The sequence below is a fragment of the Phoenix dactylifera genome, chromosome 4 (genome assembly GCF_051530095.1).
Source record: "Phoenix dactylifera cultivar Ajwa chromosome 4, Ajwa_hap1_PhDact_Kaust_v1.1, whole genome shotgun sequence".
Taxonomy (NCBI): domain Eukaryota; kingdom Viridiplantae; phylum Streptophyta; class Magnoliopsida; order Arecales; family Arecaceae; genus Phoenix; species Phoenix dactylifera.
Window position 1 is genome coordinate 4607802 of NC_143193.1, and position 144179 is coordinate 4751980.

The 144179-nt window shown below is 37.5% G+C and overlaps 7 protein-coding genes, 1 long non-coding RNA gene and 2 other non-coding genes across 17 annotated transcripts in view; 6 read left to right on the forward strand and 4 right to left on the reverse strand.

The window, feature by feature from the left end:
• Positions 1-8897: 8897 nt before the first annotated feature.
• Positions 8898-14243, reverse strand: LOC103710845 (Tetratricopeptide repeat (TPR)-like superfamily protein). The gene is made up of 2 exons (XM_008796753.6): positions 12041-14243; positions 8898-9596 (listed from the first exon to the last, which is right to left on the reverse strand). Exon 1 carries the CDS (start codon positions 14188-14190, stop codon positions 12148-12150), a length of 2043 nt encoding a protein of 680 aa, XP_008794975.4. The 5' UTR covers positions 14191-14243; the 3' UTR covers positions 8898-9596; positions 12041-12147.
• An 11726-nt stretch (positions 14244-25969) lies between these two features.
• Positions 25970-26051, reverse strand: TRNAS-GCU (transfer RNA serine (anticodon GCU)). Its single transcript has one exon. It is a non-coding gene; the product is annotated as a tRNA-Ser (tRNA).
• Positions 26052-29395: 3344 nt separating this feature from the next.
• Positions 29396-45264, forward strand: LOC103710825 (O-fucosyltransferase 1). Of its 2 annotated transcripts, none has more exons than XM_017843732.5 (9): positions 29396-29618; positions 29729-29897; positions 31808-31889; positions 32021-32091; positions 37414-37502; positions 38885-39008; positions 39110-39393; positions 41887-42016; positions 44114-45264. In XM_017843732.5, the coding sequence occupies exons 1-9, from the start codon at positions 29611-29613 to the stop codon at positions 44660-44662; spliced, it is 1506 nt and encodes a 501-aa protein (XP_017699221.1). In that variant the 5' UTR covers positions 29396-29610; the 3' UTR covers positions 44663-45264. The 2 variants fall into 2 exon arrangements, with proteins under 2 accessions (XP_017699221.1, XP_088575782.1); XM_088719656.2 differs by having other exon boundaries at positions 29417-29618; positions 29729-29891.
• LOC148703657 (uncharacterized) lies at positions 29985-30469 on the forward strand. The gene is made up of 3 exons (XR_015977005.1): positions 29985-30050; positions 30164-30253; positions 30330-30469. It is a non-coding gene; the product is annotated as an uncharacterized LOC148703657 (long non-coding RNA).
• Positions 45265-47916: 2652 nt separating the features above from the next.
• On the forward strand, positions 47917-69820 carry LOC103710824 (Sterile alpha motif (SAM) domain-containing protein). 2 transcript variants are annotated; one of them, XM_008796722.6, is made up of 6 exons: positions 47917-48218; positions 53066-53133; positions 53239-53513; positions 54344-54418; positions 54520-54582; positions 69383-69820. In XM_008796722.6, exons 1-6 carry the CDS (start codon positions 48112-48114, stop codon positions 69425-69427), a joined length of 633 nt encoding a protein of 210 aa, XP_008794944.2. In that variant the 5' UTR covers positions 47917-48111; the 3' UTR covers positions 69428-69820. The 2 variants fall into 2 exon arrangements, with proteins under 2 accessions (XP_008794944.2, XP_038989753.2); XM_039133825.3 differs by lacking the exon at positions 69383-69820 and adding an exon at positions 68965-69135 and having other exon boundaries at positions 47920-48218.
• Positions 69821-70856: 1036 nt separating this feature from the next.
• Positions 70857-73852, reverse strand: LOC149753610 (uncharacterized). Its single transcript, XM_089930326.1, has 5 exons — positions 73502-73852; positions 72283-72956; positions 71864-72083; positions 71563-71777; positions 70857-71442 (listed from the first exon to the last, which is right to left on the reverse strand). Exons 1-5 carry the CDS (start codon positions 73850-73852, stop codon positions 70857-70859), a joined length of 2046 nt encoding a protein of 681 aa, XP_089786452.1.
• A 2524-nt stretch (positions 73853-76376) lies between these two features.
• Positions 76377-83798, forward strand: LOC103710822 (uncharacterized). The gene is made up of 6 exons (XM_089930058.1): positions 76377-77002; positions 78014-78197; positions 78353-78433; positions 82308-82415; positions 82497-82766; positions 83433-83798. The coding sequence occupies exons 1-6, from the start codon at positions 76515-76517 to the stop codon at positions 83511-83513; spliced, it is 1212 nt and encodes a 403-aa protein (XP_089786184.1). The 5' UTR covers positions 76377-76514; the 3' UTR covers positions 83514-83798.
• A 1122-nt stretch (positions 83799-84920) lies between these two features.
• On the forward strand, positions 84921-84993 carry TRNAK-UUU (transfer RNA lysine (anticodon UUU)). The gene has a single exon. It is a non-coding gene; the product is annotated as a tRNA-Lys (tRNA).
• Positions 84994-93485: 8492 nt separating this feature from the next.
• Positions 93486-103411, reverse strand: LOC103710821 (TSL-kinase interacting protein 1-like). 6 transcript variants are annotated; one of them, XM_039133823.3, is made up of 8 exons: positions 102977-103411; positions 96370-96594; positions 95810-96015; positions 95448-95689; positions 95097-95325; positions 94647-94991; positions 94305-94532; positions 93486-94198 (listed from the first exon to the last, which is right to left on the reverse strand). In XM_039133823.3, exons 2-8 carry the CDS (start codon positions 96482-96484, stop codon positions 94073-94075), a joined length of 1491 nt encoding a protein of 496 aa, XP_038989751.3. In that variant the 5' UTR covers positions 96485-96594; positions 102977-103411; the 3' UTR covers positions 93486-94072. The 6 variants fall into 6 exon arrangements, with proteins under 6 accessions (XP_038989751.3, XP_038989750.3, XP_088575787.2 ...); XM_039133822.3 differs by having other exon boundaries at positions 102885-103377; XM_088719661.2 differs by having other exon boundaries at positions 96370-101650; positions 102977-103246.
• A 22041-nt stretch (positions 103412-125452) lies between these two features.
• LOC103695657 (ubiquitin-associated (UBA)/TS-N domain-containing protein) overlaps positions 125453-144179 on the forward strand; it is a 23065-nt gene continuing 4338 nt past the window's right edge. Inside the window, exons 1-6 of the mRNA XM_008777031.6 lie at positions 125453-125731; positions 125847-125997; positions 129872-129967; positions 134908-134984; positions 138490-138569; positions 143606-143666. Of these exons, the coding sequence (XP_008775253.4) occupies positions 125564-125731; positions 125847-125997; positions 129872-129967; positions 134908-134984; positions 138490-138569; positions 143606-143666 (633 nt within the window). The 5' untranslated portion in view covers positions 125453-125563. The remainder of the gene's footprint in view (positions 125732-125846; positions 125998-129871; positions 129968-134907; positions 134985-138489; positions 138570-143605; positions 143667-144179) is intronic.

The following is a 144179-nucleotide window of genomic DNA, read 5'->3' on the forward strand; positions in this document are numbered from 1 at the left end:
ACTGCACCCAGTGACCTTCCGTCACTGAATTAGAAATTCAGGTAGTCCGGTACCAAAGTACAGTGAGTTGTTTGCTAGTCACAGGTTGCGGTCTCAGGTCAGAGGGCCAAACTTATACCCATTTCCACTCGGAACATCTCTCGACAGTAGAGCGTTCCGGAATTGGTCACGTTCAGTGAAATGTACTCCTACACCACTTGTGTGGCATACCAGTGTCTCCACACTCCTTAGTTAAGAGGACAACCAACGTATATGTCACACAACGACCTAATCTCGATAATGCTGTCGTCCTAGTAACAACATATCATTTGGTCGCGAACAAGTTTAAAGACTCAAAGATAAATTCTCCTTTATCATAACATAAGTCCTAAGAACTTCATCATATAAGAGTTCATTTGAAGATGAAATGATGAATAATGCCAAATAACACTTTATTAATTTGTCAATTCATTTACAAAATTCAATCATCAATATGTTGACGATTGACATTTAGGATACAAATCCCAACAACTCCCACTTAGCCTAATGCCAATCGTCACAGTATCTAATACCCATCTTCGACTTGTGTTCGTCGAACTCTTTGATGCCGAGGACTTTGGTAAATGGGTCGGCCAGATTTTCTTTTGTGTCAATCTTCTGAATATCAATATCACCTCGATCGACGATCTCTCGAACCAGGTGGTAGCGACGTAGAATATGCTTGGTCCGCTGATGTGCTTTGGGTTCTCTTGCTTGAGTTATGGCCCCAGTATTGTCACAAAATACAGGCACTGGACCATCAATGGAGGGTGTCGCTCCAAGCTCGATGATGAACTTCCGCAACCATACAGCTTCTTTGGCGGCATCAGATGCTGCGATATATTCTGCTTCACATGTAGAATCTGCCACTATATGCTGCTTGGAACTCTTCCAGCAGATGGCCCCACCCTTAAGAGTGAAGATATATCCCGACATGCTCTTGCTATCATCTTGATCTGACTGAAAACTTGAATCGGTATATCCTTCAAGTTTTAAGTCAGAATCACCGTAGACAAGCCACTGGTCTTTAGTATTTCTCAAATACTTAAGGATGGTTTTTACAACCTTCCAGTGGTTGATACCTGGATCAGACTGGTATCTGCTCACTACTCCTAGCGAGTATGCCACGTCTGGTCTAGTACATGTCATGGCATACATTATAGATCCCATTGCCGAAGCATATGGAATTCTATCCATACTCTCTCTTTTCTTGAGGAGTTGTCGGACAATCTCTTTTAGAGAGGTTAATTCCATGGCCCATCGGAAGATAGCCTTTTTTTGGAATTAATCATACTGAACCTCTTCAGTATAGTATCAATGTATGTGGATTGGGATAATCCAAGCAATCTTCTAGATCTATCTCTATAGATCTTCATCCCTACGATGTAAGATGCTTCTCCCAAATCCTTCATGGCAAATTGAGATGATAGCCAAACCTTTATTCCTTGTAATGCAGGAATGTCATTCCCGATTAAAAGAATGTCATCCATATACAAAATAAGAAATATAATAACTGCACCATTTACCCATTTATAAATGCATGGTTCCTCTTCATTCTTAATGAAGCCATATGTTTTGATTACCTTATCAAAACGTATATTCCAACTCCGTGAAGCTTGCTTTAATCCATAAATGGATTTTTGAAGCTTGCACACTTTAGACTCATCTATAGATGTAAAACCTTCAGGTTGTATCATATATACTTCCTCTTCTAAATCTCCATTTAGAAATGCGGTCTTTACATCCATTTGCCAGATTTCATAGTCTAAATGTGCTGCTATCGCAAGCACAATCCGTATGAACTTGAGCATTGCCACAGGAGAAAACGTCTCGTCATAGTCAATACCATAACGTTGACGATAACTCTTGGTAACCAGACGGGCTTTATAGGTCTCTACCTTTCCGTCTGCGCCCCGTTTTCTTTTGAATATCCACTTACACCCTATGGGTTTAATTCCTTCGGGTGTGTCAACTAATGTCCAAACATCATTGACCTTCATGGATTCCATTTCGGATTGCATGGCTCCAAGCCATTTATCAGAGTCATACCTCTGCATTGCATCCATATATGTGATCGGATCCTCATCGTTTTCATCAAGTTCGATAGGATCCTCGTCTCGGACCAAAAAATCGTAGTATCTGTCCGGCTGACGTGGTACTCTACCCGATCGCCTTAATGGTGCATCTAATATGGGTTCTGGATCTGATCTAATCAAATCCGACTCAACTGGTTCAGTAGATGGTGTCGGATCTTCTACGTGTTGAACTTCTCTAAACTCAACATTAGAGCTATTTGTTCCTTCACCAAGGAATTCTTTCTCTAAGAAAATTGCTCTATTGCTTACGAACAACTTTTGTTCTTCAGCAAAGTAGAAGTAATATCCTCTAGTTTCTTTAGGGTAACCAACAAAGAAACATTTGTCGGACTTGGGTTCAAGTTTGTCTCTCTTCAAACGTTTGACATACGTCGGACACCCCCAAACCCTGAGGTGAGAGAGCATCGGCTTACGTCAAGTCCACATCTCATGTGGTGTTTTATTTACAGACTTACTTGGAACCTTATTTAGAATATAGCAGGCTGACTTAAGAGCATATCCCCAAAAGGATATAGGCAGATTAGCAAACCCCATCATGGATCGAACCATGTATAACAGAGTTCGATTTCTCCTTTCTGACACACCATTATACTGTGGTGTACCAAGAGGAGTCCATTGGGAGAGAATTCCATTCTCTCCTAGATATGTCAAAAACTCACTGGAGAGGTATTCACCTCCTCGATCTGATCGAAAAGTTTTAATACTCTTTCCAGTTTGTTTTTCTACTTCATTACGACATAATTTGAACATTTCAAATGATTCAGATTTATGTCTCATTAAATAGACATAACCATACCTGGAAAAGTCGTCTGTAAACGTAATGAAATATGAATATCCATCTCTAGCATTTGTACTCATTGGCCCACATATATCAGAATGTACAAGGGTCGATAAATCACTGGCTCGTTCACCTTTTCCGGTAAAAGGTGATTTGGTCATTTTTCCAAGAAGGCATGATTCATAGGTTGTCCATGATTCACAATCATTAACATCGAGGATTCCCTCTTTACTTAACCTGTTCATCCTGTTCTTGTTAATATGACCTAGCCTATGATGCCAAAGGTAGACATCTGTGACATTATCTATTCTAGGGCGCTTATTGGATTTATATATTACATGAACAGGCTGTGACAAAATGTAAATGCCATTACTCAGAATTCCATTCATTACAACAACACCATTCTAAATGACATTGCAATAATCCTTTTTTATTGATATTTCATAACCATTTTTGGCCAAAAGGCCTACAGAAATGATATTCAATAGAAAACTTGGACAATAGTGACAATCACTAAGGATATTTACATGAGAGCTGAATTCAAGTTTAAGAATTTCTAAAACTAGAACTGGAACTGGTCTTCCATCTCCAACATTCAGAAACCTTTCTCCTTCTTCAAACCTCTTACTGACTTGTAGCCCCTGCAACGAATTGCAAATATTAAAAGGACTACCGGTATCCAATATCCAGGTCGAATTATCACAAATAGAAAAATTGCAAGGTGTTATCATATAAGTACCTTGATTGGCAACTGATTGCCCACTTTTCTTAGGCCGGTTCGGATCGAGGGATGCAATGTAAAGAGGACAGTTCCTCTTCCAATGTCCTTCCTTCTTGCAGAAGAAGCACTCCGCCTTTCTCTGATCAGCCTTTTTATTCTTTTTCTGACTAGGCTGAGCATGGTGCACCTGTTTCTTTTGGATTTTATTTTTCTTTTTTCCTTTCTTAAAGGGGCGACCCTTAGATGAACCTCCCACTAAGTTCACCATCTTCTTAAGAAGCTGGTGATCATTCTCAAACGTCTGTAGTAACCCCAACAATTGGTGATAATTCACTACAGGTTTCGTCATACGAAAATGTGTGAGAAAAGGACAGTATGATCCAGACAATGAGTTTAGTATGGCATCCTTCCCCAATTGATCATGAAGGGAAAAGCCAAGAGAGCTTAGACGCTCGATCAACTCAATCATGTACAGTACATGATCAGTTACCGAGGTTCCATCTTTCATTCGGGCGCTGAAGATGGCACAACTAGTTTTGTGCCTCTCAACATCGTCAGGAACGCTGAATGATTCATTCAACACTTGAATAATATCTTCCGGCTGCGTATTCTCAAAACGCCTACTAAACTCATCACTCATTGCTGCCAACATGATGCATCGAACAGTGATCCGGTCACTAAGCCACTTCTGATAAGTGTCTCTAGCCGATCTTGATGCATTAGCAGCAGGCTGCTCAGGTGCTTGATCCGTTATCACATAAAGGATCCTCTCATGCTCTAGCACTATTTTCAGTTTTCTATGCCAATTATTGAAATTTGGACCAGTCAACTTGTCATTGTCCAACAATGAGCGAAGTGACAAATTAGTGGCCATTTCTGCATAAAAAGAAAATTTGGCTATTAGTATATGAATTGATTAAACTCAATAGACTTGGACTTTAGTCTAAAGGTACTCCCACTATTTTATACAAATTGGTAGTCTCTACCTCTAATTCGAAAAATTACTCCTAATTCTTTAGTGGCCACTAGAACCCAATAGATCGCATATAGGCCCGAGTGTGGCTCGGCCAACCCATATGCACCTATTGGTAGGTTCTAAACCAATTGCTTCACCAAGCAACTTCTAGTGATAATTTTGCCCTAGGTTTTTCGGCAGACGTGTGGCGCCTCCACCGAATACCCTAGTCAGGTCCAACTATTAAATGATAGGGTTAAGTCTAATCAACTAATGGACGACCAAGCCCGAGTGTGGCTCAGCTCACCTGACCGCCTATTGAAGGTACACTTAACTCATCATATATTGAATGACAATTCCAATGCTTGATAAGTACCAGGCGTGTGGCGCTTCCAATAATTATCAAAACATTGGACCCATTATCACCCAACTTAATGGGAGGCTATGACCTAGTTATCCCCATAACCATTTCATTTTAAGGACCTAATAATTTTAGAGGATTTCATAATTAGGATAGATGAGAAGATCCGGTTAGTCTAATTTCTTCCACTGATTTCACCAAATCAGATTAGACTGAAACCGGTTAAGGAGACACCTAAATCAGTCATACTGATTTTTCTTAAGGCATGGGCTTACTCGAATCATTAAGTGATCCAATCAAAATGTGATTGACCATGTCGGCCAGGTAAGTGAGATCGGTGGAAGGGATATGCCATTAACTCGACAAAGACGAATCAGTACGAGTAGCTCCCAATTAAAAACCATTGGTCGAGTCTGCCAAACTTACCTTAGACACCGACTAGTTAATCAATTTCGATTTGATTACTCAAATGACTCGGGCTACACCACTGAGCTTAAATCAAGTTCCATCTTGGTCTAATCAAAGACATGGACTTGATCTATCTACAACTATTGTAAATTGACCTAGAATTTTCTTGACCTAATCTAGTTACTACTTATTTAAATTTGATCAATTAATTCTATTAGTCAATGGATGATTCTATCCTTAGGTCTAACCCAATCCTAAGAACTTGATTCAAGCTAACCCATATGCCCAAAGAATTATGCAATGTCAATTAATTGAGTTACAATTCTATTTCATAACACTTAATTCTTAATTAAGTTTAGACTTATGAAAATTTTGATCATTGCATATTTCTTTTTAATTACATATTAATTTCAATCTTTCAGTTCTTAAAACACATTTTCAGATCTGAGTTTTTGTAATTAATCACATGTAATCAGATTTAATTCATGTTTAAGTCATTATGTTTTATGTTCATGCATCACATATACATAACAACATGAATTAATACAAACAACATACATCTTATGTATTTATTTTTTCACTTTTATTTCATATCTGATTTGTTCATTAAAATCAGAGATCATATGAATCATGAACTTTATTTAGATCTAATCTAAATATGATTTTAGATTTATTCATGTTACTAATCCTAACACAAACATGCATCATATGTATCCAAAATTTCAGATCTACTTAATCATGCATAATCAGCAATTAAATCAATCATAAAAAGCACTTTAGATCTAATCTAAATATGTTAATGTTTTCAGATTTAATTGCAAGACTTAAAACATAAAAGTTTAAACATAAACCTGGCTCTGATACCACTGAAAATGGGGGAGTCTCCACTCCTACATGGGTTCGGTCCTATTAAAAATAGGGTGACACCCATGTATATCTATCAGAGCACGCATCTCTATACGCCTCCGAACGGAGAGCCACGCTTCGTCACACGATCACGCGTGAGAGTTTCCGGAGATTGGTCACAACTCTTGGACCTTTGCTCTGATACCACTGAAAGTGAATCCTAGATTCTTCGGTGTTTAGCATGCTGAATTTTTTTTTTTTTTTGAAAACCATGGCTGAACCTGATCGGGTTGCCTACGTACCCCTTCACAAGGGGGATCAAGCCACACGTAGTTCTTTTTAAGTTTCAAAAACGCAGCGAAAAAATGAATCAAACAATTTAATTCATGCATGCTTACAAGATCAAATCTAGAAATCAGCACATTAAGAACACATAGGATTATGCCGGAATCGTTTAAACAATTATGCTAAAACTTTTATGCATGATTAACTATCAGATCTGAAACTTAAGAACTCTATTCCAATTAATCTCCGAATATCAATCGAATGGATTCTGGAGATATCTCCGTGAGGAGCCCTAAAAGAGGGTAAAACCTCGGGGAATCGGACCTAGACCTTGACACCATAATAAATGATTAATGCTAAATTAATATCTTTTATGATGGATGAAAGTTGTGGATGTGATCCTTGACTTCGCAGCCACGCACACGAATGGCCTCTACGAGAAGTACACGCGAAGCCCTGAAGGATCTTCTTCCGCAACAGTGCTAGCAGCTGCAGAACACTTGAAAGTTGAAATCTGCTCGCCGGAATTCAATCAACTCTTGATCAATCGTCTTGAAGCAGATGGAGATGAGGTTTGTAAGGAAAGTAGAGGACTTATATCTGATCTTGAATCTTCTAGATATTCACCCTGAAAACCCTATCTAAAATGGAGAAGAAGAGGAGGAGGAGGCGTGTGAGGAAGAAGGCTGCAATGGATGTATTTTTGGTGCCCATGTTTGACCCCTTTTAATGGCCTCCGAATTTTCATTCAAAATTCGAAATTTATCTTCAGAAAACCTCCTTTAGTTGGCCCATGCAAAAGAATAGGAACAACCCAAATCAGATCTCAACCAAATCTGATTTAAATTCAAATTTTAAACACGTGCAAGAGGGGAGGAATTTGAAATCCATGCAGCAGAATTTTCCTTCCTCTTGTCGCATATATTTCATTTGAAATTCGAATTTAAATGATTCAGAGGTTCACATGCCAGTTAGGAAAGTTATTTGATGTATGAAATCATTTAATATATTGCTTAATGTTTGAATTCAAATTCAAACAACAAACAATGTCGCCATGTGTCAAGCAATGGGTCCATGCGCCATGCAATAATTTTGGTTTATTTAAAATTCATGAAATCCAATTCCATGTCACCACTAATTGCCACATCATCTGAGCCTAATCCTCTTTGGTTGCACCTAATCAAATTTGGTCAAACCCGGATTAAAACAAAGCAATTTGGTTGAACCCAATCTAATCAGGTCAGACCCTGATTGAGCTCAAATTGAATCCAATTCAATTTTTGGCTCATCCAAACTCAACCAAATTGAATTAATTACTTTGTGTTGGACCTAATCTAATTAGGTCAATCCCCAATTAAGAACAAATTAATTTAAAATTAATTTGATCAGCTTAAGTTCTTTTGGTTCTGACCTAATCCAATCAGGTCAAAACCCTGATTGAGCCCAAATTTGAATCCAATTCAATTTGGCTCATCCTTAGCACAATTACTCAATCAAATTAAGTTTATTAGTAATTTAATTACTAATTAATCCTCCAATAATTACTTTAATTATTTTATAAGATAATTTGCCAATTAAATTGACCAAATTATCCCTTAATGATTCTTAATCATTGATCAGCTTTCTTGATCAATCAGGAATCTTCTATGCGTGTGACCTCGTAGGTTCGAACCTAAGCCGGTAGTATAGGAACAATTTTCTACACTAATCGATGTGACCATCTAGCAATGGTACCCGACGTCCGGATAGGCCGAATATATGCGAAGCAAATATTCTGGAATCCTGTACAATGGTTACTGTATAATTCAATCCCTTTGACTCCTAATGCCAGGATGACTTAGAGCTCACTATCAACCCTATAATTAGTACATCCATTATGTGATTAACTTTAGATATCCCGTGACTCCTCACTGGGATTAGCCTGGCCAAGGTTTTGCTAAATTAATCACAAGACATTATCTCCTATTTTCAGGAGGGGTCAATTCCATCTTGACTCACAACTGACTACGCAAGTACTTGACTGCACCCAGTGACCTTCCGTCACTGAATTAGAAATTCAGGTAGTCCGTTACCAAAGTACAGTGAGTTGCTTGCTAGTCACAGGTTGTGGTCTCAGGTCAGAGGGCCAAACTTATACCCATATCCACTCGGAACATCTCTCGACAGTAGAGCGTTCCGGAATTGGTCACGTTCAGTAAAATGTACTCCTACACTTCACTTGTGTGGCATACCAGTGTCTCCACACTCCTTAGTTAAGAGGACAAACCAACGTATATGTCACACAACGACCTAATCTCGATAATGCTGTCGTCCTAGTAACAACATATCATTTGGTCGCGAACAAGTTTAAGAACTCAAAGATAAATTCTCCTTTATCATAACATAAGTCCTAAGAACTTCATCATATAACAGTTCATTTGAAGATGAAATGATGAATAATGCCAAATAACACTTTATTAATTTGTCAATTCATTTACAAAATTCAATCATCAATATGTTGACGATTGACATTTAGGATACAAATCCCAACAGACATGCCAATCAATCCTAATAATTCCAAGTGCCTGTTTGCATTCACAAGAAAGGGCAGTCATAAACTTCATCACGAAAGCGAACCACATGAAACACTGCAACAATGTCTTATGGCTGCAGTTGACATGGACCACATACTGAAAACTGGGAAGTGGAAAAAGGCAGAAAAACTGCGAACTTAATTCTAGCCCAGTAGGCATAGAACAGCAATGACAAATCATTTTTGCTGGTAAAAGGAGCAACTACCATGACCATTTTTCCAGCCTGAAAAGAAGCCATATGTCTTTCAAGTAATGGACAGCACCTAGCAGCTAGAATGCTGCTCTCTGTACCAACTCAGTAGAGGCCCTTGGTCAAGGTTTTCAACAAAAGTATGCCATGAAGATTCACAAGAGCTACAAGTCAGGATCGATGGCAGGCTGTCAGCAGACTGCTTGAAGCAGAAGCTCAACAATTTAAATGACTTGTCTGCAAAGCTTAGAAACATAGCTTCCTCCTTGCCACAATCACCCAACAACGTTATGAGATCTCTTTACTTTCCAAATAATACCTGCACTGTATTGCAACTGTCCCTATCCTTCATCCTAACAGGTTACCTGTGTTAAGAAAAAGATACTATGGTTACAAATTTGCATTCAGATACAATTCATCTAAGGCAAAGATTCAGAATTCTAATGCAGAGAATTTGCTTAAGATTTTGAAGGTTTAGATAATAAAAAACAATGAAGAGGCAATAATGAATAGCAGCAACAAAACCTTCACAGACAACTGATAACATCATTAATTTATAGTACATGAGTTTTCCCCACTTAGACAAAAAATCATGAATACCATATAGAATCCTTGAAATACTAAATAAACTAGTGTTAATTCAATTTCCTGAGAATTATTTGGAAAATTATTCAAGCAATGAAATTCCCATTAACAATTAGAGAACTTCTTAACAAAGCAGGGTGTACATCGAGCTATTTAAAAGGGGATAAAAGGATATGAGCATGGTATGCCGTACCAGCCCGAACCAGGCAGTATAGGGAGTACCATACTGTACAGGTTTGGTATCGATATCCGGTATAGGTGGCGTACCAACATTCGGTACACCAAAAAAAATTCATACCATACTGTACCAACACTATACTAGTGTGGCACCGGTACAAAGTCTGGTACCGCGACGGCGAACCTTGGATATGAGCTTATAAATGTCGGAGGAATTGTGAACAAAGAAAAAGGGACCGAAAGTGTTAGCAAATATCACTCTAAAGAATATAAAACCTGCAATTTACAATCAATAGGTCAAAAGACGGAGAGACATTCAAGGTTTCAATAACACCAATATCCCCTAATAGCAGATCCCTCAAAAATAGTCAGTTAACGATAAGTGGAAAAGAACTGGCATCTATCTTTGGAAACTTAGAATGTATACTTCATTGGTATTAGAGAAATAAATAAAATGGAAAAATGATTTCATTAAGGCCATTCATAAGTAATAAGTATTAGTATAGAATGAATGATAAAATGATTTCATTAAGGCCATTCATGAACTAGGCTGGCCCAACTGACCTGAGCAACCCCATTTCAAAAACCTGGGCTTGGGCTCAGTTTTTGGCCCTAAAGCCTGATTAGGCCTAAAACAGAAAGCACCCAAAGTTTTTTGTCCAAGCTTGAAAACTATAGAAAATAGAATGTAATACAGTTTAGGCTTGGCCCAACATTAAAATTTACTTGCCTTGCTTGTGTGTCCATAACTTTAGTTCTATTTGAACTAAGCCGAATCGCTATCTCTGGAACCAAAGTCGTACTCTCTTTAGCCAAAATAGGTGACCTAACGGCCGCCGCCCGACTAGACATACCAATAGTCACCAGATTTAGAAAGAGTGAGATTGGGCTGGGGCTTGGTACTTTGGGCCTGCTTAAGGCCAGGCTTGGCTCAAACTTGAGTTTTAAACCGTCGGGTTAATTGGGACATGCGCCCAAGCAGGCTCATTGACACCCCTAACTTCATTGCATTTTAATTGTTAGCTTACCAATATCTGTGTAGAATAAAATATGAAAATGAGAAAAATCCCCATATCCACGCTATTTGCTTTTTATCCTCAATATCTGAAATTTTAGTGCAGAATGGAAATAACCTAATTTTACTTTGGACCTGGGAAATTAATTGAAAGGAAAGCTACAATATGACAATTTGCATTATGTCCCTAACAACTTCTTTGCTAAACTGGAAAGTGGATATCTAGGTAGCATTCATTCCCAACAAAATCCCTAAGAAGAAAAAATATATTTATGGAAAACACTGAAGGTGGAAGAAGGAAAATTCAGCAAGCCGTCATTCTACTAGTTAGTCAAAAATGCATTTATGGACACTCCAGAAGCTGTAGTTCTTCATGCTTGATATATGCAGTGTTGCACAAAGCACCACAGCATTCTACAATATAATTCCAAGACAAAAAGAAGCTATCAAAGTCTCAAAATCAGTAGAACAACAAAACAAAATTCAAAACAAAAAGCAGAGAACTAGAGCAATGAAGAAAGCCACCCATGGCAGAAATAGGGAATATACTCTCTTCAAGAGAAAAGCTTCAACTCTAAAGATACACCTGATGACAGAGTAGGATTCAATCTTAACTTGATAATGCAACATAAGACCATCAAATAGAAATCTAGGTAATTCTAATTAGTGTAACTAGGACCCTATGGCCAGTAGATGATGAGACCAGTTTTGAATTGATTTCCCCTAGTGATCCCCAAGTCAAATAAATAATGGTGAGAAAATAGAAAGCATGGCATGAAAAAAGAGACAAGATACCTGTAGGCAATTAAACATAAACTGAAATTGTTGAAAGTTTGGAGACCACCAAACTGGTCTAAAATAGTAAATTATCAATAAAAAATTACTTTTATTACTACATGACTAGGGTGATGAATACTTTTTTAATTTAAGTGGACATATAAGCATCAAGGCAATATGAGACCATATCACCTCTCATTACTTGTGATTATCTGGTCACTCAAAAAAGATTAACAATTAAGTATAAACATTTACCTGAGGATCAGCATCTGTTGCACTTGAACCAGCTTCCAGCTGCTCATATAATTGAAAGCTTGAAGGTATTTTGTTCTTTGCTCAATCACCTTTCGTAAGAATGAAATTTACCAGTAATCCCCACAAGAGCACACTCCATCTTTAAAATGATGGAATCGTTTCACATCCCTTACTACAATCTCCCGGTTTACAATTTTTGAAAAGTACTTGGTCGCATCATGGCAGTCCAGACAAACCCTTAGGTTCTTTATGATCACAATCCTTGTTCCCGGGCTTGTGTTCAACAGCCCAAAGGCTATGGCCAGCCTCTCACTATGGTTACAGAGTATTCTCTCCTTCACATCCTCCTCAAGGTCATGGAACACAAACTCTGTCTTTGGAATGTAACCCAGTTTCCTCATCTCATAATCCAATCTCTCCAACATCTCCATGATCTTCTCATATTGTGGATGAGTCTTATCCTCCACTAAGAATGCATGAAGTTTCCCATTCACTTCCACCAAGCTATAGCCTGGAACCTTCCTCATCCCCATCTTCTTCATTGCCTTTCTTTCCTCAACTACTTTATCCCACTTCTTTCCTGCAGCATAAACATTAGAAACCAAGGCATGTATCCCTAAATCATCTGGATTTAACTCAAGAACCTTTCCTGCCACATATTCTCCAAGCTCCAACTTTTTATGTTTGTGACAGCCGGAGAGGAGAGCAACCCAGACTGCAATCCCTGGCTTGATAACCATTGACTTGATGAGTTCATGGGCTTCTTCAACATGACCTGCACGAGCCAAAAGATCCACCATACAAGCATAATGCTTCTCAGCAGGCTCAATTCCAAACTTCTGTAGCATGAGATCAAACCAATAGCGTCCTTCTTCCACAAGACCCGAATGACTAAAAGCCGATAAAAGTGAAGCAAAAGTGGCATGGTCAGGCTCCAATCCAGTTTCACTCATTTGAAGAAAAATTGAAAGGGCTTCCTTACCACGACCATGGGCACCATAGCTAGCTATCATCGCATTCCAAGATATTGAGTCTCTCAACCTAACCCTGGAAAACAAGGAATGAGCACTTGAGAGGCACCCACACTTTGAGTACATGTCAATCACTGCGGTGCCCAAAATCCTGTCAAATTCAAGCCTCTTCTCAATGTACCCATGTATTGTCTTGCCCAATTTCAAAAACCCAATCTGTGAACATGCCAGAAGAGCACTCACGAGTGCAACCGAGTCGGGCTGCAGACCACATTCTTGCATCTTAACCAGCATCTGTAGTGCATCACTTGCAAGCCCATTTTGAGCATATCCTGAAATCAAAGCACTCCAAGACACAACATTCTTACAGGGCATCTGCTCGAAGATGAGATGTGCAAGCTCCAAGGACCCATTCTTGGCGTACATGTTGACAAGGCTAGTCTCCATAACGACATCCATCTTCATGCAACATCTGACCATGTGACCATGAATGGAACGACCCATCCGCACATCTCCCACCGCCACACACGCTTGAATCAGGCCGACCATCACAATCTCATCCCCTTCCATACTCTCTGCCTGCATCTTTCTATAGACCCCAATTGCCTTTAATGGCCTTCCAACGTTCACAAAACCTGTAATCATTGTAGTCCACGAGACGATGTCCCTCTTCGGCATTTCATCAAAAAGCTTCATTGCCTCATCCATCTTCCCACATTTCACATACAAATTCAACAATGAGGAGCAAACAAACACATCATGCTCATATCCTGAAACAAAAGCATGGCTTTTAATCTCCTCGGCGGTTTCGAGGTTCAATAACTGGGCACAGGCTTTGAGGGCCACAGTGAAGGTGGAGCTATCCGGCCGGACGCGGCCATCAGAGAGCATGAGGTGGTAGAGGCGGAGGACTTCGGCCGGGGAGTTGTGCCGGGATTGGGCGATGATAAGGGCGTTCCAGGTGGAGACGTTGGGAAAGGAGGTGGTTTTGAACACGGACTGGGCGGCGGCGACGTCGCCGAGTCTGGCGTAGGCTGCTATCAAGCGGCCAGGGGATTGGGGGTGGGAGAGGGATCCGTTCAGGATCATGAGGGCGTGGATTTGGGCGAGAATGTGCGGGTCTCCGCATGTCGAGATGAGGTGCTTCAGGGATGGCCGAGAGAGCGCACCTGAGAGCATCCGTTGCTCTCACTTTTCAAATGACAAAAAGCTTGCCGGCTTTCTAACGGCATATGTACGCTTCAAATAAAACGAAATTTATAGGGCTGGCACTGGCCGGTGAACGGGGACATTATGCCCTTGATGTCAGGTGAACCACATCAGCGATGGACCCTGCCCATCAAATTTTTCGATTTTTAAGATCTCATTCATCACACCGCTTATCTCCCATAGTAGCTATAACAATTTAGGACTTTACTCAAAAAAGCTAACTATATAAGTATTTAAAATTTTCTCGACAAATAATCGATATGGGACTAAACACACGCCCATACGGATCCTCACATACACCCCATATTCAAGCCATAATATCTTCGTCAAGTTAAGAGTTTACATCCATTGAAATCTAATCATAAGCATCATGATTGGCATGTGGTCAGCCTCCATGAACTCGTATCGTAGTGCCCCCTAGTCTGCATAGGCTATGGGCCGAATTCGCTCAAATACCATTTGTAACAATCTAGAACCTCATCAAAAAAAACTAACCGGAAGGTATTTTTTGGTTCCTTAGTCTTGTATAAGTAATTAAATATCCAAAATCTTCTCAATGAATAATCGATAGAACTAAATACACGCCCACACGATCCTTACAGTAGCCCCCTCACCTTATCTCGAATTGATCCTCTTGTGCATCATTGATATGGTGCATCTGGTATAGGATATAATTTCTTGAGAGAGTGATAAAAAAATCTCATTGGTTTTTTTCTTTCTGCTAGCAAGGGATATAGACCTAACAGTGTGCGATTCGGAGTTTAATTCATGTTGGATTGTTGATTGTGGGCTAGAAATTGAGTAGGTTAGCAAAAAAATATTTTTGTAAGAATATCCAAAAAAATCTATATTATTTATGGTTCTCTATAAAAGATGGATGATGTTTATAAATATTGGGAAACTATTTAGGTTGCCCTATACTGGAAACAGAATATAGAGAATAGTGAGATGAAGACATGGATTAAAATCCTAAAACTCTCTCAATCATAACTACCTATCTAGAGCTAATTCCTCCTTTATAAATTTAGATCCTACTAGAGTTTTATTTCTTATCGATATTGAATTTCCTTTACATCCGCATGTTTTGACAACGATGAAGACATTGCAATCGCTAGATGTTGCGACCCAAACTAATTCATGAATTTTTCTTGTTTAATGGCGATGCGGTGACAAGAAAATGCTCTAGTGACTTAAAAATGCCTATAACTTATATAAAAAAAATGGTACCTCCATCCATAGTCAAGAAAACATATTGCCCTGCCATATTAAACCTTAAGAAGGAGTATAATGGCCTTCATTAACCATTACAAGGGAAAAATTAGATAATAACAACAAATCAATTCATGGATGGCAGCCGTTTGCATAGAAATCTCTTTATTTTTAGAACCAGAATTCAAATATTTGCTCTTTTCATGTGATTCTATGAGGATTTAATTTAAAGAGATTGGTATTTTTTTGTGGCTTGGAGAAATAGGATTAACAATTTCAACTCATGACTGATATAAATTGGCATTTCCTGGACTATTATGTTCTAGTGAACTAACCTTATATGAATCAATGATTAATTAAAATATTCTAACCCTTTTATCAATGAGTGATTTTAAGAGCTTGAAAATCATACTTTTTAAAATTATATTTATACCTTACCATAAAATTTGAATTATCTGTTGGTAAAGTAATAGGTTGAATAGCATTTAATTTATATATCAGACTAAATATGATAATAAATGAGAAATTATAAATTTTGAAATATAATTTTTTTATTAATTTGATTCTTTTAGTCGGCACATGTAATACATGCATCCAACTAGTAACTCGAAAAGGTCACTCAACCGGTTTGTTAAATTCCAATTATTCTCTATGATTGTATTTATCAGGCAATTTCTGATACAAGCTTCAAATCTACTCAAATGCCTTACTATAAACTGATCTCGAGTCAAAAGAGATGCGAAAATCTTACATAAGTCTAATCCACCACGCATTTGACTTGACACTAGGAAATTTTCTTTCTATCTTAATACAATCTCTTTTTTTTTTTTGCTATGGCGGATGATTCATACAATTTTAGTACGGACAGATCTAAAAAGATCAAAAAAACAACAATTATTGAAACGCTCTAGGCAGCTCCTTTCTCCGAGCTACAATGCACCTCTAGAGTGATTGGCCGCATACGAGGCTATCCAGTCCGCAGCACCGTTGGCCTCTCTATATATATACTTGGCCTGGAACACCACTCCACCAACCATAGTCCGGATATTTCAAAGCAAAGGGTGACACTCACACTCACCGCCAATGCCTCCTTGGATCCAGCTAATAATTATGGCCGAGTCATCCTCAAGCATGATTGCTCTAGCCCACAGCACTCGCCGAGCATGACCCAACCCGGCCTATAATACAATCTGTTCATTGGCGGTCTTTAGTCTCATGTATCACGTGGCCGTGCGGCCTTTTTATTTTTATAGGAGTCCTCAGCATATCTCGTTGTTGATGGTGAACTACCAAACACTGAACCAGATCAGCTCTTGACTAACAAAGGAGATGTCAATTAAAACTTAGGTGGCAGTGCATTTTTAAGTAGTTCAACCTCAGCATGTTTTATTGTCAATCCAAGTTCAAGCTAACTCATCTAATTCTAGATCGAGCTCAAACTGCTTACCAATAGTTTGTTTTAAGAGATCTACTTAGAATCTAAAATTTTTTGAGACTTCCGGTTGTACAATTTGAAAGAATACTCCGGATTATCTTTTAATTTTGTAGTTACGCCATTTTATTCTATAATCTATTTTTATTTATAGTAATAAAAATATTTATATAAATAATATTAATTAATATAATATAAATATATAAATTATTGATATATTCATACCTTGAGCTAATTCAATGAGCTCAAGTGAGCTAAATCTAGGTCTAGCTCGACTAATTTTTCAACCAAGCAAACCTAACTTAAACTAGCTCGTAAACATAAATGGGTTGGGTCGGGTTGGGGTGATTTGAATATATACAGGTATGTCAGGTTGGGTTGGGTTGGGTTGGGTCAGTTTGAATCGGTTTTCCAAAACCTCAAATGAAACCGGCTCGAAGTTTACAGTTCCAGACTTTTTCAAACTAGAACCAAACTAATTTTTTTTAAAAAATAATATAAATCAAACCGAAAAGGCCAGTTCAGATTAGATGCGCAGTACAGCCTCTCTTCTTTTTTTTTTTTCTCTGCATACCCTTGCTCGTAGCCCTATTACGAGTGCATAGTTTCTTCACTATAATACATGTTTTCTATTTTATCAATCTCTCTTTCTTATACTCCTTTGTTTAATTAATTCTGTTCTTTTGTTTGGAAAAAAAATGATTCCAGAACCCAGGATTTGACTTCTCTCAGGTGCAGTTCACAGGAACATGACCTGACCCTAGGACCTTCATTGGTGGGATACACTGATTGACAAGCATTGAGTTGTGAGCATTGGCTTGTGATTCTCAACCTCTTTGATAATATTGTTATTAGCTTGCTACCCATATTAGTATTCACAGTTTGTGAAAAGAATCCCAATGGAGCTCCTGAAGCATTTGAATTAGGAATTCTTAAAGCTATTTATGACTTGTTAGACACTGTGTAGTCGAGAAGAAAAGTATCGTGACTCATTTGAGTTACATTTTAGGGATGATCACATACTCCTGCTCTTATATTTTTGAACATTTTCCACTGTTTAAATTTTTTTTTAAAAAAGAAGATGAGTATGAACTGAGGCAATTGCACATACTTGCAGTCCTTTGCTGACTCCAATCCGAATAAGTCCATGGATGTATTGTTAGCAATATAAATGTATTGCCCGGCCGTTTCCAAATCCAAATGCGACAGCGGAATTGAATTCCGCGACGTTGGCACCCGTTGGTGCCAGCGAGGAAGTGCTCAGGCGCACGCAGGCGTAAATCCCAGTGGGCCCCGTGCATTATTTTTCCATCAATCCCCCACAAAAATTAATTGTTAAATAATTTTAAAATCAAAACAAAATGCTGGATATCTTATATTATGTAATAGGTGTAGGTACCTTTCGGTTTGAACCTTCACTTAGTGACAATTGTTACATCTGTGGAGCCAAGGTGGTCTTAACCTTGAACCTCGGTCCATGGCTCAGATTAATCAACAACACACATAATATAGCCTGATCTGGGTTCTAAGCAGGTTGCGCTATTATGGCTATGCGCAGATATCTTTAATGTGCTTTTTAAAAAATCGCCCATTTCCCATAATCGCGGCCTCACGACTACACATATAGGTGAGTCCTAATAAGGAAGCTAGCAAGGAAGCTCCTGCCTCTTGGGTCTCGGACTCATTAAGAGTTATACAAACGAACTCATCCTACCGCTTGCTTTTATGAGCACTAGCGCCATAGGGATGAGGAAAACATGAAATAGTGCTCCTCTCAGTCACACTTCGGTTTGTTTCTACCCATTGAACCTTTTAAGGTTGGGTTCCCACCGTGGTGATCTATCTTTATGGGCTAAACTCCATCCCCCTCGACGACTCTAGAACCACTGTTCTGGATAAACCTTTTGTAAGCTGATCAGCCAAATTGTTTTTTGATTTTACAAAATTTAAGGCAATAACATCATTTTTCAATTTATATCTTAATGATTTATGACGTACTTTTAAGTGCCTGTTCATTTTTACATTAGCATTTTCTTGGTTGCATTTATCTATTGCAGATTTACAATCACAATATAAGGAGACAGGTGGTAAAGGTGACTCATCTACAGAAAGGTCTATTAGTAGATCTCTGAGCCACTCAGCCTCAGTGCTAGTGGTGTCTCAAGCTATCAGTTCAGACTCCATGGTACTCCTAGATATTAAGGTTTGTTTGGTGGATTTCCAAGACACAGCAGCACCTCCTAGGAGAAATACGTATCATGTGGTGGATTTAACATCTAGGGTATCGCTGATCCAGTTGGCATCGCTATAGCCTTCTAGAACAGCAGGAAACCCACTAAAGTGCAAACTATAGGACTTGGTACCCTTAAGATACTTGAGGATCCTCTCTAATGCTGTCCAATGATCTCTATTTGGATTAATAGTATATCTACTAAGTCTATTTACAGCATATGCTATGTCTGGCCTGGTGTAGTTTATTAGGAATCCTAGTGAGCCTATGATTTGAGCATATAGGCTTTGAAGGACAGGAGTTCCTAAGTTCTTCTTAAGATGAGTAGAGGGATCAAATGGAGTAGAGACAGGCTGACAATCAGAATAATTAAATTTATTGAGTATCTTGTCAACATAATGACTTTGGAATAACTCAATACTATTTGCACTTCTAATTATTTTGGTATTTAAAATTAAGTCAGCTTGTCCCAAGTCTTTCATATCAAACTTATGACTTAAAAATTGTTTTACTTCATCAATTATCTGAAGATCTGTCCCAAAGATCAGTATATCATCTACATAGAGGCACAAGATCACAAATTTGTGTCCAACTCTCTTGTGGTATACGCATTCATCTGTACTATTGATTTCAAATCCAAATGTCAGCTGGTCCATATAAATTTCTTCATTTAAGTCTCCATTTAGAAAAGCTGTCTTAACATCCATCTGATGAATCACTAATCTATGAATAGAGGCTAATGCTATAAGGACCCTAATAGTAGTAATCCTAGCTACAGGTACATAAACATCAAAGAAATCTACCCCAGGTCTTTTAGTAAAACTCTTGGCAACTAATCTAGCCTTAAATTTATCTACAGAGCCATCAGGCCTAAGTTTCTTCTTAAAGATCCATTTGCACCTTATAGTTTTACAACCAGGAGTAAGATCAGTCAATTCCCAAGTATGATTTTGGATAATTGATTGCATCTCATTATCCACAGCTTCTCTCCAAAAAGGAAAATCCAAGAATTTCATTGCGTCCTCAAAGGTAGTTGGAGAGTCCTCTATAGGAAAAGTATAAAAGTCATCTCCAAATATTTTCTCTACCCTAGATCTCTTACTCCTTCTAGGTTCTGCTTCTACTTCTACTTCACTTGTCCTTATTCTACAAAAGCTACTAGTTATACCACTATCTACTTTGGTCTTAAGTGGAAAGGTGTCTTCAAAATATGTTGCATCTCTGGCTTCTATGATGGTGTTGTTACTAATATCACTTTCTTCTGAATTAATCACCAGAAATCTATTGGCATTACTATTGGCTGCATAACCTATGAATATAGCATCCACTGCTTTAGGTCCTATTTTCTTCCTTTTAAAACCAGGTCTTTCACTTTTGCCAAGCACTCCCACACTTTCAAATAGCTAAGATTAGGTTTTTTATGTTTCCAAACTTCATATGGGGTCAGATCATTATTTTTAGGGAATCTTGTTAAGGATATAACAGGTTGAAACTAGAGCTTCCCCCCACAAATTCTCTGGCACTCCTGAGCTTATAAGCATGGAGTTCACCATATCCATTAGAGTCCTATTCTTCCTTTCTGCTACTCCATTTGATTGGGGAGAATATGGAGCAGTCACTTCATGAATGATTCCATGATCTTCACAAAATTGAGTTATCTCATTAGATGTATATTCACCTCCCCGATTTGATCTAAGGATTTTAATTTTCTTTTCCTGTTGGTTCTCAGCTTCGATCTTAAAAATTTTAAATTTGCTGAGGACCTCATCCTTGGTTTTAATTAGGTAGATGTAATAGAACTTGGATAGATCATCTATGAATGTCACAAAGTATCTGTTACCTCCCCTAGAAGTTCTACCAGAGTCACAAACATCACTATGGATCAACTCTAATAGATCTGAATCCCTATTAACGGATTTAAAAGGTTTCTTAGGGAGTTTGGCTTCTACACAAATTTGACATTTCTCATGGTTCTTAATATCATTTTTTGGTATTAGATTTAGGTTCATAAGTTGCTTAATTGAATTATAATTTACATGACCTAATCTACCATGCCAAATAGAAGGGGGTTCTATATTCATAATCAAAGGATTTTCATTTATTGAAGGAGCTATTACATTCAACTTGAACAATCCTTAACTAAGGAATCCTTTTTCAATAAATATTACACCATGAGAAATTACAATCTTATTGGACTCAAAAACTAGACGAAAGCCTTGCTGGACAAGCAAGGAACCACTAATGAGATTTCTCCTAACAACTGAAACATGTTGGACGCCGTGCAGGGACAGGACTTTTCCAGAGGTAAGCTTTAAGTCCACACGTCCTACTCCTAGCACACGCGCCTCCGAGCTATTTGCCATTATCACAGCTCCTCCACTTGAGATCTGGTAAGAAGAAAACCAGGAGCGATCCGAACAAATATGAATACCAGCTCTGGTATCAATCCACCAATCAAGTGCTTGTAAAGTCATGTTAACTTCAGGAGTGGAGGAAACAAACCTGAAAGCTGTCTCAGAGGAGCCAGCGTCGGAAGTCACTATGTTAACTTGATTGTGTGGACCCTTCTTCTTAGATTGAAGAGGTGCAGTCTTCTTATAGAGGCACTGGGGAGACAAATGGTTGGTCCGACCACACACATAACAGAAACGAGCACCACCTTCCTCTTTCTTCTTGTTCTGCTCCTGGGATTGAATAAGCTTCCCATTGTAGTGGTGGTTAGGGTTTCTAGGGTTGTATGGTTTCTTTTTGAAATTCTTACGGAAGGGTCTGTTCTGATTTTTTTTAGGAGGGGCCTCTACATTATATGCATTATTCTTGGGTCTAGTAGTGGTATTACTCCTGAGCCTGTGCTGCTCTTCAATCCTAATAGAGTTCAAGACTTGGGTTAGGGTGAGAACTCCTTGGGTATGGCTCAGGGTCTTAGCAAAATCAGGCCAGGAAGGAAGTAGTTTATCTATCAGATAGGCTATCTGGAATGATTCATCCAAATTTGTTCCATTAGCCCTAAGCTGGTGGATCAGGGTTTCAAAATCATGGATCTGGTCATTCATAGGCTTTGAGTCTACCATCCTAAAATTATTGAAGTCGGAGGCCTTGAACCTCTTTACCCCAGCATCATCAAGACCATATTTGTTATTTAAGGTGTCCCAGAGTTCTTTAGCACTCTTGGCTGTGTAATAGATATCATACAGCCTCTCAGAAAGAGCACCTAGGATTCTATGGATATAATGATAAACTATCTCATCAGGTGTCCTAGAGGATGTGCTAGTGGAGGCAGAATTTCAGTGTTGGAAGAGGTAGTTGGGTTGAACCTGCTATCAACTTCGGTAGTACTTTCACCTATGGCTGAGATTAACCCTAATGTGGTGAGCCAGAACTGCATTTGGTTCTGTCACCTCCTAAAGTTATGGCCATCAAATTTTTCAGGTTTGGCACTAAGGTGGTCACTAGTGTTTGAGGCCATAGGATCAGAGTTACAGAATAGAGACAATAACCTGATTGAAGGCCATAGGTTTATCTAGAAATTGTTAGCAATATATCATATAAATAAAAAATAAATCTATTAATTCAATTAAGGGAAAATTTTAAAGGGAATAATATACATGCATATTATTCGGCATCCAAATAATTTTATTTCAATGCAAAATAAATCTAATCTAGCACAAAATAAATCTATGCATTTAATAAATTTATATCATAAAATTTCAAATCCTACAAATCTACTAATATTAAATTAAAAATAAAAGTAGAAGAAAGTAGCCTGATTGAAGACAGGTTGAAGCGCATAGACGTTGTCCCAAAGAAGTATTTGCCCCCACGTACGGATCTTCCGGCAATCCTTCTCGAAGATACGACGACCCTACAACTTCTTCTTCGGCATGTCTCGGAAGAAGTCAAAGCGAACCCGATCGGACTTGCAGATCCAGCAAAGAGCGGAATGAAAAGAACTAAATAAACTGAATGAAAATGTAAAAACAAAATTCGGAAGTGGCTAAGAGGAAGAAGAATTTTTTTCAGAATTTTTCCTCCATTTTTTTCAAATTTTTCGTGTTAGAAAAGAGATGAAATCAAGGGATTTATATAGGAGTTTTTACAGGGGCAATATGGTAATTTTGCGGATGCGTCCGCGTCCTTTACGCGGAACGTTTGCAACTTGCGCACGCGGGCGCTGGCTCAATACCTAAAACGCCCAACGAACGTTTTATTTTTCAAACACGCACGCGGCTCGAGATTCGGCCGCGTACGCATTTAATTCTTCCTTTAGCTCCCGGCCGTTTCCAAATCCAAATGCGACAGCAGAATTAAATTCCGCGACGCTGGCACCAACGGGTGCCAGCGAGGGAGTGCTCAGGCGCACGCGGGCGTAAATCCCAGTGAGCCCCGTGCATTAATTTTTCCATCATGTATCACTATTTGTTTCCAAATTTAGCATTTTTTTATTGGATTTGGATTATTTCATTCGCATGAAAGAAAGATTGATCTTCTTTAGCGGCATCAGCTATGAGATCTTGTCCTGCATAGATCTCAAAATACTCCAAACTTGCTCATTCATCCCTCCCTGTATAGCGCTCAAAAGCAGTGGTAGATTTGTGTGAGAGAAAGTGAATCCTTCTTCTATATGAAAGATACAACCGGTACATTTATATTTTATAAATATCTCTATGCTAACTTTAAATAATTTGGAAAAGGCTAAATGATTATGATTATGGTTATCTTGTGAATTTCTCCCTTAGGTGCTTGTTCCATGTAACAAAATGTGTTTTTGTAGTGTTGGCTTTTTTTTTTTTAAGCTTTAGTGGGCAGCCCAGATGTTGTACCCAGCTGGCAGCCAAAACAACTACAGGTCAACTTACAGTTACTGGTGCTAGCGATGATTTAGGGATACTTGAACTGAACTCAAAGTGCAATTTAAGTTACTCAACTAGGCAAATGTAGTTTTAGCAAAGACTTACATTGGCAGACAAGATGTCATTCTCTATGTTTTGCTTCCATTACACCCTTGATGATATCTTCTATATATGTAATGCTCAAGGGTGTGGTTCCACCCTTAGCATGACTCTGCTTTTATGTATTGGTTAAATGTCTTTCTCAAAAATTTAGATTGACTATCTTTTTTCTATTTCCAAGGTAATGCAACTTTGTTTGAGCTTTTCTTTTTTTTTCCTGAGGACCTATTTGGATAATCCCAATAGAATTAGAATTTTTTCTAAGGACTTCTTTGGGACTTGTCCAAATAATCATATCCCTCTGTTTAGGGACCCAAAGTTTTAAGTTCTATAGTGGCCAGAAGACTATTGAGATAGTATGTTTAAGTCTAGCAATGCTATGAATAAACTTATAGAAACCAAGGCCTTCAAGCTCTCCTAAAATGGATGTCTTATTGGTGGTTTTGATGAAACTTTTTTACAAAGATTTATTTCATAAATTTTACTGCAGTAACATTGCTCATCTCCATCAAAGAAAAAAATTTCAATTCATGAAAGATTAAAAAGAAAAATAAGTAAAATTTTTAATGTTAAAAAAATGCGATAAGTAACGTACAAAGCCTATCATGTTTGGTTAGGAAAAAAGAAAGGATTTTTTTGTGAATAAAAAAATCTCCATTAAAAAGAAAAGTTACGTTTCACTCTAGGAAAGTAGAAGTAATAAATTAGGTGTCTTTTCTATTGCCAAAGTAACGCAACTTTGCTCGAATTTTGGTTATTCTTTTATATTTTGAATAATCTCTATGAAATTTGGATTTTTCGATATAAAGCATATCAAGTCTTGCTTGGCCCATATCAATCAAATGTTCATAGCTATTTAAAAAATAAAGATCTCTTTGGCTCTTCATTTTTTCTACAATTTTTCAAGCTTCACCCATATCCTCCTGCTCTCGCCCTCCACCCCCTCCTAATTAGAGTATCCTAATCTCAAGAATCCAACAATATTCATGTTCTTCTATTTAAGAACCAGAAGTTCTAAGTTCTAGAGCCATTGAGATAGCATGTTTGATTCTAGTAATGCTATTAATGAAAATGAACTTCCTAATGATGGTTGCGATGAACTTTTTTTTCTTCTAAGATTTAATTCACAAAGTTTATCATAATATTGCTTCTTATCTTGGTATGCTCATAATTTGAGAGCCAATTTTTTTTTTATTATTTATGAGAGAAACTGAATGATTTCCTCGTCTCCAATGCAAAAAAAAAAAACAGTCAAATAACAAAGGAATCTATCACTTTCAGAGTGGAAAAAATGAAAAAGAAAATCAAATTAAAAAAAGAAAAATTCCATCAAAAGAAAAAAGTTACATTTCACCTCATGAAACAAAAATATTAAAAATTTCAACATTTAAAAATACCGACAAACAACATTCTGAAATCTATCATGCTCACACTCGGGAAAAAAAATAAAAAATTCTCCATCAATGAAAACCTTGCCCTTGAGGGGGTAAAAAAAAATCCCACTTCAAGAAAGATTTAAAAAAAGAAAAAAAAATTAAAAACAAAATAAAGAGAAATATCGACATTTAAAATTACCGACAAGCAACATTCTGAAATCTATCATGCTCACACTTGGGGGAAAAAAAATTAAAAAAATTCTCCATCAATGGAAATCTTTCCCTTAAGGGAGTAAAAAAAAAAAACCCACTTCAAGAAAGATTTAAAAAAAGAAAAAAATTAAAAACAAAATAAAGAGAAATACCAACATTTAAAATTACTGACAAACAACATTCTGAAATCTATCATGCCCACACTCGGGAAAAAATTAAAGAATTCTCCATCAATGGAAACCTTTCCCTTAAGGGAGTAAAAAAAAAAGAAAAAAAACCACTTCAAGAAAGATGTAAAAAAAAAAAGAAAAAATATTAAAAACAAAATAAAGAGAAATAACGTCGCCTGAGAGATTCGAACTCTCGCGGGGAAACCCCATGTACTTAGCAGGCACACGCCTTAACCACTCGGCCAAAGCGACGGACGTACTCTTTTCCTACAAATATAGCTAAGTATGGACTATTTACATGCGGCAATCTACCACTTCCACTGATTAAATTAACACTGCACACGAACTGTGTCGATACTTAAACGGTCCGAAAGCAACAAAACTGGCTGATTATTTCAAAATCTATAGCACCTCAAGATGATGATATTTAAGCATATTTGATCATATACTGCAAGTGCAAAAGTTTAGCCAAAAGAGCCACTACAATGTGCAACTTTTTTCTCAACATAAATAGTTGGGAGAGGCAAAATTTCCTTCTGGAAGTTCATTGATTGGATCGATGGACGTTGTGGTTGAATGCTGTCATCAATTAGAAGGGAATGGTTTCATATGAGAAATTAAAACTGATTGGGACCTTGACATTGTATATACTTATTTGGTCTATTTTGAAAAGGTTGATTTTGGAAAGAAGCAAAGGAGTCAGCTGCTTGAGGGATATGGATGATGTTAATGATTTTTGAGAGAATTGAATTTAATCAATATGACATATAATTCTTGAAAATTCATGCGAAGTAATTTGAGAGAGAGAAGCTAATTTTATAACTAAAAAAGCAAATTTCTATAAGGCTTGGCAAATTTTCATGTTATTTTGAATGGGATGTCTATTTCATCTTCCTAAGTCTTTCAAATCTTGCTCCTATTACTTTGATTGAAAGAATATGCTACATTTAAGTCCATGATATTTAGATTTGGGTGGAATGATGTTATCTCAAATGGTCTACTATGAGTTTTAGAGCCAAACTATCCAAATTGTCCCGCGAGTCATTCTAAGATATGAATACTAATTCAAGTAGAAAAAGTGCATTTGCTACCTAATATTTGCCATGTCATGCACCTACCATGGCCCATCATGAAGTTAAACACATGTTGTATTGTTTATATAAATGTATGATCACAAATTCATTACCAATTAAGGCCTATTTATCTAACAATTTAGGGCCTATTTAGTATCGCTTTATTTCTTATTTTCTATTTTTGAAATCAAAACAAAAAAAAATGTTTGGTGCTATTATTTTATTTTATATTTTTTAAAAATCACTTTCATTATTTTTTGAAAAATGAAAATCCTTCTTTCAGTATCTTCAAAAATAAAAAAACATTATATTCATACTACCACTATCAATACCAACCCAAACCCAACACCACTGTCACTATCCTAACCATCATAGTTGTCACCACCACCATTATCGCTGTCACTACGATCCTCGCTGCCATATTATACCATTATTAAATTATTGTCGCCACTTTTGCTACATTGCTAGCACAGCTACTATCACTACTGTTGTTGTTACTATCACTATCATTATTAACTCCATCACTATCATTATTAACTCCATCACACTATCATTATCGTAGCTACCGCCTCCACGACATTATTGATACACTTGTCACACGCCATTGTCATCACCAGTGCCACCACCACTATCTTGCCTCTACCATATTACTGTCATCATCATCACTACCTCTACTATATCACTAACAAACTTGCCACTAACACCATCCTCATCTTTATTGCCTCTGATGCAATAACCACCATATCCATCACCATACATGTTTATATTTTTATAAATTAAAATAAAAGACACAAAATATCTATTTTTCTATTGCTAAAAATAGAAAAAATAGAAGTGATGCCAAACAATACCTTAGTCAAATATCCCTTATTACATTTATTTCATGGTCGAAACTTTTTTTTACAAAAACAAAAAAGAGTAAGTTTCTCCATTATAGATTTGGGCTAGTTCTTGTGCAACTATATGAGAGGGGTGCTGGCCAACTATTTCTTAGGGTTCTAAAAACAATCCATCACTGACTTAAGTATTGAACCAAAATATTGATCCTTGACTCCCATATTAGTTAATTTATTTCTGACCTACTCTTTTCAATCATCTAGGAATTCTTCTTTTATAAACCATCTTTAACATGATGTGACAATATCAATGCATCCAATCTTATAACTAACCCTACCGTGCTTACCAAACATACCTAGACAAGCTACTATTTTATTTTTGCAAGCTAGTTTATTTTGATCATGCAACTTGATTTATTCTAGCAACTTATTGCGTCCAACATACTTATCAAGAGTCTCTTTTTAGATTGGTTCAACTTAAGTGAGTTTGAAGAGGGGTAACATAAAATATGAGATTTCTAAATAAATCAAAGATATATGGACCTCAATAATGCCAACAAATCGGACAAGAATTCCTCTTCAACACTAAGAGATTGTGATCTTACTTCATCAAATTATGAAAGTTATCTTCAACCAAACTAGAAAGATGATAACATTAATTAGCCCTAGAAGGAAAATGATTAATTTTATATTATTGTAAAGGTATTTCTTTCATTTATTATAAAATGACTGCATTGTTCCTCCTTCCTTGGCAGAGAAACTATTGTGCTCCTTGAGTTTTCTTATAAATAATATGCATAATAGTTTTAGGCGAAGAACATTATAGTTAATAGCAACCTTTTCAAATTATGACAGTGACTTACTGTTGACATGTATCTACAACTCTTCTCTACAAATCTTTGATTATAAACAAAAAAAGACTGAATTTAATAAGAAAGAACAAGATCTAATATTTACAAAATCATACATAAAGTACTTCACCTCCCATATCATTATTGTTGTCTCCAAAATGTCCACACATTTTTTTTTATAGATTAAAAAACTACAAGGTACCAGTCAATAATCAAACTTAGATGCAAACCTCCCACCTGAGTAAAATTTTCAAACAACCAAATGTTAAGGTATATATATTCTCAAAGAGATATGAAGTATGACAAAATTAAAAATGTTTTTTGTTCATCTGGAATGCATGCAAACGGTTTTACCTGATTGGAATTTTGCTCAGATGGTAGAGCGCTCGCTTAGCATGCGAGAAGTACAGGGATCGATCCCCCTTATCTGCAACATGTATCGTTTCGAATTTTCATTTATGTACCTATTTTTATTTTTTTCCCCTTTTCTTTTCTTTTCTTTTTTTTTTTTGCTAAAAAAAAAAAGAGGGGGTGAAGAGAACCTCACCCCGCATAGCAACCCTCACTCGGCTCCCTTTCCGCTGAAAAATATTTGATACGAGCAGATAAATTTTACTCATACCCTCTTCACCCACGGCAGAGTCCCATCAACGTAGCAGCCTCTTCCACGTGTGAGTACGTCACACCAGCATCATCTAAATACTGGCAAATCAGATAGCAACTCAAGCAGGCAAACCAGACGGAGGGTATCCGGTCCCGCATTTAATTGACGCCGGCACATTTTGAATCTGAGCCGGTGGAATCTTAGCCCGCATTGTATCCTTTTCTTAATAATTACCCCATTGAGGGGTTCCCGCAGCGCTACCGACGTCACGTATTCCCGCGGCGTACAAACGTGTTATCCTGGACCGCCACCTCCCATCCTTCTGTGCCTCTCAAAATTTAAGGAGAGGAAGAGAGTCCAAGTCCACATCTAAGCTGCCAAGAGTGAGAGTCCTCGGATCCCTAATCCTCGATCCCCGAATCTTCGAAGAACCCATCTCTGATTGCGATGAGGAGGTACTCTTGATCTCCATTTCCTTCAACAATCGTTCTCCGCTCCCTTTTTTTGTGAATTCAAGCACTTCCAACTGACTTTGTTCCATTTTTTGAATTTTTTTTATATTTAGGGGTGGAGAGTTTTGGGGGCGGAGAGGGGGGTCGAGGCAGCTGAAGCACCTCGGCGGGGGGATGAAGGGGTTCGCGGGACGGCTGTCGATCGCCGTGCTCGCTCTAGTAATCTGTTGTCTGTCTCTGTTCTCGATGATAGGGGTGACCCGTCCTTCGAATCAGGTGGAGGTTAGATTTCTTCGATTCCTGATTGTTCCAAGTTTTTAAATGTTGTGGTTTTTGAATTGGACATTGTGGATGTGATTGGTGAAAAGATTGGACTAGGATTGTGATGGAGTCTGGGGTTTTGATTTCATTACTTTATCTGTTTCTTGCTTGCTGGTAAGACAATGGAACATTTGCATGCTTCCACATATATGTAATTGTACCATTTGTTTTCGCTTGGATAAGAAAAAGGAATGATCACTAAGGAATGATTATTTACTTCCATTGAGATCCCATTTGGTACCAAGAAATTGGAAATCCAGGGAGCAAGTGTACTGGTATTGTGATTCTGGTGGACGAGGCTCAATTCTGTACCAAAGGTAGATATGTCATGGGAGTTGGGCAATTCTCACCTTTAAAATGACCCCGTTCACTAACGTGTATTTCATAAACCAGGCCTTGCAGATCATGTACCATAACTGGCAAAGCAACCGATGGAGTTCATAAGTTTGTGGAAAGTGGGGAAAAGCTTCATTTGATCGAGTCTTTTAAAATATGGTTCATGCAGCCACATATGCCTTCGCATATGCACATGCAGCTTGGTGACTACACCTACTTGGGGATAGGCTGCACACTGAGCTGTCAAATTCATGCATAGGACAAAGTGGATAACGAATGCGGCGTATAGACATATGGACTCTGATGACAATGCAGGATTGATCACTTTTGGAAGAAGCATGACTTTCAAGTGTCTTTTGTGGAGATTAGTAGCTTAAATACTAAATTTGTTTATTAGCCACGTACTTTAGACTTATTTATATGTCACACATCCTTCTTGCTTCTTTCATTCATCATTTGATAATTCATAATTTTGTCCGTTACAATATCTGAAATTTGAGCATGGTTCATGGGCAAATACTATTATCTTCTTATGCCAACATATCATGTTGTGCCAAAATAGGCATTTAAATAAAAGTGGAAGTGTATACATATATTTTTTCTTATTTATGAGATTTTACCCTTTTATTCCTGATTTTTGACTTATTTTTATTCAACTCTATCGAGTCATCCACCTTTATGGAATCTTTTTATCTCTAAATATTTTCAGAATATCATCCACACAAGCACGTATCTCATATGCACTATGCAATACCTCAACCACCTGCATACTGCTGCCACTTTTTAAACCCTTGATTTTGATTGGATCTGAGTGAAATGATAAAAAATCATTCTTTTCTTTTTTTTTCTTCCATTGGAAAGGGGGTTATTTAATTGACTGTCTACGCCATTGATAATTTGATACTAATTATCCATAAGTAGTAAATGAATTTGGATGTGTTTGATATGAATATTTTTAGCATCTCCGAGAATCTAGTGATTACCCCTCACATTATTTCCTTGTACCTTAGTCCAGGGAATTTCTTGCTACTTTGCTTAGCTATTCTGTGGTGGGATCCAGAATAAGCTTAGTATATCTAAAATATATCAGAAATTGATACACCTGCAAGCTTTTAATTGGACCAAGTAGTGATCTCAACTATGAGACATGGCTTGTAATATCTTCTATTTTGTTGTTTGATTGCAAATTGGTAATTATTTATGCAACAAACTTATTCAATATTAAACTGTCATCTTGTATATATTAAATTGCTGTTTGGGCTTCATGCTTTACAGATTAAATTATTTTTGAACCTAGAAGCTTTAAATGGATCTATATGTTTTGGTATCTTTGATGTATATTATAAGTTAAGATAGTATTACCTTGGCCTGATGCTTTACTGATCTCTGTTTTATGTATACTATCATTACTATAACTTGTAATTATTATACATAATGTCCTTGCTATGGCAACATACTTGTACAGTTCTCTTGAAATTTTTAAGCTGTATCATTGTTCATGTTCTAATGTCTATCTTTCATTGACATCCTTGAAGTATGTTGATGTAAATAAGCTCTGGAGAACTGCTGATTCTGGTGGTTGGAGACCGTCATCTGCTCCACGATCATATTGGCCTCGTATGTAATTTTGTGCCATCTTCCTAAATAATGCTTGTAACTAGATATGTGATTATATGTAGTTCTGTCCTGAAGTCTTTTGATCTTTTGATGATGAATCTCAAGTTTCTTTGATGGTGTAAATGCTCTAGCTCCTCCAAATGTGAGTAATGGCTACCTACGAGTGCGTTGCAATGGTGGCTTGAATCAACAACGAAGTGCGGTATGAAGATTACTTTAGTTGTGACATTTTCTTATTTTTAAGCTATGCTTGGATTGTGATGCTGATAAGCCTTGATACAGATTACAATGGGTAAATGTTGAAATATACATGTCTTATCCTGCATATCAGAAATAATTTTAAAAAATTATTTTATTGGCAGTCTTTATAACTGATACCAGTTTGGTTGTCTCTTTATTGTTGCTAATTGATGAAGAGGTATCATATTTGGTCGTTTAAAAGGTGGCAAGGAGAAGAAAAAAAGGTTCTATCATTTCTAACTACAAGAAAATATTCAGACTGCCAATCAATCATATAGTGGAGCACAATTATTGGAGATAATTGCAAAATTTGGGGGGTGGTGGTGGTTATAGCTTGAAAGTAGTTTCTTTAGATAAAACCTAGAAAAAGTTGAAAATGATAAATTGATATAGTCATTCTTCTTCAATGTTCATATGACCACCTCATTGCTATAACTAGTTCTTCGTCTTTGCCATGGTTTCAAAAACCAATGTTGTACCTTGTTGGTGTGAAATTGGTATCGTTGTAGGTGTTGGAATTCTGAAACAGCTGTACTAGTACGTACCAGCCATACTTGTCCATACCATTATGTACTGGTGATGCAGTACCATCTGTACTAGTCAGTACCAATCGCTTTTTATTTTTTTTAAATATTAATTTTGGTGCGTACTGTTGGTACCTGTACGTACTGATACTGTCCCATTCTGAAGAATAAATGGTATGTTCGATGCTAGTATTTAAAATCTTGGTCTTTTAGGATCTTTCATGTACTTTGAAGGACCCATTTCGCACAGCTAGACAGGCTTGATCATAGGTAATGGAAGGCAATTTTAACTCTGTCAATGCTTGGACCCATGCTGGGTGGGGAAGGGGAGGTGTCACTGAGAGAAACAGGGAGCACAGTGGCTTGTAGGGTTCCATGATCTCAAGTTTCCATCCTTTTTTCCAGTTTTATTTTTCAATTTAAATTAGTATGTAATAAATATATAATGTAATATTAACTTTACTCATAATATATAATTTTATGGTTATATAATATACATCGAGCTAGACCAGGCTACAAAATGAAGAGCTTGAGCCTAGCCTGGTTTCAAATTGGACCTACAAATTGAGGCACTACCTATCAGGCTGAAAACCTTAGCTCAGTCTCAACAAAAATCAAGCCTGACGGGCTGGTTTTGCACGAGTCTAGATATTCATTTGCAGTGAATAATTAATTAAAAACAATAGTAATTAACAATTGTGTAGAATATGTTGGTGAAACTCATGGAAAGTTTGATACTTTGTTTGAGTTGCATGATGCAACCTCATGTTTCCAAATGCTATGACAATTTGTGAAGTTTGCCAAGCTGCAATGTGACTTAAGATTCTGGTGCCTGTGCCTTAGAGATGTCATAATCAATATGCAGTCTAATGGAAATCTTGCTTCAAAACTAGTTAGTTTTTTAGAACCATTTAGTATATATGATGGGTTATTTCTTCTATGAAAGTAATCCATGTTTTCATTAAGGAATATAATACGATTAGAGAGTTGGATAATGGAATTGCCCAAGTTATCAGATTATAAAAAGATAGTTTATGCTTTTCAATTTTTTATAGGAAAGCACACATAAGCCTTGACAATTGCATATTGTAGTTGGTAAGCACAGATAGTGAATTTTGAGATAATAGAGGATGCTCTTTTAATTTTCATTTGACAATTTATATACTTGTTTCACAGTGGCTTAAGTCAAGATGACCCTTATCCTTCCATGCCATTTTTGTCTAAGTGGAGACTGGAGATATGCTTTCATCCTTTTGGGCTAGGCCCTTGTTATTTCCAAAAAACGTGGCTATAATGGCACCTCTATCTTTCCCATGCAAGATGTCCTTTGGTATAACCTTAAAAGAGAAGAAGTGCTAGAAGATGTCAATCTCACAGTATATGATAAAGAAATAAAGAATTAATGACATCAGTCTACTGAAAACTTATTAGGTGGCTTGAATGAGTAGTCAGTATATGATAAAGAATTAATGACATGACTCTACCGAAAACTTATTAGGTGGCCTGTAAGAATGATTTAGTAATATGTAACTTAAATGTAAGATTTGTTCACTTTAATTGTTTCTTCCTTTCTTTCTCATGCATGATGCATTTCATGTTTAGTTAACTTTCTAGGCCTAATGATTTTCATATGTAAGATCATTAATTTAAATTCCCCCGATCTAGGGCTATGCATAGGTTGGAGTCAGGTCAGATCCAAGCTGTACCTACATCCGAACTCGATAAGACACAATCAAGTTTGCATTTGGGGATCGGATCCATTGAACTGAGTAATGTCCAAACTCGAATCTGAACCCAATTAATAGTCAGATTTGAGTTCAGATTCAAGTTTTTTTGGGCTCAATTAAGCATATGATAGTATCATACATTTCTTCACGCTCTTTTTTTAATGAATCTGTGGCAGATTGTGATGGGAAAGGAGCATGATATGGGAAGGGAGTGATTGGTTTTGAAAAAAAAAAGATCCAATCACTTTTTGGAACATGTTTAAGTTTCTATATGTGTTTGATTTGATTGAAACAGAATGAAAATCTTAGTGTCAGCTGGGATTTGGAAACTCAAATGGTAGTGAGCAAGAGTAAGGAGAGCGCATGTGAGAAAAAAGTGCAAATCTAAACATGCAGAAAAGGAATAAATGCAATTTATATAGTCAATCCTCTTTATATTCCTTTATCAATACATTACATATACAGTATGTGTTTATATGTTCTGGTTATTGGTCCTTGGGATTTGAATATAGCTATATCTGAGTCTAACCTGATTAAAAAAAAATGATCCTATATATGGAATTTGATTTCAAGGTGTTAAGGTTATCAGAAAATTAAATTGAATCTCTTCCCAACTATTATAAACTAACCGGGTCAAGCTAACAGGTTTTCAGGTGCCACTTACACCCCTACGTAGATCTGACCTTAGATGTCATATCTAGCCCTTTTTGAGATTTAATTGACAGGATCTATTCTGATCAGCTTCACAAAAACATTGGACATGAGATTCAAAAAGAAAAAAAGACTAACCCCTACTATGAACTTAGCAACCATATAAATCAATAACCAGCTTATTACTTTGTATCATCGAGATCTCAAGAAATAGTCACCGTATGGGTGGATCAGCCATATGGTTGTAGCAACTGAAATTTTTTCCATAAAAAGAAATTTGATTATGTGTTGTGAGGCAAAAATAAAGGAGTGTGGATAATAAGTTAGATCAGATCCAAGTATAGCCAACAACCTCCTAGATGCACACCTTTCAAAAGTAATAGTGGTTAGGAAGATATATGTACCCAAAATAATAAATAAATATGTCTTACTGAAGAGGAAATGAACTACAAAATCATAAAGCCAAAGCACAAGTGTAGCAATCAAAATCAAAACCACAGCAATCTATTTCAGCACCTTAATACTACCTGTACTGGTACTATTCTATCTCTCTCCACTACATTATAAAGCACAATCCATAATACTTAAATATCTGGGTTCATTTATTTTTTTCCATTTATTTCTTTTTAAAAACCATGGTTTCAGGTGCTGCCATGCCAATGCTGGCTGTTTGCTGACATGATACATGTACTGTTCTGGTGCATGGCATGGACTGGCATGCAATGGCATGGTGCCCTGTTTACCGCTACGGCCAGATATATACTATGTTAATTTTTTTTCTTTTTTTGGTTTAATCTAATTAAATTTCTAAGTGTTTGTTGTTATCCCAAAAAAGCAATATATAATACCATATTGTCAATAATCATAACATGTACATGTGGTGATCACAATGCAGCATATTATTTCAACTAACACACATACAAAACTATTGCAGTAATGCGCTACTCTAAAGAAAGATCTAATATGCTTAAAAGGTCACATATTCACAAAATGTTATAGACAAGTAATATACTACAACTAGTTTGTGTCATATTTTAAACCATTTAAATTTAAAAGAAAGTTAAAATTGGTCATTTATAAAGAAATTTCAAAGAGGAAAGCAAATGTTGTTACCCTGACGGAGTAGCTTAAATTTTTATGATGATTCGAGCTAGATTTGTCATTGATGACCTTGTTAGGCTCCATGATGGTGTTCACTGGTATAGCAGCTCTCCCATCTTTCAAAACCCAACATAACATAGTAGAAAGCCCCCTAAAGGTTTATTCTGTTGGTTTCTGTTGATAATAGAAATCCTTCATATCAGTTTCTGTTGGTTTCTTCTGTGTATTTCGAACAGGCATGGCCTTGCACAAGCCTATATGACATGATATAAACTCATACAATCAGTATAACAGTTAACACCACTTTATGTTTCTCATCTTTTGCTGGCATAGTACCTGGTGAACGGCAAGCACCGCCATGCACCATTACTTTAATCCATGCAGCTAGACCTTCAGATCCCTTCATCTCAAAAAGAAGCACAGACCAATTGACAATAAGAGAATACCTGAAAGAAGTCATAGAATGGCTAGTTTCGACTTGTTTTAGAACAACCCATTAAGAATATGGAAACAAACCACATTACTTGCTCCCCCAAAGTAACAACCCACCTCACTTGTTCTCATAATCTCTTCAAGAAAATAAAAACTAGTATGTACTGTTTTCAGCAACTCTTTGATTTTCTTATTTAACTAGTTTTTGAGAAAACACTTCTGAGACAATATTTGTAAGGTTAGATATGCATTGGCTATCTCCACCACAACATTGACATGAAGCCCTTGAATTCTTTCACTTACGATCTTAACCTAGAAGTAGAGCCGATTATGGGCTGGGCCTCGAGCCTAAACTATATTTATTTTTAATTGGACTTCGGGCCGGGCCTATGTAAAATTTCACATTTTGTATGCCCAAGCCCGGCTTATGATCAGCTTTACCCAGAAGATGCATAGAACATGGTATCATCTTTGCAGAGTACGAGATAGCTATAACTGTATGGAAACTCCATATGTTGTTCAAACTTATTCTGGAAATCATGTAGTGGGACTCCTATAAAAAGGTTAATAAACATGTTTGGGACATTGTCATTTATTTGGGAAATATGAATAATATGAAACTCACAAAAAAAAAAGAAAGAACTCATGCAAGTTGTTGCCAAGTTGAAATTTGGTTGTAAAATATTTTAGTTGTTTCAAGAATCCTTTTTTTGAATTGGTGTGATACATTATTTCCTTAATGTTTTTTGATGTTATTTCGATACACATTAATTGCATCAGTGCCAGGTTCTTTTTTTATTCCGAAGGGCGTGTTATGAAATACTGATTTCTCTACATGAAAACTTTTAGATATGTAATGCAGTTGTTGCCGCAAGAATCATGAATGCAACCCTTGTGCTACCAGAGTTGGATGCAAATTCTTTCTGGCACGATGAGAGGTATCTGCTTCTGTGTATCTGCAGCATGCTCTTTTTATATACCAGAAAACCATTTTCTTAATTTGGATTGTGTGTCTAGACATTATCAAATTTACTAAAGAAAATGGCTCTTAGCACCAATTGCTGGCCTAAGCTTGAGCAACAGCCCTGCCTGAAATCCAGGAGAGACCAGGGGACTTGGCAGGGCAGGCTAAGTGACCAGGCTGCTGCTTTAATGACCTTGCTTTTACCCAGATTGAACCTCTGGAGTAGCTTTAATTTTATGAGCTAATAACTGATTAGAATCCCCTAGTAACTTAATGATATTTTATGATATCTATATCTGTGTCCATCTCTTGCAACCACGAAGTCAATGCGAATTTTGCCTTGTTACAAATTGTTTACTATTGTATATACTACATCTTCTTCTACTCCTTTTAATATAGAAAGTATGGGTATAAAATTATTTGGGAAGAAGCACGTGGGAGGAAAAATCATTAGGGAGGGAGGAATAGAAGAGGGGACGCAAATAAGAATCAGGTCTTACTATCTCTCTCTGTCCTATTAATGCCATCCTCCAACTGCAAGTCATTGTCCACTATTGCTGCTCACCAAGGGATGAAAAGGGATCAATCTTAAAAAAAATAACAAAATAATAAAATTCAAATCTTTGGGTAAACCGAATGGAAGAAGAGATCCAGAATGGCAATCCTTGCTTGGTGAAGGCTAGGATTTGGTCAATCTGAGTTAGGCATCTGATTCAGATACATATTTTGTTGAATCATGTCTAGTTAGTTTTCAGACCTTGACGGCAAGAATTAATAAGTTGATGCTGAAACTCTTCCTGCCTTAAGTATTTTCAGATTATGATTATCCTGGGTTATTAGCATAGCAATAAAAAAAATAATCAAACTGTTTGTTTGAATTTTCTCTGACCACAGCTGTATATATCAACTGGAAATTCCTTTTTAATCTGGATTTATATGTCAAGTTAGAATTTAGTAATTCCATTCAATTCCGTGCCATCATTGGGCAATAAGCTCCTTTATTTTGTGGTTCTATAATTGTACATAAACTGCTTGTGTTAGTCATGTTTTTGCAGTGATGCACACGAAGATTTATCTGCATTTTAAATCAAATCTATTGTCAGTGGATTTGCAATTTCATTTGTTCAGTTGGTCTGAGATCTCATGTCTGTGTTAGACAACTCTGCTATGACTGGCATTGCCGTAAGACAAAGTTGTTTATTTCATGGTCAAACTGTTGCTAGTTGCTACCATATAAATTGCAGAAGCCTCTGCATTTGCTTTGTTATTTTAATGTTAAAAGATGTTTCTCTTCTTAATTGTATAAAAAATTGCATTTTTTATGGTACTAATTTGGACATTCATACCTACACCCAGTGGTTTTCCAGGTATCTATGATGTTGAGCATTTCATCAAGGTTTTGAGGTATGACATCCGTATAGTGGAAAAGCTTCCTGAAATCTCTTCAAATGGAAAGGCCAAGAAGATGAAATCTTATCAGGTAGAATGCTAAAGCTTAGTATGATATTATTCTGAATTATTCTGAAATAATACATATATATGAAGCTAAGAAAAATTGTTATATCCCATGTTCTATTTCAGATTCGTCCACCAAGGGATGCTCCTCTGAGCTGGTATACGACAACTGCTTTGGAAAAGATGAGGAAGCAAGGTGTTATTTACCTCACCCCCTTTTCACATCGTTTGGCAGAGGAGATTGATGACCCAGAACTTCAGAGGTTGAGGTGTCGAGTGAATTATCATGCACTTCGATTCAAGCCACACATAATGAAGACAAGCAGTGAGATAGTTAATAAGCTTCGTGCAAATGGCCATTTCATGTCAATACACCTTCGGTTTGAGATGGATATGCTTGCCTTTGCTGGGTATTATATATATTTTATCTGCACTTTATGTATATCGTACATACATATGTACATATTCATATGCACATATAGTGCTGATATAACAATTGTGTCACTGCTGATATTAGAACCAATTAATAGTAACGCATTGTGGGGTCTCTTATTCTTGTATTAGAAAGCAACAGGAAAAAGTTTCTTTGCTAATCTGAGTTTCTTTATATTTTTTTTTTTTGGTGGTTTAACTTTTGATGATACAAAGTCATACCACAATCTAAAGCCAAGCTTATAATATCATCATTTTTATGATAGATCAGCAGTGCATGGTTATTTTGGTTAGTAGAATGCATTTGGTTCAATTAAAGCTCTGTTGACATGATTAGGTCTTGGACTTGTCATCTTAACACCTTTTTGACCTTAGTTTGCTGTATGTTTATTTTTTGCCTCTCATATTGTGTCTGTGCATTCTTGTGCGCTTGCACATTTGTGGGCATGGGTGGGTGTGAGCATTGTGTGCTTTTGTGCATGTGCATATGGAATGGTTTAATGTCCCAGGGAACATACAGCCTAGTTCTGTAGGTGGAAATGTCCATATTTGTCATAGAAGATTAAATATGTTAAGCGTTTTTTGTGTCATTTCATGTAAGCGTACTATTGTATGATACCATCAAGTTAGCTTTAGATTTTAGTATAGTCAGCCCCTAACTCTCCCTCTCCGACCTTCCTTTCTTGTCTCCTTCTCTGACTCCCTCCTTTTACCATCCGTTCACAATCTCTCCTATTGTTCATTGTCCACCAAAGCTCTTCTTCTTCCTCTCATGACACTAGCTCTCTTTATTTCTTCCTTCTCGTGACTCTCTTCTTACTCCCATTGTCCATTGACACCACTTCTTTCTTCTTTCAGTAAAGAGAGCTATTGCACCATCTACCCTCACACGGCAACCTTAAACAATGCTCAATGAGAAGGGACATCATCAAGATGATGAGATTTCGCTATGGGCATTGCTGCTGCTACTAGCAATGATGTAGATTGTTCCACCGGACTACAAAGTAAGATTTTGTCTCCCTTCTTGTAGCATCCTTAGGGAAGGCTTATTAATTTTGACATTTTCCCTAAAGCGGTGGGGCATATTTGGAAATGGAGGGGTGGAGCCGTGGTACTGGGCAAGTCACCAAGTGCCTCACTATGATCGCATCCTTGTGTGAAGGTGGATGAAATGTACACAAATGGTGGAGATTGTTTCAATGGTCTGCAAAGTAGGATTTGGCCTCCTTGGTTATAGTCTCATTAGGGAAGGCCGAGTTAATCAACACAGTCCTCAAAGTGATGGGGCATATTTGGAAATGGAAGGGGGGAAGGGCGGGTGCGCACAGGGAGGGGGGGGCTGGCATTGGTCAAGGGTGTTGCTATGATCACATCCTTGTGGGAAGGTGGACGAGCTCTACATATTCACTGGTTGCAATCGGGTCCATGGCCAAGTCAAACAAGGTCACTAAAATGTTCGTACCCCATATATAGAATTACATTTACAAAGCAATTGATTGAGAACTTGGGACTTTCAAGAACCCATTGGGTGGTCCAATGGAGTAGCATTTGCCTGTGGATATTGACTTGATCTAGATTACTACCACTGAAGGAGTGGCAAAGGCTTTAAGATAATGATGGTTGACATTGGCCTCATTTTGGATATGCATATGATGGAGTCACTTTTCAGGCACCATCCTTGAGAACGTTAATGGTCTCAGTATAGTTGCAACTTCAAGGTAGATGATGGAACTCTGGCTAGGGTTGCTTCTGAGTGTCATTTTTAATTCGAGGGGAAGAGGTTATTGTTAGTTGGAAGGAAGAAGGGAGAATGTAAGGAAGATTTGGATACTAGCAGCTGGAAAGAGGCAAAAGTGACAGATCAGAGGAAGGAGAGTGAAGAATGAAGAAGATAGTTCAGGCTGGAGCATGAGTTATGGTCAAATTTGCCCTTTCTATTATTAAAATCTCATAAGAAATTGGAAAATCTAATGAGACAAACATAAATGACCAAAATGAACCCATAAATTGAGATTAAGAAGGGTAAAAATATGTTACTAACTTACTATACCTCTGGAAACAAGGAAGCCATCCTCATTATGCATCAAGTGGATGTAAAAATGGGTATTATCTTTGCATGCCGGTGCAAGCCATGTGTTCGCACAGTTCTCATGCCATTCAGCCCCTTGTCAGTGATGGGCACAGTACATGATATTTTAATCCATGGAATTCAATACATACTATTAAATGCATAAAGTATTCTCACTGATGGAAACTGTGATGCTGCTTTTATTAGGCTAATCAGATAGTATTGCATTCCCTTTGTTTTATGCCTTCATCATTTTGAAATTCATTATCGTCTTCGTCTCTAAGTTCATATTCCAACTCAACATGCAAGCAGTTTTCTATATTCTATTAAACAATTTTGAATATCATCAAATTGTAGTCCAGCTGACTTAATCTGTTTCAGATTTGAATGTCAAATTTTTCAGGTGTTTGGATATATTTGCGCCTGAAGAACAGAAAATTTTGAAAGAATACCGAGAAAAAAACTTTGCAGAGAAGGTACTCATCTATAGGGACAGGATGCTTATTGGGAAGTGCCCATTAACTCCAGAACAGGTAAATTTTTTCCATCTTTTCATCCTGCAGTTGCCTAGCAAGTAGGTTAGACTTGCCAGTATTCCCAATCAGATTTCTAGAACATCGCTCAAATATCTAGGATAAGGCTCGTCGGTTATTGTTATGTATTATAACACAAGCAGCATGGTCTCCCTCAGTACATACAGTCCTGTCTTTTATCTCATGATTGTTTCAGGTGATCTGTCTTGTACTATATGCAAGCTTTGCAATGTATTCATGAAATTTCCAATTTTTTCATCTTGAGTCCTTCCTAGTGGAGATAGCCTCAGCATTAGCCATAGGTTCCCTTATCTCTGCATATCCTGTGTACGTATATCTAGCTATGCTGCCAAAATTCTTTAGATAGCTTGCAAGTTCATTGTTGCAAGTTCATTGTTGCAAGTTGCATGCATGGTCTGCTGTACCAGTCGGTACGGGCCGGTACATACCAGCCCGGACAGAACCAGTACAGTACAACTACATTTTTCGGTTCCGACCATTCGCAACCCGTACCGGTCGGTACCGGCGTACCGACCGGCCCATACCGGCTCCAAATTTTTTTGGCTTTTGGCCCGAACTAGCTAAACCGGTTTGGTACCGGTACCGTACCGGTACCGGCACCTACCGGTACGTCGGTACAGTCGTTACAGCGGACCTTGCCTGCATGGATCTTCTTTAGTACAAAAGCATATTTTTTAAAGGTTTTGGGTGATAAAATTCCATGTAGATGTCCATAAAATGTCATTTCACAGCAGCTGAATGTAGCACAATTGTTTACATCTTCATTGCTTTGTAGTAATTTTATGATTTTACACACCTTTTAGGCTTTCAACCTGAAAATGCCTGAAAGGAAAAGATATAAGTTCGAATATTGCATACACTACCATATGCTTGATATGTGCTTCTCTGGCTTCTCTTAATTTGTCTCTATTTTTCTGTTTTTTTCATATTTTCTTTTTTTTTAAAGATTACAAAACTCAAATTGAAATTAGTAATGCTGAAAACAAAACTTAGCAGGCCTGACTGAGGCAGAAACAGCAAATGAGTTTTTGAACCTTGGAAAAGGTTGCTTTGTCTTATTGCTGTGGTGATTTCACATGTGGCCCTTCATAATGCTGAAAGGCTTTAATAATTTAATACCAAATTGATGCGACGAGAAATCAATATTATCTAATCCTCTACAGAATCAAGGTTTTTTTTATAAATACCACATACAATAACAAGCTTTACCTCGAGCTTATCGAATCCATTCATGGATCATGCTTCATCATTGTTTCCTATTCAAGTCTCTTTAAATTCTGTCACTACTAAAATCATCTTTCTTCTCCCATTATTCTATTTTGACCCTTTATTTTGAATCTGAATTCCTCTCTTCTCATGTAACTCATATGAAAGGGAACCTAGAGTCATTTTTAACTTCTGATTTAAACAGCTTTATCAATCTATTCCCAGGTTCAAGAATACCCTGCTGACTGTGTACTTATATAGAGAACCAAATAGCACTTAATAAAGGTGCGCAAATGATGGAGCACATGACAATTTTTAACTCCTGAGTTCTCCATTAACTTAAAAGAAGCATGCACACCCTTGAAAGAATGGCTTGGAAATGCTATCAATTGAAAATGCAAGGCAATTTGTTGTTTTAGGAGTCTTGATCCTAAGGATGAAGTTTTCTCCACATATGTTGAGCTTCAAGATCCACAACATGGATTTTAAGAAAACCATGCATACTTTCTTTGACATTATGTCATTACATGACATCAGAAGCTATACATGAATGCTTCAAATGTATTATTGCACCAAGAGTTCTGTGAGGCTGTAGTGCTATTGCATTTTTTCAAGCAAATACTGATGTTTCTTGTAAAGTAGAAAATTAATATCTGGGCCAGTATAGCTGATTAAATTCTGATGTATGGCTTTCCTTAAAAGTAGAACGAAGTGTTCTCCTTTGTATATCACCTCCTTATGAGAATGAGTTGATCCTAAGTTACATATATTCCATCTTGAACTACCTCCTTACGAGACATGGTGGACATATGAAGCTTTTCTTGAATCAAGGGGGACAAATAGGATAACTTGGTTCGTGTCACCGTGCAGGTGGGCCTTATCTTGCAATCCATGGGATTTGACAACAACACACGCATCTATCTTGCTGCTGGTGAACTTTTTGGTGGAGATCGCTTCATGAAACCATTCGGGACAATGTTCCCTCACCTTGAAAACCACAGCACCGTGGGACCTGAAAAGCTTGAAGAGAATGCACGAGGGCTGGCTGGTGCTGCTGTGGATTACATGGTCTGCCTCCTCTCAGATATTTTCTTGCCAACATATGATGGTCCAAGTAACTTTGCAAATAATCTCATGGGCCATCGGCTGTACTATGGCTTCCGCACCATCATCCAGCCTGACCGAAAAGCCCTAGCTCCAATATTCATGGATATAGAGGAAGGGCGCACAGCTGGCTCCAAAGAGCGGATCAGGCAAGTTATGTTCCGGACCAAATTTGGTGGGCCCCATCAGCGGGTCCCACCCGAGTCTTTCTATACAAATTCATGGCCTGAATGTTTCTGCCAAATGTCTCCAAAAAAATCTGCTGACAAATGCCCCCCTGATAATGTCTTGGAAGTCCTTGATAGCCAGCTGTGAAGTGATGAAACTGATGTTTTGGAACGTGCAGAAACATCCAACAGGATGTATGCCACAGGCTTGACAGAAGAGCTTGACATTCGAGGCTTCAGGTTATTTCATTTGATCTGCAAAGGTAATTTTGTTGTTTTTTGGCTCAAACAGAGAGAGATGATCGATTCTCAGGTTGCAGCTGGGGACTGTTTTACCTGACAATAACAAAAAGTTGGAATTAGGCTTTGGAGTTATCGAAGAGCAGTTGTAAAGCTCATATTATAGCAATCTGCAACATAGACTGAACCTTGTACCCACACTTTTTCCCCTACCATTTGATTAGAGGAATTTGTGTGCCTCCCATAATGTTTCTGGAAAGTAATGCAGTTTTGGCACATTGTCGATGGGGATTGTGTTTCTAAACTTTAAAATTGAATTATACGTAGATGCTTACACTATCCTTGATAATCCTCCACTGAGAAACTACAAATGGATTGATATTAGTGCTTCTTTGTATTTGAAGCTTGGGGCACATGGTTTTTTTAATTTTGTTGTTTGAATGTAATGGTTGGTTTTACAGACTGGTTTTTAATTACCACTACTGGAGCCTTGTATGATTTGGGTTGTCACAGATGTATGTTAGTACAGTATGCCCCAAACTGAAACAAATTAGATTTGATTGGTCAAACTTGACTTGGTTGAACCAGCAAACAACCAAGGCGAAGCTGGATATACTAACCTAATATAACCAGGCTTAACAGAGCCGATATTGATGTTGCACTTCAGAGGTTCTCAAGTAGTATACATGTATCATCCTGAGTTCTGTTTCCATTTGCATTCACGTCAAGTGGTATGTATTAGTTACAAAGACTATCTCTTACAGAACCTTTGATAGAATAATATAAAACACCAGCTAGGCTTTGGAAGCATCTAAAAGTATTCTGCAGTGCTTTGGCATTTCAACTCATGTTTCATTTCTAGAGGTTAGGCAGCAGGCTAGGACACCATGAAATGGATCTGAGCGGAGTGAAACCCTCCATGTAAGATTTATCTGGATTGGCCCTCCTTGACTAAATGCTTTCCAACTAATAATGAATTTTAGGTCTGAAAGTTTGATTCCATCATGGACTACTTGAATCACCAGGAAAAATCCTCGAGGAACACAAAGAAGATCGAAATTTCTGGTGCCTCAATGCTGTCCATGTATCTTATTCAACACTCAGTTGATAGGTCATAACAGTAAAAAAAGTCATAATGGTAGTTTAGCACTAAATGTTTAGGCATGTGAAAACGGCTATAAATATTCAGTATGGTAAACAATCCAGAACTGTAGGTGACCTGTAGCTGACTAGCTGGTTACAATCTATCTCCAACTGTCTAAATCAGCATTATGAAGCATTCTAGAGTCATTTTGAGAAGTTTTGGAAGACATAACTCTTTCACCCTCTTATTGAACACTGCCTCCATTTTGTAGGAACTGACAATAAGCAGCGATCGATCACTTGGATGTATGATTGGGAGGTCCAAGAACCTTACCCCATAGGATGACACTACAGATGGAATCCACCGTAGCACTAAATTAGGGCATCAAGGTTTAAGCATAGAACCTGCCCGACAATTGTCCATTGCCCATTGGTCATATTCCAATCCTTGCTTATCAAAATGGAATAAAAAATGCTAGCAAATAGGCAAAGGAGTTTGAAATCTCTTGTGGTCAACCACCTCAACCTAAGCTTTTTGGATATAACTTCGAGAGGGAGACTCTTACCTATTAGTTCGCCAATGAGGAAGTTGGTCCATTTTTTGCTAGCTCTACTAATCTCTTCATCAGTAAAGACAATAGATTCGATGAGCTTGTTTCGTTCTCTGTAACCATTAAGTTTTCCATATGTAACGTCTCCTACCTTGTAGAACTTTTGCTCATGTTCTCCCTCGATTTTCCTCTTGCTTCTCTCCTCTATGGGCTCGTTTGGTTCGCAGGAAAACGAGGGGGGAAAGTGTGGTCAACGGGAAAGTAATGAAATGCCTCTTGTTTGGTTGGAGTTTTCAAAGGAGAGAGATGGGAAAGTTGTATTCTCATGGGAATATGATTTCCACATTTCATGGGAAAGTCTTTCCCATGAGAAACATGGGAAAGTTACTTTTCCATGAGGTGGGAATCACTCCTTTTTTATTTTTTCCCAAAAAGACCCTTCAGCATTAAAGAAGCATTAAAGAGGCATTAAAGACCTAATTTTTATTAAGGGCATAATAGGAATTATACATAACTTTCCTAGGAAAATGGATGGTCAACCAAACATAAGCACTTTGGAAATTAGTCACTTTCCCATGATTAACCAAACATGTCAAAAGTACTTTCCTAGGTATCCTCTTCCTAGGAATCTGATTCCCAAGAATCATATTTCTAGGAGGGAAAATACTTCCCGCGAACCAAACGAGCCCTATTTGTCTTGTGGTTTTGCTGCCTCTTGAATAGATTGGACCGTTTCTTCTAGATTATCGAGTTTTATAGTAGGTCTCTTCTTCACCGAATAGTCCTCGAACCATTGTCTACCATGATTTCCATCAGAGTATCAGGGCCGTATTTTTTCTCTCTCGAATTTGCATAAATGCTATTGAGTTAATGCCGGAGATCCCTTATTTTGCTCCTTACAAGTAAAGAACTTTATAAGAATTTTTATGTCCTTAAATTTTTCACTATATTAAGGTGTCGTATTTTTTTCAATTTCATTTAAAAATAGCCCTACTCAGATTATTTTGTTAAAAATTTCAGACATCTCGATACTAACTTTATTTTCCTCTCCCAAAAGTTTAAAATATGCTAAATATTTAGAGAAAAAAAGAACTCCAAAATTGATGAACTTTCAGAGAAAATCTAAGTTAGTAGATAAGAAAGGTTGAAAATAATTAAATAAAATATATCAATATGTCCTAGCTCTACAAACTACGAAGGAATGAGGAAGAAAATATTAGAGGTGAAAATAAGCCATTTTGTAAACCATGAAAGAGAAAAGTTATTCATAATCTATTTAAAAAAATAATAATTAGTTAATTATTGTTATTTTTTTTTATAATCAGTATTTTGGTTAAATCTTTTTTAATATGAAATATTTAGCAGTAGTTATGTGTATCTAGACATGCATTTTAACTACTATACACAACAAAATGATATTGAAATGCAAACATGGACGATTTCACGCAGCACACGTTGATCAAGGTTTTCACTCACGTGTCACACGTGCTAAAAGCAGTATAAAAGTTTCCTCTCGAGGAACCGGATCACCACCGGATCTCAGCCATCTCTCGAATCTCTCGTCGTCGCCCCTTCTAAGTTCTAAACGCCCCCCCACCCCCCCCCCCCCTGAACCCTATCGAATTCCGCTTCTCTTCCGCTCTCTCTAAACCCTAGGTCTGCTATTCTCTGGGCCCCGGCGTTGCCGCACGGACTTCTCGACGTCGCAGGGGACGAAGCCGAGATGTACGCGGACCGGATTGAGGCGGGGCGCAAGAGATCCATCAGAGATCGCCTCAACGGCAATCTCGTGGAGGATCTCGGCCGGGCCAGGCCGGACAGCGGGAAAAGGTCTCCAAACACCCCCCTCCCCGGTTTTTTTTCCTTATTGATGTTGCCATTAGAATTTTCGTTCTTGATTTCATTTTGCTTTAGGAGCGATTGGAGACTGGCTTCTGTTTCTTAATTTTCTGAATAGTGTTTGCAATTAGGTAAAATTAGGGTTTCTAATTGTCAGGGCTTTGTTTCTTGTGTGAGAGAACGTTAAATTTGTACGGGCATTGTCTTTGGTTCAAGGAAAGTGCAATCTCGCTGGTTTTCTTGTTAGGTTTTTGGATGATATAAATTGTCTTAATATTTCGGAAAACGATTTGTCTTCTTTATTAATAATGTATTAGGGAAAATATCATTTTGACATGCTTTACGTGTTCAAGTACAAGAGACAAAGTTTCGGGCACTCTTACATTACATCCTCGAAAGTTGGTTTTTTGTGGTCAGATGTTCAAGATTTGTTAATCTGGAATTTGTTGTTAGAAATTGGCAGGGTAACACTTTTCATTTGATTAGGTCTCGGTCATGTTATTCCTTCATCTTCTGTAAATGGAGGAGCTCTTTTGTATCTCATAGCCGCTTCAGATCAAAAGAAGTTACATTCTGTGATTTAACTTTGTATTGTCTGTAAAGGGTTGCGTATGCGCACATTATTTTTTTAGTTTTTACTAAGACTTGGTATGTAAAAGTTCAACTTTTGTTCATGTTCAATATGTTGTGTTCTACAAATGATTTTTAGTTGGCTTTCAGGTCATTGACTTTGCTTCATATGCTTATATATTATGACATCACAGTGACATAAGGATTTCATCCATATTAGTGGTCGTTAGCTAGGTTTAGTGTAGTTACGTGTGGATATGTGCTACATTTATATTTTTAATCAAACTAGCAGCCTGACCACCTTTTATCTGCATACATCTTGATTAATTTTATGATTTTGATCAGACTCTATTTTTTGTATGGAATAGAGTCATGGAATCTAAAGCATAACTATTTGAAACTGTTTGATACTATCTGGTACTTTTAGTTTATAGACCAAGCCTACTTGTATACACAAAAGATCCTTATAAAAGTTGTAAAAGGATTATGATTGGCATGGATAGGACACTGTTACTACCATATTTTGGTTTGCATGTCATAAGGATGTGATTTCTGCATTTAAACATCTGATTAGGAATGCTTTAACAATGGAACTTGCGTGACACTTATAGCCACTTTCAGAAGCAACATTTATTCTTGAAACATGCTGCTCTTCTTGATGGCCTGGCTTTCCAGAAAGGCTAGTTTGACATCATCAGTCATGGTGATAAATGCCCTAGACAATGAAAGCTAGCTTTTTAATGTTTGGTAGCTCATTAGACTGCAATCGTGCCAACATAGACAGTGGACATTGAGATGTGAAGCACGTGAAGTAATGATTTTGCAAAATTTGTAGGTTGTGCAACGAACATTCCCAAATCCGAGAGGGCAATTAGATGTATTGACTCATTGAATGGTTTATTAGAGGACCATGAAATGCAGTAGCAATTGCTGGAAAGAAAGTAGTTTGCATAAATTAATGAAACGAAGTTGAAGATTGCATGGTGTGGGCTATTGTAAGAAGATGTTGCATGAAGGTGAAAGAGTGACAAACAATGCTAGAATTTTAGTTGATGGGTTTATTTTAAACTTTATTTTAGTTGTTTAGTGGCTTGTTATCAGCTTTAATTGTTAATATGCTGATTTTTCCCCCTTAAAAACTGGATCATGCTAACTATCTCCATATGTAGTTTTAGTTATTGGCAGAACAAACATGCAGCAAGTCTGGGTTACAGGGGGCCTTCACTTAAAATCCATAAAGGGGTGTTTGATGCTAGTGAAAGTGAAAGAGGAGGCATGGGGCTTTCTATTTTTCTTTTTGTTTTTTTTTTGTTGCTAAGAGTGGCATCGTATTATATAGCCAACATAAGTGGAAATTTTCCTGGTATGTCTAAATACAGTTGTATTGGTAGATTATTAATGTGATGTTTTTTCCTTGGAAAATTGTAGAAGATACTTATCAAGAAAATGGAGAGAAGAGGTTTTTGCCAGGCAGTTCAAAAAAAAAGCAGCTGCTGTAATGCTGCAAATTGGTTACTGAGCTTGTAAATATCTCATGTTATGGAGTTGATCTCGTATGTGAATTCCCTCTTAATTTGCAAGTTCTCTGTCATGTTTGGCAAAGTATTTGTGTAGGGAAGTTGGGCACTAGAATTTGCTTGTCCTACAAAGGTGTAACTATAACAATGGGAGACAAAAGACTTCTTAGATCCGGGTATAAGTGGTTGCATGTGTGAATGAAACAGATGATGCGGAATTTATTCTTAATTTATGCCAAAACTGATTAGCAAACAATTGAAGACCGGAAGTGTGAAATGATCTTTTGCACTTTGGTGGCCTCTGGAAGGAGACACTGAAACATGTTCGTGATTACGAGGAGCACAGTAAATCTTGTTACAGCCATTTTGTTTCAAAGTACAAAGAAATCAAACCAATTAGAGATTACTCTTGATTAGTGATCAGGAGATCAAAGATATGGTGTGGATGAAATGTCTTTAAATATTCTTCATTAGTGATTTTCTTCGATGGCAAGTTTGGTGCAAGCTTGTTCCTATATTTGCAATTGATGTCATCTTGGTCCCATCTTTGATCTTTGACAAGAATGGTGTTTTAGATGGTGGATGCTTTGCACCATTTCGGCAGTGTTCACTGTTGACAAATTATATTGTAGGTAAGAAGAAAATTATATTAGATGGTTGTCATCTGCTGTTCAAGCTAATTTATTGGCGTATCTCCTTTTAGTTTAAGAGTTTTAGTTTAAGACTGGTTGTTGAAGACTAAAGGCAGATGACATACTAAGGTTGGTGAAATGATGAACAAGGGTATCTGAATCTTAGTTTTTGGGAAGGGTCTGAATTTGTTTCCAGTTCCTTTACAGTTTTATTTGTAGTTTTAGATGATGATTTGATAGAGTTTGATAAAGTATCTTTCGGTGGCAGAGATATTATTTTCCTTTTGTTTATGATGGGTTTTGATTTGGCTTTTTGGTATGTAAAGATATCTAAAATTTGTGAGCCATGAACAAGAGGCCCACCTTATCCATGTCTTGTGACAGACATTCTATCATCTTTTATATCTTGATATTTGGAACGAATTGTTTTTTTTTAATTTCGGGGGGCCCCGGGGGGGGGGGGGGGGTTGGTGGTGTGGAGGTTGTATTTTTGGTTTGATTATGCGATTGCAAATGCAAATTGAAGGAATTATGTAAGAGATAATGTTGGGTATTCATGGCAAAGTGGTGAACTACTTAAAATTTAATAGAAAGGTTTCATTGTTAAAAGAAGATCTGTTGTTGGATATTATTACTTTTGTGAAGCAAGTAAAGTCAGAGAATATTTCTTAGAAGTCAAGCAAAATCAGGCTAACATGCTAGGTTATGTGTTTTTAGAAGGGCTTATGGCCTTTTTTTTATCTGTGTTTGTATGTTTGTGGAGGGCGAACTCAGATGTTAGTGGCTAAATAGAATTTTAATATCATCCATAAGGTGGCAATTGCTATACTTTGCGACAAGAGTTGGGTACAGTTTGGAGAGCGAGGAAGAAATTGTCGAGAAAAGAGTTGGGTGCAATTTGGAGTGTGAGGAAGAAATTGTTGAGATGAGGAAGACATTGCTGAGATAGATAACTGGGAGAACTTTAGCTTTTTGCTGGATGAATCTTTTAGAAGATTAAGGATCTGTATTGAATGAGGGCCTGATCTTTTCTTGCTATTCAAATGGAATGAATAGATTTACAGTTTATTGATGACAATGCGATCAGGAGTTTTTGGCATTTCATCAGACAAGATTTTTTCTGAAGATGATTGGAGTTCTGCAAATTTTTGGCCTGACATCATCCTTTTATTCAGGTGATGTGCCGTTAAGGTCCTCATGTTGGCCTTAGCTGGTAACTGCTGGTTGCTTGCTCAGTTGCTTGTTCTGAGCTACTGTGAAGAACATGAATTTTGAGTGGCATTTAGGTTTTGCTGTGAAGGCTCATCTTTTTGCCATGTTGTGTATTATTGCCTCAATTGCTGATTTGATGTGGTTTGTGGTGATCGGGATATGAACTTGCATGATCTCTGTTTCTTTTTATTTTAAATGAATAACAATTTCTTTTGCTGCTTTTGTTGTTTGTGTTTGTGATTTTATTGTTTCAAGTTTTTTTTTCTTTTTAATGTCAAACTTCTTTTGAGGAAAAGTCTAAGTGATGTCTTCTAATATCAGGAAATGGAAGATGGTTTAAAGTCCAGGTGTGTAATTGCTCCAAATTAATGAAGTCAAACTTAGTTGTTGTATTATATATTTATGGCATAGGTTTTAAATATGCTTCTGTTGAAAACCAATTTCATGTTATTTTGTGAAGGGCATTATTAGCAATTGTTAAAGACTCATACAAATAACAGAATACAAGGAGACTTTCATATTCATATTCTTTTCTAAGCAATTGTAACCAGCTCTCTAGGAACCCATCTTGGTTTTTTCACTTGGTTTATTATCTAGTGTTCTATTTGTGATATTCTATATCAGGAGGTGTTCCTTGTCCTTTATATGTTGCTGTGATCATTACAAAGTATGAAATTAGCTTGTCATGTTTTTTTCTAAAGAATCGTATCTAGCTCTTAGAAACCTATCTTGATTCTTTTCATTTGATTTTGTTATTAGTGTCCTATTTGTTATGTTCTATTTCACAAAATGCTCCTTTTCCTTTATATGGTGCTGTGATCTTGACGAATTATGAAATTAGCTTTTTTTTCAATGCTTCTTTGAACCATCTATGTTTGGTTTAACTGATTCCGATGTCCTTCAACAGGCAACGACGAAATGATGACAAATGGACACATGATCTATACGAGGCTGATGAGCATCCTCAGACTTCAAGTATAATTATAGCTGAAATACCAGTAATTGTGATCAGAAGTAGTTCCTTATTTTCAGTGTCTTAACTTCTTAATGATGTTTACTCTTCATGGATTGTATCTTAAGAACCTATTGGCCCCAAAGATCTTCGATTGAAGCTGCAGAAGAAGGGTCTGCAGCAAGCTGTTCAATTTGGGAAGGATTCAGGAGTGCGGGATCTTCGTGAAAAGCTTTCTGGTACAATGCACCCTCAGCCACCAAATGCTGATCTGACGAAGACTAAACCAGTGTTGGAGATTGCTAAACTCATTAAGAAAAATATCAGTTCTGTTGAAGCACCTGTACCAGAAACCAAAAAAATCTCCAATCCAACTTCATCTAGAAAGACATCTCAGAAAAAGGTGCAGCTTTTGTTGATATCGATATTGTGTTTTTCTGCAGTCCTGCTGCGCTTGCACCTTCTATATGGCACATGAGTAAATGTACTGGCATTCGTAGCTAGAATGCATGTCTCAACGTGCATATGGATTGGGATAGATATTAAAACTAAGGGCCATGATGGATGTGACGTGATCATTTATGAAGTGCTATCCATTGATCATTGTTCTAAAACAGGAATAACCAAAAAGTATCAGTGGAAAGATTTCTAAGTTCTAACACTTGATGATGTAAAACCGTAGATACTCTTATAACAACTATGCATGTACTGTCTACTAGCATTCATGTTCCTGCATATATAAGTACATCTACTTGACTTTGTATAATAGTGGATAAAAGGATGCTAGAGCAAAAAAAATATATTTTCTTAGTTTGAACATCTCAGGTAAACGATATTTGTACCTAATGTGAAATCTTATACATGCATGTATTTTTTTTCTTGGCGATGAGCACCTTTGCTGACTTCTTATGTTGATATGTGATTGCTACTAAATCTATGGTCGGAACTCTAGAGATGTATAATCAGTGATTCTTCTCCCCTGCTTCCACTCCAACCCCCAAAACCTAATTTTCTTTTTGCTAAAATAGGTTGCTAGGTTGTGTAGACTTAGTTAACATCTTGGCTGGTGTACTTGTAGTAGTCTTTTCTTCTGCATGTATTCTTCAATTTCTCTACATGTTTGAGTATGTTGTACTTTCTGTGGGAAGAAGGCATCTTGTTTGCATTTTCAAACTACTGAGTTGCAGTCCGCTATTTTATTTGTTAACCTGACCCATTTGTTGAACTGGGCAGTCTGAATTGTCGGTAGATGGTTTCCTATATTCTCTGGGCCTTCAAAAGTATCTCATAACATTCCAGGCAGAGGAGGTATGCATCTCTGAACTTTTAATTCCCATTATCGTTTATATTTTCTTTGTGTCTGTGCATGGATGCATGTTGTTTGTACCTTTTTTATGATACATCTGCAGGTTGACATGACGGCTCTTATGCACATGACTGATGATGATCTCAAGGCTCTAGGAATTCCAATGGTAAGTTTCTAGATTTTGAAATTTCCAATTAGCTTTTCAATTGTCTTATGGAGTTCGTAGGATAACCCAAGAAATATTACATTAGTGATTGTTGAGCATTAGCTGCTATAATTTCTTGATCTGAGGCCACTAACTGTCATCTAAAGTTTGTTAAAGAATCTGAGAAGGATTATATAAATGTTGAGAATTAAGTGCAACAAGATCTTTTATCCGAGTTTTTACTATCATACCCTACTTTTTTTCCTGAATTTGAGATTGCTGCTACTGTTACTTCTACTGTCATGTACAACTTGTTAAGTAATCACAAAGGGATTACGTAAATGACTAATAAGCAATAACTTATATAAGTTTCTCTTTCTTGAGGTTTAGGTTTTAATAGGTATCACCTGTAGATGATATCACCCCTTGCCACTTGAGCACCAGGATGGGGGTTCAATTCCAGCTTGAGTCAACCCTTGAGAGATGGTTGGGTATGGGGTAGAGAAGTGGGGATTAGCCCTCTTAGTCTCAAAAAAAACCCTCACATTTTTGTTTACTCTTTGAGATGCTATGGGCAAATACAATGAAGATCCAAGAGGGCTCATGCTGAAGGATGTAGAGAGACCTATGATGACATGGATTGCAAGAAAGGATATGGAGAAGCTTGGAATAACATCAGGCACAACCTTGAATAGTAATGCTTTGGCAAATAAGGATTGATAAAATGAACCCCGAATAGTCAGGGCATGCCTAGATGATTATTGCTGAATGAGGATTGACAAAGTTGACCACCAAATAGCTGGGATAAGGCTTTATGAGTAGATGTGTGTGCTATGCACATGAAAGATTATGAGAATAATATTTACTTAAGAAAACCTAAATAATAAATTTATTTTGAGTAATTTAAATTAATAAAACCTAGAAATCTGAAGTTACCAATTTAAATAAATTAGCATCTTTATTATATATACCTAGTGGAGTTATATATGTTGCAAAATATTGTCAAGAAAGAGAAAAAGATAAAAAGATTAAAGGTTATTGACAACTTCCTGGAATTATTAACACCTTACAACATAGAACATGATAATAATTAATATAAAAGTTGAAAATCTATCTTCTTCTCTCTCACTTTTTCCACAGAATATAAAGCTGCAAATGGGTCGGGTTGACCCGTGACCCGACCCGACCCGAACCCGAATTGGAGGACTGCGGGGCCAGGTCGGGTTCTAAAATTGGACCCATTCTATTTTTGGGTTGGGTCTGGGTTTACTGAATTCAGACCCGACCCGACCCGAGTGACCCATATATTGATTTTGTCGCAGAAAAATTTTAAGCAAAAGATTTTAATATTTTATTATTATAGGAGCTGAGTGCTTATGCCTGCAGCCAACAAGAGGGAGAAACAGAGGCTTAGGGTAGCTATGTGCGATGAAATAATAGTGGTTGGCTCTTGTTACAAGGTTACTTATAGCACCTAAAAGTGCACATACTATCTTATATCTTTTTGCATGACATTGCCATCTTGCATGAGCATGGTTTTGTTTGTCTTGGACGCTTGTTCTCCAGGGTTTGCTCTTTGGACCATTGGCCTTTGCCAAGAACATAAAAGCTTTCTGGCTTTAGAAGTAGGGTCAGGGCAGCGAGTGAATGCTCCTGGCCGTTGAATGTAGCCCGTAGTCTCTCTTTTTTTGCCGTGCGATGTAATATGATATGAACCTATCACGGCTTGCGTATGAGAGAAGTTTATTACTGCCCTGGATGGCTCATAGCTTTAAGGGGTACCCTCTTGTCTTTCTCTGCCTCAGCTGCATTCTTTTCTTATTCTTTTCTATTTTTCTCTTGTTTCTTATTGGTTTTCAGCTGTGATTTGTCTTGTTGGGAAGTACAAACAATGTGACTTTAGTTGCTTTTTTTTGGTTTTGTTTTCAGTTTTTGGAGCAAATGAATGGCTCACTAGACAATTGACCCTATCACCTGTTACTCAAGGGAATAGGTTATTCCATAGGAATCTGGAAGGGACTTCCTTGGTGTGGTTTTTTTTTGTGTTCATCGCACTCGCCTGCCAAAGTTGGAATGATGATCAGATAGGAAATGCTAGATTGAAGGATGAGTTCTTTTGTCTGGTGTGTTGTGAACAGGGAGATAAGCGCACGACTGGGGCCGGCTGGGGTGGCAAAAAAGACTGAGGATTGAGTGATGCATCGGACCTGAACAAGATCCAAATTTTTTGAGTTGGGACCGAGTTATATATGGACTTGACTCGGCCTGAATGATCGTTGGGTCTCCTGTGGACTCAACCCGACCTGACTCGATTTTCTATTAGGTTGGTCTGGGTCCAAAATTAGGACCCAAACAAAAAATCGGATCGGATCGGGGCCACTCAGGACCCGGTCTGACTCGACCCATTTGCACCCCTAACAGAATATACTTATAACCACAAAAAAGGATAAGAAAAAAGGTTTTGCAAGAATGTTTCTTAAAATAAAGAAAGCATCTGTCTGCAAAATCGTGTCAAAAATATTTTGGTTGCCTGTAGTAAATTGCTAACCATCAATAAAATATCAAACAAAGCTCATGTTTACCCACCTTAAGCCCGTCACTATGTAATATCACAAAGTTAATGTATATAAATTTTAGAAAATGAAATTATGATTTTGATTGAAGGTATTGGGTCAACGACCTATGAGAACTCGACTAAACTGATAAAATATCCAATCTCATTTGATCCAAGCCAACTCGACGTATAAAGTAGTCCAGTTATATCATGCTATATGTTAGGGCTTCGAATGTTTAATGTGGTTAAGCATAAAGTTCGTGGATAATACAATTTAACTAACCACTAAAAATAAGATGTCATATTCATTATAAAATTAGAATCTAGATGGATAAGGTTAACTATCATATGTTATAAACATACAAAAGTAATTGTTTACATATGTATTTAACATATTCTAGGTACAGGAATTTTGAGGAGTTAAATTCTGATTATAGTTAATTGGTACTCCTAATTCACTTAAAGTGAACTCAAAATGAAGTATTATGTACACCATACGTCCTGTTGTCACCTTTGTCAAACATGTAAGTTAATTCGAAACTACATGATGAAGAGATAAAATCATTGAAAAGTTCAATCCAAGACAAAATGAAACAATAAATGTTGTGCTTCACAATAAGAAAGCATTTTTTGACTTGCAAAAATAATTTGAGGACAATATTTAAGCAATTAGCTCCTTGTCGAGGATAGTAACAACTTTGAGTGCTAGAGTAAATGTATGGTGCGGACACCAACCCAGATCATCGATCAGACAGGTGTACAATCGCATGCACAGGAGGGTAGCCCATCCAGGGACACTTTGGCTGGGTGATAGATTATGAGTGGAGAGTTTTTATGTTTTATTTGTTGGATATTTTGGTCTTTTCCTGTAAGGATATTTTGGTTTGTTTTTTTTTAGTTTTTGCCTATATAAAAGCTTGTAAGGCTTTGTTAAAGGGAGGGAATGATTATTAGTTTTGAGAGCTTTCTCATATTTTCTTTTGTTGGTGGATTCCGACACCCTGTAGGTTGATTCCGCGGGTTTAGTTACCATTGTTTGGTGGATTCCGGACACCCTATTGGTGGATTCCTAGGGTTTGCATCGTCCGGGACGTTGTTCTGCATCAAATTGGTATTAGAGCCGAAGTTCCTACTTATCATTTGATCATCCTTCGCCGCTTCATCGAAGATCCTAGGTTATGGACGATCCACCCCCACTCCCATGTCCTCACGTGTACTACGCACTTCTTCACTTGCTCTTCGCTCAAGCACTTGCACCGTGAACGCCGGATCGTATCAAAATCCGTCGTGCATCAAGAACAAGTTCTGAACTTGAAGAAGACTTCGACACCCTCGCCAAGCCGCAAGGAGAGATCATTGTCATCGCCGAGCCGCACGAAGAGATCGTCGTCGTCGAACAACAAGAACTCATCGTCACCGCCAAACCACGAAGCAAGATTCGGCGACCATCTTCTCCGGTTCCGCCGTTGTCACCATCGTGTTGTTCTCACGTCATCCAATAGATGCCGACCGCCAAGTCCTTGACCGTCTTCATCATTGTCGTTGCCTTAGTTGAAAAAAAAGAAGGGCAAACAGAGAGCGCCAAAAAAAATGACTAATAGATTTCAGTTTTTTCCCCCTTAATCTTCTCCCCAAATCTTGAAATCCATCACCACTTCTTTTCTTTTCTTCCCTCCATGTGTCTTACCACCCAAGAAAGGTGTAATTAGTTTTCTTAACAGATTACAACTCATTTAGAATTGGAATTTGGCTGATAAATTTCAGATTTAGCCTTTCCCCCCAAATAACTTTGAAACTAAATTTGCTTAAATTCCAACTATCCATAATCTTTTTTCCAAATCTCGAAATCCATCACCACTTCTTTTCTTTTCTTTCCTCCATGTGTCCCACCACCCAAGGAAAGTGTAATTAGTTTCCTTAATAGATTATTGCTAATCTAGAATTGAAATTTGGTTAACAAATTTTAGATTTGGCCTTCCCAACCAAATATCTTTGAAACTAAATTTGCTTCTTAAAGTCTAACTATCCATAACAATCCAAGCAACCCAAATCCATATGATTTTTGTTACGATAATTTTCACTCAATTAGTGTAATTTTTTTTTCTTCTCCCACCGCTCCACCTCGTTGTCACCGCCACCCACCTCAACGCCGCATCCCACCCACCTCGGCGCCACCACCCACCTACCTCGATGCCACCACCCACCTCAACGTCGCCACCCACCTCGCGCTCTCCAGTGCCGCCGCCATCACCTTCAACTCCGTCTCCACTGTCGCATCTCCCGCGGCCTCAGTCGTCATCAATGGTGCAAATGGGTCGGGTCGGGTCCTGAGTGACCCAGGACCCGACCCGATTCGGTTTTTTGTTCGGGTCCTAATTTTGGAACCAGACCCGACCCGGTTGAAGATCGGGTCCGGGTCCGGGTCCAAGTCGGGTCCGGATCCGAGTCGGGTCGGGTTCGGGTCCGAATCGGGTCCACTTTCTTTGTGCTTTTGGGAAAGAATTTGGGCCAATCTAATTTGGTCATATCATAATTATGAGGTGCTGGGTGACCCATGACTTGAAAGACTTGCAATTGACCTCCAGTCAGAACAGATGACCCATTACTTACTAAGTAAGTCGGTCTACAAGCTAAATTTCATATCACACTATTTTTTATCTATATGACTGATTGACGGAACTTGATGTCTCCTAGCTCCCCTCTCATGAGGACAAAAAAAATCCCAGACCTTCTTCCAAAATCCAATTCCATTGCAGAAAACTGGCACATGAGCCATATTCAGTTCAGTGTTCCCTCACTTTCTCCCTTCAAAAGTTAAAAGAAACAAAAACCAAAAAACAGAAGGAAAAAAAAAGCCAGCTACTGAGACACCAGATGTATCAACAGTGTAATAGATTGAGAGAGAATCTTGACGGGCCGAGGTTCCTTTGGATTCTGTGAACCTATGCTTGTTGCTACGATTTTCTTTTGCTTCCCCCCCTTCTCTCTCTCTTTGGGTTCATTCGGGTCGGGTCGAGTCCGTTCGGTAAACCCAGACCCGATCCAGAAAATGATTTGGGTCCAATTTTAGGACCTGATCCGGACCCGCGAGTCCTAAAATTCGGGTCGGGTCGGGTCTACGCGGATCGGGTCGGGTCAGGTTACGGGTCGACCCGACCCATTTGCAGCCTTAGTCGTCATCGCCACCTCCATCATCTTCCACGATCTCCACCATCGCCGCCACAATCGCCGTGGTTGCCATTACAGCCGCCGCCGCCATCTCTGCTTCTTTGCCACTGTCCGTTTCCTTCGCTGCACCACATCAACCGTGCCTCTACGACGTGCTCTCTAGTGGAATCGTCGGAACGGGCAACTCCTTTATTAGTGTTTATCTGTTTATTTCTAATAGTATCTGTCTTAAGCTTTAGTGTGGAATTGCTCATCACATACCCAAGCATTCAAAACTCTTGCACCTTACCTTTTGTTAGCTTGATTACACCACCATAACTCTGTTGGTTACTAGACTTAGTATTAACGGTGCAACTAGCCAATCCAGAGGAAAATCTTAACATACTTGAATCACTGTTTAGATTACGAGGGCGTGTACTACTAGTTTGCAATTAAACTGTCAAATCGTGCCATTTTTTTTAGCATATTAATTCCTTGTAATCAGTTTTAGATTATCCTATTAATTATTGGTCGTGATTCGTCACTGATCTTTGGATGTCTCATTGCATATCTTGCATTAGTTGGTTGCATATCATGTTGTGAAGTCACATTTGCATGAGCCTACGCAGTGGGCGTGTGATCTCTAGCACTTAGGCCTAGTCTGTTATGGAACCGTTCGCCATGGATGACATCTGTAAGATTATCCAAGAGTCGTTTGAGAGATACACCATTAGCCTCACCACTAAACTTGATGGCTTCGATGCCCGTCTCGAGGCTCTCAAAGCTGGTCGTGAGTGAGAAGCGAACGGAAGAGATGCGGAAGCTTCCAACATGGGCGCTGGTCGTGTTGCCCACGATGTCGAGGCCCCTCGACAACAACCTAACCACCATCACCAAGAGAGAATTCCAAAAAGGTTTCTACAACAACATAATTATCAAGACATGTTAGATCAGGATGTGAACCGAGGGTTTAGGAATCACACTATGTATAGAGACTTTAGAAACCCTGAAGATCACATGATCAAGAATATCAAGGTGGATGCTCCCACTTTTGATGGTCGATTGGATCCGACGGTATTCACTGATTGGATTCGTGAAATGGACCATTTTTTTCAGTGGTATAACTTGTCGGAGGATAGGAGGGTTAGGTTTGCTCAGATGAAGCTGGTCGGTCGTGCCAAACTCTTTTAGCAGAGCACTGAGCAAATTTTGAGCAGGAGGATTCAACCTCCAATAACTGATTGGGTAAAAATGAAAGAAAAGTTGAAAGAAAAATATCTACCTCACTTCTATCACAGTGACCTATTGGATCAGTGGAACAATCTTAGGCAAGGGGTAAAGTCTGTTAGTGACTATGTCTCCCAATTTGAGGAATACATGATGAGGTGCGATGTCGTTGAAGACGAGGGAATGATCTTGAGCCGCTTCAGATGCGGGTTAATGAGGACATTAGGCGAGATAACTTCGTTAGACCAAGCCTACACTTTTGCACTGAATTATGAGCTGGTCACAAAACAACTGGCAAGACAAACTGTTGGTCGAACTCCTTTCACCTTTGCTCCATCTGGAGCCAGACCTCAAACGACAACGACACCTCATAAATACAACCCAAGCACGTTGTCTGCCAACCGAGACAAAGGCAAAGGACTGCTAAATGATGCTATGCCATCCAACAATCCCCGTCAATGTTACAAATGTAAACAAGTGGGACATGTGGCATGAACTGTCCTAGCAAGGCCCTCTATCTTGGGGAGCAAAAAGACGCTCGAGGGAGATAATGTCGACGAGCAAGTCTATGAGCCTGATCTCAATGACGTGCAAGATAGTGACGAAGATCGTGCTTATGAGGACCATCATATGGGATGCATTCGGTCCACTCTAGGAGTCGTCAGATGTGCTTTGACCCAACCTAAGGAGACTGATGACTGGCGTTGAAGCACAATCTTCCACATGTACATCAAATGTGAGACTAAAGATTGCAAAATGATTATCGATTGCGACAATTATATCAATGCGATTTCATCTAGCGTTGTGTCTCACCTATAGTGTTGAAACCCTATTTGAAATTCTTACAAAGTATCTTGGGTTGATACTTCTTCTATTGCCATTAACGAAAGGTATCTTGTTCCTATCCAATTCCTTTCTTATAAGGATGGCATTTGGTGCGACATTGTACCAATGGACGTGGGGCACATTATCTTGGACCGCCCATTGCTCTTTGATTGAGACATGACCATTTTTGGATGCTCGAACTCGTGCTCTTTCGTCTTTGAAGGCACAAAAATCAAGTTAAATCCTTTGCGTCCTAAACCAGCCAGCAAGGATAACAAGAAAGACACGACTGACAGAAAAGGATTACATGTCATAAATCCAAGGAAATTTGAGAAAGAGGCAAACCAAGAGTCCATCGTGTTTGCCTTACTAGCTCGCGAAGTTGAGCATACCATCATTGACCAACCTTCTGAAGAAGTGGCTCCTTTACTAGAGGAATTTCAAGATGTTTTCCCTTAGGATCTTTCAGATTATTTACCACCTATGCGTGATATCCAACTTGCTATTGATCTAGTTCTTGGAGCATCTTTTCCCAACTTGCCACACTATCGGATGAGTCCAACCGAACATGTCGAGTTACAATGCCAGGTACATGAGCTATTAAAGAAAGGATTCATTCGCGAAAGCTCGAGCCCTTGTGTTGTTCCTACTTTGTTCACACCTAAGAAGGATGGCTCATAGCGCATGTGTGTTGATAGTCGAGCTATCAATAGAGTAATGGTTAAATATCGTTTTCTAATTTCTTGGCTTGACAACGTGCTAGATATGATGGTTGGAGCCACGATTTTCTCCAAGATTGACTTAAAAAGTGGCTATCATCAAACTAAAATCCGTCCAGGAGACGAATGGAAAACTGCCTTTTAGACTAAAGATGGTCTGTATGAGTGGTTGGTGATGCCTTTTGGGCTTTCTAATGCTCCAAGCACATTTATGCGAGTCATGACGTAGGTACTACGACCATTCATCGGTAAATTCTTAGCGGTATACTTTGATGACAACTTAATTTATAGTCAGTCAAGAGAGCAACACTTGGATCATCTTCGACAAGTTTGCCTCACTCTTCGTACTGCAAATCTCTACGCCAACGGAAAAAGTGCTCATTCTTCATTGATCGAGTCATTGTTTTAGAATTTGTGGTATCGTTTGAAGGAGTCTGTGCTGACTCCCAAAAGACCAAGGTGATTGTTGATTGGCCTGAGCCACAAAACATCGATGAAGTCCTCAGTTTTCTTGGGCTCGCTACTTTTTAGCGACGTTTTATTCGTGGGTTCAGCACAATTATGTCTCCAATTACTGACTGCCTTAAGAAATGTGACTTCCAATGGACGCGGTCTGCAACTAGAGCATTTGAGAAAGTCAAGAAAAGAATGACGAAAGCCCTTGTGATGCGCCTTCCTAACTTTTCTAAGGCATTCGAGGTGGAATGTGACGCCTCTGGGATTGGAATAGGTGGCATCCTTAGCCAAGCATGCCATCCTGTTGCCTATTTTAGCGAGAAGCTAAATGAAGCCAAACCAATGTATTCCACGTATGACAGATTTCTATGCGGTTATTCAAGCTTTGCGCTATCAGTGTCATTATTTGCTTCTGCATGAATTCGTGCTATACTCTGACCATGAAGCTCTTCGTTATCTCAATTCTCAAAAAAAGCTCAATGCCAGGCATGGTCGTTGGATTGAATTCTTATAAAAATACACTTTTGTTCTCAAGCATAGAGCTGGGATCGAAAACAAAGCAGCTGATGCGCTCAGTCGAAGGGGTAATCTTCTCTCCACAATAAGTATCAAAGTCACTGGATTTGACAGATTGAAGGAAGATTACGCATCCTTCCCTAACTTTGGAGAAGCATACCTCGTTCTGTTAAATGACACGAATATCTCTCTTGACAGCTATTCCCTCCAAGAAGGGTACTTATTTAAGGCCAACAAACTCTGCATACCTCGTACATCTGTACGTGACTTTTTAGTATGGAAAATTCATACTGGTAACCTTTCTGGTCATTTTGGACGAGATAAAACCATTGAGGAGGTTGAGCATCAATTTTATTGGTCGAGCCTCAAACGTGATGTAGCTAAGTTAATTGGACAATATCGAACATGTCAATTGGCCAAGCATCACAAGCAAAACATTGGCCTATACACTCCGTTACCTGCACCAGATCATTTCTAGCAAGACGTGAGCATGGATTTTGTACTTGGCTTGCCATGTACCTTCCGCAAGCATGACTCTGTCTTTGTGGTCGTAGACCATTTTTCTAAAATGGCTCATTTTATTCCATGCGCTAAAACTTCTGATGCCTCAAACATTGCCAAGCTATATATCGATCATTTAGTCAAGGTGCATGGCTTGCGTAAAACTATCGTGTCAGATTGGGATGTTCGATTTATGAGTTACTTCTGGAAGACTCTTTGGCATATGGTGGGCACGAAATTGAAGTTCTCGACAGCTTACCATCCTCAGACTGATATGATCAGACAGAGGTTGTCAATCATAGTCTTGAAAATCTTTTACGATATTTAGCGGGGTAACCATAACAGGAAATGGGATTCCATTCTTTCTATAGCTCAGTTTGCATACAACAATTCTATTAATAGGTCTATAAGCATGAGTCTATTTGAGGTTGTTCGTGGATTTAGAGCTTGTAAACCATTAGACCTTCTTCCTATGTCACCACATGCTAGGGTCTCTGAGTCCGCAGAAGCATTTGCGCATCATGTTCATTCATTGCATCAAGAGATCAGTAAGCGAATTGAAACTAATAATCTTCAGTATAAACTACAAGCTGATTTGCATAGGCGTGCTAAGGAATTTCATGTTAGAGACTGTCATGATTCGCGTTAGACTCGAGCGGTTTCCATCTGGAACCGTGAGGAAATTGCAAGCTTGTAGTGCTGGACCTTTCCAAATATTGAGACGGGTAGGACCAAATGCGTATGTCATTGATATTCCTTCTGATTACGACATTAGTTCCACTTATAATATTGAGGACCGAGTTGCTTACAAGACTCCTGTGCCTATCCCGGATGGCCCATATGACACACCTACTCCTACTCCACCAAATATGCCTACTTTGGACCCTAACACTAACCCTTTTCCACCCACACAAAAGGAAAAGATAGATGCTATTTTGGATGAACCGATAATATCTACTACTGAAGGAGGAGCTCACCGTTTTCTAGTCCGATGGAGAGACCATCCAGATTCTGATAGCACATGGATTACTCGTGATGAGCTACAGTAGATTGATCCAGACATATTGGAGTATTACCAGAGCCGCCCGTCGTCCCACTCGACTGAGTCGAGTTTCTTCCACCTCGAAAAAGTTGGTGCGGACACCAGCCCTAGATCATCGATCAGACACGTGTACAGTCGCAGACACAAGAGGGCAGCCCACCTAGTGACACTTTGGCTGGGTGATAGATTATGAAAGAGAGAGTTTTTATGTTTTATTTGTTGGGTACTTTGGTCTTTTCCTGTAGGAATATTTTGGTTTGTTTTTTCTTTTTAGTTTTTGCCTATATAAAGGCTTGTAAGGCTTTATTAAAGGGAGAAAATGATTTTTAGTTTTGAGAGCTTCCTCTTTTTTTTTTTGTTGGTGGATTCCGCAGGTTTGGTTAGCATGGTTCGGTGAATTCCGGATGCTCTATTGGTGGATTCCTAGGGTTTGCATCGTCCGGGACATTGTTCTGCATCAATGTATCACCAATTCATATTTGAATAAGCGAGATATATTTATCACTAGTTCCAATAAGCTAGACTAATTGTACATATTTTGCAGCGATGGGCGAGAAACAATAAGAAACAATAAGAAAATCATAAAAAGATTGTTCAAATGCATGACCATCACTAATTGGTTTTTTGGTCAACAAGTTTTAGTAAAATACATTTTTACAAACCTCAGATCATTGAGTTTTACAAAAATAATTGTTTGGTTGTTTTTTGTAACATTTGTTTTTTCAAAATTGACAAGTTATAAAACCTGAAAAATGAGTCTTATGAAAAACAGGTCACCCTCTGTTTTTCATAAACCTGTTTTCCTGAGAATCATGTTTTATGATTTTGTTTCAGTAAAATCTAAAGATAACCAAAAAGCATCTTAATGAATATGCAGTTGTGGACTTTGTTTATTCACTTCTTGATAATGTGGTTGTAGCATCTACACAAAGGCATCCAGTTGTTCATGAACAGCTCAGGTTAGCTTGGTAATAGCTTGTTCAAGCACAGTTCAGCTAGAAAATGAGCCTTGTATATTTTTAAAGCTCAGCTCAATAATAAGCTGACTTCGTTCAAAAAGAAGCTCATTTGAGCTTGGTTCAAAGAATAAATGAATCAGGCTTGAACATACTGTCATACTCTTTTAAGCTCAGTTCATGCTCAATTTGATCCCGATGCCCCCTTTCATATCTTGATAACCCCTTTCCTGTAGCAAGCAAAGCCTGAAAGCCTACTATTTGGCTCAGTTGGCTCGTTTGCACCCCTATCGTATGGAGTTGCATTGGTTAAGGTTTCAAATGGTCTTATGGTTAAAAAGTGACTACTAAAAGAAAGTTACATTGGAATAGTGGCATCGTTGCAGATGTTCAGTGATTAAAACCAGCAAAGTAATAATTTTTATCATTTTAACAATCATACTGCAAGTCATCAAGTATCTTGCTTGATCATTATAAATTTCAATCATTTGAACACAATTTTTATAAGGAATTGCACCCATTTTCTGTTCTGAGAGTTTAAATAGGTCACTCAAGCTTCATTGTAAGAAGATGGACATAAAAATCATTTCCTAATTTTGTTTGATTTGAGAATGGTTGGAGGCACATTGAACCACTTAAATCAGCTAATTGGTCTGCGATGGCATACTTTAATAAAAGAAAAGGGCAGCGTACATCAGCAGACCTTGCAGAATTATTTGACAGAAATGTCATGCCTGGAGATTACTAAGTAGAAAAAATAAGCTAGTCTTACAAGACTATATGCTATAATAAAAACAGCGCATTATCCACCATGAGCATTTCTTCTCTTAGGTTGTAGCCTGGCCTGATGCTTCTAGCCTGCTGTTATTCCTTCTCATACTATAGCCCATTTTAGTGCAATCCACAAAAAATAATGTTATTTTCTGTAAATTATTATTATATGATTCAGTGGGAACACAGGTAAAATCAAAATATTAAAAGGCTGTAATCCCGTTTACTGAGCTTCCTAGCATGTGTTTTTTGGACCATAGCATCAAAATACACAATATCCAAGCAACAGAAATGCAATTGAATGAAATATAAATTTTAGGTATTTCTGGACATCAAAAAAATATTACCTTCACCACATCTCCATTGAGTTAGCTTGTATGGAATATTCAACCCAGAAATTGATGAAATACACTAAGATCTGAAAAGCAAATGGCATAGCTGGTAGAGCTTACAAAACTAATGTATAATATATGCAACTGGAAGACCAAGTGCAGCGGGTACCCTCAGGCAACCAAAGCTGATTAGTGCTGATTCCAATTAGCACAAGTGAAGAGCCTCCCATTGCTCGTCAACAAGAAGAATCACTAGGAAAAGAAGGGGGGGAACTTATTAATCAAGATCAGACCATTGACAACATTAACACCAGATATCATGCAGATTGGAGATTTAAATAAATCATCCTTAGCTCATTGTTCGTCATGTAGATTGGATATTTAAATAAAATCATCTTTCATCCAAGAATAAATGGTCATTTTCTCTCTCTTCATACTTTTCACCAATTAAGATAGTAAATAGATGGATAGTCTATTCAAACAATCTTACCTGCATTAAGGAAAAGCACCTTCGGGCTTCTGTTATGATCTTTAAGAGGATAGCTATTACCAAAACTTGTAGGAGTTTACCCAATATTAAGCACTTTATTCCTTTTTTTGGGAGATCAAACATTAGGCACTTTATCAATTACATGCTTCTGTAGAAGTTCAGGTTTCAGAACAAAGTGTGCAATCAACAGAATGAAGAGACAGAGAGAGAGAGCATTCCAGCCCATTAGCATCTGAAATCCTTGAAGATATCTGATGTCCTTGGACTGCACGTGTCATCTCCCTCCTCCAATCTTGGGAGCCTTTCTAATGGCAATAACAAGAAAGGTTTCAAAGAGGAAGTAAGCAATCAAAATCTCTCTTTGAACAATTAGGCTTTGAGATATAGAGGGAGGTGTCCAGGTCCATCCAAGAAAATAGGAAAGCAAAAAGAAATGGCTGAATGGAAGGAAGAGAGTCCACGATTAATTTGGAGACGTGAAACAGAAGGTGGGCAGAGAAAGAGAGATAGAGGATGCCCTAGATTTGTGATGGCGCGATTAGTAGGCTGGGTTATGCAACGTGGATAAGAGAAACATGAATTACATTGAATTTGCTCATAAACAAGCACTTTTCACATGTGTATGATTTTTATTTTGGTTGTTGATAGAAGAAGATTTTAGATAATTTTGTGAGTACATCCAAAATTCCATTTTATTTGCTTTTAGGAGTACTATAGATAATCATCGTTACCCATTCATCTAATGCCCTAGGGGCTTGCTTTATTTATTTCATTTTGTATTTCTTTTAGTCTATATTTCTGGTTGTTTGGATTCGAAACTGAGTTTAAATTTAATTATGTTCCAAGTCCATCATATGATTCATTTAGGCACCCAAATGTGATGGAGAGTCAAGTAGATGAACTCATAACAACCTGCAGGCAAATCACACAGTAACTTGCCAAGTCTTATCTTTGCCAAGCAAGTACTTTTCCCATATTTTAGATGTATTTGACTTTGACAGTTTGCATGATGGACGATGTATTTGGTTCTTGTGGATATCTATACTGCTTCCAAATCCTCTGTCACAAGTTCCAAAGAGAAATCTGTGTTGATTTTAATGTCTTTGTAGATATCTGAAAATATGTTTGGCTGCACTTGTCTGCCCTTATTAGGTTTTCTTGTATTTCTACTGCATTCTGTTACTCTCTTACGGTTGATTTGTTGGTGGAAGCTGCTCCGGGGCCTGTCTATATCTTCTTGACAATTTATTCTCTTCCCTTATTTGGTTGATACGGATGGTTTCAGGGTCCGAGGAAAAAGATACTCTTGGCGTTGGAATCAAAAGCTTAGGCTGGTCGCCAAGTAATAACCCATGGAAACGGGTTCTTTTTAATTCTTCTCATCAGTGGAGCATGCGGCCTCTGGAACATCCTTAGATCCATGTAACTCAAAGCATATCTTGTCTCGTCTCTATTAACTTAGGTGGCAATAGCCTGGGAAATGTAGAATCTAGTAGTTCATGCAGTTATGTAGATTGTAGAACTCGCGTGGGAGGAGGTTTCAAAGTGTGCCTGTATCTAAAGCAAGTCTTTTCTTTTCATTCGCTTTCGCCGACCAGCATGCTCTAGTACATCCGACCTGATCCAACTGGCTATCAGGATTTTGTAATATGGCTATTATACACTTGAATTGTACTCTGGAAGGGTGGAATGTCAAGGCCCAGATTGGTGGATTTGCATTTGAGCCTATTTGATTATCCTCATAAATTGCAAATTTACTTTGTCCGCTCATAAATTGCAAATTTAGGTTTGCTGAGCAACCACATTATTTGCAGAATATCACAGCCCTTCTGGCTTTACTCTCTTGCAACTCCTTTGTGGAAATTTATGGTTTCAGTCATCATCCTTTTTAAGTGTTCTGTTTGATGCAGTTGGTGCATGATTTGTGCTGATGCCACCAATGGGAAATTTATAGTTTCATTTCGCCTGTTACACGAGCTGCCTGCTCATTAACAAGCTTGTGTCAGCACGCTGTGATGCTAAATCAGGTGGTGGATAATGGTTAGTCTTGTGCCAGTATCCTCCTAGAGGCTTTCTAGAAAGGTATGAAAGGCTACCAATTTAAAATCCGGTAAATTAATAGTTTTTTTTAATATTTTGATAGATATATCATACAATACGTATACGAATATATGCAATAGTTATGAGTCAAAAGCCTCGAACCTGTGGGAGAATGGTTTCGTTTGGGTCTTATAAGGGCTAGCTCGGGTTGAGTCATGCCCTCTAGATATGGATCTTTAAGAGTGATCGGTCCGTTTTCTAATGCCAGTTGTACACCACTTCAGAACGAAGTCATCAATAGCTGTAATGGTGCGGTTAGGTATTTTTATTTTCTTTTTTTTCTTTGAATGATGCAGCTGTACTATGTGCTCATCAGTCATGAGGGTTGACCCATGGACACGTATGTTATGGGTTGAAGAGTCCAAATTCATTCAGGTTGGATCGGGAATGAGTTGGGCTTCATATAAAGTATGACTTGACCTATCATTGCCACTCCATCTCTCACCATTTTTTTTTGTTGGAGTAAAATAAATGCCAATAACACGCAAATCGTATCAAATAACAATAAAAAATAGAGCTGAATAATGAAGCACTAGGTAGGTTCAAAACCACTTCATAAATTTTCTTATTTCAACTATGACTGGGTTTATACACTAGAAAACATGGGAGAGGGTTAGTTAGAGATTTCATAAAGTTTGACATAATCGCCTCTAACCCACTTAACCTAGGCTTAACACTGCTCTCGTCAGAAGGCGGTCCCACGTCACCTTCCATAAGAAGAGTGCTGCCCTTGGATGAAGCTTCGACCTCCAAATCCAAGTACAATCCTGCCCTGGCTTATGCTCCCGCTGGATGACACGGGAGAGGTCTCCCAATCTGACACTGGCCCTGTACGAGGTGCCCCAAACCCTGACATCTGACCCCGCACATCTTGGTACCGAAAGAGATCGGATCCTCTTTGCTAGGTGTACCCCGAACAACTGTCGTAGTCTGGTCTCATCCCACACTGCCCCTCCTGGGGCTAGGAGGTCGCACACCCGCAGTCCCTCCACTGCCTCAGTACCAACCATGGTCGACCAGCACCTCAGGAGAAGGGTATCCACCCATGGGTCAGCAGTCACCTCGATGCTCCGCCCATCGCCTATTAGCCACCTGGTGTTTGTCGACACAGTCGGCAAGTACCTCCCGATCTCGCGCCACATGAAGGAGACTCGACGACCACTCCATGCCACCTCTAAGCCCCTCGACCATATCTGGCTGCCATCACCTGACTCCAGAGCCCGTGTGGCTCTAACAGGAACCGAACTGCATGCCGAGCAATGAAAGCTTCGCGCCGCTCCAAGAGGGATTGCACCCCTAGACCACCCTCACTGGTGGGACGGCAGACCTGCTCCCAGGCCACCAGATGCACCCCGTGGCCTCTACCGTGTGACCCCCACAAGAAGCACCGAAGGAGTCGCTTGATCCTCAGCAAAGTCGTCTTCGGTACCACAGTATTGGTCATGAGATATACCGACATGGACCTCAACACTGATCTGACCAGTGTCAATCTCCCCATCATGGATAGGGAGGACGCCCTCCATCCCTCCAACCTGCTCTGTACCCGCTGCACCAGACCGGAGCACTCTGCCACCTGTAGTCTGCGGCCAGTGATAGGGACTTTCAGGTAAGTCAGTGTCCTCTCCTGCTCAGGTATCTGCAGAATTCTCCGGATCTCCTGTCTGACCTTGCTCTCCGTGCTCGGGCTGAAATGGATAGCTGACTTCAGGAAGTTTACTCTCTGACCGAACGCCGTGTAGTAGCCCGCCACCACCCTGCGAAGGACCCGTGCATCAGAAACCCGCACCCTGGCCAGAAGAAGACAATCGTCAGCAAAAAGTAAGTGGAAAAGAGGTCCAGCCCCCGGTGCTGGAACATAAGCCTCCAGCTCCCGGCTGGCACACTCTCTGCAAATCACGAGACAAAATGTCAGCACAAATAATAAACAAATATGGGGATAAGGAACATCCCTGACGCAGCCCCATGGTGGACTCGAAGAAAGGTGACGATGTGCCATTGACCAAGATAGAGAGCTTTGGCCTTCGGACACACCCCAGGACCCATCCAATCCACCGCCTGTGGAAGCCGTAAGTCTCCAGTGCCTACTGAAGAAAACTCCACATGATCCTATCGTAAGCCCTCTCAATATCTAGTTTGATAGCCATCAAGCTTCGCCGCTTCGGTGCTCGCTGACGATCCCACATCATCTCCTGGGCCAACATAACGTTATGCAAAATATTTCTACCAGATACAAAAGCCCCCTGCTCTTGGTTAATGATGCTAGGTAATAGGGGCTTCATCCTACCCACCATTATTCTCGCCATAACCTTGTATAGGGTTGTGTACAAACTAATGGGCCTAAAATGACAGGGCTTTACCGCCTCCTGACGCTTCAGTATGAGCATGATGAAGGTGGCCTTCCAATCCTCTGGCATCACCGCCTGAGTAAAGAAGCACTGAACAACCTCTACCACAGCTCTCTGAATGATACCCAAATACTGCCGAAAAAAGAATGGGGGGAAACCATCATGTCCCGGGGCCTTGTCTGCTACTAGAGCCCAGACTGCCTCCTGCACCTCCCGTGCCGACACCAGCTGGACCAAGGTTGCATTTTTATTATCATCAATACCTGCATCCATCCTCGGGAGGTGGTCTCCATCACTAGAGTCCTCACCCTTTGTCCATCTGACACGGAAAAAGTCAAGTAATACCTGTCTGACGGCAGGCTCGCCTTCTACCCGATGGCCAGACCCATCTCGCAAAGAGTGGATCATGCTCCGCTGTCTCCGAATAATCATAGTCCGATGGAAGAACCTAGTATTACGGTCACCCTCACTTACCCATTGAACCCGAAATTTCTATTGCTAGAAGATCTCGTGCTGCCGTAATAGTGAGTGGTAAGTCACTAGAAACCCCCGAAGGTCAACCATGTCATCCACCAAGAGCGCGCCTCGTAGGTCTTCTTTCCTTTGCAACTCAGCGACCGTAGTCTCCACCTCCTCCATTCTCCGAAAGATATTGCTTACAACCTCGCAGTTCCAACGGCGAAGACGCCTCTTGGTCAACTCTAGTTTGCGCGATACCCGTTGCATTGCATCCCCACGCACCGGGACGCGCCATGCATTGACGACAATATCCCAAGACTAGGGGTACGATAGCCAAACCTTCTCAAAGCGGAAGGGGTTGTGATGACTAGGTCTCGATAATGTGGAAATTAGCAGGGGGCAATGGTCCGAAGCAATCCGAGGTAAATGGCTAACTTGGTAGATAGGAAATTGAAGGATCCAGTTCGAAGATGAAAGGCCATGTCTAGTCGCTCACAAACCCTAGCACTGCCAAGCTGATTGTTGCACCAGATAAATTGTGGTCCGGAGAAACCTAAGTCTACCAGGCCGTTTCGCGACACAAAATCGTGAAACTCCCTCCTGTCTACTCTATATGTGAAGGCTGCACCTCCCCTCTCATCACTCGTACTCAAGATACAATTGAAATCACCAACTACCATCATCGGGACACCCTGGGCGGCAAGGTTGGTGATCTCCTGCCAAAGGACTCTCCTAACTCTGTAATCCGTACTCGCATACACACCACACAGCACCCACGGAGCAGCATCAGGTTCCGACACGATCATAACTACATGTTGGAGGCAGTTGTGGAAAACATCAACTGTCGCCATCCCTTGCCTCCACAAGACCAGGATACCTTCTGACAGCCCTTGAGAATCGACTGCTTATGTCTCCCAGTCCCTCCCTAGGCGCCGCTTCAGCCGTACGAGCCCCTCGCCAGATAATCGAGTCTCACAAAGAAAACAGATCTCCGGACAATGGACCTGCACTAACCGCTTAAAGGAGGACATGAAGGACGACTTGGCCGCCCCCCTACAATTCCAGGCTAAGATCTTTATGGATCACAGTCCACATAGTCGGCCTCAAATTCATCCTCCCCCTGGGTCACAGGGGCTGCCTCAAGCTCGCGGCCTAGGCCCCCCTGCTCATTCTCATCACCTGCAGTAGATACGACACGCATGACTGCCGCCCTGACTCGTTGCACGACAGTTGGGTGGTCCGTTACCCCTTCTAGCGTCAGTGGCTCGGCCAGAATCCCCTCCGAATGTGACACGGGGTGGCCCCCGGCCTTGCTCCCACCAAAGGCAGCCTCCACCTGCTCACCCGAGGTCGGGGGCGGAGGACCGAATCGAAAAACCCCATATGGGCCTCTCCCAATGCCCTCATGCGCGTCCCATGGCTGCGGCTTGCTCATCACGCCCGACGTGAGAAGGGCCTGGCCATTGGGCAGGGGGATACCCAGCTCCAAATCAAGCCCCCAACAGGGTGAGCTGTACTGGAAAGGCCCTGCTGGCACCTCACCCTGGGCCTGCAAGTCCGGCTCGGCCTGACTCCCCAAGCCCGAGACTGACTGAGCCTATGGGCCTCCCGTAACTTGGGTCTGTGGGTCCACTACGAGCTGGGCCTGAGGGCCCTGGACTCGCAGGCCGTCCTCACGCAACGCGGCCATCTCCCCTTGGACGCGCGCGTCTTCACGCAAGCCCAGCGCGATCTGGGCCCGCACGCCCTAAACGTGGGGAGCGCCCATGGAAATGGGCGCGCCCTGGGCCGCACCTGCCGGCCCACATACCCAGTGCCCAGCCCTGTTGGGCTCGCAATAGATTCGGGCTAACTCACGGACTTGGCCCCGGGTCCCCTGACTCGGCCAAGCCCTCCGCTGGCTCGTCGGCTGAGTCGACCTAGAGAGGGCCGGAGGGAGGTTTCGGGTACGGCCTGTCCCCCCATCAGCCAGTGGCGACCGGTGGTGCACAACCTTCGCTGGCTTTTGCCAGCCGTCGATGTCCGCTGGGGACACCGGCGTGGTCGGGCGAGCTGCCGGAGATGGCAGCCGAGTCGAGGACGACCCAGGGCCCGATTGTCTCCCTTGACCGTGGCGAAAAATACCCTTTTGTCAATGTTAAATACATAATGAAATTAAAATATTTAAACTAATTAAATGCTTTCATATGTAATAAAAAAGATATACATGCAGAGTATTTTAAATATTATATATACACCTATATACATATATATACACTAATACATACATACATACATACATACATACATACATACATACATACATACATACATACACATACATATATACATACATATACATACATACATACACACATACATACGCACATACATACACATACATACATACACACATACATACGCACATACATACACGGTTTTGTTGGGAAAATAATTAAGCAGCGCACGGTGCGTGGTGCTTTTTTTTTTTGCAAAGTGCGTAGTGCTTTTTTATTTTTGATAAAAGCGGCATTTCATATAATTCTACATCCTACCCAATCAAAGGAAAGTAAAGAAAACAAGGGAGGAGGAATGTCCTCCGAGGATGTCCATATGATCTCCCCGGAATGCCAGGCAATAAAAGAGGCGACCCAGTCTGCGGCACTATTCACCTCCCGGAACACATGTAGTGCCTGAAAAGAGCTCAGCTCCTGGATCAGTTTGCGAGTATCACGGATAAGAGGGTGATCATCACCATATCTATCCACTCCCTGCACCCAGTCAATCACCACTGAAGAGTCCCCCTCGAGACATACGCGCTCAGCACCAAGTACCCGTCTCGCAAAGGAGATACCCTTCCAGGCTGCTGTAGCTCCGCCTGTAGTAAGACCAGGCGTACGCCAGCCACCTGCCGCTATCATCCTGCTGAGGTGGTCTCTGATCACAAATCCGACCCCTTCCGACGTCTGATCCATCGAAAAGAAGATATCAATGAACTTCTATGAAATGGTTTCACGGAATTCAGCTAATTGTCTCGATCCTGGGATATCATTGAGAAATAGGAATCCGTGTTATCAAAGGATTTTCTGCGATTATTTCTAGTATGAAATGAGTCAATTATCCATTTTGGTATCTTTTTGAACAAAAAATGGTAATATTGTTTCTCCTTTCCCTTCTTCAAACTCTGATTCGTATTTTTCATATAGAAATCTCTTATCAACGATAGAATAAGATTCATTTTGCATCATAAAACAGAACGTAAAAATATTTTTTGACTTAAATGAAATCTAGAGTTGCGTCGTATAAGTGAATATTAGTTTTTTTACCATTCAATGAGCATATTGTATTTCATAAAAAAATGAGGTAATATTTACTCCGTCGAAATTTATCTGACCGAGAGGCAGGTGCTTTTCACTTATAAAGTTCTCCTCCTGGAGGTTTGTCCTTCCACCGCTCTCCCCTTTTCTTCGTTCTCCTCTCTTTCTCCACCCAAATTCAAACTAGGGTTAGGGATAGGGTTAGGGTTTCAACGTCATGGCCTACGTCCCTCCCCACAAGCGCCACTCCAAGGATGCCGAGAAGGCGTCGCCGGTCCCGGAATCCCTCATCCCCAGCTTCAAGAAGGGCCTCCACCTTGGCTGCAAGCCCGGCGGCCAGGGCCGGCGGGAGAGGGCCAATTCCTCCCATCACGGCGGCTCCAAGATCATCTACGCGCCGCACTCCATCTCCTGGTGGTGGCTCGCCGGTGCCGGTGGCGGCGACGTGATCCCCGCCTCCTTAGACCTGGAGCCTGTATCGTGCGAGATCGTCGAGAGGAAGGGCGGCGGGAAGCCTCTGGTTCTCTCCGTCGGAGCGGACCCGCCGGCGGGCTCCGCCGAGGAGCGCCCGTGGGCGTCGATAGCTGAGAGGATCGAGCCGGACCTCCTTGCTTGTGCGCAGAGGGCGAGGAACGAGATGGCTTCTGAGAGCGAGGAGATTAAGCTATCGTTTGTTGCTCGCTTTGGCAAAATTTTCTTTCATGGGTACGGTCCTCTCATTTCTTTTTCCCAGGAAAGTTTGCTTTTTTAATTGTAAGTGCCCGCATTGTCACTGAATTTCTCTATATTGATATGTTCTGGTGCACTTTCTTTGAATTCTTGTATTTTCTGAATTCACATACTTGCATTATGTTATTACCAACTAAAGCTGATTGGAAGCAAGACGAAGGAGGTATCTGGACACAATGTTATGATAGACAACATAGACATTTACTCGGTGCTAGAGAATTAGCTTGGTCCATCCAAAGCAACGTTTTCACCACCATTTGGTACTGTACTGGTACCGAACTGTTGCAATATCAATACATGCTGGTTCTTGGGATCGGCACTTGGTATGGGGCAGTACTCTGTATCGGTTTGCTACTGGTAAGAGACAGTACACCTGGTATGGACCGGTACTGCAAACCATCATTGAGAGAAAGAAAAAGGAAAAAAAGATCATTCAACCTGTCCCCCCTTAGTTGCAATCTTTTTCACCATGTCAAAGTCTTGGAAAATTGAAATGTAAACAGTTTTTTATCATTTGAAATTAGAAGGAGCGGTAATAATGAACACAATGAACTTGTAATGCATGCTTGCAAATTGTCGAAAATGAAAATCATCAAGAATAAATTGATCGGAAAAAAATAATGAAAACATCCTTTTTTATTTAATATTTTGTTGATGAAATATGATTCATACATATGAATCCCAGAAACATCATTCCTGTTCTTGCCTATCTAGACTCTCTGGTGATTGTTAGTATTCATCTTATGTTCATATTCATGTGACGTTGTAGAGTAACTTGGGCTTCATCCTTTGTATGATATGTTAATGCTGTGGAATTTATGACAATAAAATTTAGTTGAAGCAATTTTTGAGAGATCTCAATGAGGTTATCAAAGTAAAGTTATAATAAAATCAAGAGTCACAGAATCATAATGCTAGCCTATGGAAATTAATAGAAGTCCATTGTTGTTTGGTTCCCTTATTTTCTTCCTTTTTTGTGTAATGCAGAGACCCTTCAGATTGCCTAAACTCCATCAGAAATGCTGCAACTGCCAAATTAGACGCACGGAATCAATTGCATAAGTCGTTTTATACGAATGTTCCTAATGAATACATGGAAGAGATTCAGCGATTAGTTGTTCCTAAGATTGGATTTGACTTTGAGTCAGAAAAAGAGCATTACCTTGTGAAGGTAGGAAATTAACATGTTAGGCTGTAAAACTATTTCTGAATGCTTAATTAAGCATTTTTTTGGGAAATGACAATTCTTTGTCTACTTACTGGAAGAGAACAACATTCTTAGTTTCTTTGATTGATAAATATTCACAACCATTTTTAACAATTCAGGTATTTGACCAATGTCGGCCTGATTCAACTATTTCATGCAAGTGTACAGTCACAAAAGGTGGAGAACTTGAAATTCATAAGGTAAGCATACTTCTTACTCATAAGCTAGCATGTGCAGTGCATGATGGAGAGAACTAGAAAAAGAAATTCAATATAATCCACTAATTATTTTTAAATCATTTAATTAAGAACTAGATTTCAAATTACTTAACGAGAATTTTAAAACAAGTTTTTCCGACATGTTTGTGTATGTATGTACTTATCGCAAAATTGAATAAAAATGTATATGAATAAAAATGACATCTATAATAGTATGTAGTAAGGAAAGTATAAATTGAATGTACAAAAGCAAACATAGGAAATTCAAAATACAAAGAAAATGCTACAAAATAAGAAGAAGAATGAAGTACTAACTACAAAACAAAATATAGAAAATCAAAAATATAAAACTGAAGTTGGAATTAAAAATGATTGTATAAAACTTGAAAGTGTATAATAAAGGATTTTTTGCATATTCACTGCTGCAAATACGGCTTATTGCATATTTTTCCTCCTTAAATCACTGTTTGCATATGTATCCCTCAAATCTTCTAGTTGTTGTATGGATGCCCTTCACATTAGATTTTGGGCATTAATAAATAATGCTTTCGAGTATCATTGACACTATTACCCTTTTATGTCAATATCCTTGTAAAATTTAACATTTAGTTTGTATTAAAAACAACTATATTTTTATATACATTTTTAGGGATATTACTGTAAAAGGGTAATAAATTTTGTTTTATATATACGTCACTCGACTTCCTCACCCTTGCCCAAATCTAACCGGAGTAACCATGCAAAAAAACAAGATGATTTGCGGAGTATATATGCAAATAATTAATTTCAAAGGCTAAATATGTAATAAGCCATATTTGCAAAGGTATATATGTAAAAAAAAACACAGAATAAAAATATGATATTAAGAAAAATGTAGTGATAAACCACATTACTTAGTAACAGAATGCAAAATAACTAGATTATTCTGATTTTTAAATTTAAAGTTAGGTAGTGTAAATAAAAAATAAAATTGAATAAATAAAAAATGGGAACAAAAAGGTGGTTAAGAAGGGTTTTTGACACCTTGCCTTGAGAGAAACAATTTATTTCTTGATTAATATACACTTTCTCTCTTTAATTAGGAATATGTTAGGTTACCACCAGTGGCGACTGCAGCCCAGAAAATAAATTGGGATTGGGGGTGTGCCTCTTAAGATATATGCTCAGTGATCTTAAGAGAGCCCTCCTTTGCTCCTATCTCCCTGACTTCCTAGGCTGCGGTCTCCATTTATGGCGACCTAATCAATTTCTTTCAATTATAATTAGGAAACACGTAGTAGAAATTTATTAAGGAATGTTGGGAGAGGGAATTTAAGAAGGGGATGGTAAGGTGGCAGTAATAGGGGACGGGAGGTTCGGTTGGGGAAGACACCTACACACATGCGTGCGCAGACTTGCAGACACCTACACACATGCATGCACGCATGCAGAGAGAGAGAGAGAGAGAGTAGGCAAGGAGGCTTGGAGACAGGTGCAGCCATTTGCACGGAGGGAGAAATGAAGATGTATTTAGTGAAAGCTCTACTATTCTTTAACTGAAACAGAGGATATCTTAGAATCCCATCAATCGTCATTGTTTAAGGATTTATTTGGTTGGGGTATGTTAGATTATGGGGTAATCTAATGATTTCTGGGAATCATTTATGTAGGACATAAGTGCAATTATCATGTTTGGTTGGTGGAAAAATTACTTTGAAAAATGGCATCGAAAAAAAATTACTATGTTTGGTTTGAGGTAATCTTATATGAAGATATTACTAAATTTGCAACAATATCCTTGAATAAACAATTTAAGTCATAATATTTTTTTCTTAGTCCATTTATTAGCCATTTATGGCCCACTTATATAAACGCTGTTAATATTGGCTATTTTGAATATTAAAATATATTTACATGAGTTAATAAATATTTATAAATTAATTATACATATATTAGAAAATATATTACTTATTATAAATAAATTTTATCTTATTTTGGTATATAAATAAATATATTAATTATTAATATAACCTATGTTAGATTTATTGATAATTTATAAATATTTGTTAATTAGTTATTAATAATTAATATTTATTAATAAATTTATTAATATGTTAAATATGTTATTATTTATAAGTATTATTAATCAATATATTAATATAATATATATTTATATAATTAATACTAATGATATAATATAATTAATACAATATTAATATAATATAAGTGAGAGTATTTCTGTCAAGAAATGATAATTTCAGAATTTCTCCATTTGGTAATTCAGCATGGGAAAACAAATATCGCTCTGGTGGTATTTGTTTACTTTCTCTCTCAAAAAAATAGATATGAGACCCACCATTTATTTTACCATCTTTTTCATCTACTTTTCGTACCAAACATGGTAATCTGACACGGATTTATTTTCCTATGCTAGATTACCCTAAACCAAACGGGTCCTAAGAGATTTTTTTCTCATTTTCCAAATAAAATTAATTTTTATATAAATGAATGGAGGTTCCATGGCAGAGAGGCTGATAAGGGGAGTTTTTTTTCCATATGCTGCAGATGAGAGAGAAACCAGGTGCAGCCTTGAAATTGGGATGTAATTAGGTGGAAAATTGGTTAGAAAGGAAGTTTTTTCCTTTCTTCTGTTTGGTGTGGGTGGGTAGGGTGATTAGTCTTCAAATTTAGATGTTCTGGATTCAAAAGAAGAGATATTAATCTAGGAATTATCTATTGGCTGATGTTTTGCCATCCTGATTTCTTTATATCTGCTGGTACATCAGAATATGTTGTCTTTTCCAGATTTTCTGGTTCTTAAATTTCTGTTGAGATAAACCTAGATCTCCATTCATATGAAAGTCGGGCCACATACCTGGAGGCCCGCAATATCCATTTTTAGAACCTTTTTGAGCATTGTTTGAGGCCAATAGTTTGGGTTCGTTTTTGGAGGCATGTGTGTGTTTGAGAAGTCTTCTTGATCTAAATCAATATGATTTATTGATGCTTGTATCTAATAGAGTGTGCCAGAATTCTGAGTTAGAATGGTGACTAGTGGGTTAGATGTATGAGAAAGCATGTATTTTCATGTTTCAACTGCATTGGTCCAGATTTATATTGAGGTCTAGGGATGTGGATCCATAGCGAGATCTGTTTGTCATAACATTCGTATTATTGTTTCATTGTTAACGGATTCCTAGTATTCATTGTGACATTCTTTCAGTTTTCGTATGGTCATAATTAGGTAGCAATTAGCAGAAAGCCTTTGCATTTTTGAGATGAAATCTCCCAACCAATAGTGGGTTGTTTTGGTATTTTGTAGTGTGGATGAATAAGCCTCATTTGGTTTAACATGATAGTTTGGTTCTTTGTGCATTAAGCTGCCTGCTTTGAGAGGAGTTTCAAAGTGCATAGCTTTAGTAAGAGTAGGTTTAAAATTGGATTGGTGTTTCCTTCGGTTAATGCTACGGCCATCAGCATATCGAGACCATGAAGGAGTGTAAAAGAGCCCATGATGCTTTTATCTCGTGCTATTGTTTATCTGATATCATTTTATAATTGTGTTTTGTCAATATCCCTTTAACTCAAGTTTCTTGATATCCTTAATTTTAAATATGTTCAAATAAGAAAGTAAAAAATGCGATATGTTTTCCATTTTTATCTTAAATCTGGGGTACATGGATAAAATGCCACTGGATTCACTGTGTTAGAACCTAAATATTTCAACCGTTCTTATAACTTTGAGTGATTGTTTTCTTGATATCCAATGTCATCATGTGCAAGATATTTTCTTTTCTTATATGTATTTTTGGTATTTTCATAGATTCGGAAAAAAGCAAGCAACATGTGTCTGACAACTCATGTTTATCCTTCGTAGATTGAACTCAACCATGTGCGGCACTTGGTGTCAGATATATCTTGCCTCTATAAGGATGTAGATCTGAGACTCATGCTTTCTACTAAAAGGATCTTAAAGATTCTGAATGTGAGTTACGAATTCTGTATGCTTAAATGCACTTGATGTTTGTGTACAACAATATTTTCTGCTTAACTTTATTGGTTCCAGGATGAAGAGAGTGATGCCCTCGGCAAACTCATAACTTCTGCAGTTATAGATCCAGATGTGAAAGGGGGCTTGAGATGGTCTCTAGGAAAGGAGTCTGTGGCTGAAAGGTTCCACATAGTTGGGGTTTGGCACACTAAATACAAAGCTTATAAAAACCAGACGATGAGGCTTAAGTTAAGGCATGCTGACCGATTTGACCATAGGACTTCCACGGGGGAATTTGCTAATGAAGTTACAGTAAAGCTGCTTGGACTATCCAAGCATCTAAGGGTAAGTTCTTTTAATTCTTATGACAATAAGGAAATTAATTATTATCTTCTATCTTTCAATTATCCAGACTTCTATAGTGATTCAAAATTAAGATTTGTTGTCAAATTGTTAAGTGCATATGCCTTTGCTCTATTTTTACCTTTGGGGTAAATGTTGTCTATTTTTCTTATCTAAGTAGGTCTTTTAGCATATCTAGTAGTTCCTCTATTATGTTGTATTTAATAGGAAAGCGTTGCTGTTTTGAAGTTTGTCCGAGAATTTTCTTGTTTCCTTTCATGCTAGTGGCCTGGAATAATTCAGTGCATAAACCTCAGGTGATTTGTTATATTGGGTTGGGCTGTTCTTTTTAGGCATTTGTTTCCAGCGTTCAAATGTGCTTTCTTCCGTTTTCCTCAAATATTTACCACTCATACAAATTGTGATGACTAAGAATTTTACTATCACTATTATCATTAATATTTTAAAAACCTTGTATGATTTTATAGGATGGGTAAACATCATTTTCATTACTTGGTGGTGTGTTTGCATGAAAAATTGATGCGTACTAGGACTCAATCTACATAATCCTGCATCTTTTTAGGGTTTTTTTAGGTATGATGAATCAACTCCATTGTTGTCCTCATGATTTGTGACTGCTACGTAACATGTACATTTATTTATTTGCAGGATGGTGATTTGGATGTAAGCCCTCCTACAGCGATGGTTCAGGAGACATTAAAATTTATCTGGGACCATTTTCTACTATAATCACTCCTTGTTGATCTTTGTACTAAAATGCTCCAAATCAGGTGATGAGAATTGCGTTTTAATTCAGGTGATGAGAAATATCCAAATCAGCCAGCTGCATCCTTAAACGTTTTGAGGTGTAATTTTGATTTTACATCTGTTTTGAAAAAGAAATAGAGATTTTTTTGTGTGTGTGAAGCTACATTATGTCTCATTATATACTAGCTTGCGTGGAAGTTTTTATGTATGTATGTATGAGTTTTCTAAGACATAGATACGTTCCATAAAAACTGTTCTGGAGTTTAAGACGATTTTTGTTTTTAGTTGTTTTGAGGGTATTAAGTGACCTCTCATTTGTTCTCTATACCTGCAACACGGAAGATTGGTAAAAAATTGCTGATAGGATTTGAGAATGGTGGCTGTGGAAAAAGTATTCCTTCTTAAACGCTAGATTGCTTTCTAGGTGCTACAGGTTGTCTACTAAGGAAATTGTAACACATCCACCGCATCAATGGTACACAAATAAAAAAAATGAACAACTTTTTAGGTATTCTTTGGTTTCACCTTCATTTTTTATTTTCAAAAATAAAATTTATTTTAGTTTTTTAAAATTCTAAAATATAAATATATTTTGTATGGTAAATTAATGTTAATGATATAAAAATGATAGTAGTGGTAATGATGGAGATGGTAGAGATGTTGGTAATATTAGTGTCAGGAAGGTGGATGGTAATGGCAATTGCAGTGGCAAAAAAAAAAAAACAACAGCACATATTAGTTTTTTATTTTAAAATATTAAATTAAAATTTTATTGCTTTCAATTTATTTAGAAGTAGTCAATAGATTATTAGAAATATAAAAATAGGCAATGGAAGTAGCAGGCATATTTTTTATATCAATTCTGCATGTTATTTTAAAAATAGAAATAAAAGATAAAAATGGGCTGGAGGGCGACGACTGGTTCGCTTGGGTATGAGATGGAACGGGTCCCACTATCACTGGATTTGTGCAATTATATTGTACCGTAGGGTTAGGGTGGTGGAGCTGGATGTAATTGGGTTGAAAGAGTTAACTTATTCATCTTAAATCAACCTATCCGCAATCTCCTACCCAATTAATACTTCACCTTTCAGATATAAACTTTTAGTAAAAATATGAAAGGATTCGTAAATCAAATAAAAGATAGCAAATAGATCGGTTTGAAATAAATGAGTTGTTAGTCGTAGAATATTATTTCCGCCAGACTTGAATCTAACGAAAATAACAAAGAAAGATTCAAAAAAATTTTGCCTTTCGATGGAGCAAATAGATCTAAATGCTTTGATAATTTTTCTCATTCATATATTACAAATAGATCAGCAGTATGAATTTTTTTGGTTTTTTTTCACCAAAACTTATTATTTTCATGAAAACTTTCCAAATTACTCAGCCGTCTTAGCTCAGCCGGTAGAGCGCATGGCTTTTAACCATGTGGTCGTGGGTTCGATTCCCACAGGCGGCGGCGTTATGTTTTTAATATTAATTTTCTATGAAGATAAATTTCAGTGGAGCACATTTTGATCCTAAATATAAGAATAATGATTAATGAATCCCCCTCCCACCCCTAGTTAGTTGTATTGACTATTTTCTTATTTATTATATTGATGTTTCTTATTTTCCTGCTTTTGACTAGGTTGGATTTTTCTTTTTCGAAATTATATGAGAATCCTAATTAGTTTGTATGGACAAAATTTGGGCAAGTTTTAATTGGCCTATTAATTGCAGCTACAAACATCTGCCCGCATGTACAACGTGTGCACATAGGCACACATTTAAGAAACAATTCCAGACCAAACTAATATTCTTGTGGAATTGGTTACCAAGTTATATGACCCAAAACATATATTTTGCACTTGATGATCACCAAAACAAATTCCTAACTGAATGTGAACTACTAGAAGCCCATTTTACATTATCACACTAATCAAACTAGATAAATTTTCTTAAACATACAACTTGTAGGCTTTAATAGTAGCTTTGAAGTGTGTACTCTTACGGTAAAAATAAACATATATAACTCCGATTATGTCTTTAGAAAGGTATCTATTTTGGAAAAAAAAATGAAAATAAAGGTAGTTACTGTTGGAATGGGTTTCAGGTGCCTCATCTGCAGCAACAACAACTAAAAGAAATAACATTGGCCATTTTAGTAGAATCCGCAAGCTGCCAGCAAGCAAAAAACATTCCACTATAGCAAACTCACTATGGCAAACACTAGACAATCCAATCCACTAGCCCAACACTATTGGAGAACTCCTTAAGATTTTCAGAGAAGGTCAAACCAGTCTACCAGAAGAAGGAGAAGAGAATCGTGGCCAAAATCGGTGGTTATCTCCGGTGAGGAAAAACTAGGAAGGATCGGGACCTTAAATAGAAGTGATAACCTTTGATAATGTCTGATAGGGGAAAAAATGGACCACCCCACACTGTTCATATGAACAGTAATTTCAGCAATGAACAGTAATTTCAACAATGAATAGTAATTTCAGCCATTGTTTATGAAATTGGATGCTAAAAATATCTTTTCTTTTGTGATGAAGTGAGAGTGGTGCAAAAAGAAGGGATCCATGGCTGAAATGTGCCTAATCGCAATTGGTTGAGATGAACTTCTGTCCATAACAATAGGGATGAATCGTGATGATGCAGTCAAAAGATAGGGAGTGACGCAGGTTTTAGGTGGACTTGGCCCGGAAGGACATTCAATTACAATAAGGAAACCAAAATAAAGAAATATACCTTTTCAAGAGTTATATGCAGGAGAACTTTACAAAATTAGGTCCAAAAGAGTGCTAAAATGTGCACTTAACAGTATGCACATCAGAAGCCCGATAGTATGTACTGCAGAGCATACGTGCTCATGTTTGCATAAGTACTGATACGAGGCACACTGAGACCATTGCAGAAAGAGTTCAAGGATACTGCATTATATAGGAGCTGGGTTGCATGTAATATTCAATGACCACTGCGTTACATATGATAGGTTCTAGTCATGGTACAATGAGTATAGAAGAGAGATTAGAGCATGTTCTGTAATAGCCTTGTGACATTTTTTTTCTTGTGTAATATTACATTGAAACATATAACATGAATACATTGAAATTTTTGAGTATTCTAGTCCAATTTGTCTTTACTATTGTATTATTAACTAAGTGTCATGTCTAGTAAACTGTGTGCCAGGCTCTAATAATTGTGTGCCAGATTGACATTCAACTTACTTAACCCATTGCAATAGTAACTTAACTGTGTGCCGGGCAATAATAACTATGTACCAACCTTAACTAATTGTAATGATGACTTGACTTTGTGCAAGACAATATTAACTGCATTTCAAGCTAACTTAACTATGTACCAAGTTTAATTAGAACATGGATGACAAGAATCCATCTCAAATGAACCACAAATTCAAAAAAATAGCTCGGTATCAGAAAGTAGAAGAAGATAGTCAATCATGCCGATGGAAGAGTTAACTCCGTTTACCACTTCATAAACAGAAACATAAAATGTTTCTTGTTCAGATGGGAGTTAGCATAACATATTATGGACAGAACTTGTGTGATTCTCATCTGAGAATTCAGTAATTGTTTAACCAATTTAAACACATGGATAGGAAATTTGTTATAAAAGCCAATGCAATCTTCTTAAGTGTACACCAGCGATATAGACAAGAACATTTGCAGATAGCACATCTACACCTGGTAGATTTATGATCCCTAAAGGTCTGCATGGTCGTGGCCACCTTCCACCTAACTTATATTCATCTTGCTGCAATCCAAGATAACCATGTGCCAGGTTATCATAATAAAACTACCAAGTTAGCATTCTTGTGCCGGCTTATTCCTGCAAGGAAGACATATATTTATGTATACCCATATTGTGTGCCAGGTTAACATTGTTGTGTGGCACGGTAACTGTGTACCAAGCTCTAATAATTGTGTGACAAGTTATCGTTCATGTGTGCCAAGGTGACTTATATTCATCTTGCTGCAATCCAAGATAATTGTGTGCTAGGTTATCATAATAAAACTATCATGTGCCAGCTTATTCCTGTAAGGAAGACATATATTCATCTCGAGATATATTGGGTGTCGGGATAACATTCCTGTGTACCAAGGTAATTGTGTGCCAACATAAGTATGGAAACATAAGCAGCATACCATGGAATTCAACTTTTAGAGATGATTGGCAAATGACTGAAGATATTGATTGTGTTCAAACCTTGATTAATTGTGTGCCAAGTTATGTTAAGTGTATACCAGGCTAGATTAACTGTGTTCGGATCTTGATAAACTGTGTACCAAGCTATATTAAGTATGTACTTGGCCAGATTAACTACGTTTAAATCTTATATAACTGTGTACCAAGCTTACTTAACTGTGTGTCAGGTTTACTTAACTATGTGCTAAGAAGACTTAACTAGGAACCAAAATGTATATAAAAAACCATATAATATGGTTATCGCAGACAGATACAGTAACATATGATTCTAGAGAAGAGGCGACTCTCCGAGTCGGATGGGCAGTCTTTGCTCCTTGATATGCAATGGATGTCAGGGGACTATGGCTCCTTCAGGGCCACGTATGTGTACCGGGAGGCCAATACGGCTGCTGATTGGATGGCCTCTTACGCGGTGCATCACTTGGAAGATTTCCTTTAGATGAACCAGGCGATTGTTCCCTACTTGTTTAGCCAGCTTTTTTTTTTCTGATTTTCTTGGTTGTACTCGTATATGTTTGGGGTAAGGAATTGGTGTACCAAAAAAAAGGGGGGGGAGGAACAGAGGAAAAAAGAAAGCTTCAACAAATTCCATTCTACCAATACATGCCAAACATTTCAAATAATCTTCCATAAATAGTATCCTAAGAGCCCGAATTTTCTAGTGCTAGTTGCATGAGGATGCCTCATAGAAATAATCACTCCAAATTTTCATCAAATTCCAATTTTGGAATTTTTTAATAAAATCACTTCCATTTAATCCAAAATCAAGATAGTATTTCGATACATCTTGAATCACATATGCTATCTAAATCTGGTTTAGAAAAATATGACCAGTTTATTAGTGCCCAAGACATCAAAGTTGTTAATTCAATTGCTATGGTAATGTTTCGAGAAGCATATGATAGATATAAACCTACCATCAAATGCAAAAGAAAACAATAGCTTTAGCTCTAACAATTTGGACATGGGCGCTAAAATAGGACCCATCATATGATTAAAGATCTCACATAAAAATGGATGGATGAAGTGAAAGAGTTTTTTTTTAATAGAAAAAATAAATCAATATGATATATGTAAAAGATTATCAGAATCTAAGAAAAAGTTCTTCATTTAAGCCTCTCCTATTTCCCTTTATATAGTGGTACTTACACATTATCAAACATTATGAGGAATTGAGATCAACTTTACCAATGTTATTTCCTCAAGCTTTAGGCCGATTTCCATCTTATTTAGTCTCGAGTGAGAACATGTGAGATGATTGAACATCCAACTCCTGAAGATGGTCGATCACATCCAAAGTTTCCATTATATGTAGTAAGAGATAGAGTTTGAACCCAAATTGATCAGACTTAAACGATCTAAACCTGACACATGAAAAAACTAGCTCAAGCCTACTAAATCGAGATTCGAGCCAACTGAACCTCAAAACTAATGAATCAAATCTTGGCGAAGATAACTGATTCTAAATGCATGCGACATAATTGCTCTAGATTTGGTTACATGCACTCTTGTTTCTCTATATCTTTTAGCTATGTCGAACCAAACAACACCTTTTTTTTTTCTTTTTTGGTACAATAGTGGCTCATACTCGACGGGTGTTGATGTGGCCAACAAAATCAAAAAACAAACGACTACATAAGGGCTCCAGCACTGAGCCACAATCCATCCAAATGAAATATTTAGAATGGTGAGCCACAAAGAAAGCAACCCAGTCGGCGGCACCGTCTGTCTCTCTGTAGACATGCGTGGCATGGTGAGAACCACACTTTTTCAGTAATTTGTGAATGTCGTTGAGCAGCGGCCGGTCCTCGCCTACCAAATAACATCTTCATTGTGGATACAACCTAACCCAATACCCATCACTAGGAACAAATTAGACCATCAGCAATTCTAATAACAAACAGAGTTGTTTGAGTAATCTAATAGGATTAGGCGGAATATTCTATGAAATTTGTGGATGGGTCGGATCAACCCAACACCTTTGAGTTCGGACACTGGGTCTTGAAACATGCAGGCTAGAGGGACCGATAAGCCCAAAACTTGCAGCATACTGCAAACAGGCCCATCTCAGGTTCCAGTCCGGCCCATGTCTCTCTCTCTATATATATATGAGCAAGCAACGCCTTGTGCTCTCTCTCTTCCTAAAACCCTAGCAGTATCCCGTCGACCCATCCCTCTCTATCTGCGGCTCTGAAACGTTCCTTTAAATCCTAACCTCTCCCTTCATCCACTCCTCTCTTTCACCCCCTTCTCCCTCCTCCACCAAACCCTAACTTCCAGCTTCTCCTCTCTCAATCCCCACCTTGAAACCCTAACCCTAATTTTTCTTTCCGGTCTTCCTCGGAACGCTGGTATAGCGGCGTCGAGAAGCGGGCACAACTTGTGCCTACTCATGCCCGAACGCCTCCTGAGACCAGCCAAATCCAGCTGTCGATCATCTGACCGAGCGGACCCCTCTCTCTTCCCACGGGTCTCGCTCTTGTCAAGATCCGATACACTCTTCTTTTCATTGATTAATTGTTGTTTTATTTTTTGAGATGAATAAGCTGGTGATGTGGTGTTGAGAATGGATTCTAGCGTTTCTTTGCACCTCCCATACCCAGCAATATCACAGATCGCAACCACAATCTAATGGGTGTTATCGTTTCGATTCTTATGGCCGATATCACCTATGCCCCGGTTGTCACATTTTCTACCTTTTTTTTGGGAAAAAACACACTAATATGTTGGGTCTTTTTAATCGCTAGAATTGTTCTCCTTTTTTTCGATATTTGTTTTTTTATCTTTTTTTTGAAGAATTAAATCTCGACCAGGCATAGTCAGGTAGCTGCCGCAGATCCGATGGCTGATACAGTTACTTGCTTGGGAGATCAACGGTGCTCATCGTTACACGTGGCGCATTCATGCTATCGTGCCTTGTGTTACATCTGGGTTCCACATTAAGAGATTATCATCTGAATTTAATTTTTTTAAAATTGTAAGGAAATGATTAGATTTAACACAATTTATATATTTATATTTTGTTCCTTTTTTTGTATTAGTATTTTTTTCCTTGGGTTTCTTGACATCACTGAAGAATCCATTGCTTGTGCTGTTAAGAGAATTTTCTCTCTTCAAGTAGCATCATGTTAAGAAAATTTTAGACTTTTGTAGTAAATTAATCCTCCGTTCCTTTTTTTAAAGAAAAAATACATACAATTTGTCTCAATATAGCAATTTACTCTTTTAATTGCATCTTGCTTGCATAGTATTTCGACTACGGTATTCTTTTGGATATTACACTTAAATTGTGGATTTGATTTTTGTGGGGTTAATGATGAATTTTTGCTGTCATCTATTGTTGTGAAGTTTTTCTCAAACAAGAAATACATTTGCACAACTTACGTAAAAGCTTCAGATCTTCACCCAATTTTGCCCGTTTGATATTATATACATTTACCTCATTATAGATATGCTTGTGTTATACCGATACCCCTTGCTCACTTTATTCTCAATTGGTGCAGCTAACACATACCTGGTCTTCTTATGCTATGCTTAATGTGAAACATTTTGAACTAGAAAAATGAGAAAAATGTTACAGGATATATTACATATTTAGATTTTAGAAGTAGCAATACTATATACATGTAAGGTTACCTTAATTATCATTATCTTGTGGTAATAATACTTTGAGGTGGAATAAAACTTCAGTGGAACATATATGAGTAACTTAAGATAAAGTTTTTTTTGATTATGTAGGTTAAAACTTTCAAACCAGGAGTGAACAATAAATCACTTTACTAAATATGCATTTCTAGTACGAAGTGAGACACCTGCTGAAGCTATTATTGTTGGATGACTTTGTTTTATCAACCAATTAGATATGTCTATTTTTTATATTTGATTGTGTATTAGTTTTTCTTTTTGGTCATCTGTCTAGATTATGTACAACTTAGGCGCTGTTTGTCTTGCAGACTTTACTAAAATTTGTTTATATAAAACTTCAAACAAGTTTTATGAAATATATGTCGTTGCTTTTTGTTAAACATGTTAAAAACCTGAAAAATGAGTATTATGAAAAACAGTAATCCCCTTGTTTTCATAATTCTTGTTTTACGCAACCAGTTTTTTGTGGTATCTATTTTAAAATCAAAACAGCCCTTACAAACAAAGAATATATAGGGTGAAATCTTTGTAAGAGAGCCAATTTTGTTGATACTGTTATTTTATGATTGAAATGTCATGCTTTCTGGTGTGGGAAGAGGTTTTGCCTTTTTCATTTGAATTGTAAAAGGGCATGCATGGTTGATTCACAATACTATGTTTTGCTATCGAAGGCATAATTCTTGGATATGAGAAAAATGTACAAGCTTGAAAACAAGGAATCTGTACTGGCTAATGGCAGTCAGGAATTTTGAATGTTTGGTTTTTTCTTATTTTCGTAAGAAAATTTGAGGAATGATACTATTTTAGCTATATTAGTTAGTTTTACAAATGATTAGCAGCTGGATGCATGTTAGGAAATTGAAAATGTAGAAAAATTTATCAGCAGGATCAACTACCAAGGTGTGTAGATCATAAGAATATCCTTGTTGACTCTTTGATTTTTTATTTTTTTCATTGAACATTTGTGGTCTAATGGTAAGACAGCTGCTTTATAAGCAACAGATCTAGGTTCAAGTCCTGGCAAATGTATGATCTTGAGCTATTATTTATACAGCTATTTTGTTATATGAAATGCTGATTTCTATATTTGTGCTCATGTTTTTATAGTTTCAATGACAGGAACAAAAATCCATTAGTGGTGATAAGTTTTGTTAAGCTTTTGTTTGGTGCAAGAACAAAAATCCATTAGTGGAGATATGTTTTGTGAGGCATTGGTTTGGTGCATAATATTTGATAATCTAATCTGTGGTGTCCGTTTAGTTGATAAAGCAAGTCTACCAGAATGCTTAAGAGTTGTTTGATAGAATTTTTCAATGACTGGCCAAGTTGTCTAAGATCAGCTATTTTAGTCTCACCGATTTGGATCGCAGTATGTCAAAAATTCTTGCTTGAGCCCTTGGAATAAATTCCCTCGGAACAAAAAATCATATGGGTGTCTGGGAACATCTTGGAGTGCCGGTTTCTGGCAAGAAGCTTGCTGTATCCGCCTGTACTGGTTTGATAATTAGAATCACCAGTAAACTCAATGCACGGAAGAATTAAGTGCCTTTCCATGTCGTGAAAGATGCAAGCTCTCTTTGTTTTTTTTAATTATTATTGTATGTAAGGAAACGACATACAATCAAATTGTCATAGTGGAGCTAACTTTGTCATAGTAGAGCTAACCAGTATGGATGTCGTAATTATAATCTCTGCTCGCCAGCCAATGTGCAGGACTCCTTCCCACGTATCCAATCACTAATCATGCTAAAATCACCTTCAAGCCCACCAGTGGCCGTTTGTGATTGGTGCGATGGCTGTGATTGGATGAGGCCCGCCCTCTGCGTGCCCCTTATTCTATAATGGATCCTATCTAATCACAGCTGTTGTACCAATCATGGATGGCCTTGATTGAGGGGCAAGCCTTCTCCGGCCGATCTCGGAACTAGAGATGGCCTTGATTGAGGGGCAAGCCTTCTCCGGTCGATCTTGGAACTAGAGAAGAACCGGACCCAAGTTTAAGCCCAAACCTAGCCCGGTTCAATCATTTAGGCTTGTTCAATACTTCAAATCTCCAATAGACTTATAGCATGTTTAATTGGATGGATGTTTTCCTTTTCTTTATATATTTAAACTTTAATTTGACAGCTGAATATTGAATTATAACTAATTTATTTTGAATATCATTCATAAAATTTCTTGGGAGGTTTGGGCTGGTACAGGCCAGTACGGTTTTCTGCCTAAAGAGATAATTCAATTGGGTTCGGGCCAGGCCAAAGTTTTCTAAATAGTTTCTGGCCTAGGCCCAGCCCATTCCGGCTGTTTCCAGCCTAAAACTAGGAAAGCTCAGACGACTCTTGGAGCATGTTCACCACACCCTAAAACAGCAGGAAAGAAACGGTTGAGGTTAATTGGTCTAAATACTCCAAATCTGTTGCATCTATGATGGGCCTCCTGCAATCACCAAAAGTAATTTCAAAACCTAAAATGTTGCTGTTCTTGGGTTGCATTAATTACCAAAAGAAAATGTTAAGCAAGTCCTTCTGTTTAAGGGCCTTCATACAACTTGCGGTTGAAGTTCTTTACAAGGCTGAACCATGTGAACCAACCAAAGTAGGTACGCGGCCTCAACTAGTTGAAATTTCCGCGCCAAGGGGCACAAACATCTGAAGCAGCTTCAAATAGCGAGCACCTTCTCTGTATCAAAAAATAGAGAAGTTCTGAAATGCATCCAGACTTGTCTCGAACAATGTACCAAGATTGATACGGTCACCACCAATCTGTCTAGAGGAAGAGGTGATGCATCCTGAGGGACCCGAGGACTCAGACTGTGGAATCATGAAAAAACAAACAGGGATCGTATCAGTCATCTTCAATTTCATGGAAGAAAAGATAAAAATAAGTCTGCAATAGTTTGGAAGAGCTTGTTAGTACCCAGTAGATATCCACTCTTCCAAAGTCCTTATCGCATAAAGCTTCTATTTGGGGTTCTGCACTTGTTTTCAGTTCTTTACTAGCATCATCCTGGGTATGAGGCAGCAAACCTGCTGTGGCTTCTGGAGTGGATTCTGGAATTGCATCATTCTTTATGTGAAGCTGAAGATTAGCTGCAGGTTCTTGATGGATACCATCTGGCAGTGCATGCGCCAGCTGAGTGACTAGCTGCAAAATTATAATTAATAAACAAGTGTTAATCTTTGCTCAGTTAGGAAAACAACTACTACAATATTCAAAAGACTTCATTACCAAAAATTCCAGTGGCAAGCAAACAATTACCATATCATGGGGTCTATCTGAATTTGAAGTGATATTGTGAGTACATGCAGCAATAGGAGCATCTCTGGATGAAGCTGGATTATTGTTGTTTGGAGAAGTGGTCTTTTGGAATGCAAAAGCATGACATGTTTCTTCAGCATCCCAGATGGATGAATGGAGGGCTTGTGCTGACTGATTTTTGGTTTGGTGGCAGGCAATAAGAGAAGCAACAGCAGCATCGAATGAATCATTGGTAATTGGGATCTGCAGAAGACTTGAATTCTGTGCAGGCAATGCTTCAGATAGTAGGGTTCCGATGCTTACGTTAGATAGACAATCAGCCCATGAGAGGAAGGCACTTTTATCCTTGGCCCCCACAAAATGGAACAAATAGAGATATAGTCAGTAGAGATACGAAAATACAGGGGAAAAACTATTGGCTAATAAATTGGAGAAGATTAGCTAGAGTACCACTGCTTGAAATGATTTGTCCAACGAAGGGGGTGAACCAATGCCTTGGTTTAATGAATTATGAGAACACGCCGAACCATTTTCTGTGCTTGATGCAGGACATTGAGGAATTTTCTCATCAGTTGTATTGATAATTTGAGTTTCCTTAGTTTGTAAATTGCCTTCAGAATGGAGAGATGTCAGAGGTCTCTCACAGCTTGTTGGCTCAAGATTGGAGAACCAGCCATATCTTGAAAACAGAAAAATCCAAGTCATGCTTTTTAGAGAAGTAGCTATTGCTATCACGAATGAAAACCTTCCAGGTTGAATACATAAACACTCACAGAAGCAGCACAATTATAGGAGGTATACCTTAAACGGAATATGGCAGGGCTACCAACAGCAGCATACACATCAGCAGCACTAGTATAAGAATCTTTTATCGTCCATCTTCTGTAACTGACTAGATTGTCCAGACAAGCATTGTAGGGAAAGATCATGAGCTCTCCTGATGCAAATTCTGAGCTGCCCCACTTGACATCGAGGTGTTTCACTACCGATGAGATTTTTTTTCGAGTTGGCAAAATAAGTTCCAGGTACGGGTTATGTTTATCCTGTAATGTCAACAAGAATGCAAAGAGTCATGGTGTATCATATATCTAGGTTTATACACAGTTATTAATCACAAAAATCTTTTTAGCACTGTTTATGACAGTTTTCAAGTTTTGATTCACCTGCTCCAACCCTTTTTGAGTAACTTCATCTATTGGAAACAGCTGGAGCTTAAGCTTTCCAGAACATTGTGGATATGGTTTAGACACAGACATGGAATTTCCTGGTAATTTTGTCTGACCACTAGTTTGCATAACCAGCGTCTGCAGAGGGGATGGTTGATTTCGAGAAGGCAAAAGTTGTCCTGTAGTTTCCATACCGTTTTTCGCTGAAAATAGAAGTAAATTGGAATTAAAAAATAGTTATATATGCAAAACCTAAAAAAAGAGAGAGAATTGCCAGCAGAGTGAAGGTTCATAAGCCAAGTCATCGATGCTTCTTTATTGATGGTTTTTGTTTGTTCAGACTGCTGGGACTTGAGAGAAACCAAACTATTACATAATGTAAGACATATTATTGGTCATGTGCTTCCATGTTAAAACCATGATGCAAGTCCACAGTTAATTAAAAGAGAATGCGGAGGAATTACTCAAAATGGGAGCGCTCTAAGGAGTACCGAGAAGATGATACTGGTTAGCTCTTTCAAGCTTATATATGCTACAGTATCGTGCTATAATATTACCTGTAGCTTTCTGCCTCTTCTTGGCAGTTTTCTTCGTTCCAGATTTAGTGCAGTCAAGTCCGCTCTTTTTACATGCACCTATAGTTTTTCTACATTGTTTATCAGCAGTTTTCATGGTAACACAATGATGAGCCCTGACACAGCAAACCAGTTGTTACACCCTTCACACGTATCCCACAACCAGATCCTGTCTAATGCTTCTATGATCAATAATCAGCTTCTTACCTGCATTAACATAATCTGTCAGTAGTGAGATCAGGCATAGCTGCTGTATCAATAGTTTGAATATCCCTTTGTAGATCATGAAATCAGTTTCCTTGTATCGAACATTTTGCACTTACATGTGATAGAAAGATATTAATGACAACAAAATTCAACTAATTACCATATTCTCCTAATATTGTTACCTGATAATGGCTGGATATTGTCAAAAAAACTCATATATTACAGTGCAGTGCTACCTACTAGTCAAAAAAGTTGGTGCTTTACCAGATGACCCATGCTTAAAATTAGACAAGCATGGAATATGACAATATTTAAGTTTATGAAGCAGAGTGCATGTGTCCAAATCCATACATGTGTATAAACATTTGATATCTACGTGCCATAATAAGAGAGTCTAATAGTCACCACATGCATCCATAGAAAATCAAAATTTTCTGACCAAAGAACTGGTTTCAAACTTATAACGTTAAAGTGTGAAAGTCCTTGTCTATCAATCTATCGATCTATCTGTCTGTCTATCTGTCTGTCTATGTGTGAGAGTCCTTGTCAATGAGTTCAGTGGGGCCTGATTTCAGAAAAGATCAATCAATCGATTGATAGATCTATCTATCTACCAATCTATCGATCTATCTACAATAAATGCCAAAAGATCTTGACTCTAATCCTTGAGTTGAAATTACATGATATGCTTAAAAATTTCTAATTTTCACCTCAAGGAAAGTAGATTTCAGCAAGAAATAACTAATTGCAGCAAATAATTTCCACGAGATATTACAGGTTTTGGTGGGTTCATTGATTGCAGGCTCTTTCTTTATCAGTCATTTTCCAATGTATTTCTTTGATTCTTGTTTCACTTGAAGTCTTGATATTTTGTTATTGTTGAAGGAGATTATTTCATAGTCTGTTCTTGTTATTTGTGTGCTGCTTCTGTTTATTTGAAATGGTTGATGAATTCATATTAGCTCAAAATTAGTTTTCCAGTGATTATTATTTAGTGAAGCAATGCCTTGATCCATGCTTCTTGAACACATGTAGATAGAGGTAAGAAGAACAACTAATTTTGGGAGTGATTGCCTGATTGGATGACCATGCTGAATATGGTCCAACTGACAAAGGTCATATTATCTTACCTCAAAGGCCATAAACTATCATTATCTCAGGCCTGTCATTAAATCTCTGGCACTAAAACCCTACATCCGATGGATTTCTGCAAGATTTTTGATAGAGATCTATTTAGGTTTCTGAGCAGAACTTAGTAACAGACCTGCATCTCTAAGTAAATCTCCCATTTTCCTCATTAGTCTTTTAGTATCATAAACCCTCCATCACAATGGGCTTTTACCTCTTTATTTCTGCACAGAAAATCCGATCAATTAACATTCAGGACAGCAAGTATGATGGCCCTGATATTTCAAATTTACATATAAACCTCCCCTAGAATTTGATCCAAAGCAATTCTTGTGTAACTCAGAAATCTCATTTTTACATGTCACTAGGCTAACGTGCATTCCAACTGCTCCCTTTAGACTATATGATGAAGTGTGGCAGAGAAAGGAGGGACAGAAAAAGCTGAGCAATTGTTTTTCTTAAAGCGAGATTTCTGAGTTACCATGTCATTTCTATTGATTTGATTGATTGGAAGGTGCCTATAAACGACTCAATCAAAGGTTACTGGAGTCTACTACAGAAGACCATGACAAGGAAATAGTAGGTTTTGGTCCCTAAGGGACTTCTTATCCAGTAAAAAGTTTAAGCCCTTTTTTTAAGTCAAATGCAATCATATTCTTAGTTGATTGAAATGGGAGTGCCATGGGTGCAAGGAAGTGGATCTCCTAGACAAAAGTTATCATAAGGAAGCTCTTATGAAGCAAGTGCCAATTTGAGTATCTAGGAAGAGTCTGACATGGGCACACTAATCTGCATAAAAGTTCTTGTTGACGAGGTCCAAGTTTTCTTAATGTTTGATAGCCTATGAGAATATGCATTGCAAATTAAGTGTTTTCGGAAAGACATAAAAAGTGCAGTAAGGAAAAAAGATGAACAAATATAAACATAACACGATGTGAAGGACCAATAGAAGACAAGGAAAAATGCATTTCAATATTATAAAACATTAATTGATAGATGAATATTGAATTCATCTAATGAGGGCAAAGAAAGAGAGAAAAGGTTCTGCACCAGGTTGGGAAGAGATTAATCTAGAATACCCATGTTTTTTAGTTTCTTGGGGTTACTTTGAGCAGGGACTAAAACTGGTCATTCACAAGGATAGAGTGGTGGGTGTATCAGATGGGAGTTTGGAATTAGTGGCCAAGACATTCTTGGTTGAATCAAAGGAGATTCGATGTACTTGTAGATATCATCTGATTTTGGTTAAAAATGGAGAAGCAGTTCTATAATTCTTTCTTTGGCAAATTGGAGGTGCATTAGGCCTGCTACCCAATTAGGCCAAGATGAGATGCACGAATAAATTTGAGATTTGTGGCGGTCATTGAAAGAAGTGGCGGTCATTGGGAGGAGCTAAGGGGTGCATTTGTTTTTTTTTTTAAAGGGAGGGGAGGGTGAAGATGGGGCAGCACAGCCAGGGAGAGGAATGGAGTTTGATGGAGAGAAGAATTGAGAGAGAGATTATGTGGTAGTTAGAAGGGGAATGGGAGGTGATTGGTGTTGAGCATTGAGCCCTTCTCTATCTCTCTTCTTTTTAATTGAATCATTGGATCAAGTGTCGAATGGCTCATTCCGCTTATCAAATAAAAAAGTAAAAAAAAATATAAAAAATTTTGTATATTTGGATACCGATACTTGACCAACATGGTTCAACATACCATGTGTCAATATATTCTATACTCTACCGTACCAACTTGATACCTAACTGGCATGAGTCATAGTACCAGTATCATGAACATTGCCTAAAAATATATAACAACATGACTCTTTCTTCTATGTTAGAACTTTATTCCAAAGTACTTTTATGCCTCAAATAATCCCGTTTTAGTGCAATTGCCAATATTTGATTTAGTATTTTGACCAAACCTAACTCTTCCTAACCTAAAACAAAGTTCCAAAGTGGTTCTAGACTCTATCAGCCCTACCATTAAGAAATAACCTTTTATACTTGTAGATACTAAGTTCAAAATATTTGGCAAATAATGCTTGGATGATGGAAAATGGTCATATATTCAAGACTTCTTATCAATATCAATATCAAAATTAAAAAAAAACTGTGTATTGGACATGAATGGATAACAAGCTGATTTTAGGAGGTTAATGAAGACTAATACTTAAAAGTCCTTAAGCCTTGTGGGACCTTAGTCTTATTCTTTGAGTCATTAATGAGGTCCATGTAGTTTTTGACCATTTTCTTTTTCAAACTATGTATTCTACTTAGTTAATTAGTTCAATTGCTTGAGTAGCAAGCAGCCTTTGTTTTAATTTACTTTAACCTCTAATGCCCTAAATTCACTTTTTTGAGTACCTAGCAACTTTAACGTATTTTAAATTTACTTGGTCTACAAACAAGCTTACTTGGTCAATAAAGATTGGTAGGGATGAAGTCAAGGCTGGTTCATGCTTATCTTTTAGTGGAGGGGTACATTTGTCTTGGAACACTAAGTTATCTATAAATAAGTGGCAGCACTCCAGAATTTCATGTAAGGTTGATGAATAAAATTTGTTTTTTTATGTGAGTTTTCGTTGTGTGATGCGAAACGGGTATTAGGACGAAGTAAGGGCTGGTCTATAATTAGTTCTTACTAGAGGGGTATATTTTGTCATAGAATACTTTTATCTATGAAAAAGTGGTTGCTCTCCAGGATTTCATGTAATATTGATCATAATTAGTTCTTTTACATGAGTTTCCTTTGTATGATGCAAAGTGGGTATAAGGCCCTTCGATGTTATTTTTGGGTTCTTTATCTTATTCTCTCCTCTCCTTTCACTTGTCCATCTTGTTTATTTTCCATTTGACCTATATTCCCCATATTTGCGGCAGAAATCCTAAATCCTGGCCACTAAATCCTCAAAATTCTGTAGCTGACTACTCTACATGGGAACCCTCAACCATTTCTTCCCCTCTCCCACCATCTCATCCCAAACAGAACCTTTCCTCCATCCAAAACACATCTAACCCTAGATTTTAAGGGCCGTTACCAACAACATACAGCAGCAACCTTGTCTAAGGTTTTATCCCCCCCTCGTTCCCAACTACAAGATTGGTATGAGCATACCCTAGTGTTGTGCTTGACTGCAGATTGTACTTGGAGAGACTTTTAACACTTGAAGGTGCTTATCAAATGATATACAACCCCCATCTCAAATTTATCTTCTTAATTAACATTTCTACTTTGGTTTTCTATCAATAGACTAGTGGTTTATTTGCTTAAATAATCTAAATCAGATCCCATCTTTTATCTTCTTAAGCATCAATGAAGTCATAAAGCAGTAGATCGCATTGCATCTTAGAGCCATCAAGACGAAAGGTAAAGTCTTTTATTTTCAATTTGAGCAATCTTTATTTACACATTTGTGCATTGCATCATCTAAGACAGCATATAGAGTCAATTTCCCTTTAGGTCATCCTACATCATTGGGCCTCTACTGCGTGCAAGCTCTTATATATACAGCCATTTTACTTAAAAAAATCGAAAAGTTTACCATAGTATACTCCAAAATATGAAGCACCATGAGGAAAAAGAGAGAATAGATTCTCATACTAAAACAACAAACAAGCTATGAAAGGTTAAACCTTGAAAAGGACTAAAAGAGTGCATATGCAGTCGGCAACATTTTATTTCTTAAACATCGCTGTCACCAGATGTGGCTCTAATAAAAGCAAAATTTTGAGAAATCAACTTATAGGATATGGAAACCAAGACTAAATTAAAATTCAATGCACAAAATACAGTAGATCTCTATGCAATAACTTTACCAATGACAACTCCATAGATATCTCAAACTGTGTGGCATAGTTTAGACATGTAATTGTTCTTTCATAATGGCTATACCATGGCAACTCCAGAGATACCTCAAATTGTGGAACCTAGCATCACAACAGGTTCTGCAGAAAACAAACTTAAAAGGTAATTGTGTTTGATAATACTGAAGTTAATATCCTTATGAATCTGCTTCTGTAAACCCTAAATTCATCGACCAAACACCTACGGGAATAAGAAGAGTGTTGACTAGATCTAATGCAAGCATAATGTGACAATGTTTCAACCAAAACATCTTCATTTACTCTACATCTTGAAAATAGAAGCAAAACTACAATACTTAAATATGAAACTGCTTATGCGATAATCGGACCATTTTAAGCACAAAGTTTATATGTTTCAACTGTTTCGGTCTAAATATTACTGGATTCCTCTAAAAATTACCAAAAACTTGGTCCTTGCCATCTCTATGCCCAAAAGAGTTTGGAGCAAAGCTGTTATAAAAATAGTTACAAATATAGTGAACCTTGTCGTCTTGGTATGTTTTCAACATAGATTCTTCCTCCTGCCATCTAACTAAAACAAACTGTATGAACCGGACCCAAGTGAAGCTTAACAAAGAAAATAGGATTCCATTGGATTTGAAAGTAATTATGATCATAGTTTCCCCATGCCTATTTGGGGGATCAGTCTTTCTTCCATGTCATGTTAATTTCTCACTTCGTGTAACAATCAAACATAACAACAAGCTAATAGGATTGTTACAAAGATCAACAATGTTCTCTAAGAACTACAAAGTAAGTATTTTATTTACATGTCATTATCAGTTTTCTGAAAAAATATCATAGCATACATATTAGAGTAAGAAATATAAATTTCCCCACATTTGTAGATGATAAACTTAGTAGATCCTTAGGTTTTTGCTCGGTTTCCTGAACCAACGTTAAGTTTAGGAGCGACAAAGTGGAGATCAATTGCATACTTTTTGAAAAATTACTGGAGCAAGAAAGCCACTGCTTGAATGTTGTTATGCTATGAAAAAGATGAAATTAGCATTTCGAGACTTACAATAAATTTAATTCTGTATCACCAATAAATATACGATGTCTTTACTCGATGCACAAAATTGCAATATGTTTCCTAGCAAAATTCTCTCCCACAGCCACAATTAGCATAGTAATTCACCAACCAGTGCTCAGATTCAAATGAAACAGCAATCTAAATAGATCTACTCCGAAAATAGCATATGGTAAGTATTTTATTAAAAAAATAAAAAAAAATCATTCCCTGGATCCAGTAACAAATAACCGACAAGGTAAACAGTAACAGATCAATAGGTTCAACAAAAACAGTCTAAACCTCTCTTTGGAACAAAACAGCAAACACGTGCATAGCATCAAAGAGAGGCGAAGACTCGGTAGGAAGTTAACATCTGGTAGATTAGGTTGTACTTCGAGAACAACACTACTGGGTTGGTGTTCTTCCAGCAGATTTGACGTAGTTGAGGCGGAGGAGGCAGCGCCGGAGGTGGAGCGTTGCCGGAGTTGGAGCGCCGCCGGTGGAGGAGGTCGGCGCACGGAAAAGGGGAGGAGAGAGAAATATAAAAGGGGCGGATCTGTGTTGGTTGGAGGTGGAGGGTAAGGAGGACCTCCGGCAAGGAGGCGGCGACGCCGTCGGAGGGGGCTGCCGCCGGTGGTGGATGGGGAAGCACGAGACGGGGGGGGGGGGGGGGGGGGGGGGGGGGAAGAGAGAGAGAGGAGGGGGGGTGGTTTGTGGAACCGTGGAAGGGCGCGCGCGGGGAGGGGCGAAAGACGAAAATAAAAGAAAAGGGGGCCCGGTGGAGGGAATAGCTTTGAGTCGAAGAGTCGGAGGAGACTTCTTATCCAAGGGTGCGAGGCTTTAGGAGCTGCTCTTCGATATATAGTCCCTGAGGAATAAGATATTGCGAACATGGTTCCCTCGGCTGCTACCTGGCATTAGAGGGAAAATAAAGCTAATAGGATAGGTTGGTATAGCATAGGCCGAATTTAAAAAATAATAATTTAATATTTTTAGGGATCAGATATATTGAATACTAAAGTTTATCAGAAAATCTAGTCTCTTTCTAGTTTCTACGGACTTAAGTGAATAGGTCGAATTATATAAATATTATTTATTCTCAAATTATGTTCAGTATTCTAAATCGTAAGATGTGATATCGAAATCAATCAAACATAATTCATACCAAAATCAATACATCCTGACAAAACCAAAGAAGATTGGAGAACTTTTAATGAACAGAGTTACTGTTCATTATCTGGCATAGTACCGTGAACAGTACCTTTAAGCCATTGATATTATATATATTCATATTTTGAAACTGAGGGAATATTACAGTCTATATATAGACACATACAACCGACTTTGTTCTACCAGATTACAGCTGTGGCTAACAGAAATATATTCTAGAATGGTCTAGAGGATGCTGGAAGGATCCTGAGGCTTCCGAATTCTGTTAGAGAGTAACAGAATTCATTTGAGATTTGAATCACTACTCGCACCTGAGCATACATGTCAATAGGCCCCCTCAAGCTGAAGGAGCGGAAAGAACCTTCAGTTTGGCACAAAAATCCTTATGACGTTGAGTAGATAGAGCCTTGGTGAAGAGATCAGTTGGCTGATCTAAGGTAGAAACATGGGCTAAGGCAATTTCCTTGCTCTGCACTCTTTCCCTAATGAAATGGTAATCGACCTCGATGTGTTTCGTCCTTGCATGAAACACCGGGTTCGAAGCCAACTGAAGTGCTGAAATGTTGTCACAATGCAATAGGGTAGGAGATGTAGAGGAGATTGAAAAATCGGAAAGAAGCCGTCATAACCAAATGAGTTCAGCTGAAGTAAAGGCAAGCGCCCGATATTCTGCTTCGGTTGAAGATTTGGCGACAGTCGGTTGCTTCTTGGAAAGCCATGAAATCAAATTATTACCCAGAAACACACAAAAACCAGTGGTAGACCTTCTATCATTAATATCTCCCGCCCAGTCCGAATCACTAAAGGCATGAAGTATGAGAGATCCAGGTGTAAAATGCAGTGAATGATGAATTGTTCCTCTGATATAGCGGAGCACCCGCTTTAATTGCTCAAAATGATGTAGCAGCGGAGAGTGCATGAATTGACTTAAGTAATTCACAGCAAAAGCGATATCCGGGCGAGTAATCGTTAGATACTGGAGTGAACCTGTAACTCGCCGAAAGAATTCAGGATCAGAAAAAGAAATGCTCTGCTTGGGAGCTTTTGAAATAGACAACGGTGAGGTAATAGATTTACTGTCCATCATCCCAGTTTTGTGCAAAATATTCAAGGCATATTGATGTTGACTAAGAATGAGGCCATCAGAGGAATAAGTAGCATGAATTCCTAGAAAATGAGATAGCCTGCCGAGGTCTTTAATCCTGAATTTGTCTTGAAGACATAACAGAAGTTTATGTAGTTCTGCATTGTTGTTGCCCATGATGAGAATATCATCTACATAGATGAGTAAATAGAGACTAACTCCTTTGCAGTGATAGAGAAATAAGGAGGAATCGGCAGAACTGACAGTAAAACCAAATTGAAGTAAGGCTTCTGAAAAAGTGCAAAACCATTGACGAGGCGCTTGTTTGAGCCCATAGATCGCCTTCTTTAAATGACAAACATGCTTCAGGAAATTCGGATTCTGAAATCCTTTAGGCTGATCCATGTAAACGGATTCCTCCAAAACACCATGAAGGAACGCATTCGAGACATCTAGTTGTTTGATTTCCCAATGAAATGAGAGAGCAATTGAGACAAACACACGGATGGTTTGGAATTTTGCTACGGGACTAAATGTCTCATGATAATTGATACCATACTCTTGTTTAAACCCTTGGGCTACCAAGCGAGCTTTGAATCTAGCAATGGAACCATCAGATTTTCGTTTAATTCGATATGTCCACTTGCAGCCGAGTATATTAGTGGCAGTGCTTCTAGGTACCAGCTCCCATGTCCTTTGATCTAATAGAGCATTAAACTCTGCTGACATAGCAGACCTCCATCTTGGATCATTGACAGCTTTTGTGAAACAACTCGGTTCTTCTTCCTGACTGGTTGAAATTTCTGTTGAAGAACTAAGTAGAGATAGGATATGTTTAGGCTTTAAGGATCCTGTCTTAGATCTGGTAATCATCGAGTGGGTGGGCAAATGTTGTGAAGACTGATGAGGTAATGAGGGATGTGGACTTGCTGTCACAGGAACTTAAAGTAGAGGCTGAGTGTTCTGTGAAGGTGAGGAAAAAGTGGAAGAAATAGGTGGTATAGGAATGCTGGCAGTGTGTAATGAAGATGACGATCCTGCAAAAGATGTAGGTGAAGGTGGAGTAGCCGGTGGAACAGGACATGAAGTGGGAACAAATGCTGTAGGGGGAAACGAAGTAGTGGAAAGGATTGGTGGAAAAGATGAATGGAGTTTTTGTGCTGAGGAGAATGGAAAACAATTCTCATCAAATATGACATGGCGAGAAATGTAAATCTTGTTATGGACTGGATCATAACAACGATAACCCTTGTGGTTTGAGGAATAGCCAAGGAAAATACATGAAATGGACCTGGGAGAAAATTTGTTAACTGAATAAGGCCTGAACCACGGAAAGCATCTGCAGCCAAACACTTTAAGAAATTTGTAATCAGGAGCTTTGTTGTACAGACACTCAAAGGAAGAGAAGTGTTGTAGGACTGCCTTAGGAAGACAGTTAATAAGATGATTTGCAGTAAAAAGAGCTTCGACTCAGAAGTCAGAAGGTAAAGAGGAGTGAAACAAAATACTGCGTATGGTTTCAAGAAGGTGTCTATGTCGTCGTTCAGTCATCCCATTCTGCTCAGGGGTATATGGGGTGGATAATTGATGCTGAATGCCAGACAAGGAGAAAAAATGCTGAAACTTTTTATTGACGAACTCTCCACCCCATCTGACCGAAAGGCTTTGATGGAAGATGAGAACTGTTTTTCTACATAGGTTTTGAAACTAGAAAAGACAGGAAATACATCAGATTTTTGTTTAAGGGGAAACACCCAACTATATCTACTGAAATCATCAACAAACACCACATAATATCTGAAGCCTTGTTTGGATGAGATTGGAGATGGACCCCAAACGTCAGCATGGACAAGTTGAAGGGGAGAAACAGACTTCGCTTCAGATGGTGGAAGATGAATTCGATGACATTTTGCAAGGCTACAGGACTGACAAAGCTCCTGATGATTGTTTGCTGGAGATAGAGACAGAGTGTTACTGAGATGTGAGAGCGTAGAGGAAGACGGATGTCCCAGCCATAGATGCCAGAGCTGTGAAGGAGAGATTGTCGCAGAGAGAGCTGTAGGTATCGGAAGTGATGAAGACGGAGGAGTGAAAGTGAAGGGGATTGTATACAGCCCATTAGTACAATTGCCCTGAAGTAATGTTTGATTGGTTGCCTTGCTCTTAATTGTGCAGCCATTTGAATCAAATGAAAGAATGCAGTTATTTTCAGAGGCCAATTTGTAAACGGAAAGCAGATTATGTGACATTTTGGGAACGTGGAGAATGTTAAAAAGATGTAAGGAATGTGTAGAAGAAGAGATGTTACCAGATCCAGTGTGAGCAACTGGGATAGAAGAACTGTCGCCAAGATTCACTTGCTCCATGCCTTGATAAGGTGCTGAAGAATGAAGAACGGATGGATTATTGGTGATGTGGGATGTTGCTCCACTGTCAATAATCCAATTGTTCCCAAAAGTTGATGCTGCCGAAGTTGGAGTAAAAAATGCTTGAGGTGATGCAGATTGTCGCTGAACTGTGTTAGGTGGAGCAGAATGACGGTACCAGCATGTAACTGCAGAATGTCCATGTTTATGACAGATTTGGCATTCTATCATATAGGTATAGTGACCAGATCTTCCAGGTGAAACTGAAGAAGACCCTCTAAAACGGCCTCTGCCACGATACGGGGAAGAAAATCTGCCTCTTCTTCTACCGTGAGTTGAAAATAGAGCAAGTGTAGAATCTGGAACTGAAATTGGAGCAGAATTTCTAGTGGTCAGTATGAGATCTTCACTACATAATAACGCATACAATTCATCCAAAGGAAGTGAAGAGGATCGAGTTCGAATAGCTGTGGAGAATGAATCAAACTCAGATGGAAGACCATTCAAAATATATAGTATGATATCATCATTTTCTACCTGAGAACCAGCAGCTTGTAATGCATCGACTTTCAATCTAACACTATTTAGATATTGTGTCATGGATTGTTTAGCCTTTTTAATAGTGTGCAGTTCATTTTTTAACTACATAACTCTGGATCTGGTTGAGGAATTCAACCTATTCTCAAGAGTCATCCAGATCTGAGAGCAGTTTTCCAGATTTACAACATAAGAGAGAATACCAGCAGAAATAGTAGAGTTAAGCGCTGAAGCAAGGAACTGATCTACAACAAACCAATTTGTAGAATCTGGAGCACCATGAGAGTTTATGAAGGATGATGCATTGATGGACCCATCGAGAAAACCGTAGAACCCGCTGGCGCTGAATATGCGAACAATTTGAGACCTCCAAATGAGGTAATTTTCCGCAGTGAGATGATTCGGAACCAACGAATGTATTTAGCCAATAAGAAACTTGAGAGTTGAGGATATCCCAGATTCATCAAGGACTTTGGTGACATTGCTGAATCTGAGATCGTTGTTTGACTCAGGGGATGCCATTGCCGCCGGAGAAGATAGAGATGCAAGTTAAAAAAAAAAAATGGATCACAGCTCTGATACCATGACAAAACCAAAGAAGATTGGAGAACTTTTAATGAACAGAGTTACTGTTCATTATCTGGTATAGTACCGTGAACAGTACCTTTAAGCCATTGATATTATGTATATTCATATTTTGAAATTGAGGGAATATTACAATCTATATATAGACACATACAACCGACTTTGTTCTACTAGATTACAGCTGTGGCTAACAGAAATATATTCTAGAGTGGTCTAGAGGATGCTTGAAGGATCCTGAGGCTTCCGAATTCTGTTAGAGAGTAACAAAATTCATTGGAGATTTGAATCACTACTCGCACCTGAGCATACATGTCAATACATCCAACTAAAAATCATATAATATTCTAGCAAAAGCATATATAATAATAAAGCACCATACATCAAATTTATAAATTAAGAATAATTTGATTCAAAAAACATTTATAATTTGTCGATAAATGTAAAGAAAGGTTACATTACTTATCTCGCAAATACAAGATCCAACTAATTCCAAAAATTCTTCTGAGAGCCTAATATTTCAAAATTATATTTTCATTAAAATATTATCATAATTATTTTAAAAATAAAAATCTTAAATTCCAATATCCTCATTGTTGCCCAAGGTGACAACCCAAGAGGGGGGGGGGGGTGAATTGGGTCTTTTAAAAACTTTTCAACTACTTCTAATCTTTTAGAGTTAATTAGGCTAAGTTGTATGGATGCTTAGTGGAATTTAAACTTAGCAAGAGTATGATTCTAATCTAATCAACTATTAAGCAGCCGACTCAATAAAAGATTAGTCTAAGTTTGCCCAAGTATGCAATTCAATTGAATGAGACTTGATTAAGTAAATTGAATATGCTTGCAACTAAAGGATACACGGAGAAGAGTTAAGCACGCATAGTATCTAAGTAAGTAAGTGAGTGAGGAAGTCAGACAACAAAGAGCATCACAAACACAACAAAAGTATAGTGGTTCGGTGCATCCCAGCACCTACATCCACTCCCCAAGACCTCTTGGAAATTTCACTATAATCCCTCAGATTACAGCCGGTTGTTTTACAAGCTCACAACCCAACTTGTTGTTTTGCGAGATCACAACGAACTCGGTCGGTTTTCACAGGCTCACCGACTAGAACCAACCGATTGTTTTCACGGGCTCACAATCCAACCCAGTTGGTTTTCCCAAAGGCTCACCAACCACAACCTTACAATGATTGTTTTCCGGGTTCACAATCAACCCAGTTGGTTTTCCCAAAGGCTCACCAACCACAACCTTACAACGTTGGTTTTCCCTTTGGCTCACCAACAAACCTTAATCCCTTGATTCAATCCCTTGATTGAATCAAGTTACAAGATATTAGAACAAGAGTTTAAATCAAATACAAGCTTCTCATATAAGCAAATATAGCAAATATAAATAAGTAAAGTAAAGAGAAGAAGCCTTCAAACTAGTTTGTAGATGGAGGAACTCGGCTTCTTCTTCCCTTAACCCTCTTCTGATTTTGCACGAAGTAGAGGATCACCGAGGCAGCACACGGATGGAGAGGAAGCTTTGGGATTCACTTGGATGCTCTTTTTCTCTCTATTTTACTTTGAATGGCCCTTTTGTGCTTATGGGAGATTTTCCTTGTAATCTCTTTGAAATCTCTTTCCTAAATGTTCTCTCCCACTTCCATACCTTCTCCCCTAGCTCTCCTCTTGATTTTATAGCTTTAGAGGGAGTGCCAACAAAAATCTAGCCGTTAGAGACAAAAATAGAGCCGTTGGAATCAAGAAAAAACTAGCCGTTATGCCTCCCAGCGTGCTCGAGTCGACTCGGCTGAAGTAGGAGTCGACTCGGCTGAAACAGGAGTCGACCTGTAAATAGTAGTCTGCCGGCACTGTAGCTGGAAGTCGGCTCCGCACTGTAGCGCTGAAGTTGGAGTCGACTCGAGATCACTATAGCGCTGAAAATCAACTCTCTGTCTTTTTGTTTGTTTTCAGTCGGAGTCGCCTCGTAGAGTATCGGAGTCGACTCGAGAACTGTTTCTTGAAACTTTAGAGTACCAGAGTCGACTCTAAACTTCCAGGAGTCGACTCGAGGACTATTCTTTTGAATTTTTCTTTGAATTTGCTCCTTCAACTTGAATTCTTTGAACTTGAAACTTGGGCCAATGAATTGTAGCTTTCTTCCAACTTTTCTTGAGAGCTTTGGAGGCCTTCTTGTATTCTTCCAACTTGGGCCAATGAATTGTAGCTTTCTTCCAACTTTTCTTGAGAGCTTTGGAGGCCTTCTTGTATTCTTCTAACTTGCTATGTTCTTTGCAAAATAAATATCTTTCTCCTTGCAACACAAACATTAGTATTTATACTTCAAGGTTTTGTGATCATCAAAATCAATCTTTAAGTCAATCTTTGGGTCATCAGTCTCCCCCTTTTTGATGATGACAAAACTTGGAGTATATGCAATATAAAATATATTGTGTTCTAGAAGTAATGCATAGCTAAGTTGCATGAAGTAGAAAACATATATATTTAAAACATACTTCATGATAATGCTTTAGATTTATTCAGCTTAACACAATCAACATATTTCAATTTAAGCTGATTTGTATTCAATTCAAAACATAAAGCATTATGAGCATATACTTAGATATTTCTCCCCCTTTTTGACAACATCAAAAAGGTTGCAAGATAATGAAACATTAAGCACAAAGATAAGAATACTCAAATATTTCTTTTTGTACTCTGATTTGCATGTCAAATTATTGCAAGAATATGAATCATATAACTCAAGGCAATAATATTAGAAAAAGATTAATGAGCATAGATCAGAGCCAATTATAATGAGAACACATCGAATGTGGTTCCAAAGATAGTTTTCAAATCAAGTGTAGGTGGAATCTTTCTCAAGTTAATTCAAGAAGTACCACAAATGGTATTCAAGGAAAGCACGAATGGAAATCTAACATCTCTTCAATAATAAGTATGAAAGCTTGTTCATTTAAGATCTTTTGCCCAATATATTAAGTATTTTAGCAACATGAGAGCAATTTAACTAATTTTCAGAGTATAAGAGCAATATATTAAGTATGATTGCAAAGTTCTTTTATGATGTAAAAATATTATGGCATAAATACTAAAACATGAATTCATGCAATTTATGATATATCTTAGAGCATACATAAAATTCAAAGCTTTGAAGGTTCTATTAAAGCTCTTTTAAAGACTTTATTCCTTTAGAGAGAAACACATTTTAATATATATAAAAATAAATTGGCACAGGATTGAAACTCTAAAGAGCAAGCCAATAAGAACTCATTAGTGAATTCCAAAATAGATTTTCTAATAGAGACAGATGAATATATTTTTTTTTAAAAAAAATAATTTTCAAAACAGCTGGTTTTCTGATTTTAAAAACTATAAATCTATCATATGTAGCAGCTACTTTTAAAATTGTGTTCACAAGAGATACTCAAGAAAATTCAACATTATTCTCCCCCTTTTTCATTAAGTTAGAGGCTCTTAAGATCAACTGTTTGAATTGCAATTTGGTTCATGATTTATGTATAAGATATATTAACCAAATAACAAGCCTCAAGGTGTATCATAAAGATTTTCAGATTTAAATTTCAGATGATACATATTGGAGAGTATTAGGATCACTTTTCATTTAGTATTCTTTCTCTCTCCTTTAGTTATAGATTAATGCGATTAAGTTTCATAAGATCTCTCCTTCTGAAATTTTCTTTCTCCCCCTCAATTGATCATTCCATTTAAGAGTTTAGAATTTAAAGATAATGTTCAATAAAATTGTCAATCTCGAAAATATATTTTCTATAAGTTTCAGCTTATTTTCATAAGACTCAAGGTTTGAGATAAGACAACCTTTATAGAACTCATCTCAAGGTATAAACTTATTATATAATTAGAGCAAATCTTGCAATATAAGGAGGTTCATCAAAATCAATTCATAACGTATAGAAGATATTTATCAAATGGACGTGATATTTTGCATTTAGATTGAATATCCAAAGCTCCCCCTCAAAAGATGCATTCTTCTTTAATCATTCTTTTCTTTGTTGAATTTCAGATTTTGATGATAAGCATGAATAGAACTGAAATTCTATGATATCAAGAATGTAGAGTGATCTAGAATTATTCAAAATTTATAGCAATCACTCTTTTTTAATCTTTCAAGAGCAAGTTATTCTTTGTCTTAATCTTTGAGAAGATGTAATGAAATATTAGTCACAAAATAATTCTTTTGAAGCTCAATTTCTTTCAAAAGCAATTACATTTTCTTTCTTTTAAGAGTCATTTGAATGAGTTAAAATATTTCTAGCTTTAGGAGCATTTACTCTATTTTTTTTTAAAAAAAAAGGCTTTTTCTTTTAATGATAGAAGCATAAGACTAAAACATATAGAAGATCATTCAAGTATATATATTTATAGAATTCAATAATTTTACAGCAATGTATATATATGAAACATACTAATTTTTTAATATCAAAATAAAATCATATGTTTAGAAACATTTCTTTGCAGTCAAGATTATTGAAAATACATCATTTAGACCAATTTTAGTACACTTTAAGGATAAGAAAAGATATGTTTCGGATGCGTATCGAGACAATCAACCAAAGCGTCAAAATTAATTATATTGAGTTATTCTCCTGAATGACGCGATCATTGAAGCATATAACTAAGGTTACAAAGATGTGACGATATAAGCATTTTTAAGTTAAGTTTAAGCTTTTATACAAAATCAGATTCTGAATTTTCATAAGAATTTCCAAGAAAGCTTTCAAAATTATAATTTGAGATATGTATCTTCTACATTGTAGCTCATCTTAAATCACTAAGATTGAAAACACATATTTCAATAACATTAAAGCACTTTCAGAATCTTTGTATTTAATATTGAGTTTCGATACAAAATGGAAGATATTTTAACAAGTATTAGGACATTATGTATCAAAGTTAGGCAAGTAGAAAGATAGATCAAGATCAATTCATTTTGCCTAAATAGAAATATCCTTCTCTTCTTCTTTTTGTAAATCTATTTAACTTTCAAAGATAATCGTGAATGATAAAACTGAAATTTCTTTCTAATATTACCAAAAAAAAACTTTATGTAGTATTTTAAACATTCAAGCATTGGAACACAAGTTAGTTTGAGGCAAGGGTGAAGCAAGGACTTGTGGGCAAAGTTAAGACATATTTCAATCAACTTATCCAAGCATAGAGCATTACAAAATATTGAGAACCCATAATTCAAAACATCATGCCACATGCAAAATATATTATGTGTTAAGTCATGTATTAAAATATTAAGAACAAGCATGTCAAGGATCAAAATCAATTCTTTTCGAATTAACTCCCCCTATTTAAACATAATCTTCCACTAATTTCATCCTTAAGGTGTGTTTCCAAGTGATTAATACTTGACTTGATTCTTCTTATATACTTTCATTTATTTTGTCATTCATTTCCTCCTTTTTTGTTGAATTTCTTTTCTTAACCAATTAACGAACATTTTGATATTATTTTTTATTTTTACTTTAATATGCTCTATACTCTATTTGCTCCCTATCCGGTGGAGTTGGAAGGGGCACGAGGTACTACCACTAGCCTCCCTCTTGTGCCGTCCCTAATATACCCTACACCGAATAGTGGGGTCAAATAGTGCCGGGTACTACCACTAGCCTCCCCATTGGCACCATCCCTATGATGAGCAATATAGAAAGGTTAAAATATTCACTTCAAATTCTCTCTATTTAAGTGTAATTCATTACGGATTTTATCCTTCCAAAAGAATGTTCACACAAGTCTCACAAATGTGCCGAATATATTATGCTTGTTTTGCTTTTCCTTAAGATTGGAGTATTTGCCTTTACTTAGATTTTACTTCTCTAGAATAATATCCATTATCTTTTCTTTATCTCTCTTTTTTTTTTTTATTCTCAAGTAATTTACTTGAAAGAGCAGAATAAAGAAATAATCAAATGTATCATATAGAGGTATATCATGCAAACAACATTTTCATTATGCTCAAGAATTCATAGCTTCTCACAAGTCATTTTAAATCAAAATTTTAAGCATATACTTGTGTATTTCATGGTTATGATATAGTCAAAGAAATATTTTAGTTTGAGCAAACCATGAAATAATTTCTAAAAGCATAAATCAATTAATACATATATGGACATGATCTCAAAAGATTAATAATTAACGATTTTAATCATGCCATAATAAGATTTAAGTTATTGACTTTGCTCAGCTAATTTATGAGAGAGGTATCTAAACTTACCGATACATTCTGCATTCTTCAAGTCAAATACCTACTAGATTTCTTATGTGTAACTTTTTGGCTGAAGAAAGTCCTCTCTCTTGTTTGCATGTGAATGTTTATTGTATCTTACATGGAGATATCCTTCAAGTTGAAATCTCTCATTTTCTTGCTCAAGGATCCTGCATTATTAACAAAATTCTTTTCTTTCTTGAAGGAAAATCATTAGTTTCTTCAAGATACAAAACATTCATATAGCATATTTCTTAACTAGGTGACTCAATCATGACAATAATTGAATGTTGAGTCATTTTACTTAAGAGATTGCCTAAATATAAGCAAGCACATATCACTTGAACTAAAGAAATAGTTTCATTAACCAAGATGGTTCAAGGACAAGCATGTGAGGCAATAGGAAGATTTATCAAGGTCAAATCAATTTCTTATTTTCAAAATCGATTTAGTTTAGATTTTATTTGCTTAAGATAATTATCAATAAGACACGCTAGCTAAGTTTTAATCAACTTATCTTAAACAGTTGTTGCTATCAAAATTCAGATTATGATTTATTTGTTATCAATAAAATATGATTCATTAAAGTTAGATTGAAGTCTTGCACAAGGTCACATAATGAGCATACAATCTGGTCTACTAGCTGTATGATAAAATAATTATTCTATCATGCTTCAATACAGCTCTAAAACAATAGATCTACTTTGCTCATCATTTTCAAATTCTACAAGATGGGGTCATAGACATACCTTCTTCATGCCAATCTTCTATAAGAGTTTTCTTGTGGACTAACTTTGGTCAATGAAGATCCCCTTTCTTGTTTGTCTTAATTTGGAGTTTGAGAGAAGATGTTAATTCATTCATCATACATATTTCAAACTCACCTTGCATGAGCTAAGTAAAATCTTCATATAACTCTTCATTAGTAGAACCAAAAATGATGTCATCAATGCATACTTTGAGCAAACAAGATATCACAAATTCTTCTTTTTGATGCATAGATTTATCACTATTACTTTCTATCAAAAAAAGGTTACTTAAGCTTTTATATCATACTTTTGATGCTTGTTCCAAATTATATATTGCTTTATCATATTTGTAATGAGTGTTTTCAAATATGGTGGTTATTTAACATATATCTTCTTTAATAAAATAAGCACCTAGGAGTGCATTCTACACATTCATTTGATAGAATATAAAGCTCATAAAGCAAGCAAATGATAATGGTGATCTTTACTTCTAATCATGCAAGAATTTCATCAAGATCTATTTCATCTTTTCTTGATTTAGTCTTTTAGTAGTCATCAATTTTTCTTCATTAAGTGCATTTCTGAAAAACTCAATTTGGTTCTAATTATTAACATATTTTCAGATTGTTATATGTAAAAGATTAACCATATATATATATAATTTAATTTTAGTATCTTGATAATAAATCATTAGTCTCATAAAGAATAAAATGACTTGATATTTCTGCAACTAAAATCTTTTCATTGAATATTCTATATGCATTGCTTGATGAATGATATCCAAGGATAGACATATCTCTATCAAATTTGGCATTATTTTCATAAGAACATATCAAGCATAACATGTACGACTGAAAAATATGAAAGATATGCAATAGTTTATTTTCTATTTTTCAGAAGATCAAAAGGAGTTTTTATCAAAAATAGATATAATAGAAATCATATGTATGACAAGCAGTGATGATAGCTTTTAACAAAAATCATTTAAGTAGACTATCATACACCATTGTCTTTTTCATTTCTTCAAGAGTTCCATTAACACTATTTTATTTATGGTGTCCTTGGTGCTGAAATAATTGGATTTAATATTATTTTCTGTATAAACTTTATCAGGATTTTGGTTTTCAACACTGTGCCTTGAACTCTTTATCTTCACAGTTTGGAAACCTTTTTCATTTGAAACACTTTTACAAGATTTAGCAAATACAGAAAATACTTCAATTTTATTTGCCAAGAACAAATCCAATGTAAGCTTTTGAAAACTTAGTGATGGAAATAACATCTTTAGATTTAGAAATTGATTCTTGTTTGTTTCCTTAGTTAGCATGCATAGCAAATTTTTGACCTTTCAGAAGATAATCTAAGTAAGCCAATGACAAGGTCTTTTGAGATTAAGTACATACTAGCATGAGTTGATTTTATATGCCAAAGATGGTTTCTTTAATCTTGGTATTCATAGTGCATATATTCAAAAGCACACCAAGTACACATTATCATATCTATGATCAATAAACAATAATGCCATGGATAAAAACTCTCAATCAAGCATATAGAGAATTCATAGAGTTATTCTTAATAAATTGATTAATCATTTAGCAACTTATCCAATAGTGAGTAAAGTATACTATAAAATGAAATGATTTGATTATATTTCCAAAAGTATTTTCTATATCACAAAATTGATCAATACTTGCAATTCATATCAAATACTAAAGCAAAAATAATGATGAGATGCAAGGATTACTGATTTCATTATTATTATTTTTGTTAATTACTTTTCATAAGTATATTTTAAGTTTCTTTTGTTCCATGGGTATCTTGGCACACCTATGTCTACATCCTCATATTTTCATTTTGGGTACCCAAGCTTGCTTGGGTCCTTGAGAGTTAGGACATATGGTTCCTTTTGGAACCCAAATCTGTTTAATAGTAATAATTTTACCATTTGATTTAATTGTGTTAGAACGATGGGAAAAGTTGTTATGCCCATTCTTTTCATGTTTGAAATAAGTTATCTTATTTAATGGTTTGCTTGGTGAATTGATAACCTTTTTCTCTTGAGATTTATTGTTAAGTAAAGGAGTCAAGCCAAGTTTTGATTTATCATAAGCAACATATTGGCTTTCAAACATCATTTTTAATCGTTCTGAACTTACGGTGAATTTGTTAATAAAAAATTTTAATTGATTAATTTCTTTACTTAAGTTTTGATTTTCTTTAATTAAGCTATGATTTTTCTGAATCAATTCTTCTGAAAATGACCTTAAGCTTTTATTTTCAGAATTCAGTTTGTCTTGTATTTCAGCAATAGAATTTCTTTCTTTTGAAATTTCCAAATTTAGCTTTTTAAGATTTTTATTTTTCATAGCTAATTTTCTACATTCGCCATACAAATCATGAAAAGCATTTAAAAGTTCATCATAAGAAAATTCTTCATGAAATTCATTTGGTGTAAAATTAGATTCAGATTTTACCTTATCTTCTTGTGCCATAAAGCAAAAGTTAGTTACCTCTTGTAGTTTTTTGTTTGCTAAAGGTTACCTCTTGTAGTTCCTTGGAGCTAATATCATCATTGTTGCTCCTAGCTTTTATTTCCTTGCTTGACTCTTCCTTGGTCAAAACTTTCTTCCTTTTTATCTCTTTCTTTCTTTCTTCTTGCTTCCTCTTCTTCTTTGTCTTTAGGAAGCTTTTGAATTTTTTTATTGTTCTTTCTTCCTCGAGTCGACTCGGGTTTACTTGGAGTCGACTCGACTGACTTGAGAGTCGACTCGAGATCTTCGGGAGACGTCTCGTTCTCAGAGGCCTAAAAGATGATTCTCTGTCTTTTGAACTGTTCTGCCTCGGAGTCGACTCGGGTCTTGTTGGAGTCGACTCGGCTAATTTGGGAGTCGACTCGGAAATACTTGGAGTCGACTCGTTCACAGGGTCTTCAAGACTGTGTCTCTGCCCTTCAGACTGTTCTTCTCTAGGAGTCGACTCGGACAAACTGGGAGTCGACTCGGCTACTGTGGAGGATTTTGCAATCTCATTGTTAGTACGCAATTGAAGCACATGTGAGCTAATCTGAGATTTATCATAAATAATTGTTAAAGTATCCCAGATTTCTTTAGCAGATAAGCATGCAGAAATCTTATGAAATATAGATTCATGGATAGCACAATATAGAAAGTTCATAACATTAGCATTCAATTGTGCTAAGTCTTTTTCATTGACATTTTGAGAAAGTGTGTGAGGTCCATTTATAATGATATTCCACATTTTATAGTTTTGTGATTGAACAAAAATTTTCATTCTAGCTTTCCATTGAATATAGTAAGTTCCATCAAACAGTGGAGGTCTGTTTATGGAAAGTCCCTCGGCAAATAGTATGTTATGTGGGGTTGTCATAATCTTTAGCTCTAGTCGGTTAAGACTTATAATTAATAGAAGAGCACCTGCTCTGATACCACTTATTGCCCAAGGTGACAACCCAAGAGGGGGGGTGAATTGGGTCTTTTAAAAACTTTTCAACTACTTCTAATCTTTTAGAGTTAATTAGGCTAAGTTGTATGGATGCTTAGTGGAATTTAAACTTAGCAAGAGTATGATTCTAATCTAATCAACTATTAAGCAGCCGACTCAATAAAAGATTAGTCTAAGTTTGCCCAAGTATGCAATTCAATTGAATGAGACTTGATTAAGTAAATTGAATATGCTTGCAACTAAAGGATGCACGGAGAAGAGTTAAGCACGCATAGTATCTAAGTAAGTAAGTGAGTGAGGAAGTCAGACAACAAAGAGCATCACAAACACAACAAAAGTATAGTGGTTCGGTGCATCCCAGCACCTACATCCACTCCCCAAGACCTCTTGGGAATTTCACTATAATTCCTCAGATTACAGCCGATTGTTTTACAAGCTCACAACCCAACTTGTTGTTTTGTGAGATCACAACGAACTCGGTCGGTTTTCACAGGCTCACCGACTAGAACCAACCGATTATTTTCACGGGCTCACAATCCAACCCAGTTGGTTTTCCCAAAGGCTCACCAACCACAACCTTACAACGATTGTTTTCCGGGTTCACAATCAACCCAGTTGGTTTTCCCAAAGGCTCACTAACCACAACCTTACAACGTTGGTTTTTCCTTTGGCTCACCAACAAACCTTAACCCCTTGATTCAATCCTTTGATTGAATCAAGTTACAAGATATTAGAACAAGAGTTTAAATCAAATACAAGCTTCTCATATAAGCAAATATAGCAAATATAAATAAGTAAAGTAAAGAGAAGAAGCCTTCAAACTAGTTTGTAGATAGAGGAACTCGGCTTCTTCTTCCCTTAACCCTCTTCTGATTTTGCACGAAGTAGAGGATCACCGAGGCAGCACACGGATGGAGAGGAAGCTTTGGGATTCACTTGGATGCTCTTTTTCTCTCTATTTTACTTTGAATGGCCCTTTTGTGCTTGTGGAAGATTTCCCTTGTAATCTCTTTGAAATCTCTTTCCTAAATGTTCTCTCCCACTTCCATACCTTCTCCCCTAGCTCTCCTCTTGATTTTATAGCTTTAGAGGGAGTGCCAACAAAAATCTAGCCGTTAGAGACAAAAATAGAGCCGTTGGAATCAAGAAAAAACTAGCCGTTATGCCTCCCAGCGTGCTCGAGTCGACTCGGCTGAAGTAGGAGTCGACTCGGCTGAAATAGGAGTCGACCTGTGAATAGTAGTCTGCCGGCACTGTAGCTGAGAGTCGGCTCCGCACTGTAGCGCTGAAGTTGGAGTCGACTCGAGATCACTGTAGCGCTGAAAATCAACTCTCTGTCTTTTTGTTTGTTTTCAGTCGGAGTCGCCTCGTAGAGTATCGGAGTTGACTCGAGAACTGTTTCTTGAAACTCTAGAGTGCCAGAGTCGACTCTAAACTTCCAGGAGTCGACTCGAGGACTATTCTTTTGAATTTTTCTTTGAATTTGCTCCTTCAACTTGAATTCTTTGAACTTGAAACTTGGGCCAATGAATTGTAGCTTTCTTCCAACTTTTCTTGAGAGCTTTGGAGGCCTTCTTGTATTCTTCCAACTTGGGCCAATGAATTGTAGCTTTCTTCCAACTTTTCTTGAGAGCTTTGGAGGCCTTCTTGTATTCTTCCAACTTGCTATGTTCCTTGCAAAATAAATATCTTTCTCCTTGCAACACAAACATTAGTATTTATACTTCAAGGTTTTGTGATCATCAAAATCAATCTTTAAGTCAATCTTTGGGTCATCACTCATAAAACTGGCCAAGCAAGAGTGTTTGACATTCAAGTCGGTGCAATCAATGTGATTTCATTAAATTATGCTCGGACTAGGGCATAAATGGTTTAGCAGACATTAGGGGTGATCAAATCTAATAGTATTTGGCAAAGGCCAGTATGGGGCCAAACATGCCACCCGACAACCTTAGTTCAAGATCTTTTACCTAGGTTGATCCAAAATCATTAAAAGTCATACTCACGGGTCCAATCAATCTTAGAAAGAAAAAGTCTGAATAGAGAGAAATAAGAGAAAGAAAGAAAGGAAAAGAGAGAAAAGAGAGAGAAAGGAAGCTTCTCTCTCTAAGAAAGAGGAAGGAAGAGGGTAGTTGTAGGTGATGCCCCAAGGTCAGGGACTTATGGCCGACCAACAAGTGGTTGACAGCCGGCGACGACAAGCGGCCGACAGCGATTAGCAGTTGCTAGTGCCAAAACCAACAAAAATAGAGGTTTCGTCCCCTTAAACTATGAAACCAACGTATCCCGGTGGCTGGAGTTCCAACCACAACTTTTAGCTGCCTTGAGGGATCAAGGAAAGACTTCGGCAACAAGTGCTGACGACATAGGCAGCCAAAATCGAAAGAAAACAGGGTTGGTCGATCCAAACAAGGAAAATAGGGTATCACCCTTTTTCGTCAAAATTTTGGCAATTGCGGCCTAAAACGAGTTTCCAAAGGTCATGAAAAAGGGAGAGAGGAGTTAACCAAAGATTGCTAGTTTTTATTTGACTTTCAATGGCATTTAGCTGCGACAACAATGTTGATAATGACCGGCGTTCAGAAAGAAAGGTTGAGTAAATACTCTTGCGATGAGCTCCAATTGGAGTCGGTTCTTTGGTGGGATGGAAGAAAAGATGGGAAGGAGCTCTAAATAGAACTCGGCCATGACCGAAATTCGGCTTAGACAAATTCCATCCGACTTTATCGGAGAGGAAGAAGACTTCGATTGAGAGTCTTTTTCCTCGAGGCACGTGTGAGGCACATGCCGGAATTCTCTCTCTTTTTTTTGTTTGGGACAAAAATGGCTAAGCCGGTCAAGTTGATTGGGCCAGTCCACTGGGCCTTTCAAAAACTTTTAACGCTAGTTTCTTTATTTGATTGTTATTTGATATTTAGCCTGTGTATAGTTAGATTTTTTTGCACATGGTCCGACTAACTTTGATATATAATTATATTTATTTTGTACACAATCATATGTAACTTGTAGATTGAACATAAAATATCACTAAAATCAAAAGATAGGAACAAAAAAAAGGTAATTAGAGATTAAGGCCCCGTTTGGAGGAGCTTTTGGAGGGCCAAAAATCACCAAAAGTACTTTTGGATAAAAAAAAGTATTTGATAAAATTTTTGAAAAACTATTTTAGCTTTTTCAGAAAGCTAAAAACAACTTTTTGAAAGAAGCTCCATTTTGGAGCTTTTCGAAAAAACTGTTTTGAGTTTTGTCGGAAAGCTATTTTTTTGACCAAAATACCTATAATAAAATATAACAATTACATATTTTGTCCCTTTATAAATCTAAAAATCTGTTGGAGCCCTAACAAGGAACCCTAACTGTGGAAAATTAATTTATACTAATAATTTTAATATTTTATACCTTTATTATTGTATTATATTATGAATATAATATTATATTACAGTATATCATTATACATTAATATGTTATGTTAAATAAATTAATATTATGTTATATTATAAAAAATTAATGTATACCTTTATTATTGTATTATACTATAAATATAGTATTATATTACATTATATCATAATACATTGATATGTTATATTAAATAATTTAATATTATATTAAATTATTATGCTATAGTATACAATATTATATTACTATATTATAATAATATTATACTACATTACAATAATATTATACTATATCATATATTTATGTATTAATATATGTTATATTTTATTATACTCTGTTGTATGATACTATGCAATGTTTTTTTCAGGGGCAGCCCAATATATTTAGAGGCCTAAAGCGGATTCAGTGAATGAGGCTTTTTTTTCTATTTATTTATTTAATAATAAATTTTTGTAATAGGTATAAAATATTTTAAAAAATATGAAAATAAATAGCTATTAAGTATATTATTCCAATAAAGACACATGAATGTAACCAAGACCGACAAAAAGCCAGTTTAGTTAAATATAATTTTTGAATGAAAACATGGAAAAGTAATTATGCTAAAAGAAGCCCCATGAAACTTATTAAATAACTGAGATAAAAAAAAGGGCCGACCCTCTCCCCCTCCTTTTCTCTCTCTACCACCCAAGGGGGGAGAAGAAACCGAGAGGAGAAAATTAAAAGAATCTCCGCCCTCCAAGAAGTCCATCTCCAATCCCTCTATCTTTCTTCCTGATGGCCTAGCTGGATCAGGAGAAATGACTTGTGAGGGAAGGAAAACCAAGACCAAAACCAAAAAAGAGAAGGGATGAAAGATAAGTATCAAGCCAACCAAATCTCTCTCTCTCTCTCTCTCCCCCCCCCCCCCCACCCTCAAAACAAAACTACTGTCCCCAACTTCCCAAATTGCCCCTTTGCAGGCCAGGAAACTCTCCACCCCCCTTCCATCAAGGGGTAGACTAGTAGCCAGCTCATGTACCCGTTTTATATGGGGCCTTTCCTTGCTTTTGGTCACAATGCCTCCCGGAGGCCTTCCATTGGCCCGGGGCATTAGGCGACTGCCTCGGTCGCCTAAGGCTCGGGCTGACCCTGTGTTCTTTATAGTAATTTTGTCATACAAAATTACTTTCTCAGTTTGTTTACTAAATACATGTTAAAGTGCTACAGCACTTTAAAAATATATTTACCAAACAGCAAACAGCTTTTTATAAAAGCTCTACTTCAGAAAGCTCTACTTCCAACAACTCTAATTTCAAAAGCTCTACTGCCAACAACTCCCCCAAACGGAGCCTAAGGCCCAGTTTGGGGGAGCTTTTGGAGGGCCAAAAAGCACTTCTGGCTCTCCAAAAATACTTTTAGATAAAATATAGTGTTTGGTAAAATTTTCGGAAAGCTGTTTCAGCTTTTGTGAGAAGCTGAAAATAGCTTTTGGGGAGAAGCTCCAATTTGGAGCTTTCCAAAAATGCTGTTTTCAGCTTTATCGGGAAGCTATTTTTTGGACCAAAATACTCCCATTTAAATCACACTTTTTTTTTTCCAAAATTCTCATCCCGCCTCTTCCTCTCTCATCCATCCTCTTCCTCTCCCTCTCTATCTTCTTCTTCCTCTCAACGCCGCCGCCTCTGTTCCTTCTTCTTCTTTTTTTTCTTTTTTTTCTTCTTTTTTTTGTTTTGGGAGGTCGTGGCTGCCCACGGTGGCAACCACCATGCCGGCCACCACCCATGGCCGGCGACCCCTCTATATTTTAATGAAATAAAATAATAAATAAATAAAAATAAATAAAAAAAAATAATGAGTGAGTGGCAAATAATCTGATCTAAATAAATAAATAAAAATAAATATTAGTAATTATTTAACCAATTTTATCACCTAGCTAGAAAATTTGTTAGGGAGATAAATGGTCATTAGAAGGATGAAAAATTAATTTACACTACTAATTATAATATTTTATATATTTATTATTGTATTACACTATAAATATAATATTATATTACATTATATCATAATACATTGATATGTTATGCTAAATTATTTAATATTATATTAAATTATTATTCTATAATACATAATGTTATAGTACTATATTATAATAATATTATATTACATTACATTAATATTATACCATATCATATATTTATGTATTAATATATATTATATTTTTATTATGCTTTGTTGTATAATACTGGTAATGTCCTTTACCAAACACATGTTAAAGTGCCACAACACTTTAGAAATATAGTTACCAAACAACGAACAACTTTTATAAACGCTCTGCTTCAAACAACTCTACTTCCAAAAGCTCTACTATTAACAGCTTCCCCTAATAGGGCCTAAATATGACATAGTACAGAATGGTAGTCAAGCTTAAAGGATCTTAATTGCCATTATGAAATATCGAACTTAAAAAAAATCAACATTCTTAAACCCCGACCCCTTTTAGAAAAAATAAAAAAAGGAATGAAAGCAAATGAAATATACCTCTAATACAAACATTTCAGTGATTTATATTCACTATTAAGCAAGCTACATGCAAGCCCATTGATCTCATTTGATTAAGAAAATGAATATGTCTTGTTTTACCATCTTTTTTATGTTCACCATTTTTTTTTTGACTTCATATGATAATTGGTAAAATGGCATAAATACTTCATCACAATTATTGAAGCAAAAAATCCATTATTATAATAAGAAGCTTGATTCTTGATGGTGCTAACAGGTTGAGTTGGTGATGTTGAAATTACTAGGCATTGGATATAAATGACTTGGGTTTAATTCTACCTTACACTGATTTTTTGCTTGTATTCCTTCCATTTGGTTGGCCAAAAAACAAATATGAGGAAAAAGAAAACCCTTAATTCTAGTCTTTCTAGAACATGACCATCAAAATTGGATGTCCAAGACTTGGCCTTGGGCAACTTGGGAACTTGAGCTTGCCAAGTTGAATGGCAATTAAGTTCCTCTTGGGTGGAGAAACCATATCAACCTTTCAAATTCAAATACCCCAATCCAAACTCAACTAATATCGGATAGGAGAGAGTTTGGATTGACCTGAATTTTATCACGCCATGTTAAAAAAGAAAACAAAGAAATAATAAAAAGTTAAAAAGAGAATCCAAGTTATAGCCTTTCACCAACTCCGAATCCTACTCTCATTAGGAGAACGGAAGCCGAAACGATACGAAAGGTATCAGTGTCCTGCTCCAAACACATATACAAAGAGAGAGACTCGGAACCAAACAAGGGGTTTTTTCTGCGACTTTTCTGTCTACTTCTCCATCGGTCGATCTCGATCTCGCTCTCTTTCCTCTTGCTCTCCCTTCTGCAATGGCGGGTCTCTCTCTGCGCTGCGGGGACTGCGGCGCCCACCTCAAGAGCGTGGAGGAGGCCCAGCAGCACGCGGAGCTCACCTCCCACACCAACTTCTCCGAATCCACCGAAGCCGTCCTCAATCTCGTCTGCACCACCTGCGGCAAGCCTTGTCGATCGAAAATCGTATGGAAATCTCCCTAAAGATCTCTCCTTTCCTCCTTTCTTTTGCTGTTTTGGGTTTGGGATTTCGTTCATTGTGAAAAAAACTTGTGATTTTGGAGTGGTTTTGGGGTTAAAGGAGACCGATCTGCACACGAAGAGGACAGGGCATGCGGATTTCGCCGATAAGACCTCGGAGACGGCGAAGCCGATTGAATTGGAGGCGCCGAAGGCTGCTATGGAGTTGGAGGAGAGCGCTGTGGCTCCTGCTGAGAGTAACCAGGTTGAAGGTGATTCTTTTCAGAGTTAATTGCGTTGATAGGATTCTACGTGCTGCGGGAGGTGCATTATAGTAGGGTTCTTGTTGGAGTTCTGATTGATTTTGTGGATGGCCTGTTCTTCTTTAGGTTGTATGATGCTTGTTTTTGGTTTAGAATGTCAGATGGATTCTGCTCTTCCTTCTATTTATTTGCTCATCCTGTTGTTTAATAGCTGCTGTTGTTTTATGAGTTTATCCTTGTGTGATCCTTTTTTTTAATGAAATAGCATTACACGTGCATTGGAAGGGAATATAGAGCAGACCATTAAGTCTCTCTCGAAAATTTATGCAAAGCTGAATCTCTTAGTCAGCTGGAAAGTCAAGGTCATTGAGACAGTGACAGCCTGTGACGCATGGCTTTAATTTGAGAGTTATGATTAGCCTGTGAAGTATCACATCTCCATCAACACATGTAGTGTGTGGGCACTTAACACTTGTTCTTACATGACAAAAACATTGAAAGTGGTTTAACCAAGAGTAATATCTCAAGAAGGGCAGTTAAACATCCAAGGACACTACAAGAACAATGCTATCAGGCAATTTAGCAAATGAAATGGTCCAACCTTTATTAGGGCAGTCAGGGAAGGTTGAAAATTGGCCATCTAACTGTATTATTTGGGAGACTGAAATCATGAAATGAGAACATATCCTCTTTTTTTTTTTTTTAATTACAATCATCGTGTATTGGTAGTTCTTTATTTATATAACTCATCTTTTAGAAATGAGTCAAATGACCTGGGACTATGCCAACTTTTTTAACTTTACAATGCTCTTTTGTATCATCACTTAATTTCTTTAAAACATAGAAATAATTATCAGAATGTAGGCTCGGGTGGCTATAGCTGAGCAGAAAGTCATTTTGAAGAAAGCTTTAAGAAAGAAGGTTTTAATGGTGAAAGAAGTTAGGAAGCCACGCCTAGCTTTCCCTCTTGGGTTTCCTACCCCTTATGGTTATTTTAAACTAACATTAAAGTCGTTGCAGTCTGGTGGAGAGTGGCTTCCCTTATGGTTATTTTAAACTAACATTAAAGTCATTGCAGTCTGGTGGAGAGTGGCTTCTGTAGTTCCCAGTGAAATACAAAAAGAAGTCTATCACTATTCTAATCCAACTATAACTCCAAGCCCATTCCCACGTCCAAGCCTGTTCCTGCTTCTCTTTTTCTCTTCGTTTTCGATTGTCCTCTCTCCTCTCTGCTTTCATCTTGTTTTCTCTCTTCTTGAGACCTTAATTATCATGCCCCACCCAGTCTGAAACCTGTCTTGCCCTCTGATGAACCTGTTAATGCCCTTCTTGCACTTTCAATGGCCGAAATCTTAGAAGTCCATCATAAAACAACTTATCCATCTTGAAGATGTTTCTCCTGGATGTTTCTGCAAAAACATCCATCACACCAATGACTTTGATTCCAACGTCTTCAGCTATGACTGGTATTGAAGATCCTGCCCTTTTTTCTTTGTTTGTGGCTTTTGGTCACTTGTATCTTATCTATGATCTCTTGTTTTTGATTTGCATGAGATGTTGTCTTAGGATCTTTGATATGGTTGTGTTCCAATGCATTATATTGGAAGTCAATATTCCTTGATGGCTTGGAGCCACCTTGTATGGGATCTATCACTTTTTGAAAACTCCCCTAATTGAGTTATGTACTTATTGTTTTGTGTTTATGCTTGGATTTCCCATTTGAAGGGCTATGATGTGCTTTGATTTCAATACCTGAGGAATATGAAACTTGATGGAGGCTTTGAAAATTTCTATCATCTAATCAGTATAGCGAGGGCCATCTATAGGCTAGCAATACACAATATTTGTCTCAAAAGGTGGAAGTATATCATAAGTTTGAAAAGAAGTGGAAAGAGAGAAGAGAGGATGGAGAGATGAGAGAGAAGAAAGAAAGGGGGAGAAGGTAAAGGAGAGTTAGAGAGAGGAAGGTCAAAGCTTAGTAGCAGGAAACATCTATCTAGGGTGGTGAATCCACCTTAGAATCTCCTTAGAGACTCATCCTCCACTTGCTTCTTAAGCATTTATTGTTGTTGTTGTTGTTTTTATAGTTATATGAGATGCTTCCTTGTATCCATGCTCCTACATTTGCGCCCACTTCTAGTAACTAATGGTCAAAGTTATGAAGAGACTGAGAGAGGGGAATTACTCCAGAGTTAAACATGATAAAGAAAAAAGGATGAGTGGACATGGAATTGAGGGTATTTATGGAATAATACATATATTCTCAGAATGAAACCAGGTGGTTTCATTGGGCCTGGGAAAACTAGGCTTGGCTACCTAGCTTTCCTTTACAAAAGCTTTCTAATGCTAAGCCATCTTTTGATCCCTGGGACCTTTGACTTTTGTCATCATTCAACTCGAAACAAGCTAGTCAATGGGCAACATGCTTCTTCAATAAATAAGTAGAAGTGATATTTAGTGAAAAAACCATCATCCCACGTACAACATTTATTGTATAACATTAAGATGTTTTTTTTGATGATCTAAACTTTGTATAGGTAATTAAATCATGGATAAATTGCTTAATAAGTGTAGCATTTGCAAAGGGACACTGAGAGGACCAGGCTCAGACATGATAAATAATGGTTGCGCATGACTGCTATAGAGTTGCAAATGACTTAATCAAAAGGCAAAAGACCTATATTAGCTGCTTAAAGCCATTCTGATGTAGAGAACAAGAAGCATTACAGGAGTGGGAAGAAACCTCTTAGGTCTTGTTTGAATGATAGGGAGTTTTAAGTGCTGAAGTGGGATCAGGAGTTCCAGGAGAGGGTAACAAGCTCACATGAGGATCCTTAGACATGTGCTTGGCCAGTGCATTACTTTATCTTGGTAGGTTAAGCACTAAATGCGACCAAAAATTTCCTTCAAATCAAGATTTAGGTGCACTGAAAAATGAGACAAGGTTTCAAAATTGTGATATTGCAATTACGCCATGCAGTTTAATAGGCTAGCTCAAGAGAAAAAATTGGTTTCTATTTCCTAGTTAATGGGATCTTGCATGCTTCAATTACCCATACAAGCAAGAAAAATATCTTCTGCAAGCTAGTGATTTTTGGTGAACTTGTGCACCTGAGTCATTCTTTCTCTAAAGATGGTCCCATCACATATAGCATTTGCAGAATGAAAGCTAACAAGATGTGGATGTAAAATAGGAATGATGAATATGGGTGGTTACGGCATTATAAACAAAATTGGATGGACTCAAAATTCCAGAGTTGTTTGGAAGAGCTAGAATTCTTGTTTGCACAGAATTCACATGTCTAGGCATCTTTATAACGCAAATTTAAACGGTACATTATTTATTTATTTATTTGTTTACTTACTTACTTATTGGTAATGAATGCCTTTTAGAAGTAGAATCATCATATTTGATGTGTTTTTTAAGTTTTAACAATTAGAAATGGTTTTGAAAAGTCTAGAACATGCTTGTCAATCATTGGGTAACCAACCAGAGTAGTTTGTTTTAGGGAAAAAACAGAGTTTGCCTAGCTTACTTTTTTAATATTTATCGATATGGTTGTATATTGTTTCATATTTGTGTATGCTATTAAGTGGCACAATATACTGCACTCTGCCAAATCCAGATATGTACGATATATATATATATACATACATACATACATATATATGTATGAGTCATGAATACTCCTTCTTGGTTTATATATGCTCTCATTTAGTACCAAGTTACCTATACAATGAAGATACACTTTTCTTTTTAGATTTAGGGAAAACAAAAACATAATTGTTTGCCATTTTTCCTTAATTTAATTTCCAGTCATTGTCTGCAAGCATGCTTTATTTATTTATTTATTTATTTATTTTCTTTTTCCATGTGTACTAGAGATGATTGTCCCAGAGGTCAATAAAAATTTTCTTGCTGAACTTGAGTCAATGGGATTTCCAACAGGTCGCGCAACAAGAGCGCTTCACTTTTCTGGTAAGTTTCTTAAATGCAGTTTCTCCTTTCATTTGTTTATTTTTTTTGTTATACAAATTGTGGTCAGCCATTCATTTTGCTGTGGCAGGCTTTGCTTCTTATGCTTTATTCTTGCCATCACTATGCTAATTCCTCCTTGATGATCTTAAAGTTTAAAGGCGGATGAATTCTTGAGTTTACTTTTCTCTGAGCATACATGTGGTGATTAAGCTTCAATAGATGATTTGCATTTAAATATAGAATTTGTGCTCTATCATGAAATCAAAATCCATAGCCATAAGCATAATCATCAAGCCTTATCACAACCATTTGAGGCCATCTTTGGCATTATTGGGGAAGAGAGAAGTGGAGAATGGAGATAGTCATCTGGTACAATCCCAACAATGGCATTGTGCCTGTGGGCATGCTGTTACCATTATCGTATAATTGGCTTCTGTTATTCATGCCAAAACATAGCCTTTTGTGATGGCTTGATCTCACAATATTATTAGAACTGCTAAACCTGCAAATTGAACAGGTAAATCAGTGATATGGTCCCTGGTCTGGTTTGGGTTTGATATTGGGCAGGACAAACAACTTACGCGGCGAAAACTGGTTGATCCAGCTGAAATTTGCTCAACCCAGCAAACTCAGGCAGACTAGAAGAAAATATTCAGAAAGTCATATCAAACCAGAGTGTTTCCTCAAATACATGACCTACCATAATGAACTATGGCACTGCCAACTATTGGAACCAATCAGCTAACATATGATGATATATCAGATTTATAATATATCTTTTGCTAATTCTAAGTTAAAAGAATTAGGCCACATGGCTTGAGATTTATATTGGAAACCCTAATAATTTAAAAATTAGCCTGTGCAATTCTTTTGGTCCATTAAGAGGGGGAATTTTGGATTCTAGCTCTTTTAATATTTTTTGATGTTTTTAATTATGCATTAGAATGTGTTTGACGTACTTACACTATACATTTGCATTGCATTGCTCAAACAATTAATTTGATTATATAAATAGTCAATTAAAATACATCAGTTTCATATTTTAAATTCATACACATTTTCAAATTTATGTTTACCCAAATAAGCATGTTATAGAACCACTTAAATTTGGTGTATATTTTACTTTTTATCATGTATTCACAATAAATATTGGGCAAATAGTTAATGACAAGTTTGTTTGTAAAACTTTTACCATAATGCTTTAAACTAGTTTTTCTTATTTTTAGTATTATTTCTATTTCGTGTAATATGTATATCATTGTTTATTTATTTTGACATGTTGGTTGGATTTGTAACCAATTCTGCTTACCAGCTCAATATTTAGTTTGGATCTGATAACTTAAAGGTGTTTCTAATGCAGCTGCTAATTATTTTTGGGTGGTGCCAATTAGTGGATTTTCTAATCTTATTGCATCCCTAGAGTTCCTTTAGCATACAACACGCAACAAGGTAAAGAGAGAAGTAATTTGGAGGAGGAAAGGAGTAACGGGTGATGTGGAATAGTCATCTCTTTTACTTTTGTTGATTTCTAGATCAATTGTTGCTTATTATTGATTGTATGTCTATAACTAGGAGCTTATTTTGGATTAGGAATTAAGTCCAAAGATGGATGCCATAATTTCCTCCATGTGGAGAATTATTACTCCATTGTCCCCTTAGAAAAGCGATATTATCCATGAGCATGTCTTAGTTGGGGCAAGAATCATCATAAATGATTAAAATGTTGTCGTTTTGCACTGTCCTGTTCTACTATTTCTATTCAATTGTTACAGTTTGTTGAGAACCTGAGACAATTGACACTAATTTACTGGTTACAAACTTTTATAAGAGCTTAAAATGTATCTACCTTCTTGTAGATGAAATATGCTTTGATGATCTAAATGAGGAGTGGGTAGAGAATGGGAGGAAAGACATTTTTTTATGGGGTTTGTGCATGGGTACAAAGAAAAGGAGGTTGGATTGATGGCTAAGATGGAGAGGGGAAAGGAAAGGTATTCATGCTACTAGAGAAAAGGATTGTTTTGTGGCTATGATGTTTGGGTCTAGAGAATGAGTAGATGTTTGCCTGCAGTCCCTCTGGGCGTGCCATAGAACTTGTTGGGCTGGCTGACTTGCCAGAGAAGTTGCAGAATAAGTCTAATAGCAAGGGGTAGGTGCATGGGTGTGTCACCGGCATTAGAGAAACCAAAAAGAAGGTGATCGAAGGGAAGATGCGAGAGTAGCATGGGTTCAGGTCCCTTGACTTTTAAGAACTTTTACCACTGTCACAAGTCACAACGTTGTTCGAAGAAGATGGATTTGGATAGGGAGTAACCTGGGCTATGGTAGGAGAGACCTATGTTAATACTACTCCTAAGGTAGAGTCTTACTGGTAAATAAAATGCAGGAAAAAGTAAAGCTAATGGAAGAATAAGTGAAGGTAAATTAAAATTGATTGATATGTTGGGGATCGAAAGGTCCTTTATCAACATTACAATCTGATATTTATAAGTGACTTCTTGTAATTGCTAAGATAGGTGCCACTACTCCTCTTGCATATTTATCCTTGCTATTATTTGCCATATGGCCCACTACTCCCACTCCCATACATAATAAGTGGTGCTACCCTTTTACGTCATGGGTGTAACTACTTCACTCCTCCTATGCTATGAATAGTAGGAAGCGTGGTGTAACTATCCTCTTTGGATTCTGCTTCACTAAAGCCTCATCATAGGCCGCTAACTCTTGCTCCCTTGGGTCTAAACCACTTTCATTCGGTATGCACCCCCTTTGTTGTGTCGGCCTTTAGATTACAATCGGTCTAGATGTGGTGTAAACAGTAGGGGAGGTTGATTTGAGGGTTAAGAAGGGGAGGAAATCGGTTGTTGATTGAGGGCTGAAGTTGGGCTGAGGCGAGGTCAAATCTTAAAGAAGGAACCTCTTTACTTTAATAAAACATGTTTGGTACTACTTTTTATGTTTTTTATTTGAAAAACTATTCTTATGATTTTTTTAAAAATTAAAATAAGAAAATCTTGCTTTCACTTTTTTAAAAATCAGGGAACTCAAAGTTTTAAGTAGACTGCCTCCACCTCTTGAATACCCTTTCTCTAGACCATTTGAAGCCATGCCCTTTTCTTATGTGCTACCGCCACCACCGCTATTGCAATTGCCACACTACTGCTGCCATCTCCATCACAACAACCGCTACAACGTCCACCTGCACCACCTCCATCCCTATTGTTGTTGCTGCTGTCACTGCTACCATGACCACTACTATTGCTGCTGTTGCCACCATGCCAACTATTGCTACTATGACCCCACCGCCACCATTGCCGTTGCCATTATCAAAGGTTAGAAGAGGTTTCTAGTTTTTGTTTTTGTTTTTTTTTGCATTTCAAAAATAAAAATAATTTATGATGCAAAACATGTTTATAATTTTCAAAATTTTAAAATTAAAAACAGAATTTTTGTTTGCAATGAAAGATTGGTTTCATGACCCCTTTTTTATTGCACAAGCAAAGAAACCTAATCCTTTGCAAGCAAACATACCCAAACTGTTTCAACCTCTACCTTTTCTATCCCCTCCAGGAAGTGTTCTAATCTAGTCTATTACAAAGCAGATTATTGAACATCCATTTCCCTTTTTTGTTAAGTCCCAACATTTCCTATTCCTATACCTTGTAAACCTAGTCTAGATCAACACAACAAGATTACCTTACTTTGCAGATTTTCCTATTGCGCTTATCTTCTCTTTAGAAATTCTACCTAGGCACACTGACAAGTTTCGATTATGAATGTTTGGGGTTAATATGGAAACATTATAGAAGAGGGCTGATGATTTTTTTGATGCGCTTATGAGGCTGTCAATGAATGTCTTCCTTCAAAATTGCCAATTTTCTAGCTCCCTTTTCATATATAAGCCCCAAGAAGTAACACACAAAAAGATCCTATATATATATATATGTAATGAGTTGATTCCTTCTTTCCTTGTTTTTCATATTAAAAATGCTCAGTTGTAGAGGATGAGATCCATAAAAGATAAGATCATAAGGAGGATCTATGACGAATATTCATCTTATCACCAAAGAAATGATCTAACAACTTGTTCTTCACAAGATAAGAGAGCTTGGAGGTGTCAATGTGTCTCCAGAGCTACAATTACTATGGAATGTAAATCTGTGAGCTCATAATTGGCAATGGTGGTATGAAGAACCTTGTTCCAACAAAATTGGTTTGAATGCTAAATATTAGTGTAGGGCAATGAGATCAGTACTATTAATGATTATTGTTATATGACAGAGAATATAGGGCTTGAATGTAGATCGATAACTAAGTTATCCATAAAAAAAATTATTTTGAAAAGTTGACATGTGATATGGGACATGTATGAGCTGCTAATATCCTTCAGAACTGCCATGGCATTATGATCAATTTTTGGGATTGATGATGCCTCTATCATGTCAAACGAGCAGAGAAGTATGAAGATGATGACTTGAATTAGGAATCTTAGAATTACTGTGCTAGTTTCCACTCAATGAAGGTGCTCCAATTTCTGCACTTTCTCATGTTCTGGCCGGCTGGCTTCTAAGATCATGCATTTTGATGTTTTTGAAAACCCTCTTGAAAACATGAACAAGAAACACCATCCTGCCCCTCTTGACCTGCTGTTTATTTCATGATTTTCATCCATCAATTCACTTGATTTCCAGGTGGGACCCAAAGTTTATCCTGTCCCTCTGATTGCCTCTGTAGTGAACATGAGCAACAGTATATAGTTATCTCTGTGGTGAATGGTAAAGACAATGTAACCCCTAAAGACATGCATCCAGCAATGTATGCATGTGCACATTCATTAATTGCACAATGATAATTAAATACAAGTGCCTCAGTTCCTTTCCTATCATGTTTCCTGTAAAGATTATGGATTCACTGGTTGCATGGTCTCCTTTTTTCTACAGGTAACAGCAGTCTTGAGGCTGCCATAAATTGGGTTGCAGATCATGAAGATGATCCTGATATTGATCAGATGCCTCTGGTACGTACTCATTTCAATGTGTGATACTGGTTACTGTAATATGTCATGTCAATTTATACTTTGACATGATAACAATTTTCTCTTCTGGTGCACCAATCCATATTCGAAGCATAACAAATTCTTATCTTAGCTGGTTGGAAGTAATTGATCAGTAACAGTGCATTTTTGATATCATTAGAAAACTCTTTGCATTCTACCAGAGGTGAAACATTTATAGCCTCGACATCTGAGCACATAAATTTTTCCACTTAATTCCCTAAAAATTCCTATTGATAAAAAAATAAATTTATGCATACAATATTTGATATATTTTTTGAAGTCAAATAACTAGTTTCTGAAACAAATTCCATGGTTGAATGACAATACAAACTATAATCTTGAAGTTGCAAGATCAATTGCTATTGGAATACATACCTAAATGCAGGACATGATCTGAGTACCACTCCCATACTTATCATGATGTACATGGTCAGGGAAGTTACGGAGAAGATGACACAGTGATCAGAGAGGAGCAGGTCAGGAAAGCTGTGGAACATGAATGCATGCTTTTCAGAATTTACATATTGAAAGATAGGAAAATCTACTTCTGATTGTGAATGTTCCCTGTTATATAATATTTACATCTATGAGTGCAAGATTTGAAATGATCCTCTTGGTCAGGGAGAAGATTTTTCTGTTAAACCTAAAGTAAGTTCGACAAAGTGGAGATATACCTTTCAAGTGCTGTGCAGTATGTAGGAAATTTTGCATAAAGGATTAGGAAACCTTTCTTTACAGATTGAGATATGGGGCACTGCAGAGGGCACAATACAAAAAGATTGGTATGGCAGGATGTGATGGGGAGATGGATATATGGTAAAACCAGAAAAGATAATCCTCGTTGTCTAGTTAGGAATGCTATAGTTTGAAAAATCAAAATAGATACACCAAAAGAGGATCAGGAAAGCCATCTAAGATGGTTAGGCATGTGCAACATAGGTCAATGCAGTTGCGCTAAGGTGTCCTATAGATTGAAGGGTCAGAACGGATAAGAGAGATGAAAGAGTCCTAGATCCAATAGTGAAAAGAGAGTTGAAGATAATTTCCAATTTGAGACAAGGGTTCATGATGGTCTACAGAGGTTTGCTGTACTGGTACGTACCGACCATACTATACCGTACCGGTACCAAATTATGTGATACAGGAGGCATACTGAGTGTCGGTACGTTGAACCGGCCTCTGTATTGGGTGTACTGACACTGTAATAGAATGGTACCGGTATGGGATCCAGTACCGAGATGACAAACTCGACACTGAGCTATTGCTAGTATTGTGGATGTGGAGGGTACTAAATACCAAGCAAACTACTCGGTATGGCTTGGTGTTGACTGTACTGGATCATGCTAAGTATAAAAGGTTCAAATGGTTCCATGTGGCTTGTACCAAGCCTAAGAGGCTCAAGTTATTTTTCCCCACCATTTGAGGAACTCCTGATACAGTTTTGAGGTGGAGACTGGTGGTGAGCAGGACTTTGTAAACTCATGCCCCAAAACTTGGTTTTTGAACAAATCAAAGCCAACTATACACTTCTAGCAAAATGAGCCCTCATCCACATCTTCTTTTATATTTTTTAATTTTCTTTTCCAGTAGCACAATAAATTGTTAACTTTTTGAATTTAAGTATGAGAAATAACTTGTCAATGCATGATATATTTTGTACTAATGTTGTATGTTGTATGAATGATCACAAGTGGTAATACATTATTAGAATATGATATTAGCTTAAAAGATAACTGTGCCATGTTTAGCATGCTTACGTGCTCTCATTCTTGACTTTATGGCATGATATGATGGTTTAAAATATTGTTTTAATGCATGAACAATTCTTTAGTGCACCAAGAAGAAGAAAGTACCGAACTTTAAAAAAAAAACAATAAAATCCAAGGAAACTCATGCCGGCATGCGTTGAAGTGTGTGAGTGCTATTTTGCTTGCATATACAGAGTGCTAGCCTGTGCAGAATGTCAGCATGGCATGTTGCATGTGCCATGTGAACCTCTGGCCTCTATGGGCACGATAGCGATACCTAAATCCTTAAGAGGTTGATTGCCATGAATGGCAAAGTAGGATACTTAAACCCATATAGGTGGGATAAGGCGCCTTTATCTTTATGCATGCGAGATTGTAACCTTCAATATAATGATCAATTGGGCTCTAGGCATATCATTGGTGTTAAAGATAGTGAATACATGTGGGCTGCATTTCATTGAATGCATGTCAACATTAAATTTGAGGAACTATGCCCAATTTTTAGGAGCATACATCCATCTATTGCTCTGTAGAATTTGTTATTGCATTTGCAACAATAATATGATACAAATTATTCCTTATGGCACGTTGTTATATCCCTTTATCAATTATTGTTTGCTTAATGTATGCCTTAGTCTTAGATTATAGGAAGCATGGATACTCAAATGACATGCCCTCTCTATATCAAATATGTATCTAGTACTGATACTGGATATTTCTTGGACACTTGTCCAATGCTTGTATTAAGGTCCCTATTTTGCAACATTAAAAAAATAATCCAGACACTTCTTGAAAATACTGGAGATTCTAATCTGATACGTAGAAAAATGAGGGGAAGGACTTTTTTGCATGTTAACCTTTCAACAATGAATGGTCAATTTTGGAGCCTATGATGTTAATATTCAAATATGAAGTATAGATTTCGGTCTATGCATTTGAATGATGACCAAGTGATGAGCTGGTAAAAGTTGATGCCACTGTATAAGCATGGGCTACATTGTATTGATAGCCTACTATACTTTGTAGATTCTTTTTCACATGCACACATATATATATGTATGCAAATTTATGCATGTATCTTTATATGGAATCATATATATTCATTGATGTATCCTCGCCATATTGTACCCTGTTTTTTCAAAATTTGCTGTATATGATCCCTATACGTGCTTCCTAGCTTAGATTTAAGAATATTTTGATATAAATCATCATAGAAGACAAATAGAATATAGGCTTCATATTATTAAACAATAATATTACTATGTCCTTATTTAGTAATATACTATCTGCAATTCTGCATTCTCTTGGGACCCAGTTAACATGCCATGTTGAAACCAGCACACAAATTGATTTGTATGCCATTTATTATTTGTATTTCTTATGGGGTCTTTTCAGTGTCATTTTAATGGGACCACTCAACCAAATACAGTTTCATGATTGTATCACTGACTATTGTCTTCTAAGGTGCTTTTGGGCTTTTTGCTTGATGATTTGGCTTTTTCCCTTTTGAACAGGTTTTATGTTATGTGGATATTGATTCTTATAAAATGTTTATGCTATCATACAAGTTGTTTGTTAACCTAATATTTGATATGACAACAGGCAACTTCCTTAATTTTGAGACATTCCCTTGCCATTTTGGCATATTTATGCTCTGGAAAGAAATAATTGTTATATAAAATTATTCCATTTAGTTTTTATGTTTTATTTGCTCTCAGGTGTCTGTTAATACCAAAGCTGAAACCAGCACACCCTCTTTAACTCCGGAGGAAGTGAAGATGAAAGCGCAAGAGCTACGGTTCGTTTTAAAGATCTTGTTTTGTTGTGTTGTTATATGCCATGCTAGAAAATCTATCATGACTTGAAATTGGTGATAGTGTCTAAAGATGTCTGAAACTCATTTACTTCTTCTAAATTATTATGAAAATGGCAACACTAGTCGTTATTATTTCAGATTCTTATGGTCTATTGTTTGGTAAATATGATTCTTTTATAGCTATCATTGTTCAATAATGCAAGCTACCATGTCATATCACATGTTTTGTCTTGGAATATAGATTTCATGAAATATTAATACCTTCTAAGTTGGAAAAGACAAAAAAAATTAGGGGGATTTCAAAATCTTCGCAACTTGTTAATTTAGCAAAACAGTCGTCGAGTCAAGTACACTTTCTAGAGTCACTTCGAGTCAAGGAATTTCATAGATACTCTTGAATTTCTTTCCTTCTTTTTCACCCTTCGAGTTTGACTATCTTCTTGAACAGCCGTATAGGTTGTCTTTGATCATATATTACTTCTTATTTGTTGCCAATTTTAGTTCTTAGTCAACAAGCCTTGAATGGAGTTAGTTTTATGAAACAAAGTCTGATTAATCAAACCATAAGAATGTTTTATGACCATTTCTGTACATGATGTCAACCTCTATATTGGTGCCAAAAGCTTGACCAGCTTTGTATAGTGGAGGCATTTACTCTTGAGACCTAGAAGATCAACTGGCATATAAGGAGATAAGTTAAAAAGGAACACCCCAATGTATAAGGCTCTTGCCACTGAGGGGTCTGAGGAGGTTCAGATGTACGTAGCCATACCCTCATATGCAGAGAAGTTGCCTCCATGTTTCAAACTCATGCCTCTAGGTCACAATAGAGCAACCTTATTATTGGACCAAGGCTCACCTGCTAAGGAGTCGTATGTTGCTTGGTTATATTGTTTAAGCTTATGCACCCATGGAGCAACCCTCTAAATCTTCTTTAGATTGATTCTTAAACAAGAAGAAGATTTTTATCTCTCCAAATGGGAATTATTTTAATGTGTTATTAGACACCTAAGCGGCACTCTTGGAGGCCATGTCAAAGACCTACTATTTAGTTATAATTGTCTTAGACACCTACTTATACCACATCTTGGCACTCGGGGATCATCATACACGTAGCTCTAGGATGTAATTTGAATAGGGATCCCAAGTCCTGAGCCAAATAAGACTGAAAATTTTTAAATCATGTTGTCTCACCTAGAGTTAAAAAGGGAAGGTAGGACACTTGAAAAGCCAAAGCTATAGACATTGTATAGAGGAAGCTAACCAAGTTGGCTTAAAGGTACCTTCATATGGGGAATCGCAATGTAGACCAAGTAAAAGGAGAGATGACCGGGGTGTACTATTATGGGTAGGCCGAGCGAAGTTTAATTCTTGTAGATTTGAGGTTGATTGAGCATGACTCTTGATTTGACAGACGATGCAGAATCTGGCTATTATGACAGCGTGAGTAGTGGAGGGCAGACAGAAGTAGAGGCCGGATGTTGGCTGAGTGAGCGGTTACCATATCCTTTGTCTTCTAGTATAAATAATTGAAAGTAATTTATGAAAAATATATTTTTTAGATTTGCCAATTAATCAGATTTCACCTTTGTCTTTATCTTTAAGTTATCTTTGCTTTTGCTCTTTAAATTCTATGCTTTAGTTTCCTAGTAGAATTCTAGTTTACCTATAGTAGTAGAGTAATTTGTAGCCCCGGCTACACTCTAACTCTTCCTCTTTGAATAGGCAGTATGACAGTAGCAGAAGTCCTTGAAGGTCAAGGCATTTGGATCCACGCTACTATCATTATCCTTCTTTTGTTATTCCCTTTCCGACTAATCTAGTGTCGGTGGCATGCCCGTGCAATCACATGACCCACCCATAGGACTTGTTGTCCACCCTTTGAGGGCTTAACAAGCTTTTTTGGCACGTGCCTCAGGTCTCTTAATGGCAACAACACCAAAGATTTTGGATGCAACTTTTAGGTATGGGCAAAGAGTTGGAATCTTTTGAAAGTGAGTTCAACTAGTGATGGCCAACGTAAAACTATATTCATGTCTGTTGAACATGATAATCCAGTTTATATAAAATTTAAAATTACAGCGGACCGTAGATCTACTGCTGCCAGAAACATGCATAATAACTTATTGCCGACTTGTATATGTTTATGTAGACTCTTGAAATTATCGATGAACTCAAGAAATTTCGGAAACCTGCAAAAGGTTTAAGGTTAACTTTGATCCCTACATGTGCCTTTATAGACCAGGTTTTTTTTTAAGGACCTCCATGCTCAACTTATTTAATTTGGGCTTATGCTCATCTGACTTGGAGTTGGCCTTGGTCTTGATCATTGGTGCTAGTATAAAGATTTTCTGAGCTCAAGCTTGGGAAGCTAAAGGGTTCAGAACTTTCTAATAGTGTTGATCAGCATAAACTTAATACCTTGGCTAATGTGGAAGTACTACATTGACAAACCCGAACTTTGTAACCAAATTCTTGTCTATGTCAATTTACATTAGGTCGGTCCACTTTGATCTCGTTACCCTTTTTGGATTGTTAGTCTTTGACGTTGGGTCTATCCTACTCATGATTTATGTTTTTAGTGGCAATAGTTGCTTCTCATCCTCTCTCAATTATCATCCCAACACATTTATGTGATTTTTTTAGATGCTTTTATCTCCTCAAAGTTTTTTTCTCCTTCTCCTTCAGTTTTAATTGGGCTATCATTCGGTTAGGTGTCATAATGTCGGACGAGTGGTGGGGTGAAGTTTTGGGTGGTTTTGGATTGATTGACTTAGCAACATGATGGAGTAACAATTTACAAGTCATTGGTTTTAGTTGGGTCAAATAAAATTACAGTTAAGATTGGTTATGCAAGCAGAGCGGGTACTGTTGTAAGGATTGGTGGGTTTAATGCAGATGATGGTGAATAGAAGATAATAAAATGGAGAAAAGGAAAGAAAAAGTTAATTAGTGAATGATGTGCAATCCATCATGAAAAAAAGATATTTCTGTTTAAACTTTGTGCCTCGCAATGTCGATAGCCATAACCATGACTTCTCCGAATTATTTGGTTTAGCTTTGTGGTTCCCTATTCACCAGGTATTCCTATTTAGGGCCATCTCTGATGATGAACTTCTTCTGCTTCAATTGTAGGATGACTCTTAACCAAATGATAAAATCAACTATCTTACATGTTTCCAAGATGGCTTTGACTTGAGAACTGGACTTTAGTCAATTGAGTACTCCAATTTTTATTAGATATCGACTTTCCTAGATAGCTTGATCTTTTCTATGCTAAAAGTTAAGACCATACACAACCAATTAAGAGACTTAATATTTGGGTGGTTTAGGTGGGTTAAACTTAGGGTTTTGATTTGATCAAATGAGCTTAGGCTGTCTTTTGACTTTATCGGGGTTTGGGCCCAAGAAAGCTGGTCACTGTTCTGAAATTTTGTCCATTGGATTATCTCATGCTCCGTTTGTTGGCATTGGTCAGGGCTTGGCCTGATTTTAGGTGGCTCATTTCTGCCCCTAATTTCTTTCTTGACAAGCTATGGTCTGCCCAGGCCTATTCAACATTCAATGAGCTGAAGTGTGAACTGTGCAACCTTCAGGCATTTTACTTTGGCAATGTAGTTATATGCAGAATTGGCGTTGAATAATAAACAAAATATGGGGCTGTATTCTTACTGCCCCTCTTTAATTGAGAAGGCCAAACCAACACAATTGTAGATAGGTCCAGCCAGCCACGTTGCTGCCACCAAAATCTCTAAGAATACACCTCCACCCTCCATTTTAACCAAATCAAAAGCATCTTTGGAGTTTTGCTCAAGGCAGTAGAGGAATGTGGAAAGTGGTGGGTTAGGGACAGCCAACAAAGTGGGGATTGATCAGGAGTAGGCAAATACACTGAAGATGCCCCAAGTATCCAAACTATCTGCCAAGTCAAATGCAAACAGGGGACTTATTTGTTAGTGCTAGATTTACCTTTTAAGACCCAAGTTCTGGGGTTTCATAAAGACCAATTCAAATAACAGATAATGATCTTCATGAATATTGCTTTTCTTTTTAAAACTGGCTATAACTATCACGTGCAAATCTATGTATCCTAAAAGTTAGGCAACTCAAACCCCGCACCTCTCCTTCTCTCTTATTTTCTTTTTCTTGATTAGACATTCACATATCACAAAAACTCAAGTTACTTCTGAGCTTCAAGACAGCTAATGATTGGTAAAGCATGTTGTTGCCTTTTTTCCTACTATATGGGTTAGCATATAGAGGTATAGTGAGCTGGGTTTGAATGTATATCGACCACATTCAGGCCTCCCCAACCTAGATTAGATTAGAGTGATGAGAGTTAAAATGATGAATTGGTCAAAGTTGACCTTGTTCAGATCTGGTCTAACATATTATATAGAACAAGCATGCCATATGGGCCTAATGTTTTTTGAGCACATATACTTGCTACTTGCCCTGCTTTTCAGTAGGCTTTAACTGGCATGCTGAATTGGCTGTTTATCCTTGCATTAAAGTCTTCTTTTCAATAAACTGGATCATTTTGCTGAATTTGGAGTGATATATTGTCCTTATAAGATTGAGTTTCATCATATGTTGACATAGGGCATTGTGTTATTATTCAAGTGTCAAGTCTTGGTATATCAGCACCTTGCCAGTGTGGGTTGGTGTGATATGGTACATCCCTGTATAGATACATGGTATGCTGTTGGAGTTGGCATAACACCTATACCATGTGTCAGTACAGGGGCATACTACACCCTCACTGTCCTAATACCATATACAGCAACCCTGTACAGGCTGGTACATCAGCAATTAAAAAATTGATTTTATTTCTATGTCTTGGTTCTAACTCCCCAAAGAGTTGGGACAGGGCTTGATGTTATGGTTATTGTATATTGGATTCAGACTTTTCCTGATAAACATGGCATTTTTGTTTGCTTTCAACGCTAACTCAAAAGTTGGGCATAACCTGGTGGATATGGGTGCATCTATCATTATGATGTCTTTGGTACTTGCAGTGAACGTGCTCGCAAGAAGAAAGAAGAAGAAGAAAAAAGGACGGAAAGAGAAAGAGAGAAGGTATTACCTTGTTCCTTCTATGCTATTTTTCCTCTTTTGGCTTGTTAATGTGATTTTGATGCACTGTTTTAGTAACTTGCACTGAAAGTCTTATGACAAATATAAATTGGAGATTGATGGTCAGGAAGATAATTATTTGAAGATGTGCTTCTTCGTCTCCTATAGGGTTATAAATGTCAAGGACTGAGGTCCAAGTGAACCACACTTTGATTTATTCAAGGAAGCTGTTCTTTAGATCAAACAAGGATCAACTTATTGACATACTTTCTGGTGTTTTTTCAAAGTTTGCATGCAGAGAGAAGTCATCAAGATCCTAATTTAGGTTTTAGCATAGGATCTAAATTGAAATCAATTATTGACTATGTCATTGCAGCATGGTGGTTTTTTTATATGTTTGTAAATTTAATCTTATATTCTTTGAGCAAGAAAAATAGCCACGCAATTTCAACAATTCTGGCATATAGTCAAACAAATCCAAATAGACTTTTATAATGCAGGACAATCAAATATATG

Coding starts and splice junctions, on each gene's coding strand:
- LOC103710845 (XM_008796753.6), bottom strand. CDS start 14,190: ATGCTCTCAGGTGCGCTCTCTCGGCCATCCCTGAAGCACCTCATCTCG.
- LOC103710825 (XM_017843732.5), top strand. Junction 29,898..31,807: donor GTCCTTCGAATCAGGTGGAG/GTTAGATTTCTT, acceptor ACATCCTTGAAG/TATGTTGATGTAAATAAGCT. Junction 39,009..39,109: donor AGAAGATGAAATCTTATCAG/GTAGAATGCTAA, acceptor GTTCTATTTCAG/ATTCGTCCACCAAGGGATGC.
- LOC103710824 (XM_008796722.6), top strand. CDS start 48,112: ATGTACGCGGACCGGATTGAGGCGGGGCGCAAGAGATCCATCAGAGAT. Junction 54,419..54,519: donor TAACATTCCAGGCAGAGGAG/GTATGCATCTCT, acceptor ATACATCTGCAG/GTTGACATGACGGCTCTTAT. Junction 54,583..69,382: donor AGGCTCTAGGAATTCCAATG/GTAAGTTTCTAG, acceptor GGATGGTTTCAG/GGTCCGAGGAAAAAGATACT.
- LOC149753610 (XM_089930326.1), bottom strand. CDS start 73,852: ATGGCGACAGTTGATGTTTTCCACAACTGCCTCCAACATGTAGTTATG. Junction 72,957..73,501: donor ATCAGCTTGGCAGTGCTAGG/GTTTGTGAGCGA, acceptor ATTCGGAGACAG/CGGAGCATGATCCACTCTTT. Junction 72,084..72,282: donor ATCATGTGGAGTTTTCTTCA/GTAGGCACTGGA, acceptor CGTGATTTGCAG/AGAGTGTGCCAGCCGGGAGC.
- LOC103710822 (XM_089930058.1), top strand. CDS start 76,515: ATGGCCTACGTCCCTCCCCACAAGCGCCACTCCAAGGATGCCGAGAAG. Junction 78,198..78,352: donor AAGAGCATTACCTTGTGAAG/GTAGGAAATTAA, acceptor TTAACAATTCAG/GTATTTGACCAATGTCGGCC. Junction 82,767..83,432: donor GACTATCCAAGCATCTAAGG/GTAAGTTCTTTT, acceptor ATTTATTTGCAG/GATGGTGATTTGGATGTAAG.
- LOC103710821 (XM_039133823.3), bottom strand. CDS start 96,484: ATGAAAACTGCTGATAAACAATGTAGAAAAACTATAGGTGCATGTAAA. Junction 96,016..96,369: donor GAAGAGGCAGAAAGCTACAG/GTAATATTATAG, acceptor TTCTATTTTCAG/CGAAAAACGGTATGGAAACT. Junction 94,533..94,646: donor CAGATAGACCCCATGATATG/GTAATTGTTTGC, acceptor ATAATTTTGCAG/CTAGTCACTCAGCTGGCGCA.